Consider the following 144,084-nt stretch of genomic DNA (forward strand, 5'->3'; position numbering starts at 1 on the left):
AGTTCCAAGTGCCAGTATACCAACACAACAATCAATAAAAAAATAATATAATTAACAAAGAAAAACTTTAACAATAGAACAATGAGATACGGCTAATAGTCTAGTGCAATGGCAGTGAATTGAACAAAGAAAAACTTTAACAACTTGTCCTAAGTGAATAGTAAAATAGGCCAATAGATTAACTTTAACAAAGAAAAACTTGAATTGAACACATGAATACCTCAATAGTAAGCAACCGGTACGGCAATGAGTAGTCTAGGACTCTAGGTTGAAGTGTGGCGACTATGTTTACAAAACAATTAGATATTGCTAGGGTATTAAATTATTAATGTATTGATCTTTTGTCCTTATTTTATATATATATATATATATATATATATAATATTAAATAAATAAATATATTAATATATATAGGCGGTGCGGTGCTGTGCGGTTATGCCATTTTGCAGGCGGTTTTGGTGCGGTTTTTGCCGTTTGGTGAACACCCCTATATATATCTATCAAATCAAAATTATCAAAGCCCAATTAAGGTTCTTCATGGCTTTAGCCAATTGGCAAAAATCCAGTCACACATCATCGCAAACCCAACACAAAAGCTTCAACTTCAAAAATCTCAAACAACCAAAGGCCCATATCCAATCACAACCCTCACAAAACCCACAATGACCTCTAACTTCCGCATCAAAACCGCAAGTCGTTTACATCCTTCTTAGTTTGGAGAATCTCATATGTACATTTGAGTTAGGATGATGTAAAAGACTATGGGTAGGGGTATATAAAGGAGCAGAAGTGCAAGAGGTGAAAACCTAAAGAGGAAAAAATAGTCTTGAAACGATGTACCTAAGAAAATAGTCATTATCTTTTAATTGGTGTTTATTTAGTATAAAAAGAGTACTTATCTTGGTAAGAGATGGATGAATAGTCTTGAAACGATGAACCAAAGAAAACAAAAGGTCCATTTTTTTATTGCAAAAGAATCCTCAAGGAGAGTACCACTTGGCAAGACCTTATACTCTCTCAAATGAGGTCTCTCCTTTTATTTATATATATATATATATATATATTGATTGGAGAAACAGAAGGTGATGTTTTTCTTAGGATACAGATAAAAGGGAGACGCACGTCAAGAGTATCGTGTGATAATAGAATATCTATTAAGTTAAAGGAAAATTTTAATAAGAATGTTATAAGACAAGATATACTCTATGGCACAAAATGTTAGGCAATCAAGAATAAACATATTCAAAAAATGAGTGTAACTGAACTAAGAACGTTTAGATAAATAAGTAAAAAAAAATGGAAATGTGTGATTAGAAATGAGAAAATCCGCTTAAATATAAGGGTGGCCTCTATTGATGAAAATATGAGAAAGATAACTTGACATGGTTTGGCCATGTTCAAAAGAGAGCGATTAACACACTAGTAAGAAAGAGTGAGTTGATTCAAGTTAAAGGAGCGAAAAATAGTTAGAGAATGAAAAAAAAAAAAATATATATATATATATATATATATATATTAGTAGCAATAGTAGTAGAAAAAAAGAACATGTCAATTGAAGAAGTTACAAAAAGTATGACTTTAGAAATAATAAAATGGAGGAAAAGAATACATGTGGCCAACCTTAACTAAGCTATTGAGGATAGATAGCCAACCCAAAACAAAAAAAAATTATATATACACACGCACACGCTTCAACCATTGTTGTTATACATGCTTCAACCATTCTGATTGTAAAAAAGAACCAAGATTTTGTAGAACACCCAATGCGGAAACACACAAGTCTCTCCTCTGTAGCACAACTTCTTGACAACTTGTTAACAAAAAATTAGAAATAACTAAGATGATATCTATAGCAAAATACAAAACTAAATCTAGACTAAAGAGTGTGCACCGACGTAATCGCATAAACCTCATTTTTTTTATAAAAATAAATTTATTAAAAAAAGATTACTACATAAAAAAATAAAATAAAATAAAAAAAGATTGTGAAGCTTCTTTTCCAATACAAGTAATTAGATGAATCATGCAAAACTGAGTAAAATAATAATAATACTAATGATAGGTGTCTTGCATTTAACTAATTGGATAAGCTCCAGCTAAATGAAAAGACACATATCTTCTGTCATAACTACCATTCAAGCAATATAAAGATCTAACTGTAAAAACCTAGTACATATAAGAATATATCATAAACAACTAGAATTCAAATATCTTACACAACACAGAAAAAGGAAAATGAGATGTGCTTCTTACTTACAGTCAACTCTGCAAAAGATTGTCATTTTGAGGGCAAACACCCAATGTCTTCCATATCTCATCCTATAAAACAAATTCAACTTAATCACAAAATCATACAAAAATCCAACCCCAGCTCCCAAAGAATAATGCAAAAACAAATCAGGATAGATTGGTTAGTGACTATTTTAAATCGCGAACACTTAAGATTAACATAGTGCAGACACCACAGTTCTTCTAGAGTCAATAAACACATCATGAGAAGAAAATTGAGCATGCTAGATACCTAACATTGGACAATTCAGCAGTATTAACCCATTCAATGAAAAAAAGAAATATATACAAGAGAATAAAACATGAACCATATTTAAATGAACAATATAAATATGCACAAGTGGTATACTTACCGCAATCAGATCTAACCTGGTCAGAATTGCGTATCCAGTAAAACAGTAATATTGATCCAAAAACGGATTCCCATATTTCCTCGCTATGATCTTGGGCATAGAAACAACTATTGTTTTGAGAAATATAAAGGGTGTAGAGCATTGCAACTTATATATATATATATATATATATATGCAAGGTTTTTTTTTCCTTTCCTTACATTCTATCTTTATAATTTAAAGATACATGCTCAAACATAGCGTATGAAGTCCATATCAATGAAGAAATAATACTAAACATACACATAACTCATGAACATACATTTAGCTGCTTACAAGTATCCAAATGACTAAAGCACCCCGCAATAATTGGTGTCTAATCTTCATAAGTGTCCCATAAGCTATGCTGTTAATAATAATAACATTCTGATTTTACAAGGACTTTGGGTAATATTCCCCATTCAAAAAGGGAAAAAATTAAACATGTAAGTACATCCAACCACTCTGCCAGTAATCTTGGCCCTATGGACAAATATTTTATGCATAGGAAATCATCAAATAGAATGAAGGGAGAAAGGTATAGACAAATAATCTGAAAACAGGCAACTTACCATGTCCAATATTATATTCTTCGCAAAAATCGTTGCATCCCCTGAAGTAGGAGTAAGAAGACTGACAAGCATTGATATTGTTATGGTTTCACCAGCTCTATTGTGCCCTTCAAAATTAATATGGCATAATCAACATAACAAAGCAACGATATCTACGAAATAAGAGAACTACTTGTTTTTAGGCAATTAGTATGAAGGATACAAGAAAGCACTACCATTAATATTTCCTTCAATTTTCCTAGTTGCTTTTTTGTAGGCTAATTAAAAAAATCCAAGGGGGCTCAATACAAAACCTATGGTTAAATGATGTGAAATGAGGAGAAAAGAAAAATATGAAGAGTGAATCCAAAGCAGCTGAAGCCGATGAGTAAGGATTATGCCCCTCAACCAAAAAGGCTATAAAATACTTAAAAATTCACAATTTGCTTACTTAAAGTCCAAGAATTCATACCAGTGTTCTTATGGAACAATGAGTGTGTGGAACATGAAGGAGTTTCTCAAAAAAAATAAAAAATTTAAAGAGAAGCAACTATACTCAAGAGAGTAATGTGTTCTTGTAGCACCCTCATTTGGACAGCTTCAAAAACAACTTTTGTAGATTTAGGAGTGGAGATTGGTAGGCAATCTTACCCCCAATTTTTTGTTAAAGAAGTTGATTCATTCCTCATAAGACATAATGCTATCCACCCCTTATCAATTACACTCCCAAAAAAGGGTTCAGTGGCATAAAAGGATCCATGTCACTGAACAAAATTAATTGGGGTTAAGCTTAATTGAGTCTTGTTTGAGTGGGATTAAGGGTGTTATGAGTAATAGGGGCAAAACAGTAATATCATCTACTTTATATATAAATAATATTTTATGTGTTAGGGTTGACTTATCAAACCCTAAAACACTTTCACAGTAAACAACATGGTATCAGAGCCACCAAGCCGCCGCTGCCATTAACCCTTCGACCACCACCCACCGATATTGTTGTCGCCAGCAACCATATCCCTACTCGCTAGCTCCGACAACCCTAATAGAGACTCCGACAATCTCGATTTAGTGGCTAAAGGAGTTGTCCAGCGCCGGTGACCCTCTCTCCGGTCTCGCGACACCAAATCGACATCGCCTGGTCGCGACAGAGGCAAGGTTTTACTCGCCCTCCTCCGGCGACCATCCTAGCTTACTCGCCAGTCCTTGCGTCGCTGCTCCTGCACCCTAGCGCTGCCACCGAAGCTTTTTCAGTTGAGGGTTTCAACCATGGTCTGATTTTCTTCTCTTCTTCAATACGTTCTCTGCGTATCTGTTTAGGCAATCTTAGGTTGATGTTTAGTGGTGGATTGTGCAATTATTTTTTTTTTTGGTGTTGGTATGGATTTGTTGCTGCCTTGTTTTTTGGAATAGTTTGGTGTTGATTCGTTGATAGATGAGTTACTGTTGATGTGGTTGATTGGTTGAATTACATTGGTTGCTGGTTGGAGTTTGTTTTAATTCAGTCTAGTTTTTTCTTTAGTGTTAGTTTGTTCTTCAGATTGCTATTATGGAGTCCAAAGACAGTGCTCAACCCCCTAATTATTTCTTATCTCCTGATATGTTATCAATTACCTCCATTCGTCTAAATGGTAGTAATTATGCTCAACGGGCACAGGCAGTTGAAGTCTTTCTTCTTGGTAGAAAGAAGTTTGATTACGTGGTTAAGGAACCTACTGTACCTACAGACCCTAAATTTGCTGATTGGAGAGCCGAAGATGCACAAATTAGGAGTTATTTGTGGAATAGCATGGAGTCTAAGATCAGTTGTAGTTTGGTTTTCATACCAACTGCTAAACTTGTTTGGGAACAAGCCAAGGAACTTTACTCTGGTGTTAACAATTTGAAGCGGATTTATGATCTTCATCAAAATTATTTCTCCTTGAGTTTGGGTGATATGTCTTTAGAAGACTATTATAACAAGTTTAAGGGTGTATGTGAAGAACTCAATATTTATCAGCCTATCTCCTCTGATGTTAAAATTATGAAGAAACAACGAGATTCTATGCATGTTACTCGCTTCCTCTCTGGATTGCCTAAAAGTTTGAATCCAGTAAAATCACAAATCTTAGCTAGTCCAGACCTCCCTTCATTAAGTGAAGTTTTTGGTAGACTTAGACAGGCCGCATTATCTGATTCAAGTATTGACCCTTTCTCTTCCTCCCACACTGATGCATTACCTTCTAGTGATAAATCTGCCTTTACCACTTATATGGGGAGTAATAGAGGTGGTCGGGGAGGTCAAGGTCATGGGGGCCGAGGCCGTGGATGTCGTGACCAAGGGGGTCGTGGGAGTGAACAAGGGGGTCGTGGGAGTGAACAAGGGGGTCGTGGTCTTCGTAAGTGCACTTATTGTCATGATGAGAATCATACAGTTGACTTTTGTTGGAAGTTGTATGATAAACTCTCAGCTAACCAAGCTAGTTTTCAAGTTCAAGAACCACCTTCACAGTCACTTCCACCAACATCTAGAGTAGTCTCTATTCTTGAGGAAGAGTACAATCGCCTCTTGTCTCTGCATTCCAACTTTGTTAGGTCTGATTCTACTGCTACTTTGGCTCAACAAGGTACTTTTGCTGCTTGTCTTGCCACTCAGGACCCTTGGGTCATTGACTCAAGTGCTACTGATCATATGACAGGTACCTCAAGTTTATTCTCTGACCTTGAGCAATCTAGTAGTCTTCCCAATGTTACATTGGCAAATGGCTCAGCCACTACAGTTTCTGGTTTGGGCACTGCCAATCTTAGTCCTAATCTTTTTCTCTATTCTGTCTTATATATTCCTGATTTTCCTTTTAACCTTTTGTCAATTAGTAAGCTTACTAAAATTTTGAATTGTGCTGCCATTTTTTTAATCCACTCATTGTATCTTTCAGGATCTCAAGACGGGGAAGATTATTGATGGAGGGCATGAAGCCGGTGGACTTTATTACTTGGATCGATGTGGTTCTTCCCGTTTAGTGGCTTCTCATTTTTCTATCTCGCCTCTTCAGCATCATTGTCGCCTTGGTCATCCATCTCTCAAGAATTTGAAGTCATTAGTTCCGTCGTGTCGTCAAATTAAGTCTTTACAATGTGAAGCATGTCAGTTGGGTAAACACCATAGGGTGCCTTTTGCCCCTAGGCATGAGAGTCGTGTTAGTAGTCCTTTTCATTTAGTTCATTCTGATATTTGGGGTCCAATACACACTCCCTCATTGTTGGGATTTAGATATTTTGTCATTTTTGTTGATGATTATTCTAGAGTCACCTATCTTTATCTTATGAAAGAACGGTCTGAATTGTACTCAATTTTCAAATCATTTTATATGGAAATAAAGACTCAGTTTAATGCTTCGCTTCGTATTTTTCGGTCTGATAATGCTCATGAATATTTTCATACATCGTTGTCTCAATTTTTTGATGATCATGGTATAATTCACCAATCTTCATGCCCCCATACTCCACAACAAAATGGTGTTGCTGAACGCAAAATGCGTCATTTGTTAGAGGTCACTCGTGCCTTAAAGTTTCATATGCAAGTTCCCAAATCATATTGGAGTGATGCTGTTCTCACTACCTGTCACCTAATTAATTGTATGCCTTCCACTGTTCTAGGTGGTTAGATCCCTTATATTGTGCTCTCTCCTGATGCACCTTTGTTTCATCTACCTCCTAAGATCTTTGGTTGTGTGATATGTTCATATCTTAGGTCCAGGGAGTGACAAACTTGATCCTAGATCCATTAAATGTGTTTTTCTTGGGTATTCTCGTACTCAGAAAGGATACCGATGTTACTCACCAACTCTTCGTCGTCGTTTCATTAGTGCTGATGTCACATTTGATGAATCTCAGTCCTATTTCTCTCCTTCGGTTACTAGTGACAGTTCTCCTCCTTGTCTTCCTCTCCTACCACCTGTGTCTCCTATTCAATCTCCTCAGAAACCACTCCAGGTATATTGTTGCTGGCAGAAACCTCCAACAGAGACCTCTACCCCGCCTAGTGATCCAACTCCTGATCTTGCCTCTCTTCCAATTGCTTTGCGCAAAGGTAAGCGTTCTTGTACCTCTCACCCTATCTCTCAGTTTGTCTCTTATGGTCACTTGTCTCCATCTCTTTATGCCTTTACCACATCCTTGAATTCTACTATTGTCCCTAAGTCTGTTCAGGAGGCTATGTCCATCTCAGGTTGGAAATCTGCTATGGAGGCAAAAATGTCTGCCCTGTCTGAAAATGCTACTTGGTCTTTAGTTACTCGTCCTCTAGGGAAAACTATTGTTGGTTGTCGTTGGGTGTATACTGTGAAGTATTTGCCTGATGGTTCTATTGAGCGTTTGAAGGCTCGCTTGGTTGCCAAAGGTTATACCCAGACATACGATATTGACTATGCCGAGACATTCTCACATGTTGCTAAAATTTCTTCTGTTCCAATTTTGATCTCCTTGGCTGCTAATTTGGGTTGGCCATTATTTCAATTAGATGTTAAAAATGCATTCTTGAATGGAGATTTGAAGGAAGAGGTGTATCTGGAGCAACCACCTGGGTTTGTTGCTCAGGGGGAGTCTGGAAAAGTGTGTAGGTTGCATAAGGCCATCTATGGTCTTAAACAATCTCCCAGAGCTTGGTTTGGTAAATTCAGTGAAGTAGTGTTAAAGTTTGGATTGCGACATTGCCATTTTGATCACTTTGTGTTTTCTCATACCTCTGATAGAGGAAAGATTTTGTTGATAGTATATGTTGATGATATTATAATAACTGGAGATGATAAGCAGGGTATTGATGATTTGAAAAGATACCTTCAAAACTCCTTTCGAACTAAGGATCTGGGTAAACTTCATTATTTCTTGGGTATTGAGGTAGCACGATCTAAAGAAGGCGTCAATTTATGACAGAGGAAGTATGTGTTGGATATTTTGGAAGAAACTGGCTTGTTAGGGTCTAAACCAGTGGAGACTCCTATGGATCCTAATGTCAAATTGTATGAAGATCAGGGGGAGCTGTTATCTAATCCTAAGAGATATCGTCGTTTGGTTGGTAAACTAAATTATCTCACAATTACTCGCCCAGATATATCATTTGCAGTTTATGAAAAATCCTCGCCTTCCACATTGGGAGGCAGTTATTCGAATTATGAGGTATCTTAAAGCACATCCAGGCCGTGGTCTTTTGTATAAAGCTAATGGTCACCTACGGGTAGAAGCCTACACTGATGCTGATTGGGCTGGATCACCATCAGATAGAAAATCCACTACTGGGTATTGCACTTTTCTGGGAGGAAATCTGATTACTTGGAGAAGTAAGAAACAAATTGTTGTTGCCAGGTCTAGTGCAGAGGCTAAGTATAGAGCCATGGCACACACATCATGTGAGCTTATGTGGATTAAACATTTACTTGAGGAATTAAGATTTGTTGTGAAGCTGCCTATGACTATGCATTGTGATAATCAAGCAGCAATTTACATTGCCTCCAATCCTGTGTTCCATGAGCGAACCAAGCATATTGAAGTAGATTGTCATATTACTCAGGAGAAAATAGAAGATGGTGTAATTGCTACTCCATATGTTTCTACAAGAGTCCAGATTGCTGATATGTTTACTAAAGCTTTATGTAAGACTCATTTGGGTTTATTATGTAACAAGCTAGGATTGTATGATATATACTCTCCAGCTTAAGGGGGAGTGTTATGAGTAATAGGGGCAAAATAGTAATATCATGTACTTTATATATAAATAATATTTTATGTGTTAGGGTTGACTTATCAAACCTTAAAACACTTTCACAGTAAACAACAAAGGGGAAGGGGGGATCTTATTAGACTAAAAAACAATTGAGATAACTATTTCCTTATAAAATTTGGGGGGGGAGAGGGGGACCATCAATGGCAATAATATTTAAAGAATAGCCAGGATAACTACTTCCTCATATAAATCACTAAAAACATTCAAATTGAGTGGTATTCTTTCACTCACCAAATTATAGTCCATCCGTCCCACGATAAATCCAATTTTGAACAAATGCCAAGCATTTTAATGAAGGAAAATAAATATGAAATTCTTAGTATCTCCAAGATCGAATGATAGATGTGCATGCAAAGTAATTCCAAACACACATGGCCCATCTAAGAGTATCATTGAAATACTGCTACATTTATTTTGTTTCATTAACAAACTTGTTACTTTGCTAACTTTCATCAATTGTAGGATGGAGGGAATATGTAATAAAGCATAATTAAAATAATAATTACTACAAGGAATACTATAGATCAGCATCACTAACTGCTCCATGAGCAAATACAGCGGCTAACAAAGATTATTATTCATAAACATAAATAAATGTCCTTTTGAAGCTGAAGCTTCCTAGTCAAAAAAACCCAGAAAAGGGCTTCACATAGAATTCCTGTATGTCAGTTAGAAGCATTGCTAATTGGAACTTTGTTTGAATGATCATGCCTGCTGAGTCTTACCAAATATTAACACTTCTAGATTTCACAAAATCACTTCTATTTTGTGCATATTCCTTTGTAATTCTTTTAGGTTACGAAGTGCTTTTCATCTTGAGCTTGACATAAACTATGATATTAATAAATTTTATTACTTATTTAAAAAATATATGTAAAACAGTTCTCACCAAGCTTTGTTTGGCTCGGTTCTAACCCAGAAAAATCGGTTTGAGGAAGTCTATAAACCATGTCTAGGCAGGAATTGGATATGTCATAGAAATCATTGTGATCTTGAGTTTGTGAGAGTAAACATTAACAACTTGAGAAGTCTCTTTTTGAAGGTTTCATAAAACATGTTGGGACACTACTCAATTTTTTTCACTCTTGTCATTATTATCCAATGTGAGAGACTTCACCCTTGTCCCAAAAACAAAGGTGTTAGGAAAAGGTGAATTTAATCCTTTAATCAAGCACTCCTCCTTCACATGTGGGTTACCTAAGCTGCCATTAAGTGAGGCCCAGGTGGAAATATTTAAATGAAAGGTAAGGTGGAGAAGAGAGATTGAACCCATGACCTCTACTCTAATATCATGATAAATTACCGATTGTTCTAAAAGCTTAAACTGTTAGGAAATGATGAATTTAATCATCTAATACAATTGGGTCCAAATTATATTATATTAACCACTCCCTTTTTTTATTATTAACTAGTTTGAGATTTTAATACTTAGCTAACCACACAACTCACACAATCAATATTCCAACAAATCTCCCTTCACGTATAAGCATTCTACCAAGCCACTTGTAGTTACACCTTGGGTATTCTTCCCCTTAAACGGAATCTTTTTCCTTAATAATCCATTACCACGCATTACCATTAAATATAGTGCTCACCAATAAAGTACCTTTACTCAACAATGGGTGGAGTGAACATGGGAAGTCTTCCTTACACAATAATGAGAGCCACCAACACACATAATTTCCAAGACTTGCACTACTAAAGCCTTTACTCAACCATGACTAGAGCTGGCATGCAAGTATTCCTCACCTCTACTTATTGGACCAATTAATGAACACTTGCCCAATCAAACTACCTACCTTGGCACTAATACCACTTGTTGGGAGATTGAGTTTGTATGAGTAAAAACTTAAGACCATGAAGATATTTTTTGTGAGGACTTCACATAGCATGTTTTGATACCACTTAACGCAAAAGCTTAGCCAATGGGTTTGAGCAGGTTTTTTGCCCCTCAATCCAATTTTGCAAACATTATGCAACTAAAATTGAAACATATTAGTTACATGACTTCATTAGGAACTCGAGTCTCATCGAGAAAAACCTAAGATTATATTTTCTTTTTAGTTTACAATGGATGGAACACAAGTCTCAAAGTTCCAAATAAGGCCACATCACTAACATGTTTCGTTTTCCAACACATAACTAATATGTTTGCAAAAATAACATAACAGGCAAAAAAAAATCCTAGAATAGAAATGAGAAGGGAAATATTTTATTTCCAAAATTCATTGAAAATTCAAAGAAAAACAGACAAATATGATGATTCTATCAAGGAAAGATAACAAAATTTACCTGCAAAGCATATGTATTAAACCAAGAAAGACTGAATACCCATCTTTTTGGCCCATCATGTAGAGACCTTGCTTTATTTTTTGTTCCTGAAATATCAAAAACTTTAAAAGTGATGACTTCAAAAAATAAAGGACAAATAATAGCCAACATCATACTAAAATTGTGGGAAAGAAGAAGAAAAAAAACATAAATCATCTAAATGCACAAATAGTTTGGTGCATTGTCAGTTTTATGCCAATTATTATTGTTACCAAAGCTTCTTGAACACAGAAAAGCTAATCAAGCAAGAGATTGGGTAAGGAAATCCCAGAAGATACTTGCCCATCCCAATCACAGGATACCAAAAATATATATAGTCAAAAAAGTCAAGATGAAATCATTATTTTCTGATCAATATGAAACAAAATAAAACATAGCAATAACTTTAATACATAAAATTCAAGAAGTACATACAATACACCCATGAATTCCTTAATGATATACTGGAACTCATCATCAGTGTATTCAGGAGTTAGAAAGGGCGCTATTCGTATGTCGAAGGGCTAAATTGCATCAGTGGCAACATAAGCAAGGAGGCATTGTCAGAGGACTGCGCTGAAGGAATTTCTATAATTTGAGAGGTTGAATAAGTTCGTTGACCAGAATTCATAATGAATGCATCCAATACTTGCTGGAGTTGCAGAAAGTTTGAAATCACCAATTACTATTATAATAAATTTTAACAAAAATAGGTTACGAAGGTAGCAAAAGGAGTTTCAGTCAGAGTTCAAAAATCATACAAAAAAAAAATTTGATAAGAAAAAAAAAAGGGACTCGAGGCAGGATTACAACAAATAATTTAAAGTCAAAGTGAGAAGGAAATCACATCATGATCACAACTTTATAAGTAATATGTATGGCAACACTTATACTCTTCCATTTGAGTGTCATGAACCTGACAAATGATTAAAGGTCTTCTTGAAACCAACTATTCTAAGAAAAAGGACCCCATGTAACGGCATGACCCTATATTATAAGTAAATAATTAATTTTTCAGAACTTAGTAGGCCTAAGTGATTCTAAAATATAAGAAAACTGTAGAAACTATTTATTAACCAAATCAGTTTACTACATTGTTTAAAATCATTGCAGTCTAGGAACAGGACCATAAACCATTACCAGATTACACTAAACCCGAAAATTCCTTTAACAAACTGAACTACTAAAAAGAATAAAAGCATACTTTGCAAAAAAGACAACTTCATGAAAAAGATTGTGAAGCCACTTTTCCAATATAAGTAATAAGATGAATCATGCAAAACTAAGTAAAATAATAAAAATACTAATGATAGGTGCCTAGCATTTAACTAATTGGATGAGCTCCAGCTAAATGAAAAGACACATATCTTCTGTCATAACTACCATTCTATTCTAAAAAAAGAACCCCATGTAACGGCATGACCCTATATTATAAGTGTGGGGTCACGTTCCGAAACGAACCATAATAGTTGTTGTGTCAGGACGTGAATGGGCCCATACAATATCATTTGTAGAGAGTGGGATCGAAAGGCTAAGTCGTGTTTACCCGGCGGTGGTTTTTGTTAAGGTGTTCACACATGGTTCAGGTGTATTCACCTCAGGAACCCTCTTTTTCCTAGTGGGACTGGAGGCCCCCTTTTAGGTTACATATTTTTTCTTTTATACTAGCATGCGTTCAATTTCCTTCATCCACGTGTAGGGTCAACCTTTCCAAGACTGATATTTGTCCCATCTGTCCCAGACCCAAGTCGTTGGGAGTAGTTGATAAAGCTAAAGAACACGGCTCCGTTAAGTGCAAAACTCAATCTGGGAAAGGCAGTAAGGGCAGCCTTTCCTAGATATTTCAGATTTTCTTTTAAGATTGTCCCTATGCCGCTTTTGCCCCTTTTCTTGGTGGAGCTTTGGACCAGCCGAGGGCTGCACCGTCCTCGGCTGCCTCTCTGGGCCCATTTGTGCTTTACACTAATGAGCCTGGACTACCACCTCCTTTGACTTGGGCCTTAAAGCTTCCCGTGAACAAGTGGGCCTGGCCCATGTATTGTTGGGCCCCACAATAGCCCCTCAAAACCCTGCTGTCCGACCTCTTAGTTGGAGAGGGGGGTTTTGGTAACTCCGAGCCTTTATTACGGCTCATTTAATTCGACCCTTCCCTGGCGTTGGCAATTCTCCAAATGCCCAGGGAACGCTCCAATCTACGAGATATCCTTCTTGATTTAGCCTTGATACGTTCTGTCCGTTTGGCTACCCGAAATAGGTCTTTAATGTTTTCCCTTCACGAGACTTCTCAAATTCAATGGCTACTGATGACGTGGGGGAGTGAAACAGGCGCATTCTCGCTGGCAGATTTCCTTGAAGATCTGAACACATTTAATGCCATCCTCTTCGTCCCTTATATAAAGAGAGTGGACATGAGTTGTTTCTTCCATATGTGAATCCTTTAATCCCCCAGAAAACTGAAGTCCTTAGATTCTTCCCAGAATTTACATTTACCCTTTGATTATACCTCGACTCGTAATACGTTCGCCACAGTCATAGGTGATGAAGAAACCTTCTCCCTCCCAAAAATACCTTGTTCTGGCCAAGCTCGAGATGGCTCGGTCGGGCCAAGGATGGCGGAGACTCAAGATTTGTCTTGCCTACCTTTCAGCCAAAATCCGAAGCAGGAACTCGTCACGTCGCACCTTCGACGTGACTGAGCCGAGGATACACAGCATCATCACCACCCGCTCTCTCATGAGCATATCTAATGTGGTACCGGTGTGCTAAGAGTCAGGACTGGGGCAGAGACTAAATGCCCCTGCTTCTTCCTCTCTTCGTTCACTGGCGCCACCCTTTACTTTTCTTTCTTCTTCTTTCCACCACCAGCTCCATCCTGGGGCTTTTCCTTCTCTCTTTTGCTCCTTTCTCCTTCTTTTCATTTCTTCCCTCTTCTTCTCCTCCTTCTCTTGCTCATGTCCTCCATCTTCCTCATCCATCTCCTCCATCTTCTGCTCATGTCCTCCATCTTCTTCTTCCTTTGTGCTCTTTGGTGACAAGAGCTTGCTGAAGTGCTTCCATGTGTTCCAATTCTTCTTCCTTCTCCTTTATCTTTTTTCTAAAAAAGGTTCTTCTCCTGATACGAGCAGTACTGAGGCAGAGATTGGAGAAGCTTTGAAGGTGAGTTTAAAAGGCACCTAACTGTTTACTTATCTGTATTGCAGTGGTTATTGCTACTTCGGCAGTTCACCTTTTGTAGAGGCTTGTTTAAGCCCTTCTTTGTACGTTTTAACAATTTTCCATATTAATAAAAGTTGCTATTCATTTATTTCGCATGTTCTGTTTTTATGTTTTATAAGTTTACACACGCTGCTCGGCACAATAATATAGCATTTGAATTAATGACAACTAAGGCTGAAATATTTGTTAATAAAAAGGTGTCACCATAAGCCAACCAGTGAGGAACGAAACTCACCTTAAAATTAGCCAAGATGAGGACTAAGTGCTCGATACAGTGTAGGAAATAACTATCTGAGGACATTTCACTCGCCAAAAGGACAGTTTCCTTAGGTTAATGAAAGTTGGGTCGTTTCGCCATCTTTTTAACACACTGGCTTTAACCTTTTACAGTATTTGAGCCGAGAACCTTCCCCATTCGAGTAGTCGGTTTCCCAAAAGGCTTGAGTCCGAGGACTTCGTAACACCTGGGTTCTGTCTTAAACTTAGATTTTTTTTCATTACTTGGTTTCCCCATAGGCTTGAGTCCGAGGACCATGCAAACCCTAGGTTCTGTCCGAAACTTAGGTTTTCTCAGTACTTGATTTCCCCATAGGCTTGGGTCCGAGGACCATACAAGGCCTAGGTTCTGTCCAAGACTCTTTGAGTTCAGTTTCTCCCTTTCCTCAGGTATTTCACGAGGTGCCGAGCAAGAAGTTGTCCTCGGCAACAGTTATTCCTCGGTGTGGGCCATTGCCCCTGGGCCCCCATGCAGAACAGGCCTGGGCCGCGAATTCACTTGGCCCACAACTTAAAGGGTATTTATGTAGTTTTTGGTTACGTAGTACTTTTTGGCGTCCCAATGTTCGAGGTGCACCTTCCAGAGACTCCTTTAATCCCCTGGTTGCAAGTGGTTGGAGATTGAGCCTACGCCATCTTGTCTGTAGCGTTCCTTGGGACGCTGCGTGAATTAAATGCCACCACCTTATCTCTTTAAATAAATAAGAGAGAAAGTTACTTCATCCTCACACCAATTCTTTAGTTTTCTCCCAAATCACAGCTCTTATACTCAGTGCTGTCCTCCCTTAGCACAATATGTCTGAGGCGAGGGTTGGGAAGAAGGAAATCTCTCCGCCACCAAAGCGTCGTGCCCTTATGAGACTAAAAATGGTGAGGTATGGGCACAGGAAGCATAAGTTCAAGAGAGTACTCCATTTCAATCGAGGGGAAAGGATGTCTCTCCCTCTTTTAGTCAAAATCCGAAGCAGATTCTGTTCATACCAGAACTTTGGTGTGTCAGAAGAAAGATTCTCCGCCATCAGCGCCTCTGCTTTGTGGCGGGCGAATATTTAGAGAAAGCCCCTCAACTTCCAACTCCCTGCACCTTTCCTTCAGCGGTGTCAGGCTCAAGTTGGGTCTCTTTTGCTGTTTGAGTTGTGGGCAAGTGAAAGCGTTGAGGAAGAACAAGGTCTTGGAGCTGTAGCCAACCTCTCCTCTGATCTACTTCCTCGGCTTTACTTTATTCTCTTGTATCTTCCTTTCTTTTTGGTTATGTAGTGAGCTTTGACACAAACTGATTCTAGCTTTTCATTGTACGCTGTACTATTTCTTTGCTTTAGTAAAAAATGACGATTTCTTTACTTGTTTTGAATGTTGTTCCTTTGATAACACTACTTTGTGAGTTGGTGTGCTCCATGTGTGTGTTTCTCCTCCGCAGTATTTAAAGCAAGAACACTTGAAACACAATCCAACTAATTCTAATCTACCGACACTATCAGGCATAATAATAATAACTCATAGTAAGTTAAATTTAGGAAACTAACCGAGATAACGTTTGAACGTTCTGTAATAAGCGCGAGAATATTGTCTGAGGACGACAAATTCTAAATAATTCATCCGAGGGAGTAACCGAGCATTGCATGACTTCAGTTATGCTTTTGGAAACACGTTACTCCATTCCATACTGGTCCCTTTAGTGTTGAGGATCCGAGGGCAAGCTAGAGAATCCATGTAACACAATTTTCCTTTTATGTAGTTGGTTTCCCCAGAGGCTTGGGTCCGAGGACCATACAAGGCCTTGGTTCTGTCCAAAACTTTTATCGTCTTTTTAAGTAGTTGGTTTCCCCAGAGGCTTGGGTCCGAGGACCATACAAGGCCTTGGTTCTGTCCAAAACTTGTATTCTCTTTTTAAGTAGTTGGTTTCCTCAGAGGCTTGGGTCCGAGGACCATACAAGGCCTTGGTTCTGTCCAAAACTTGTATTCTCTTTGTAAGTAGTTGGTTTCCCCAGAGGCTTGGGTCCGAGGACCATACAAGGCCTTGGTTCTGTCCAAAACTTTTATTCTCTTTGTAAGTAGTTGGTTTCCCCAGAGGCTTGGGTCCGAGGACCATACAAGGCCTTGGTTCTGTCCAAAACTTTTATCGTCTTTTTAAGTAGTTGGTTTCCCCAGAGGCTTGGGTCCGAGGACCATACAAGGCCTTGGTTCTGTCCAAAACTTGTATTCTCTTTGTAAGTAGTTGGTTTCCCCAGAGGCTTGGGTCCGAGGACCATACAAGACCTTGGTTCTGTCCAAAACTTTTATTCTCTTTGTAAGTAGTTGGTTTCCTCAGAGGCTTGGGTCCGAGGACCACACAAGGCCTTGGTTCTGTCCAAAACTTGTATTCTCTTTGTAAGTAGTTGGTTTCCCCAGAGGCTTGGGTCCGAGGACCATACAAGGCCTTGGTTCTGTCCAAAACTTTTATTCTCTTTGTAAGTAGTTGGTTTCCCCAGAGGCTTGGGTCCGAGGACCATACAAGGCCTTGGTTCTGTCCAAAACTTTTATCGTCTTTTTAAGTAGTTGGTTTCCCCAGAGGCTTGGGTCCGAGGACCATACAAGACCTTGGTTCTGTCCAAAACTTTTATTCTCTTTGTAAGTAGTTGGTTTCCCCAGAGGCTTGGGTCCGAGGACCATACAAGGCCTTGGTTCTGTCCAAAACTTGTATTCTCTTTGTAAGTAGTTGGTTTCCCAGAGGCTTGGGTCCGAGGACCATACAAGGCCTTGGTTCTGTCCAAAACTTTTATTCTCTTTGTAAGTAGTTGGTTTCCCCAGAGGCTTGGGTCCGAGGACCATACAAGGCCTTAGTTCTGTCCAAAACTTTTATTCTTCTTTATTTATTTATCTTCCGAAGGTTTAGGTCCTCGAATAAGTTGGTTTCCCCAGAGGCTTGGGTCCGAGGACCATACAAGGCCTTGGTTCTGTCCAAAACTTTTATTCTCTTTGTAAGTAGTTGGTTTCCCCAGAGGCTTGGGTCCGAGGACCATACAAGGCCTTAGTTCTGTCCAAAACTTTTATTCTTCTTTATTTATTTATCTTCCGAAGGTTTAGGTCCTCGAATAAGGTGGGGGAAGCTAGCCTGATGTTTGAAGCCCCTAGACTTGCCCATGTCATTGACACCGTGGAACGTAGCCCCTAGTGGGAACTTATGTTGGAATAGCAACAATGTGTCGCCGGTGATAAAGGCACCCTCATAGTTCCTTGTTCGACAGAAGCTCAACTTCACCACCGTTCGAGCTAACACGCAAGCCTTCTCACAGACGGCGCCAATTGTAGGGTCACGTTCCGAAACGAACCATAATAGTTGTTGTGTCAGGACGTGAATGGGCCCATACAATATCATTTGTAGAGAGTGGGATCGAAAGACTAAGTCGTGTTTACCCGGCGGTGGTTTTTGTTAAGGTGTTCACACATGGTTCAGGTGTATTCACCTCAGGAACCCTCTTTTTCCTAGTGGGACTGGAGGCCCCCTTTTAGGTTACATATTTTTTCTTTTATACTAGCATGCGTTCAATTTCCTTCGTCCGCGTGTAGGGTCAACCTTTCCAAGACTGATACTTGTCCCATCTGTCCCAGACCCAAGTCGTTGGGAGTAGTTGATAAAGCTAAAGAACACGGCTCTGTTAGGTGCAAAACTCAGTCTGGGAAAGGCAGTAAGGGTAGTCTTTCCTAGATATTTCAGATTTTCTTTTAAGATTGTCCCTATGCCACTTTTGCCCCTTTTCTTGGTGGAGCTTTGGACCAGCCGAGGGCTGCACCGTCCTCGGCTGCCTCTCTGGGCCCATTTGTGCTTTACACTAATGAGCCTGGACTACCACCTCCTTCGGCTTGGGCCTTAAAGCTTCCCGTGAACAAGTGGGCCTGGCCCATATATTGTTGGGCCCCACAATAAATAAATAATTAATTTTTCAGAACTTAGTAGGCCTAAGTGATTCTAAAATATAAGAAAACTATAGAAACTATTTATTAACCTAATCTGTTTACTACATTGTTTAAAATCATTGCAGTCTAGGAACAGGACCATAAACCATTACCAGATTACACTAAACCAGAAAATTCCTTTAACAAACTGAACTACTAAAAAGAATAAAAGCATACTTTGCAAAAAAGACAACTTCATGAAAAAGATTGTGAAGCCACTTTTCCAATATAAGTAATAAGATGAATCATGCAAAACTAAGTAAAATAATAACAATATTAATGATAGGTGCCTAGCATTTGACTAATTGGATGAGCTCCAGCTAAATGAAAAGACACATCTTCTGTCATAACTACCATTCAAGTAGAACAAAGATCTAACTGTGAAAACCTAGTACATCTAAGAATATATCATAAAAAACTAGAATTCAAATATCTTACAACACACAAAAAGGAAAATGAAATGTGCTTCTTACTTACAGTCAAATTTGCAAAAGAATGTCATTTTGAGGGCAAACCCCTAATGCCTTCCGTATCTCATCCTGTAAAATAGATTCAAGTTAATCACGAAATCATACAAAAATCCAACCCCAGCTCCCAATGAATAATGCAAAAACCAATCAGGATAGATTGGTTAGTGACTGTTTTAAATTGCGAACACTTAAGATTAACAAAGTGTAGTCACCACAGTTCTCCTAGAGTCAATAAACACATCATGAGAAGAAAATTGAGCGTGCCAGAAAGCTAACATTGGACAATTCAGCAGAATTAACCAATTCAATTAAAAAGAGAAATATACACAAGAGAATAAAACATGAACCGCATTTAAATGAACAATATAAACATGTACAAGTGGCATACTTACTGCAATCAGATCTGACCTGGTCATAGAATTGGGTATCCAGTAAAACTGTAATATTGATCCAAAATGGATCCCCATATTTCCATGATATGATCTTGGGCATAGAAACAACTATATTGTTTTGAGAAAGATACAAGGTGTAGAGCATAGCAGCTTATATACATATGCAAGATTTTTTTTTTCTTTTTTTTACGTTCTATTTTTATAATTTAAAGATAGATACATGCTCAGACACATTGTATGAAGTCCAAATCAATGAAGAAATAATACTAAGCATGCACATAACTCATGAACATACAGTTAGCCGCTTACAAGTATCCAAATGACTAAAGCAACCCCAATAATTGGTGTCTAATCTTCAGAAGTGCCCTATAAACTTAATTATGCTGCTAATAATAAAAACATTCTGATTTTACATGGACTTTGGGTAATTATCACCATTCAAACAGGAAAAAAATTAAAATTGTAAGTACATCCAACCACTCTGCCAGTAACCTTGGCCCTACGGTCAGATAATCATCAAATAGAATGAAGGGAGAAAGGTATAGACAAATAATCTGAAAACAGGCAACTTACCATGTCCGTTATTATATTCTTCCCAAAAACCGAGGAATCCCTTGAAGTAGGAGTAAGAAGGTCAACAAGCATTGATATTGTTGTGCTTTCACCAGCTCTATTGTGCCCTTCAAAATTCAACATAACAAAGCAACGATATCTGTGAAATAAGAGAACTACTTGTTTTTCTGTTGGTAGGAGAAGACAAATGCATTTAGTATGTAGGATACAGGAAAGCACAACCATTAATGTTTCCTCAAATTTTCCTTGTTGCCTTTGTAGGCAAATTAGAAACTCCAAGGGGGCTCAATACATAATCTCTTCTGAGCTACTTTATTTCTGTCAACAACACCTATGTTTAAATGATGTGCAATGGAGAGAAAAGAAAAATCTGAAGAGTGAATCCAAAGCAGCTGAAGCCAATATGAGCAAGGATTATGCCCCTCAACCAAAAAGGTGATAAAATACTCAAAAATTCACAATGTACTTACTTAAAGTCCACAAATTCATACAGGTGTTCTTGTGGAACAATGAGTGTGTGGAACATGTAGGAGTGTCTCAAAAAAAAAAAAAAAAAAAAAACAGAAAATAAAACAAGTTAAAGAGAAGCAACTGTACTCAAGAAAGTAATGTGTTCTAGTAGCACCCTCATTTGGACAGCTTCAAAATCAACTTTTGCAGGATTTAGGAGAGGTGATTGGTAGGCAGTCTGTACACCCAATTTTTTGTTGGAGAGGTTGATTCATTCCTCTTAAGACGTAATGCTATCCACCCCTCATCACTTACACTCCCAAAAAAGGGTTCAATGACATAAAGGATCCATGTTGCTGAACCCACTAATGAACACTTGCCCAATCAAACCACCTACCTTGGCTTTGATACTACTTGTTAGGAGATTTAGTTTTTACGAGTTAAAACTTAACATCATGAAGAGATGTTTATGAGGACTTCACATAGCATGTTGGGATACCACTTAACCCAAAAGCTTAGCCAATAGGTTTGAGTAGGTTTTTTTTCCTGTTAAGCTAGTTTTGCAAACATTATGCGACTAAAATTGAAGCATATTACTTACATGACTTCATTTGGAACTCGAGTCTCATGGAGAAAAACCTAAGATTATATTTTCTTTTAAGTTTCCATTGGATGGAACTCCAATCTCTCAAATCCAAATAAGGCCACATAACTATAATGTGTTTCGTTTCTCATCACATAAATAATATGTTTGCAAAAATAGAATAACAGGCAAAAAAATCCTAGTATAGAAATGAGAAGGAAAAAAATCTATTTCCAGAATTTTTTGAAAGTTCAATGATAAACAGACAATTATGAAGATTCTGCCAAGGAAAAAGAACAAAATTTACTTGCAAAGCATATTTAATAAACCAACAAAGACAGAATATCCCATCATTTAGGCCCATCATGTAGAGACCTTCCTTTATTTTCTATTCCTGAAATATCAAAAACTTTAAATGGGATGACTTCAAAAAATAAAGGACAGATAGTAGCTCACATCATACTAAAATTGTGGGAACAAAGAAGGAAAAAAACATAAATTATCTAAATACACATAGTTTGGTGCATTGTCAGTTTTATGCCAATTACGGCAATCATTATCGTTACCAAACCTTCTTGAACACAAAAAAGCTAATCACGTTCACGCAAGAGATTGGGTAGAGAAATCCTAGAAGATACCTACCCATCTCAATCACAGGATACCAAAAATATAGATAGTCAGAAAATCGAAGATAAAATCATTAATTTCTTATCAATATGAAACAAAATAAAACATAGCAATAACTTTCAATACATAAAATTCAAGAAGTACATACAATACACCCATGACTTCGTTAATGATATATTGGAACTCATCATTGGTGTATTCAAGAGTTAAAAAGGGCGCTATTCGTAAGTTTTTTGGTACAATATTAACACCCAGAGATAAGGACCATTTACACCCATATGATGGATTTCACATACACACCAACACAGTCAATAGATAAAAAAAATGGGTACCTTCGATAAGGGAAATTTCATTAAGTTAATTAGAAATATTAATATCATATGAGAATTAGGGAAAAAGAAGACAAACAAACACGTTAAAAAGAACCCTAAAAAGCCTAGTAGTAGAAAGATTTAATGATGTGGAAAACCCTTATTTAGATTCAGTCCCTAACCTTTCATTTGGCCATAACAGAATCTTTGAAGAAATTAATAATATGAGATATGACAATCTAGGAAAATGAAATTCCAGTTACAATTATAATGATAGACTTCAATAAATACCACGGAAAGAAAGAAAGAAAAAAACCTGACTTGATTATACAAAGAATCTCACAAAATTAAAAATAAAGAAGAGTAGCAATCAGATAAACTCAAAACTCAATACCCAATATTTGAAAGAATTGTCAATGAACGCATAAATCAAAACTAAACCAAGATTTAAAAAACCCAAAAACTAAAACCCAAGAATCCAAAAGTAAACGCATCTACAAGAATTTATACACGATCAAACACATGGGATATCAAAGAAAAAAACAATAATAATTCTTTAAAAGGATAATTACAGTAAACCCACCTGTGGTTAGGCCCGTTCTCACTTTGTCTACCCGTGGTTCAATCATTTACACTTTACCCACCAGAGGTAACTTCCATTAGGAATCTATTACCACCTCTCCTTTTGCCGTTAGGAAAACACTTTTTTAGGAGAAAACAAACATAACAAAAATCAAAAAGTTAGGGTTTTGATTGCTTAAGAACTTCTATAAGAACAAAGTGGAGGAATTCAAAGTGGATTTAATTGCTTATTCAGGTGTTTTGCTACTGTAGCTGGGATTCAAAGTGGGTTTGAAGTTGGAATTGGGGTGGGTTTGCTACTGTGGTTGGGTTTCATTTGAGCTGCCTTAAATGAAACTCCATGGCCGACCCTTCAAGCTCGTTTTCCTCAATAATCGACGCCACCTCAACGGCGAGCTCCTCCTCACCAAAAAACCTTACCAAGCCCTCACCAATCCCAAGCTCTCACTCCAATCTTTGAGGATTTCCCAGGCCGAACCTCCATCGGACCTCCATGGCCGACCCTTCAAGCTCCCACAATAAATCTCACCGAGCCCTCTCTCTCACTCTAAACCCGAGCTTAGTCTCTCTAAGCTCTCGACCTAAGCTCTCTCTAAACCCCTGTTCTCTCATCTCTAAAACTCTCTCAAACAAACTCCATGGCCACCCCTCTCAAGCTCACCCCCTCATAGCGATGGGTTTCATTTTCCTTTGTTCTTGCTTCATGAGTTTCATTTTTTTGTGGTTTTGATTATGGGTTCATCTTATTTTTGTGGTTTTGGTTGTGGGTTCATTTGATTTCCTTCGTTCTCGCATCCTTCTCAATGGTTTGGAGCAGATCCAGGAAGAGGGCTGGCGGTGGTTTAGAGAGAATGGAGCTCGATCTCGACCTCTGCCCGGTCCGTTGATGATTGTGAAGTCCCTCTTCCTCTCTCTTTTTTGATCAACGATGGTGGTAGTGGGTTTGGTTACTTTGTTGGCGTAGGTTTGTTGACTGATCGGTGGGTTTGGTGACCGATCAGTGGGGTGGATCTTTGGTTTGGTCGGCGGGGTGGTGGTTTGATTATGTTGGTCAGTGGTGGTGGGATTTGGGTTTGATTGTGTTTTTCTGGGTTTGTTGTGATTGGTTTCTTGATCTGGGTTGGTTTGTTTACTAGGTTTATGGGTTTGATTTGCTGAGAATTTGGTGTTGATTGTGTTAGAATTTGGAGAAGAACATGAAGAATTCGAAGAACCAGTTGTAAAATGAAGAACAAGTTGAAGAACATTAAGAAATGTTTTTTAATTATAAAATTTTAATTAAATTAGATTTAATGCTCTTCAACTTGTGTTAGATTAGATCATTTCCCATTATAAAGAAAACAAAACACCAGTGATGTTTATACCTTTCTAATGTTCATATCTTTTTTTTGTAAAAATTGGAAACCTTAGTTTTTTGATTTGTTTTATGTTTGTTTTCGTCTAAAAATGTGTTTGTTTAACGGCAAATGGAGAGGTAGGTAACGGATCCTTAACAGAGCAAATCTCAAGTGGGTAAAGTGTAAATGATTGAACCACGGGTACGCAAAGTGAAACAAGCCTAACCAAAGGTGAGTTTACTGTAATTATCCCTTCTTTAAAATAGAAAAAAGGAAAAAGAATATGAGATTGGAAGTAGTGATGGACCTCTTGGTTGTGCAGGAACAACTGCTCAGGCTAAGTGGATTCCCATATTTCCTTGCTATGATCTTGGGCATAGAAACACATTCTATTTTACATTTTTTTTTTTTTTTTTTGGATAACTAAGCATAGAAACCACTATATTTTTTTTGAGAAAGGTATGGGATGTAGACCATTGCAGCTTATATATATGCAAGAAATTTTTTTTCCTATTTTTGCATTATATTTTCGTAATTTAAAGATACATGCTCAAACATAGCGTATGAAGTCCATATCAATGAAGAAAATAATACTAAGCATACACATAACTCATGAACAAACAGTTAGGTGCTTACAAGTATCCAAATGACCAAAGCACCCCCCAATAATTCGTGTCTAATCTTCAGATGTGTCCTATAAGCTTAATTACACCACTAAAAATAATAACATTCTGATTTTACAAGGACTTTGGTCAATTGTCCCCATTAAAGACATATTACATTATGAATTTTGAGTTCTCTATATTAAAAAGTGTGTTTTGTTGGGAAGGCAAGTACAAATTATTACAAGTTTTTAACAAACTAAAGTCTAAACCCTATTCAACCACATCAGCCTTGAAATCATAGCCTCTAAACCAGTGGACACTGTCAACAACCTCTATATAACAAAATGACTACTCATATTATTCAAAAGGAAATGCCTACAGAAGCAAACCACTTCTTTCCTCACACATAGTTCATCTGAATGTACACTCTAGTAGCCTATCAATCTCTATCTCCCCAATAAAATTAACATTTCTAGGCAAATTAGCCAATCAAAGGAAAATACTTATATTGTTGTTCCCTTCCTTCAATCGCTCTTGGTTTCTAACACCAATTAACCTCCTCCAACTGAGCAAGTTTCACCACCCAAAGGAGAAAATATTGAAGACAAAAAAAGTTGACAGCGAATCAAATCTGTTCCCAATTGAAGTCCAGAAATGGATAAATAGACAACCCCACTACACTGCTTGAGAAGATTGAAAACCAAGAAGCAAGCAAACTATCAGCCAAAGAGATGTCATTCCTTTCAATATTTCCTTATTGCTAAGTGGGAGTGATTTTGTCTGCTAAAGGAGCTCACAGTATTTTTAAAGAAACAATACTAACACCAGTGGCATCAACTCTTACGATGTATTTAATGTCAAGGCTCTTGTAAGGGAGAGAAATACTGATGCAAATGAGGAAATTTGGCAACGCAGTGTTAAGCTTCTTACATCCACAAAAAGATAAAGATTTTAAGTTGCCCGACTTCAGGACAGATGCAGATACATACTCCAAATACTTACCTAGCCTTTAAATCATTGACACAGCCTTTGCATGGTTAAAAAACAACATACATATGTATGATTTTGTACACATGAAGACACACACATACTTGCACACGCTTTTAAAATGTTGAGAGCTGTTTAACTAAAGACTGTCACATAATTAGACATGAATGTAAGATGATCCAGTTAGAGACCAGAGAGAGTTCAACCCAGTGTTGGTAAAAGCGAGGGGCGCACTTAAGCGCAAAGGCCTCTTGGAGCCTAAGCGCAAAGTACAAGCATGTGCTTGATTTAAGTGAAGCGCACAATTTTTAAAAAATTTTAAAATTATTATTAATGAGAAATGCAATAATCAAATGATCAAATTATTATATAAATTGAAATAAATTTTTTTATATAATTCATATAACATTTAGATATGCCCTACTTTTGCAATTTTAACACAAAAATTGCAAGTCATTTTATTTTTTTGGATAAGCTAAATATGAGTACTTCCATGTAATATCCTTTCTTAAATCTCCTATATCCATAATGCCCTATGACTAATTAGTAATATTAGTTAATAATTTAATCACTTAATGACGATAACTCTATAAGAATTAGTGCTATGTTCAACATCAACCACTAAAGTAACTAAACAATTACCACATATATTATATCATACTTTTTTTTTCATGAATGAGCTAAGTACATGAGGACATTGCAACATGGTAATTGGTACCAACAAGCTAGGTGGGTTACTGTTTCAAGGAGAAAAAATAAAAATAGAGAAGAACTGGGAGGTGTGGGTTGGGTTTTGGACAAGTTCTCCTTAAAATATATTTTTTCGATAAGTAAGTTACAATAAAAAATATGCAAAATTAATGGTTTATGTCAATAATGTCAAGTTTTTTTTTTTTTTTTTTTTTTGAAAAATATAAAAAGGCTCCAAAAAGCGCTCTTTGAGCTTTTTGAAAAAGCACAAAAAAGCGCGCCTAAAGCGTGCTTCTTTGAATGAGCCTAGCTTTTGAGGCAAAAAGTGTTGGAGCCTTGGGGCTTCGAGCTTTGAGCTTAAGGGCACTGTTAAGAACACTAAGTTCAACCAAAGTTGTACAGCTTGGATAAATATGAGGACTAGAGTATCAGTAACCTTTCTACATGGCATACAGGTGATAGAAAAAGGCTTGAAGAATCTACCTCCAATATATCAAAAGCAATCTAGTTGTAGCAGCATATTCTGCCCTAGAGGAAATCCAGTCACATAACATCTCTCTAAATGTTAGTTTGATAGAGATTCTTTTGGGCAAATTAAGGACGGAAACTGCACTATCTAAAAGAAGAAGCCATGTGGTTGCCTATTTAAAAGGAATAACTTCCAAATCAACCTCTATTTAAAAGGAATAACCAAATAAGACATTGACGTTCCTCAACAAATTCAAAAAAAAAAAAAAAAAAATCTATTGAACAAATATATTATCCGCTGAGGACAACAATAATGTTTAGATGAATAAGTGAAAAAACATAGAAATATATGATTAGAAATGAGAAAATCCGCTTAAATATAAGGGTGGCCCCTATTGATGAAAATATGAGAGAAAGATAACTTGAGATAGTTTGGCCATGTTCAAAAGAGAACGATTAACACAAGTAAGAAAGAGTGAGTTAATTCAAGTTAAAGGAATGAAAAATAGTTAGAGAATGTATATATATATATATATATATATATTAGTAGCAATAGTAGTAGTAAAAAAGAATAGTAGTAGCAATAGTAGATAGCCAACCCAAAACAAAAAAATTAAATATATATATATATACACACACACATGCTTTAGCCATTGTTGTTATACATGCTTCAACCATTTTGATTGTAAAAAAGAACCAAGATTTTGTAGAACACCCAATGTGGAAATACACAAGTCTCTCCTTTGTTGCACAACTTCTTACAACTTGTTAAAATTAGAAATTCTAAAGGCAATATCTTTTGCAAAATACAAAACTAAATCTGGACTAAAGAGTGTGAATTGACGTAATTGCATAAACCTCTTTTTTTTATATAAATATAAATTTATCAAAAGAAGACTACTTCATGAAAAAAAAAAGGCCCAAACAAGATTGTGAAGCCTCTTTTCCAATGTAAGTAATTAGATGAATCATGCAAAACTGAGTAAAATAATAATAATACTAATGATAGGTGCCTAGCATTTAACAAATTGGATAAGCTCCAGCTAAATGAAAGGACACATATCTTCTGTCATTAGTCCATTCAAGTAGAATAAAGATCTAACCATGAAAACCTAGTACATATAAAAGAATATATCATAAACAACTAGAATTTAAATATCTACACAAAAAAAGGAAAATGAAATGTGCTTCTTACTTACAGTTAACTCTACAAAAGAATGTCATTTTGAGGGCAAACACCTAATGCCTTCTGTATCTCATCCTATAAAACAGATTCAAATTAATCACAAAATCATACAAGAAGACAAACCCTAGCTCCCAATCAATAATGCAAAAACCAATCAAGATAGTGTAGGCACCACAGTACTTCAAGAGTCGATAAACACTTCATGAGAAGAAAATTGAGCATGCCAGATAGCTAACGTTGGAAAATTCATCAGTATTAACCAATTCAATGAAAAAAAAAAAAAAAAATATATATATATATATATACACACAAGAGAATAAAACATGAACCATATTTAAATGAACAATATAAACATGCACAAGTGGTATACTTACCGCAATCAGATCTAACCTGGTCATAGAATTGGGTATCCATTAAGATGGTAATATTGATCCAAAATGGATTCCCATATTTCCTTGCTATGATCTTGGGCATAGAAACAACTATATTTTTTTGAGAAAAATAAAGGGTGTAGAGCATTGCAGCTATATATATAGATATGCAAGATTTTTTTTTTTCCTTTTTTTACATTCTACTTTTATAATTTAAAGATACATGCTCAAACATAGCGTATGAAGTACATATCAATGAAGAAATAATACTAAACCTACACATAACTCATGAACATATAGTTAGCTGCTTACAAGTATCCAAATGACTAAAGCACCCCCAATAATTGGTGTCTAATCTTCAGAAGTTACCCATAAGCCATGCCTCTAATAATAATAACATTCTGATTTTACAAGGAATTTGAGTAATTTTCCCCATTCAAAAAGGAAAAAAAATTAAAAATGTAAGTACATCCAACCACTCTACTAGTAATCATGGCCCTACGGGCAAATATTTTTATGCATAGGAAATCATCAAATAGAATGAAGGGAGAAAGCTAACAATATATTCGTTATTATATTCTTACCATGTTCGTTATTATATTTTTTGCAAAAACCATGGCATCCCCTAAAGTAGGAGTAAGAAGGCTAACAAGTATTGATATTGTTGTGCTTTCACCAGCTCTACTGTGCCCTTCAAAATTAATATTGCATAATCAACATAACAAAGCAACGATATCTATGAAATAAGAAAACTACTTGCTGTCAAGTTGGTAGGTGAAGACAAATGCAATTAGTATGAAGGATACAAGAAAGAATAACCATTAATATTTCCTCATATTTTCCTAGTTGCTTTTTTGTAGGCTAATTAGAAACCCCAAGGGGGCTCAATACAAAACCTATGGTATGTGCAATGAGGAGAATAGAAAAATCTGAAGAGTAAGGAGTATACCCCTCAACCAAAAAGACAATAAAATACTTAAAAATTCACAATTTGCTTACTTAAAGTCAAGGAATTCATACAGGTCTTCTTATGGAACAATGAGTGCATGGAACATGTAGGAGTTTCTATAAAAAATAAAATAAAATAAAATAAAAAATTAAAGAGAAGCAACTATACTAAAGAAAATAATGTGTTCTTGTAGCACCCTCATTTGGATTGCTTCAAAAACAACTTTTGCAGGATTTAGGAGAGGTGATTGGTAGGCAGTCTTGCCCCCAATTTTTTGTTAAATAGGTTGATTCATTCCTCATAAGACATAATGCTATCCACTTCTCATCACTTACACTCCCAAAAAAGGGTTTAGTGGCATAAAAGTATCCATGTTGTTGAACCAAATTAATCGGGGTTAAGCTTATTAGACTAAAAAACGGTCGAGATAACTATTTCTTCATAAAAATTGGGGGGGAGGTGGAGCATCATTGGCAATAAAATTTAAAGAACAGCCAAGATAACTACTTCCTCATATAAATCACTAAGAACATTCAAATTGAGTGGTATTCTTTCACTCATTGTAGTCCATCCATCCCACGATAAATCCAATTTTGAACAAATGCCAAGCATTTTAATGAAGAAAAATAAATATAAAACTCTTAGTATCTACAAGATCGAATGATAGATGTGCGGGCAAAGTAATTCCAAACACACATGGCCCATCTAAGAGTATCATTGAAATACTGCTACATTTATTTTGTTTCATTAACAAACTTGTTACTTTGCTAACTTTCATCAATTTTAGGATGGAGGGAATATGTAATAAACTATAACTAAGATAATAATTACTACAAGGAATACTATAAATCAGCATCACTAACTCTTCTATGAGCAAATTTGACCTCATACAGTGGCTAACAAAAATATATTATTCATATGCATAAATAAATGTTCATCTAAAGCTGAAGCTTCCTGTTCAAAATAACCCAATAAAGGGCTTGACATAGAATTCCTGTATGTCAATTAGATGGAACTATGTTTGAATGATCATGCCTACAGAGTCTTACCAAATATAACACTTCTAGTTTTCTTGTGCATATCTTTTTTTGTAATTCTTTTAGGTTATGAAGTGCTTTTCATCTTGACCTTGACATAAACTATGATATTAATAAATTTTATTACTTATTTAAAAAATATATGTAAAACAGTTCTCTGATTATCTCACCAAAGCTTTGTTCGGCTCGGTTCTAACCCAGGAAAATCGGTTTGAGGAAGTTCATAAACCATGTCTAGGCAGGATTTGGATATGTCATAGAAATCATTGTGACCTTGAGTTTGTGAGATTAAACATTAACAACTTGAGAAGTCTCTTTGTGAAGGTTTCATAAAACATGTTGGGACACTAAATTTTGTTCACTCTTGTCATTATTATCCAATGTGAAAGACTTTACTACTTAACTAACCACACCACTCACACAAAAAAACAAGTTTAAACCTATGGACTTGGCATGATAAATTATCAATTGTCCCAAAAACATAAGCTGTTAGGAAAAGATGAATTTAACCATTTAATCAAACACTACCCCTTCACATGTGGGTTACCTAAGTTGCCATTAAGTGAGGCCCAAATGGAGAAGAGGGATTGAACCCAAGACCTCTACTTTAATATCATGATAAATTACCGATTGTTCTAAAAGGTTAAACTGTTAGAAAATGATGAATTTAATCATCTAATCTAATAGAGTCCAAATTATATTATATTAACCACTCTCTTTTGTCATATTATTAACTAGTTTGAGATTTTAATACTTAGCTAACCACACCACCACTCACATGATGAATATTCCAACAAATCTCCCTTCACATATAAGCATTCAACCAAGCCACTTGTAGTTACACCTTGGGTAATCTCCCCCTCAAATGGAATCTTTTTCCTTAATAATCCATTACCATGCATTACCATTAAATATAATGCTCACCAATAAAGTAACTTTACTCAACAATGGGTGGAGTGAACATGGGGAGTCTTCCTTACACAATTATGAGAGCCACCAACACAAATAATTTCCTTGACTTGCCACTACAAAAGCCATTTCTCAACTATGACAAGAGCTGGCACAAAAGTATTCCTCACCTCTACTTATAGGACCCACCAATGAACACTTGCCCAATCAAACCACCTACCTTGGCTCTAATACCACTTGTTGGGAGATTGAGTTTGTATGAGTTAAAACTTAACACCATGAAGAGATTGTTTGTGAGGACTTCACATGGCATGTTGGGATACCACTTCACCCAAAAGCTTAGCCAATGGGTTTGAGCAGGTTTTTTTTTCCCTTTATGCTAATTTTGCAAACATTATGCAACTAAAATTGAAACATAATACTTACATGACATCATTTGGAACTCGAGTCTCATGGAGAAAAACATGAGCTTATATTTTCTTTTTTGTTTCCAATGGATGGAACTCAAGTCTCAGAGTTCCAAATAAGGCCACATAACTAATGTGTTTTGTTTTCCATCGCATAACAAACATATTTGCAAAAATAGCATAACAAGCAAAAAAATTGCAAAATAGAAATAAGGAGGAAAAGATTTTATTTCCAGAATCCTTTGAAAGTTCAATGAAAAACGGACAAATATAATGATTCTGTCAAGGAAAAAGAACAAAATTTACCTGCAAAGCATATGTAATAAACCAAGAAAGACGGAATATCCCATCTTTTAGGCCCATCATGTAGAGACCTTCCTTTATTTTCTGTTCTTGAAATATCAAAAACTTTAAATGTGATGACTTCAAAAAATAAAGGACAGATAATAGCCAACATCATACTAAAATTGAGGGAGAGAGGAAGAAAAAAAAACATAAATCATCTAAATGCACAAATAGTTTGGTGCATTGTCAGTTTTATGCCAATTACAACAATCACAATCGTTACCAAACCTTCTTGAACTCAAAAAAACTAATCAAGCAAGAAATTGGGTAGAGATATCTCAGAAGAGACCTGCCCATCCCAATCACAGGGTACCAAAGATATAGATAGTCATAAAATCAAAGATAAAATCATTAATTTCTAATCAATATGAAACAAAATAAAACAGAGCAATAACTTTAATACATAAAATTCAAGACGTACATATAATTATAATAACTTTAATTATATACTAGAACTCATCATCAGTGTATTCACGAGTTGGAATGGGAGCTATTCGTATGTTTGAAGGGCTAAATTGCAACAGTGGCAACATAAGCAAGGAGGCATTGTCAGAGGACTGCACTGAAGGAATTTCTTTAAATTGAGAGGTTGAATAAGTTCGCTGAACAGAAAACATAATGAATGCATCCAATAATTGCTGGAGCTGCCGAAAGATTGAAATCACCAATTACTATTATAACAAATTTTCACAAAAATAGGTTATGAAGGTAGCAGAAGGAGTTTCAATCAGAGTTCAAAAATCATACAAAAAATAATTTGATAAGAGAAAAAAAAGGGACTTGAGGCAAGATTACAGCAAATAATTTAAAATCAAAGTGATAAGGAAATCACATCATGATCACAACTTTATAAGTAATACACATGGCAACACTTATACTCTTCCCCATCTGAGTGCCATGAAGTAGGGGTAAGAAGGCCAACAAGCATTGATATTGTTGTAATTTCACCAGCTCTATTATGCCCTTCTATATTAATATTGCAAATTCAACATAACATAGCAACAATACCTGTGAAATAAAAGAACTACTTGTTTTTATGTGGGTAGGTGAACCAGAAAGCACAACCATTAATATTTCCTCCAATTTTCCTTGTTGCTTTTTTGTAGGCCAATTAGAAATGCTATCCACCCCTCATCACTTACACTCCCAAAAAAGGGTTCAATGGCATAAAAGGATCCATGTTGCTGAACCCCCTAATGAACACTTTCCCAATCAAACCACCTACCTTGGCTCTAATGCCACTTGTTAGGAGATTTAGTTTGTACGAGTTAAGACTTAACACCATGAAGAGATTGTTTGTGAGGACTTCACATAGCATGTTGGGATAACACTTAACCCAAAAGCTTAGCCAATGGGTTTGAGGAAGTGTTTTTTGCCCGTTAAGCTAATTTTGCAAACATTATGCGACTAAAATTGAAACATGTTAGTTACATGACTTCATTTGGAACTCGAGTCTCATGGAGAAAAACTTGAGATAATATTTTCTTGTAAGTTTCCAATGGATGCAACTCCAGTCTCTGAGTTCCAAATAAGGCCACATAACTATAACGTATTTCGTTTTCAATCACATAACTAATATGTTTGCAAAAATGGCACAACATGCCAAAAAACATCCCACAATAGAAATGAGAAGGAAAAGATTCTATTTCTAGAATTCTTTGAAAGTTCAATGAAAAACATACAAATATAATAATTTTGTCAAGGAAAAGAACAAAATTTACCTGCAAAGCATATGTAATAAACCAAAAAAAAAAAAAAAAAAAAACAAACAAACAAACAAACAAAATATCCCATCTTTTAGGCCCCTTCCTTTATTTTTTGTTCTTGGAGTATCAAAAACTTTAAATGGGATGACTTCAAAAAATAAAGGATAGATACTAGCTCACATCATACTCAAATCAACAAGGAAAAAAAAAAAACCTAAATTATCTAAATGCACAGATAGTTTGGTGCATTGTCAGTTTTATGCCAATTACAACAATCATTATCATTACCAAACCTTCTTGAACACAAAAAAGCTAATCAGGCAAGAGATTGGGTAGAGAAATCCAGAAGATAGCTGCCCATCCCAATTACAAGATACCAAACATATAGATAGTTAGAAAATCAAAGATAAATCATTAATTTCTGATTAATATGAAACAAAATAAAACATAGCAATAACTTTTAATACATAAAATTCAAGAAGTACATACTATACACCCATGACTTCCTTAATGACATATTGCAACTCATCATCGGTGTATTCACGAGTTGGAATGGGAGCTGTTCCTATGTTTGAAGGGCTAAATTGCATCTACGGCAACATAAGGAAGGAGGCATTGCCAGAGGACTGCAATGAAGGAATTTCTATATTTTGAGAGGTTGAATAAGTTTGCTGAACAGAAAACAAAATGAATGCATCCAATACTTGCTGGAGCTACAGAAACTTTGAAATCACCAATTACTATTAAAACAAATTTTCACAAAAATAGGTTACGAAGGTAGCAGAAGGAGTTTCAGTCAGAGTTCAAAAATCATAAAAAAATAATTTGATAAGAAAAAAAAGGGACTTGAGGCAGGATTACAGCAAATAATTTAAAATCAAAGTGAGAAAGAAATCACATCATGATCACAACTTTATAAGTAATACGTATGGCAACACTTATACTCTTCCCCATCTAAGTGCCATGAACCTGACAAATGATGAAAGGTCTTCTTGAAACCAACTCTTCTAAAGAAAGGACCCCATGTAACAACATGACCTATATTATAAGTAAATAATCAAATTTTCAGAACTTAGTAGGCCTAAGTGATTCTAAAATATAAGAAAATAGTAGAAACTATTTATTAACCAAATTTGTTAACTACCCGGTTTAAAATCATTGCAGTCTAGGAACAGGACCATAAACCATTGTCGTATTGCACCACACCAGAAAATTCCTTTAACAAACTGAACTACTAAAAAGAATAAAAGTGTACTTTGCAAAAAAGACTACTTCATGAAATAAAAAAAAAATAAAAATAAAAATAAAATTTAAAAAAAAAAAAAATCCTAAACAAGATTGTGAAGCCTCTTCTTTTCCAATATAATTAATAAGATGAATCATGCAAAACTGAGTAAAATAATAATAATACTAATGATAGGTGCCTAGCATTTTACTAATTGGATGAGCTCCAACTAAATGAAAAGACACATATCTTCTGTCATAACTACCATTCAAGTAGTATAGAGATCTAACCGTAATAACCTAGTACGTATAAGAATATATCATAAACAACTAGAATTCAAATATCTTACCACACAGAGAAAGGAAAATGAAATGTGCTTCTTACTTACAGTCAACTCTGCAAAAGAATGTCATTTTGAGCGCAAACACCTAATGTCCTACGTATCTCATCCTGTAAAACATATTCAAATTATCACAAAATCATACAAAAATCCAACCCCAGCTCCAAAAGAATAATGCAAAACCGATCAAGATAGATTGACTAGTGATTGTTTTAAATCACAAACTCTTAAGATTAACATAGTGTAGGCACCACAGTTCTTCTAGAGTCGATAAACACATAATGAGAAGAAAATTAAGCATGCCAGATAGCCAACGTTAGAAAATTCAGCAGTTTTAACCAATTCAATGAAAAAAAGAAATATATACAAGAGAATAAAACATGAACCATATTTAAATGAACAATATAAACATGTTCAAAGTGGTATACTTACTGCAATCAGATCTGACATGGTCAGAATTAGGTATCCAGTAAAACTGTAATATTAATCCAAAATGGATTCTCATATTTCCTAGCTATGATCTTGGGCATAGAAACAACTATATTGTTTTGATAAAGATACAAGTTGTACAAAATTGCAGCTTATATATATATATATATATATATATACATGCAAGATTTGTTTTCCTTTTTTTACATTCTATTTTTATAATTTAAAGATAAATGCTCAAACATAGTGTATGAAGTTCATATCAATGAAGAAATAATACTAAGCATACACATAACTCATGAGCATACAGTTAGCTGCTTACAAGTGTCCAAATAACTAAAGCAATCAAATAGTTTGTTGACATAACTAAATTATCTAAATGCACAGATAGTTTGGTGCATTGTCAGTTTTATGCCAATTACAGCAATCAGTATCAATACCAAACCTTCTTGAACACAGAAAAGCTAATCAGGCAAGAGATTGGGTAGAGAAATCCAGAAGATAAGATCAAAGATAGTCAGAAAATCAAAGATAAAATCATTAATCTCTGATCAATATGAAACAAAATAAAACATAGCGATAACTTTTAATACATAATATTCAAGAAGTACATACTATACACCCATGACTGCCTTAATGATATACTGGAACTCATCATCGGTGTATTCACAAGTTGGAATGGGAGCTGTTCCTATGTTTGAAGGGCTAAATTGCATCTGCGGCAACATAAGCAAGGAGGCATTGCCAAAGGACTGCACTGAAGGAATTTCTATATTTTGAGAGGTTGAATAAGTTCGCTGAAAAGAAAACAAAATGAGTGCATCCAATACTTGTTGGAGCTGCAGAAACTTTGAAGTCACCAATTACTGTTAAAACAAATTTCACAAAAATTGGTTACGAAGGTAGCAGAAGGAGTTTCAGTCAGAGTTCAAAAATCATACAAAAAATAATTTGATAAGAAAAAAAAAAAAGGGCCTTGAAGCAGGATTACAGAAAATAAATTAAAATCAAAGTGAGAAAGAAATCACATCATGATCACAACTTTATAAGTAATACTTATGGCGACACTTATACTCTTCCCCATTTGAGTGCCATGAATCTGACAAATGATGAAAGGTCTTCTTGAAACCAACTCTTCTAAAGAAAGGACCCCATGTAATGGCATGACCCTATATTATAAGTAAATAATCAAATTTTCAGAACTTAGTAGGCCTAAGTGATTCTAAAATATAAGAAAATTGTAGAAACTATTTATTAACCAAATCTGTTAACTACCCGGTTTAAAATCATTGCAGTCTAGGAACAAGACCATAAGCCATTACTGTATTACACTATACCAGAAAATTCCTTTAACAAATAGAACTACTAAAAAGAATAAAGTGTACTTTGCAAAAAAGACTACTTAATGAAAAAAAAAAAAAATATCCTAAACAAGATTGTGAAGCCTCTTTTCCAATATAAGTAAGAAGATGAATCATGCAAAATTGAGTAAAATAATAAGAATACTAATGATAGGTGCCTAGCATTTAACTAATTGCATGAGCTCTAGCTAAATGAAAAGACACATATCTTCTATAATAACTACCATGCAAGTAGTTTAAAGATCTAACCGTAAAAACCTAGTACATATAAGAATATATCATAAACAACTAGAATTCAAATATCTTACCGCACAAAGAAAGGAAAACGAAATGTGTTTCTTACTTACAGTCAACTCTGCAAAAGAATGTCATTTTGAGGGCAAACACCTAATGTCTTTCATATGTCATCCTGTAAAACAGATTCAAATTAATCACAAAATCATACAAAAATCCAACCCTAGCTCCCAATGAATAATGCAAAAACCAATCAGGATAGATTGATTAGTGATTGTCTTAAATCGCTAGCTCTTAAGATTAACATAGTGTAGGCACCACAGCTCTTCTAGAGTCGATAAACACATCATGAGAAGAAAATTGAGCATGCCAGATAGCTAACATTGGAAAATTCAGTAGTATTAACCAATTCAATGAAAAAAAATATATATATACAAGAAAATAAAACATTAACCATATTTAAATGAACAATATAAACATGTACAAGTGGTATACTTACTGCAATTATATTTGACCTGGTCATAGAATTGGGTATCCAATAAAACTGTAATATTGATCCAAAAAGGATTCCCATATTTTCTTGCTATGATCTTGGGCATAGAAACAACTATATTGTTTTGATAAAGATACAGGGTGTAGAGAATTGCAACTTATATATATATATATATGATGTATATATATATATATATATGATGTATATATATAGAAGATTTGTTTTCCCTTTTTTACATTATATTTTTATAATTTAAAGATACATGCTCAAACATAGTGTATGAAGTCCATATCAATGAAGGGATACACATAACTCATGAGCATAGAGTTAGCTACTTCAGAAGTGTCCTATAAGCTTAATAATGCCGCTAATAATAATAACATTCTGATTTTACAAGGACTTTGGGTAATTTTCCCCATTCAAACAGGAAAAAAATTAAAAATGTAAGTACATCCAACCACTCTGCCAGTAATCTTGGCCTTGCAAGCAAATAATCATCAAATAGAATGAAGGGAGAAAGGTATGGACAAATAATCTGAAAATAGGCAAATGGGGAGAAAAGAAAAATCTGATATGGTTAAATGATGTGTAATGAGGAGAAAAGAAAATTTTGAAGAGTGAATCCAAAGCAGCTGAAACTGATGAGCAAGGATTATGCCCCTCCAACCAAAAATGTGATAAAATACTTAAAAATTCACATTGTGCTCACTTAAAGTCCAGGAATTCATACAGGTGTTCTTATGGAACAATTAGTGTGTGGAACATGTAAGATGTAATGCTATCCACCCCTCATCGCTTACACTCCCAGTAAAGGGTTCAGTGGCATAAAAGGATCCATGTTTCTGAACCCACTAATGAACCACTTGCCCAATCAAACCACCTACCTTGGCTCTGATGCGACTTGTTAGGAGATTTAGTTTGTACGAGTTGAAGCTTAACACCATGAAGAGATTGTTTGTGAGGACTTCACATAGCATGTTGGGATATCACTTAACCCAAAAGCTTAGCCAATGGATTTGAGTAGGTTTTTTTTGCCTGTTAAGCAAATTTTGCAAACATTATGCAACTAAAATTGAAACATATTAGTTACATGATTTCATTTGGAACTTGAGCCTCTTGGAGAAAAACTTAAGATTATATTTTATTTTAAGTTTCCAATGGATGGAACTCCAGTCTCTGAGTTCTAAATAAGGCCACATAACTATAATGTGTTTCATTTTCCATCACATAACTAATATGTTTGCAAAAATAGCATAATAGGTGAAAAAATCCCACAATAGAAATGAGAAGGAAAAGATTCTATTTCCAGAATTCTTTGAATGTTCAATGAAAAATGGACAATTCTGATGATTCTATCAAGGAAAAAGAACAAAATTTACCTGCAAAGCATATGTAATAAACCAAGAAAGACAGAATATCCTATCTTTTAGGCCCATCATGTAGAGACCTTCCTTTATTTTCTGTTCCTAAAATATCAAAAACTTTAAATGGGATGACTTCAAAAAATAAAGGACTGATAATAGCTCACATCATACTCGAATTGTGGGAACAAGGAAGAAAAAATATATATAAATTATCTAAATGCACAGATAGTTTGGTGCGTTGTCAGTTTTATGCCAATTACGGCAATCATTATCATTACCAAACCTTCTTGAACACAGAAAAGCTAATCAGGCAAGAGATTGGGTAGGGAAATCCCAGAAGATACCTGCCCATCCCAATCAGAAAATTGAAGATAAAATCATTATTTTCTAATCAAAATGAAACAAAATAACTTTTAATACATAAAATTCAAGTAGTGCATATAATACACACATGACTTCCTTCATGATATACTGGAACTCATCATCGGTGTATTCAGGAGTTAGAAAGGGCGCTATTCATAAGTTTGTTGGTACAATATTAACACCCAGAGATAAGGACCATTTACATCCATGATGGCACATACACACCCACACTGCCAACAGATAAAAAAAAGGGAAATTTCATTGACAGTTAATTAAGAATATTAGTATCATATAAGAATTAGGGAAAAAGAAGAAAAATAAACACATTTAAAAAATAAAAAAATAAAAACCCTAAAAAACTAGTAGTAGAAAGATTTAATGATGTGGAAAACCCTTATTTAGATTCAGTCCCTAACCTTTCATTTGGCCATAACAGAATCTTTGAAGAAATTAATAATATGAGATATGACAATCTAGGAAAATGAAATCCCAGTTACAATTATAATGATAGACTCCAATAAATACCTCAGGAAAAAAAAATAAAAAATAAAAATAAAAAACTGATTTGATTATACAAAGAATCTCAAAAAATTAAAAATAAAGAAGAGTAGTAAACAAATAAACTCAAAAATCAATACCCAATATTTGAAAGAATTTTCAATGAACACATAAATCAGAACTAAACCAAGTTTTAAAAAACCCAAAAACTAATCCCAAGAATCCAAAAGTAAACGCATCTACATGAATTTATACACGATCAACCACAACCCACACGGGATATCAAAGAAAAAATCCTTCAAAAAAAGAAAAAAAAGGAAAAGAATATGAGATTACCTCTTGTTTGTGCAGGAACAACTGCTCGGGCTTCCATCGCTAATTCTTTTTGTATTATCTCTGAGAAGTCTATCTGGGTTTTGCTTCTCTCTCTCTCTCTCTCTTCTCTGTTTCTCTCTCTGTCTCTCTCTCTCTCTCTCTGTGTCTCTGTTTGTGCTCTGTTTCTTTTCTGAGGAGAAGCCTATGGGAAAAAGGGCTTTTGAAGCAATGGCTCCAAAGCCTGTTTTCAAATGCTGGCCCTTAGATCATACCAAGATCGTACGGCTGAAATAGTATTTACTAACAAAGGTGTCTGTGTGTGTTTTTTTTTTTTTTTTTTTTTTTTTTTAAAGGGTTCAAATTTTAATAAATATGGTCATTTTATCTCCAAAAAATATATATAATTTAAGGGGAAAAATGTAAAATGGTAAATTAATGTATAATTTTTTTTTTGAGAAAGGAAAGATAATGGTGTTGGATAAAATAGAGGCAAACCCATAATGGTTTTGGATATTCTAGATTAATATTTTTTTTCAAAGTTCCAAAGCAAATACCATCAGAAAACAAAGCTGATAAATGCATGTATAAAACCGTATATATTTAGGTACAAATGCATTTACAAATACCATCACTGCATCTTTCTTCATCTAATATTTAGGTATTTAAAAATTAAAGCAAAAAAAAAAAAAAAAAAACCAAAAAAGAACGAAAAATTAGTCTTAAAAAAATAGGAAGTCAATCAAACCATAGAAAAGAGAACTTTATAGAGAGAAATGCCTATCGTGTGATGAGTTGAGATCATGAAAGCCACAAATGAAAATAGGAAAGAAAGAAATGTATGTTGAAACAAATGTATGTTGGATTCATTGATCCATTGGCAAGGATTGGAACAAGGTATTTTCTGCGGAAAGAAACAAGGTATTTTGCAACCTATGTACTCCCAAATGGCACCTTCTAAGATTAAAGAAAATGCCCAAAAACAAAAAAGAAGAAGAAAGACATACAAAAGATTTACATATATTTGAATAAATGGCATGCTACTCAAGTCCTCTCTACTTACAACCATGAGGTGTGGTTTGATGGTAAGAGTCCACAAATTGCTTCATTTTGTGAGTGTTTTGAGCAATAGTCCCAACAAAACCCCTGTGATACACATAGTATTACATATTACCGTCACATAACGTGAGATCGATTAGTCCATACTAGAGACCCTCTTTTTTACTCAGCAAAACAAACACTTCACTCTAATGAATAATTGTGCCCATTTAAAAAATAAAGAAGAGTAATAAACAGAGAAATTCAAAAAACAAATTAAACAGTACACAATATTTGAAAGAATTGTCAATGAACACATAACTCAGAACTGAACCAAGTTTTTAAAAACCCAAAAACTAATACCAAAGAATCCAAAAGTAAACGCATCTACATGAATTTATACACGATCAACCACAACCCACATAGGATATCAAAGAAAAAATCAATAATAATTCTTCAAAAAAAGAAAAAAGGGAAAAGAATATGAGATTAGTAGTGACGGACCTCTTGGTTGTGCAGGAACAACTGCTCGGCTTCCATCACTAATTCTTGTTTTGCTTCTTTTTTTTAATCTCTGAGAAATCAATCTGGTTTTGCTTCTCTCTCTCTCTCTTCACTGTTCCTCTCTCTATCTCTGTTTGTGCTCTATTTCATTTCTGAGGAGAAGCCTGTGGGAAAAGGGCTTTTGAAGCAATGGCTCCAACGGTCGACTTCTGTTTTCAAATGGGCCCTTATATCATACCAAGATCATAGGACTCAAAAAACCACTTTATTTATTCACTTTATAATACACCTAATATCAAATATTTTATTTTAACACCCAACTCATTTTACATATACTTTTTGTTTTTTTAGTTTTTCTCATTTTTTGTAACTTAAAAAATAAGGGGGGATTCCACGCAAATGTGTGATCATTTTGAAATAAGTTACAGAAAATGCGCAAGCATTTTGAAATAAGAGCAGTTTTAAAAAGAAAAATTACAATTTCGCTCGTATACTTTACTAAAAATACCCTCACTAAATTAGAATATGACATAAATCCCAACTGAAAAAATAAAAGGACTCCTCTCTCATATATTACTTTCTCTCTCAGGGCCTAAGCTCAGCTCAATTTGGCCGTGTCTCAGCTTCCAAATCCCAGGAAAACAAAGAATCATTTAATTGTTTTCTCAAAAATCTCTCTTTGATTTGAGGAAAAATAAAAATAAAAATCTTACTCTAATTTTTTCTGCTATTGTGAATGGGGGTGTTTTTGTTTTTTAATTATTGTTTTTTGTTTTTGGAAAAAACATGGGGTGTTTTACTGCAAATAGCACATGTTTCTAAGGATTTGAATCCTTTCCATTTTGTAGTGAAATTGAGAGTGTATAAACGGGGTCCAATTAGTTCAATTTCAGCATTTCCACCAAAACCTATACATGTTAATGTTATTACACAATGCAAAGTATATGCGAATATCAATCAGATTTATAGCCAGAGGGAAAAAATCGGTGAAAGAAATAGATCATTTTTAGTGCTATAAATGAAAGAAAGGGACGATATTTGGCAAAAAAATCAAGGAAAAAAATCTGGATTAAACTCTATTCGAAGTCAAGTTATCTAGTTGCTCAATTTCACTCTTTCACTTTTTAGTTTTTAGTTTTTACCTTAAACTCTATTGCTTCAACTAAATCAACATTTACAACCTTTCTAATGTTAAATTTTAGTATTTTCTTTGTATATTTTAACTCAAAACTAAAGAGTTTAGCTCAAATATAATAAAATTTCATACTTTTCAACCCAAAAATGAAGAGAAAAAAAAGCATTTTTGAGCTAAAATTGAAAAGAAAACCTACCAAAAAAAAAAAAAATCAATTTAAGGCCCGATTAGTCTAAAATGAATTCAAAAGGGACCGAAATTAACTGAGTGGACCGAATTAAATTGAGTGGAACAAATTAGACCAAATTAGACCTAATTGGACCGAATGGGATCAAAGTAAATCTAATTGAACCAAATAGAAATTTTTTAATTTTTAGGAAGAACAAATTATCTTCAAAAAAAAAAATTATACATTACATTACAATACAAAATAATTATTTATCCTTACGCATTGCGTGAGTTTGTGACTAGTTTGAATAAATATCATGCAACTCAAGTACTCTTTGCTTTATTACTTGTGGGGCCCGGCCCAAAAATGATGGGCTATTCCAAGCTCAGGCCCGTCCGAGGAGCGTCCTGACCAACGAAAAGCCTCATATGAAGCGCTGTTCAGCCCCACTGGCGTCAAGGAAACCTGTCCGAGGAGTAATTCCTCCTCGGACATCGCGAAGCCCAGACGAGAAACTTGCCCCAGCCATCTCAGCTCATCTTCCCAACATATAAAACGAATTAAATTCAAAATATCTCACGGAAGGCTACCACCACATTAATTGTGCCCCAACCACCCTCTTGGCCGCATTAATGAGGAAAAGACTCCTGAACAGTACCGCCTTGGCCTCTGCAACTCACAAAGGGTCTGATGAGGGCGTCTGATGGGACAGGTGCTCAAGTGGATGCCTGGATGATTAACAGGTGTAAGGCTGAGATGAAAAGAAGAAGAATATATAATGTAGTGAAGTCCCTCAAAGAAGGGGACGGGAGAACTGTATCAGGAACAAAAAAAGAAATAAAATCAGACTTGAGAATGATCCATTCTGGTGTTTTTCTATTTTCCTTTTGCAAACCACTGCCCATGCATAAGACCGAACCAGTTCACTGAAGCCAAGTTCTTTGACCCATCCTCTACAAACAATTATTGTGGGTTGCGCTTTGGGCCAGGGCCTGATCAACATAAGTTGGGCCAGGAAAATCGTGCAACCACAATTGGCGCCGTCTGTGGGAAGAGCTAGGGCATCAGCTAGTACAACAGTCGAGCATGGAAGAACTAGATCCACACCAGGAGGATCCTCACCAAGCTAACTCCCAACGAACACAACCCGCCGAGTCTTAGAGGCAAATAACCCAACCAACCCGGGCGGCAGGGGGAATCATGAGGGGAGTGCGCATACCACCCGGACGAGTCAGAGTCACACAGAGATAGGAAGCCACGTGTCTCAGAGGCGAAATAGTCACCAGGCCATGCAGCGAGAGATAGATGACCTAAAAAGGAAGCTACGACGTGTACAGCGAAGACGATATCCCTCTGACTCAAGCGAGTCTTCTAATGCGAAGGACATGAGCTACAAACGAAGGTCAAGGACCCCCCCAAGGGAGACTTTTTCTTACGTAAAGGAACCACGCCCAGTACGGAAGTATGAGAACCCATCCAGCAAAGGTTCGGGGAGCGATGCCATGAAGAAGGCGTTGGATCAGATCTCAAGGTCACCCTTCACGAGTAAAATCGAAGGGGCTAAGCTGCCAAGACGCTTCAACCAACCGGTATTCGTCATCTATACCGGCAGAACAGACCCGGTAGAGCACGTGAGCCAGTTCAACCAGAAAATGGCGATCTATTCGCAAAACGAAGCCCTAATGTGCAAGATCTTCCCGTCCAGCTTGGGATCGATGGCAATGAGGTGGTTCAACAGCCTGAGGACAAACTCAGTAGGCTCCTACAAGCAGCTCACTCAAGCTTTTTGCTCCCGTTTTATTACAAACACCAGAGTCCCTCGGCCGCTCAGTTCGCTACTGTCCTTGTCCATGCATGAAGGAGAAACTCTGAAAGCATACTCGGATAGGTATTGGGAAGTATATAACGATTTAGACGACAACCATGATAACGTTGCTATCAGCACGTTCAAAAGCGGCCTCCCTACCTGGCATGGCTTGAGGAAATCCCTCACTGGAAAGCCAGTTACTGACGTCCAACAGCTAATGGATAGGATCGACAAGTACAAAAGGGTGGAGGAGGATCAGCTGCAAGGGAAGGGAAAGGAGAAGGTTGTCCCCCCTAAAGCAAATGATTTCAGGACGGAACGTCACAATCCTGGTCAACCGAGAAGAGATTTTCCGCGACAGGCTGGGCAGAGCAACCCACAAACAGTGAATGCCGTATTCAGGGAGCCGGTACAACAAGTACTGGAGAAAGTAAGGGATGAACCCTATTTCAGATGGCCGGGAAAGATGGCTGGGAACCCTGCCAATCGTAATCAGAACTTGTATTGCCAATATCACCAGGACCACGGGCATACTACTGAGGATTGCAGGAATTTGTGGAATCACCTGGATCAATTGGTCCGAGAAGGAAAGCTACGTCACCTGCTGCACCCATCGAGCGGCCATCCCGGCTAGGCGACACAAGAACCTCGAAGGGACGTGTCTTTAAGACCCCCCACTGGGACGATACATGTCATCCTCGCTGCACCAGGAAGAACTGGGCCACCTATCCCCAAGGTGTTAGCCGTGGACCATCTTCCCTCCGAGGGCAGACAAAGGGAACCCAAAAGGATAAAAAAGGGAAGCTCTTTGATACTGGGATTCTCGGATGAGGATAAGGGAGGAACAATTCAACCTCACGATGACGCCTTGGTGGTCACCTTGCGGATTGGGGGTTTCGATGTGAAAAGGGTATTAGTAGACTCCGGAAGTGCGGTGGAGATAATGTACCCCGACCTATACAAGGGGCTGAATCTGAAGCCAGAAGACTTGACAGCTTACGACTCCCCCCTCCTCAGCTTCGAGGGGAAGCTTGTAACGCCAAAGGGGCAAATCCGACTGCCCATACAGACCGGGGCGGAAGTGGTGCAGGTGAATTTCATCGTGGTCGACGCTTATTCACCCTACACCGCGATAGTCGCAAGGCCATGGATCCACAGCCTAGAGGCCGTGACCTCCACACTTCACCAGAAAGTGAAATACCCATCCAGAGGACGAGTGGAAGAGATCCGAGGAGATCAGGCCGTGGCCAGGAAGTGTGTGGTGGCCGCCATTTTACATCGGCCCTTGGACGAGACCTCGGCCCCAAAGGGCTTATAGCAACCAGCCTCCTCGGCAAAGTAAGACGAGGGGCTGGCCGAGGAGATAAGGTGTGAAGGTTTGGATAAGGTTGCTGTCAGCAACGACCCAGAGAAGTTCTTTCAGGTCGGCTCTGAATTGCCCTCTCAGGAAAAGAAGGAACTGGTCAGATTTCTCAGAGAAAATGTCGACGTATTCGTTTGGGACGCCTACGATGCCCCTGGAGTTGATCCCAGCCTCATCTGCCACCACCTGAACGTCAACCCCTCTTCCACTCCGAGGAAGCAACCACCCCGACGCCCTTCAAAGGAACACGCTTGTGCCGTGAGAGACGAAGTGGCCAAGTTGAAAAGAGCAGGGGCTATCAAAGAGGTCTTTTATCCTGAATGGTTGGCGAACACAGTGGTGGTGAAGAAAAAGACGGGGAAGTGGAGGGTCTGCGTGGACTTCACGGACCTGAACAAGGCGTGCACCAAGGACCCATTCCCCCTACCTAAAATTGATCGATTGGTGGACGCAACCGTGGGACACCCTCGAATGAGCTTCCTGGACGCCTTCCAGGGCTATCATCAGATACCCCTTGCGCTAGAGGACCAAGAGAAAACGGCTTTCATGACGCCCATCGGAAATTATCATTATAAGGTGATGCCATTCGGGCTAAAGAACGCGGGCTCAACCTACCAAAGGATGATGACTCGGATGTTCGAGCCGCAAATGGGCAAGATCATTGAGGTGTATATAGATGATATGGTTGTGAAGAGTAAAAGGGTGTCCGAGCACGTGCACGACCTTGGAACAGTCTTCGCCATCTTAAGGGAGCACAGGTTGCGGCTGAATGCCTCCAAATGTTCATTCGGGGTCGGGTCTGGGAAATTCCTAGGGTACATGGTCACCCATAGAGGGATAGAAGTAAGTCCAGACCAAATCAAGGCCATTAACAATCTACAGACTCCTCGGAACCCGAAGGAAGTGCAGAAGCTCACTGGCATGATTGCGGCATTAAGCCGGTTCATATCACGATCGGCGGATCGATGTCGACCTTTTTACCTCCTGATAAACAAGTGGAAAGAGTTTAAATGGTCGGAGGATTGCGTTCAGGCTTTCCAGCAGCTTAAGGACTACCTGTCCCGACCACCCATCATGTCCAGTCCGGAGGCAGACGAGGTGCTGTTTGCCTACATCGCCGTAGCTTCCCACGCCGTAAGCCTGGTATTAATACGGGATGATAATGGGGTGCAGCGACCGGTGTACTATGTGAGCAAGTCACTACATGAAGCCGAGGTGCGATACCTACCCTTAGAGAAGGCAATTTTGGCGATAGTGCATGCAACCCGGAAGCTTCCTCATTACTTTCAGGCGCACACGGTTATCGTCCTGACTCAGCTTCCACTTCGAGCCGTGCTTCGAAGTGCTGACTACACAGGAAGGATCGCCATGTGGAGTGCTCTTCTAGGGGCTTTTGATATTAAATATATGCCCAGACCCTCCGTCAAAGGACAGGTCCTCGCGGACTTGGTAGCAGAGTTCGCTGAGCCCTCTATAGAAACGGTGACCGAGAAGAAAGACCTGTGCGGAAAACTGGTCGACGCGATTTCGGCCGGGGGAACCATGCATTGGAAGTTCTACGTGGATGGTGCGGCCAACCAGAGAGGATCAGAAGTTGGGATAGTTTTAATATCGCCAGACGGCGCTGTCATTGAAAAGTCATTAAGACTCGGATTCTCGGCTACGAACAATGAAGCCGAATACGAAGCCTTACTTCAAGGAATGGCAATGATTCAAAGGCTGGGTGGAAGAGTAATAGAAGCCTTCTCGGACTCCAGATTGGTGGTCGGACAAGTGATGGGAGAGCTGGAAGCTCGAGATACTAGGATGCAAGAGTATCTGGGACAAGTCAAACAGCTACAGGAGAGCTTTGAATCCTTCAGTCTAACGCACATCTCCAGGAGCGTAAACACTCATGCAGACTCGCTGGCCACTCTTGCCACGTCCTCGGCACGTAATTTGCCACGAGTGATCCTAGTCGAAGATCTAGTTAAGGCCAGTCCCATCAGTGGAAACCCGACCCAAGTCCATCAGATAAGACAGAGCCCCAGTTGGATAGACCCCCTAAGGAATTTCCTCCAAGATGAGATCCTACCGGAAGAAAGACTAGAAGCCGAGAAGATACGTAGAAATGCTCCTCGTTTTTGGGTATCGGAGGATCGCAAACTTTATCGGCGTTCCTACTCTGGACCGTACCTGCTCTCCGTACATCCAGAAGAGTCCGAGTCTCTTCTTGAAGAGTTGCATGAGGGAGTATGTGGAAGTCACACCGGAGGAAGATCACTGGCGCACAGGGCACTCACTCAAGGATACTGGTGGCCGAACATGCAGAGACAGGCCCAGGAATATGCCAAGAAGTGCGATCAGTGCCAAAGATTTGCGCCGAATATCCATCAACCCGGAGGGGTTCTCAACCCACTCTCCAGTCCGTGGCAGTTCGCGCAATGGGGTCTTGATATTGTCGGACCTTTCCCCAAGGCTGTGGGGAACAAGCGATACATAATAGTCGGAACCGATTATTTCACTAAATGGGTGGAGGCTGAGCCTTTGGCCAACATCCAGGACGTGGACGCCCATAAATTCATCTGGAAGAACATTATCACCCGCTTCGGAACTCCGAGAACACTCATTTCCGACAATGGTCTTCAGTTTGACAGCAAGAATTTTAGGGAGTATTGCCGTGAGTTTGGGATCATTAATCGATATTCCACCCCCGCATACCCCCAAGGAAATGGGCAAGTCGAGGCCGTAAACAAGGTCATAGTGAACGGATTGAAGAAAAGATTGGATGAGTCAAAGGGGAGATGGGTAGAAGAACTACCACACGTCTTATGGACCTATCGGACAACGCCGCGGCGTTCCACCGGTGAGACCCCCTTCTCAATGACTTACGGGGCTGAGGCTGTACTCCCGATCGAGAACAATTTCCCCACGTTGAGGTCTAGCTCGTTTACCCCAAGTGATAACGATGAGTTGCTAGGAAGAAGTCTGGAGCTAGCCGAGGAAAGAAGGGAAAAGGCCACGATTCACATGGCCTATTATCACCAGAAGTTAAGATAAGGGTATGATGCTAACGTCAAACTGCGGCCTCTGGGTCCAGGTGATCTCGTGATGAGGAAGATTCTTGGCAGCGCAAAGAACCCCTCTTGGGGCAAGTTGGGGCCCAATTGGGAGGGACCATACCGTGTCACATCCGTGGCCGGAATAGGCGCCTACTACCTAGAAGATTTGGATGAAAAAGCTGTACCTCGACCATGGAATGTAAATAACCTCAGGAGGTATTATTATTAATAAGAATGGCTTAGCGTATGTTCTCTTTCATGACTATTTGCCGCTTGCCAGTCTACATTACAATTATTTATAAGTTTTAAACAGAACCCAAGTCCTGCATGGCTCTTCGGACCACAGACTTGGGGGAAATTAACACTTAAGCCGATTATTTATAAGTTTTAAACAGAACCCAAGTCCTGCATGGCTTCTCGGACCACAGACTTGGGGGAAATTGTTACTTAAGCCAACTATTTATAAGTTTTAAATATAACCAAAGTCCTGCATGGCTCCTCGGACCACAGACTTTTGGGGAAGTTATTACTCATGGCAGCTCATAGTTTTAAACAGAACCTAAGTCCTGCATGGCTCCTCGGACCACAGACTCTAGGGGAAATTATTACTCATGACAAGTCATAGTTTTAAGCAGAACCTAAGTCCTGCCTGGCTCCTCGGACCACAGACTTTTGGGGAGATTATTACTTGTGATAGATTGAGAGATTGTTACTTAAAGGAAATCACTTTTAATACATGCGCACAGTCTAGCACCATCGCGACCCTCAAATGAGCAACCCAAAAACCCATTTTCATTCTCACCGTTTGCCTGTATCTAGCTCGTTGCAAATGTTTAAAAAAAAAAAAAGAGCACTATTGACATACATTCTTAGTAAGCAAAACGAGCATTTCATATTAATATTCCGAGTACATTAAAAGGAGAGGTCCTTACAAAAGAATGAAAAAACAAGACAACTCTCAAAAAAAAAAAAAAAAAAAAAAAAAGGGTGCTAAGCCTTAGCGGGAGAATCTTCTTTCTGCTCGGGCTGAGGAGGAGGAACCTCAATGGTAGAGTCTGTGGCGGGATCCTTAGCCACATCAGGCACAAGGACGGCATCAGGCACCGCCAGGTCTTGCTCCGAAGCGACTTGAGCTTCATCAGGTCTAGCTCGGATCTCCGGAGGATAGAAGATGCTCTCGGGCAATCTTAGTGCCGAATCCGCAGGAACTCCTGCAGCGTCGAGAGCATGGGCCCATGAAATGTCGCAGTACTCCCTGCATACCTCAGGGATCTCCTCGGACAGCCTGGCCTCAGTCTCTTCGGCCCCGAGCTGGCGAGCAGCATTCTTCTCAGCCTCTGTGGCCTCTCGGATCAGCTGGGCCTCCTCCCTTGCCAGCCTCAGCTCGTCCTCCACCTTTTGCAGGGCAGTTTTGAGGTCCTGCACTGCCTGCCTCTCGGTGTTAAGGTCAAGCTGAGCCGTGTACAGTTGTTTGCGCTGGTCCTCCGCCTGATCCTCGGCACTCTTCAAGCCAGCCTCTGCACTTTTACGTCGGTTCTCCGAATCCTTGAACTCAGCCGTGAGTTTAGTGTGATCATGCTTGAGGGACCCCAAGGCTTTCTCCACCTCTGTCCGAGCCTGGGTCTCAGCCTCAGCCAGATTGCGGCTATTACGGCAAAACTCCTCAGCCACGAAGACCTGCTGAGTAATCTGCAGACAAAACAAGAGTGTCCTTAAAAGGAAAATATATAATCTAACAGGAGCAAGTAAATGGACAAAGCAGTAAAAGGATTACTTACCAGCGCGAGATCCCTTTTAAGGGATAGGAAGAGCTCGGACTGAGTGCACCGCCTGTAGGCCTCCATGTCCCGAGGAAGAAGTAGGGGCTGCTCTAAGGCCTCCGCCACGTACCCTGCCCGGCCACGATTATACTCTCGGACTGAAGCAGTGTAAGGAATGGCGAGCCCATCCAGCTCCAACTTTGGGTCCCATGGACGAGGGGAAGTGCGCACTTCAGCAAGGTTCCCCTCATCCCTGCTGTCCGAAGAGGTGCCCCTTCTGCTCCTTGGCACCCGTGTGGTTTTCTGCTGCTTGGTCGGCTGGACAGCCACCTCGCCTTCCTCAGGCGTGTCCACCGGCCTCTTCTTCTTCAGGTCCGGGATAACCTTCAGGCCAGGGTTCGAGACGCCCTGGGGGACCACAGGGGGAAGGGTTTTGGCCTTTGATGGACTTGGTCCCTTCGATGGCTGAACCTTTGATGACTGACCTTTCCCCCGAGAGGTCATCAGCTCCTTTAGAGACTTTCCCTTTCCTGCCATGGGCTCTACCTCTTCGTCTGAAGTATCGTCCGAGCAGATAACGATTGAGGGAACACCAACTGCGGAATGTTGGTCCTGCTCTACTTCGGGATTAGAAGACTCCACCAAGGGGTTTTGCTGAATTTCCTCCTCGAAGTAAAACTTATCTATCTCTTCTTCAAGGGAAAGACGAGATGATTTAGTCCCTTCTTCAACCAAAACAGCAGCACCGGGCTCGTTTACCGGAGGTAGCTGCTCTGCCAAATAGGGATTTCTGACACCTGGTAACACAACTGGTGGCAAATCGTGGTCAGCTAGGAATCCGTCCAGGGATACGTCAATTCTAGCTAACCTCGGACTGCCAGCCCTTATAGCGTGACCGATCGCCTGAAAAGCGCTGCTCAGAGGTTGGTAGCCCAAAACCAAATGGGCCGCGCGCAACTGTCCGTCATGGGCGACGTAAATCTCCGACCTGAGAAGATAGTTCAGCGCTGGCACGTTCACAAGGCCAATCCGAGGAGCAACGTGACTCTTGTCTGCAAACAAACCAAGAAAAGTGAGGTTACACCATGAAGTTTTTCAATTACAAAGAAAGCAAGAAAAATAACCCCTCAACACTAAATCCTTTCCCCAAAAAGGATCAATCCTAAGAGCGTCGCACCTGGGTTTCCTGTCCGAGTCGGACAATGAATACCGTCGGACCACTCCCCAGAAGCAATGAGGAAGTCATTCTTCACGGTCTTATTGGAAACTGGAAGACAAGAGATCAACCTAACGTCCTCGTTCCGGGATTTAAGATAATACCCATCATCCCCGAGGCGGTGGCATTCGTACAAATAAGCCACATCGTGTCAAGTGAGGCCTAGATTCATCCGCTCGTTTAAGACATCTACACAACCTAGTATCTTGAACATATTTGGGGCACACTGATACGGCGTCAACCTATGGTTGAACAGGTAGTCCCTTGTGATCCTACGCATGGGAAGTGTCATCCCTCCCTCTATGAAAGCAATCATGGGGATGACGACTTCTCCCAACATCCTATCTGTCAATACTCCTTCCAGAGGACAGTACCGCAGCCCAACCCCAGGGGGAATGTGATATTTAGCCCTAAAGGCCTCCATGGCGGCTGGAGTTTTAACTAATTTTTCGAATCTACCCATCTGAACTGAAAGGGGGAAACGAAAGTAAAGACTGAAAAGAAAAGTAGAGTCCGAGGAGGGAATTGAAACGGAGAGAAAAGCGAAATGCACTGGTACCTTCACAAAACGCTCAAGGGGAGGCCTGGAAATCTCTCTTGGACGAAACGCTTCACCAAAACGGCTACAGCGGCGTAACGGACGCAAGTGTTCGTGTATCTCTAGGGTTCGGTGGAATGCTCTGGAATCCTTGGAGGTTGGTGAAATGCAAATGAAAGAAGGAACTGAACCCCTCTGACGTCTTATATAGCCGGGAGGAGAGAGAAAAGATCATCCCCGCCTAGAAATACGGGAAGAAACGATGGCCGTTCGATCCACGCCAAGCCGTTGGATGAAGGGAACATAACGCCTCCAGAAGTTAATGGCCACGTCTCGTAAATTGTAGCGCGTCAAAAGTAACGGTCCGCACGCGCGCCCCACGATCTCCTTATTTCCCTCCACTCACAAACATCAAAACCCCGCCTTTCCCCTCGGAGGGAGGTAAAAACCGGAGTTTTGAGGGGCTATTGTGGGGCCCGGCCCAAAAATGATGGGCTATTCCAAGCTCAGGCCCGTCCGAGGAGCGTCCTGACCAACGAAAAGCCTCATATGAAGCGCTGTTCAGCCCCACTGGCGTCAAGGAAACCTGTCCGAGGAGTAATTCCTCCTCGGACATCGCGAAGCCCAGACGAGAAACTTGCCCCAGCCATCTCAGCTCATCTTCCCAACATATAAAACGAATTAAATTCAAAATATCTCACGGAAGGCTACCACCACATTAATTGTGCCCCAACCACCCTCTTGGCCGCATTAATGAGGAAAAGACTCCTGAACAGTACCGCCTTGGCCTCTGCAACTCACAAAGGGTCTGATGAGGGCGTCTGATGGGACAGGTGCTCAAGTGGATGCCTGGATGATTAACAGGTGTAAGGCTGAGATGAAAAGAAGAAGAATATATAATGTAGTGAAGTCCCTCAAAGAAGGGGACGGGAGAACTGTATCAGGAACAAAAAAAGAAATAAAATCAGACTTGAGAATGATCCATTCTGGTGTTTTTCTATTTTCCTTTTGCAAACCACTGCCCATGCATAAGACCGAACCAGTTCACTGAAGCCAAGTTCTTTGACCCATCCTCTACAAACAATTATTGTGGGTTGCGCTTTGGGCCAGGGCCTGATCAACATAAGTTGGGCCAGGAAAATCGTGCAACCACATTACTATTTACAAAATTCCTTTTTAAAATTTTTCTTTTTGAAAAAATTCCCCTCCTCCTTCTAGGAATTCTTGGGGTGAAAAAACACTTCACTCTAAATAAATAATTGTTCCCATTTATCTAAAGCGAACTTTTTCTTCTCATGTGAATATATAAATGTGCATGACATCTAGTCTACTACCTCGCATAAAGCATGTAATCAAGGAGGATTTAATTGAATTCTTTAATTCTCTATTTGCATCATTAATTTGATTGTGTAATTGAAACAAGTAATTTTTAGTTATTCCTGTAGTATGAAGAATGGTGTCCCCTCCTTTGACATTCATGGTGAGGTCTACTTATTAAATTCATGGTAGACTCCACCATGAATGTGAAAGGAGAAAGTACATTTTTTCGTGCTTCAGAAGTATCTAAGAATTTTCCAATTGAAACATATATTTTGTCAATCATAGAAAATTTAATAATTGAAAAACAATGGATTGTCAATGGCCATAAAACACATCAATGGGCTAAGACTCATATGGGTTACATAGATAAAGAGTACCACTTCAGTCGGCTTAAAACATCAATGAAAAACTTGGCCTGCAATATAGGAAATGGTTTATTTTCGAGATGCAAAGCCTGTCGAAGAGAAATATGATGCTTATTTAACCCATCTTCATGGTAGGTAAGGTTAAGGAGTCAAAGGTGAAAAATTGCTCAAGTTTTCATATGATAAATAAATGCTTATTTGAACTTGGCATAGAATTCTCTCTTAATAATTTAGGAAGGTGGAGGAGCAAATTGTGAAAATATTGTTAAAAGACGATTATTATTTTTATTGGCTTATAATTTTGTGGCACAGTTAAAATTATTTTAGCAAGCTAAAGTATCAAAAATAGTGTGGCTGATGTGGTAGAAAAATACAGAAAGCCGTATGTGGTTCTTACAACTCCAAAAAGGTGCTGCCATTTTTGTTTCTTGCAACCCCAAAAAGTGCAGCATTTTCGGTTTTCCAAGAACCAAAAAGTGTTGCCATTTCCCTTTTTGTCAAGGAATTAAGTTGTTTATACTGTATAAGTCCCAGAAAATGAAAGACTAATAATAAAATAAAATGCATTACACCGAGTAATATAATCTTTTGAAAACAATTAAGTTACCGTGCGAACAAGGAGATAAATACATAGTGTCTGACCTATTAACCAAAAATTAAGCTATTATTATTTGATAGGCCAATTTGTCAATCATATAGTAAAAAATCTTGATTAATTGTGAACAAAGCTACTGCGTTTGAGATGTCAATCAGAAAAGAAGCCATCAGCATTTGCAGAGACCCCAATTTGTGCATGTTAAAACTACAATGTTACAGAGCTTATCATATTCAGAACAGACAGCTTTTTCTTTACAACAAGAACATATCATCATTCAACTCTTTCAGTGCAATCCTAATATACATGATCATATTGGATATATCAAAATTTCTACATATATAAAGACACATTTATAGCTTCCCCTCTATATCTAGATCTGATGTAAATACAAGCCCACAAAAAACAAGTAAAATTCTCATCTTTTTTAAGGCCCTACTAAGCTCTCCAGACTCTTCCGGCGATGTTTGTTACACATAATGCAGCGCTAAACCCTTCCCGATAGAAGCAGTTTTCCACCTTTGAACCAATTGTAGATAAAAAGGGAATGTGATATCATTCGTCCGCATGGAAGAACGTATAAGTTGAACTGGTCTCAGTCTTTGTAACCTGCATTGCAATCCGTAAGTTTTATATGGGGTAAATGGGTACAGGAAATGAATTAGGGAAGAGATCTCCCTTATATGCCATCTTACCATTAAGAATCACCTGGGGCTGGAGGGGAAATATTACAATTGTTTTCAAATAAGTGATGAATCAGTTATTGTCCCTGCCATCGCATTATTGTTAGATAATGCTTTAAATGCACAATGTAGTGGCATCACATGGCTTATAAAGGAGATGCACAAACTCATCTCCTGTCAACTTTTACTTTTTAGCATCAATCTCACTTGTCAGAAATTATAGATAATGATTTTAACAAGAATGCTTCAAAGCTTATAGCATTGTCTTTTTATTTTTTATTTTTTATTTTTTTGGGAGACGGATTTTTTTTGGGGTGAGGACAAATCATTCATTTTCTTCAGTCCTACCTAAGAAATCAAAGCTCTGATGGGAAATATACCAACCTCAGCTGTACGAGCAAGTCCACTCGGAAGAACAGGAACAAGAGACGTCCAGAGAATGGGATCTGCTAAGGGATCAACAGTATTGTAGTTGGTCAATAGCGGTGCAGATAAGTAAGGAGTCAGCGGGTACACATTTCTCTGAAGAGACATTCCCCCACTCATTCCTAGTGCAACTCCTAGTCTCTCACTCGCAACATCATGACTTGTGGATTTCTCAACTGCCTTGCCATAGTCCACCTTGTTGATAGTATTTTTGTCTTCATTTTCATCATTATCAATGCTGTTTTCTGGCTTTTTTGATGCTTTCTCTTCCATGCTCTTGTAGGCAGCTGACCGTGACAAAATGCTCAAAGCAGAGACAGTAGAACTTTTACGTTTTCTCATTTCATTGGACATGCCCAAACATGGCATCTGGTATGGTTCAGTAGGCTGAACTGCCAACTCCAATGTTTTTAGTTCTACACCAATATCTCCAGCATGCTTTGTTTCTTCTGATGATTTTAACGCAGCATCTGATTGACGAGTTTTGTTGGGCCCCCACCACTTGATGTAACTTGTCAAATCAATCTTCCTTTCACTACAGAAATTGCCCAAATATTCACTTTCTGCTGCTGGATCATCGCCTGTACCTTTATAGATGATAGAACAGTTAAATAGTTGGTAGTGCTTCAGGAGGAAGCATGAGAAGCTTATATTTAACAAGTTGTAGGCAAAAGATGTTTTACTGAAGGATTATGTGAATTTGTAGAAGTCTCAAATAAATGATTCTTGAACATAAATTTCATCAGAACTTACTATAATTTGTACTGTTGAAGTACTCAGATGCACCCATGCGACCAAATGGCTCCCAACGACTGCTTGTGATAGCACCAAGTATAGAACAGAAAGCAAAACCATAGTATCAGTACAGATCCAATAATACTTCAATCATCTGCCAAATGGAACAGAACAGAACTACACAAACAGATTAGTGATTTATTCATTCTGCACTGAGTAGCATACAGATCATTAATTGTAATTCTATTTGCATTTTTCTAGAAAATATCCTACTGGTAAGATTTAAAAAAAAAAAAAAAAGTCAATAAAGATAATAAAGAAATTCCTTTTTTCTTTTCTTGTCAAATTACGGTGAAGTATATTCAACTGGAAGTGTATAACATATGTTATCATGTTGTCAAGCTTGGTAATAAACGATCACAAGTGGTTTCTCCATGCAATGAAAATCAGTTAGAGAGAGAGCAAGGTTCCTAGAACTCCCTAGGGAATAAGGAAGTGTAAAAGAATGGTTTTTACATTATGTTCCTTATGTTTTCCAAATCGCCATTCCTTGGGAAAAACATTATCATGTACTAACTGATCCTCTGGAACATCAATAGAAAATGCTACGTATCTCACATAAATGTAATTTCCATTCAAATAAAAATATACCTGGAAAGCCCACGATATTTAGAAATTCCTCTTGAAAAACCACTGCTCTTTCTGCGGATGGAATCAAATATAAGCAAAATACACACAGGGTGAGTTAACAAAATGTATTCAGAAAGTACATACACACACCTCCGCAGAGATGCAAGGTATTCTTCTCTTGAGACATTCTGCATCTCCTCAAGATCTCTTGTATAATCAGTAACCTGCATCACACGTGTCCAAGTCATATAGACAGAATCGGATGATTGAATATGGAAAAAATTCATATAACCCAAAAGGAATATGTTTTGGGGGGGGGGGCTTTCTTTAAATAACAAATTCATGGCTAAAATACACTTCATCCTTGAAAATTTTCAAATTCAATAAAGTTGCAATTTAGTACCCCAAAGAATTTGAAAGTTATCAATTGTGTCTTTCCTTTTGGTTATGATTAAAAAAATTGCATGTGGAAGAAAGCTCATTTTCTTTGACTCGTTCCCAATTGATGATGTTGGAACTTGTGACATCATCAAAGCTGATTAAAGTTAACGATGTGCTAATCACACAAGAGATAAGAGACTTGTCACAAATAAAGCACAGGTTAGCTCCATGTTATAAGGGTATAGCTCTAGGATTATATTTCCAATTTGGTGTTAAGTATTTTAAGGAGAAAATTACAGCTTTATATTTTGAACGATCAAAATCGAATTTTAACCAAATATGAGGGATGAAAAGTATATATATCAACTCATTAAAAATAACAGAATCAAGCTGATGGGTAAGTGAATATCAGAATCAGTGACCCAAAAGAAGTTAGTAGCGATGAAAATACTGACAGGGAAATTAATGAGAGTGCCAGGGCCCCAGTATTTTAAGGCAGCAAGATCATAAGCTCTAGCAGCAGCCTCTTCCTCATCATATGCCCCTATATCACACAAAACATAATTTAACCATTACATTAATTTAATATTATCACATAGATTGACACATTTATTACCAAGTCTATGATTAAGAAAGGAAAATTTCAATTAAAGGCAGCAATAAACTCACCCAAGTATACTGGAATTTTGATTTTTAGGTACCAATCATTTCATTTTCATGCACAGTGACAGAAAATCAAAAAACAAGTCAGCAACACAAAAAAAAAAAAACCAATAATCAAATAAATATAGTGATTATCACGCGCTCGCTATTCCACACTCCATAACACACTCCCTTTTTGAAATCATGTTTTGAAAACCGATTTCAGTTAAAATTGTGAAATCAGAGTGTGCAATTGCGAGTGTGTAACAAGATTTTCCCTAAATACAAAGCGAGAGAGAGAGAGAGAGACCTTGTTTTCCTTTCTTATTCTGATTTTGATTCCAAGTGCTTTTGTCCCAAAGATGAGCTTCATATCGACCAGTCCATCTATGCCTTTAATTTGAAAATTTAGAAAATTAACATCAACATCAACATGAACACGAAGAAAGAAAGAAAATTTGCGACGAGAGAGAGAGAGAGTACCTGGTGACGCCGCGGTAGATGGAGCTGCGTTTACCGGCGGCACAGGGAGGCATTTTGCTGATGCGCTCTTTCGCCGTACATCCTCGCTCTTTCTTCGCTTTCTTCAATCCTCCTCTGTACACAAACAGCTCGTCTTTCGCAACCATCGCCGCCTCTCCGCTGCTTCCAGCACCGCCACCACCGCCGCCGGCTTCCGATTTCAATCCAGGATCAGACGACGACGAAGCCATAGCCACCGCAAAAAACCCTAACCCTAGGAGAGAGAGAGAGAGGAAAAGATCGTGTGTGTCTCACAGAGTGGTTATGATTTGTTTGATAGAGAGAGAGAGATTTTGAGTGAAGAAGGAGGGGAAAACTATAGGGAAAGAAGAGAGAAGAAGAGTGTGGGTGTGTGTGGGGGTGATTTTACGGAAATGACCCTAAGTGGTTTGGGGGTTAAAAAGAGTGTAACGGCTAGGATAGGGGTTGAGGGTAATATGGTAATTGGATATGGTTTGAAAGTGTTTCTTAAGGTTACCACGTGGAAGGTGTCAAAAAAGACAGGACACCCATTTGTCAAGAGGAGAGTCGCATGTTTTTTCTCTTTCTTTCTTTCTTGTGTGTAAGATTGATTCTTCCTCCCAAAGACTCAAGTGAAGTGAATTTGTTAAGTTGTAATTATCTCTTCTATTAAAGTTGTAATCATACCAAATTTAATGGGACCCATCTTCCATTTTTACTACCACTGTTGTTATATTATTAAAACTAATAAATTTTGCTCAGCTTCTTCATGTGAAATGATTCAATGATTCTCTCACAATGTAATAATTTAGTGTCTCACACATAAAATTACTCAGTTTCTGCAAATTTGAGGAATCTAGTGCACATAAAATAATTGATGTCTTAGTTATACTTTTTTTTTTTTAAGGAAAAAAAAAATCTAAAAGCTTTTGTAGTTTATCTAGTTAACATCTAATGCCATTTATAAATTATTATAGAGACATTCAAGATTCAAAATCCTCTCTCCTCAATTATCAAATTAAAAAAATGGGAAAAAATTAATGGATGCCTTAGAGGTATATATTAGTGAACTACTTAAAGAAAATTGTTATGGAAAAAGAAAAAAAGTAATTACAGCCCGTTTGGTAGAGTTATTAAACAACTAATTTTCAGTTTTTAAACAACATTACACACACATTTTCATCCACACGTTTTTCAAAAAATTACAAACAACATTACTCAAACTATTCTACCAAACGGACTCTTAGTATTTTGATAACTTTTTCTATTTTTTATAAAAGTGATATTAAAATTTTCCTAAAAATGGTTTATTAACAATTACCTTAACGGTAGACACTGATAACATGACCTATAAAAAATTAATTCAATTTTTTTCACCTAGTTAATTGAAGTAGTTAGGAAAGTGTAGCCCACATGATAATATAATATAATAGAACTACAGATATGCATGAAGTGTAGCCATGGAAAACATTAGATTTTGATAAACAATCACATAATCAAACCTGCTTCATATTTTGAATAAAATAGAATTAAAATTTTCCTATTAACAATGAATAAATTACATTGAAGAAAGAGAATGGATACAACAAAGAAATTTTCTCCATATCATGAATATTGGCCTCAGGTGATACCCCAGCAGTCCTCTCTACACATAAAATAGTGACAAAACACAAATCACTTCCTTGGATGTATTGATTTGCGAAAGAGACCCTTTGCTTTAAGTTTTCTATCTCTGCAGCCACATACAAAAGCCTTCCAAGAAGGTTGACTTTCTTATATATTCGAGATGTCAATAGCAAGGTTGATATCCAGTAGCTGCTGGAACTCTCTTAAATATAATGAACATAGCTTGATCTTGTGTAACCTGCTCAACGCCAAAGTCCGGCTCATAACTGCCCCAGAGCAAACAACCTACTGCTCAGGTGATCCCTGGTCACCCCCTCCACAAAGAGACAACTTAAATGTCAAGTTGATGGTGACTCTTGCGGATTGGGCTTTATATGCTTTTGCTCCATTTGTCCATGGTAAGGTTGGACGAGAAGGATCGCTATTTGCTCACAGATATTTGATCCCCAACTTTTCTTTTCAAGGAATCTGCACAAATTCATAACCCAAATAAAGTTGGTGGATTCTCGGGTAGTTGCAAGAGCACAAAATGGAAGATGTAGCTGAAATTAAGAATGTAATAAATTGATAGAACAGTTGTAATTTATTTTTTGATTGGTTAAAGAATAATAGAAGTGTTATAATATAAGTCCTAACAACTGAAAGAAAGAGCAGTTATGTCTTAACTACAAGTGGACATAGATCTTATAGTTTATTAACAGATCCCACAGGTCACATTTCCCATGTATATCATACAAATTACTTTCAAGTTCATCAGTTTATATTGTTCTTAGGTAAGCACCAGCCACCAGGACTGTACACCAACACTTCATAATGATTCTCTATCTGGTCCATTCTAAGGAAAGAAAAAAAAAGGCAACTAAGTTGAAAATCGTATCTATGTTACTGGATTGAAAGAACATACGTACTAACATATACATTCACCTGGATGTACATATATGATCCCATCATAATAAATAAGAGCCTACATACCAACTCTTTCTTGAATGACAACAGCATATTCAGCACCACCACTTCTTTGAGCAAAGAAAAGAATATCATTGTACATTTCATTCGATGGTTGAATTCCTGCATCCTCCATCCACTGCAATACCTGCATCAAAATGACCCAAAAAAAAAAAAAATTGAATTTCTAGGGTCTATCTCATAAGCATTAAAGAAAGATATTGGAACATGAAAGCTCGCATGTCAGTATGTCACAATGTTATTTGGCCACAGCTGTCCTTAAGAAAACAATCAAAGAGAAGGATAAAATGTTCAACCACAGAACAGAATGTTGAAATTTGATAATGCGCACGAAAAAGAAAGGTAATCACTTAAACAAGAGACATGGTGCTTTCCACGAAGTGAAACAAACAATGCTGGAACAAGTACCAACAACACAGGCTCATATTGAATGCCTAAAAGCTTAACTAATTGTTATGTACCAATAATCTTAACACCACAGTTGAGATGCATAACACCATTTCATTCATTCAATTCATATTCAGAAAGAAATATTAACTGATTGAGTTGCATCACATGCATTAATTATTTGTTAACCACTGGCCCAGTGCTTAGGAACATTCAAGAGCAGCCTTAGTGTCACTCAATGACATTTAAAAACTTGGTCACCACGCCAGAAATGCTATAAGGCTGGATTTATACCATTGCTGCATAAAGTTAAAAAGAAGCAGAAGTTGACCTAAGGTTACCTCAATATATTTCCTCCAATTTCCAGCAGACAAAAGATTCTTCAACAAAATAGAATAAGTATTAAAATTGATATCAGCACCAGTGGCCACTATCTTGTAAAACAACTGCATGAGTGGAAAAGAAAATTTTAGTACAAAACTATATATATGGATACATTAACTATCAAAATTAGCAAACAGATCAGCTTTCTTAGATAAAAAACCAATAAACTTAAGATTGCATATTGCTTAAGATGCTCAGAAGATTGAGAGAGAGAGAGAGAGAAATGGATGCACGAAGGCAAAGTTTTGTGCTTGTCAACATTTACTTATCATATGAAAACTTGAGCAAGTTTAAAGAACCTTCATCATGGTCTCAGTCTTCCCACTTTTTCCGAGAAAATGCAGAAGCTGATTCAAAAGTCCAGCTGAAAGTACAGTGTACGAGGGCTCCATAAGCTTAATCAGGTCCACTGCTGTCCTCCAATCTCGTAATCTTAAACCAAAATTCAGTTTTAGTTTCATATGCAGTGATAAAATAACGACAAAAGAAGATATATTGTCAAGTCAGTAAACTGCCATCAAAACTGATTTAGCAAGAACATAATGGTAAACACAAATGTGCAAACACAATAATGCTGACAAGCCGTAAAACTAAAAAAAATAAAATGAAACCTATAAGAAAGATAAAAGAATAGGGAAAGATACATTAATGCTCATCTTTAGCATTCTATTCTTTATACAGAGAGAAAACAGATGGGGAACTTACATGCTACAAGCTGATACCATTTCAAAGAAAATGGAATTCCCAAAAGGGATTTCTTTTTCCCTCATAATTTCTGCCAAAATTAGAACCTTGGATGGTTGGCCTCCTTTATTAAAAGCTCTCATCAAAGCTGAACAAGCAATAGTATCAGGTAGGATATTATTTGCTTCCATTTCTTCAAATAGCACACAAGCTTTTTCCCAATTCTCTGATAGAAAATACTAAAAATTTCAGTTTCAATAATATCTTTTTAGTCAGCATCCAATCATGTCAACGGAATAACATACAATCTCACCAGCAGCATTATATGCATGTAGCATTGCAGTATATGTAACTACATCAGGATAACAATCAGCCATCTTCATCGAGTTGAACATAGATTCTGCTTCTTCGAGTTGACCCTGAATTATTGCAAGAACGAAAATGAAGAGAAACCAAAATAAAAGAAAATCAATCATGGATAATCTATTAAGTATTAAGAGGCAACTTTGTGAACACACTTGCCTGTTTGCTGTAGGCACAAATCACAGATGAGTAGACCTCTTTGGACAAAGGAATTTTTAATTTCATCATTTCATCAAGGAAACCAAGCGCCTCAGTATATTTTGACATCTTACAACAACTACTTATCAACACAGTGTAAGTAACACAATCTGGTGTAAATTTCTTTTTCCTCATAGATCTATATAAGGTTATAGCTTTCTCATATTCCCCTACATTCATATAGCTTCCAATAGCCGAGTTATATGCAACTGTGTTCAACTGAATGCCTCGCTGCTCAGCTGCTAAAAGCACAGCATCAATCTTCACCTTTTGGCCACATCGTCCACAGGCAGCCAAGAGTGTGCATATTGAGACAATATTTGGCTGGATCCCATCTTGCTCCATCTCATGCAAGACTTCAACAGCTTCAGCTAACAAACCATTAGATCCATAGGCATCAATCAATGCATTGTAGCTGACGAGATTTGGCTTCCGGTTGTTTCTCTTCATCTTGTCAAATACTTCCCAGGCCTTTTTAGGTTGTTGTGATCTTCCATAAGCATTGAGTAAAGATGTATAAGATACAACATCTGGGCAGAAACCACTTTGCTTGATCTTATTGAAAACAGACAATGCCTCTTTACTCATCCCATGAGAAGCATATGCACCTATTAGTGCATTGTAAGAAACAATGTTAGGTTTTAGGCCTTCTGCAAGCATTGTATTGAACACAGCCTTACAATTTTCAATTTGGCCACATACAGAATACAAATGAATGATGCTAGTGAATGTTACAATGTCAGGGTGACATCCTGCTCTCTTCTCCCTCATAGAATTAAACATTTCAATGGCTTTCGCATATTGGCCAAGCTTTACTAGGCAATGTATCACAATATTATGGGTGGTTGTGTCAGGACGAATGTTTGTCCCCTTCATTAGCTCAAAATAGGACAAAGCTTTTGAATACTGAGCCCCATTTTTGTATGCAGACAAAACGATATTGTGAGTAACAAGATCAGGCCCAACTCCATTATCTGTCATTTTCTTGCAAACTTTCAAAGCTTCTCTCCAATTTCCACTAGATCCACAAGCATTGATCAGATTGTTATATGTTGACCGACTGGGAGGGATCTGCACCCATATAATAAGGTTACCAACATCCACCATGAATGTAATTTAAAAGCTAAGTTGCTATATTGAAGTGCAAGAAAAAATATTAGCAAACATGAAAGCAGAGCAATTATATTGCTTATGAATGCTAAATTATAAGAACAGTTCAAGATTTAATTGATATGAAATATTTAATTGACATAAATAAGCATTTGACTACTTAATTTTCCACTAGATGACGTACAAAGATACCTTGATTCATATTAACATATATTGTGCATTTAAGAGAGAAGAAAAGAAGAAAGCCATTTAGAGCGCTATTTGAAAATTTTAGGAATATTAGATTTTGGGAGGCGTAATTCATGGGAAACACCCAAAACACTTCTGTAGACATTTAAAACAAAGTAAACCATATTCTAGGTTGTGCCATATGCAACTCTGAAACTATATCATGAACTTAATCTCAATAAATGAGAATCCTTGAGAACCACCACTAAGTTTCACATAACCCTCTCTTGCTTGATAAGCAAAATATAAGAAGAAGGCAATAAAATCCATGACATGCAAAAAATAGACCATGCCAATCATAAAAACATTTTTTGTGAAAAATCCAAAAAGATTCATTTCTTAATAACATGTGATATTGCAAGCATTTTCTCTCGCCAAATGCCATTTGAGCATCAATGGAAAAGAATGTTGCTCACACCAAGTTAGACCCAATAAGATTGACTAGGGAAGAAGAATACAAGTACACACAGAAGCACGTAGCATGTCTTCCATAATATTCATGGCCCAACGCGATTGACCTGCTCGACCATGTGCATTGATAAGAGCATTGTAAGTCTCAGCATCAGGCTTGCACCTAGCAAGAAAGTAAATAATATGTCACCACAGCTGTGAAGAATGGTATGCTTATGCCAGTCTTAACCTACAAATTATCAAATTGACAACATAAGCAGAACTAACATAGAGAATCATGAAATAATATGGTCTCATTATTAGACAAGTAAGTAATTGTAAGACACTTGGACCAGATTGCTACAGTGTAATACTAAATGCATATGCATAAGCTCAAAAGTATACTATCTGGTTTTCAATTTCTTCATTAAGTTTCAACATTATACGCAGCATGCATTAGATATTTGATTTTCTTTCTAGTCAATTTGATCCAATTCAATCACGAGTCATCAAGCAAACCAGTTATTTGGTCCAAGAAGCAAACTTCGCCTTAAATCTATTGGAAATAAGAGAAGAATCATGGAGTTAAGAATGACTAGTGAAAATTCATAATTAATACTGCCATGTTACCATTTACCAAGAGGAATTTCTTTTCTGACCAATCTGCTTCCTACTGTAATAGGATAATCTGAGAAAATACATAAGATGCAAAAACAAAAGGCATACCTCCACTCTTGCATCTCAAAAAACAAACCACGTGCTTGATCTGTCCGATTATGCCTAGCATGTAATCTGATCATCATATTATAAATATCATTCCGAGGACAATAGTTCTTTTGATTTTTCATCCACTGAAAAACTTGAATGCTACGTTCAATGGAACCCCTCTGTGTTATCTCCTATAACAAGAAAAAAACAATACTTTTCAGTATCTTATGTAAGCTCCATGCAGAAATGTATTGATATTCACATCAATTTTTTTTAATTAGTAAGTTACATATGCACCCAATAGGTCTTGAACCCTCATCCTCTTTCCGAAATATGGGAAGAGGAAGTGCCATTTTGAGGTAGAGGCCAAGTTTTTCATCTTACCACAAGTACAATACTTTTTTTGACTACATTGCCTACAACAACACCAAGCCTTTAGTCCTAAAACTTTAGGGTCAGCTATGGATCCTCAACAAACTAATTAGGTCGGCCCCATGTTTTATGGGACACCAAGACTTTAGTCCCAAAACTTGTATTTACAATAGATTCAATCATAATAAAGTTAGTAAATTTTATGCTGGCCATCAACCTACCAAAACCCTTCTCCTTTTTTCAAGTGTGGAACAGCTCTAAACAAAATATATGACACCGAGCATAGACACGGTAGAGCTTTGCCTTAGCTCCTCCCATAATCAAAATGACACTATTTCAATCACCTATATATCATCAGTTGGTGTTTCGATCATATTTCACATTAGTTGGCACATCATTAGCATAGAAATCCATTTCACAAAAAAACTGCCTCAAATTCTCCATATCTAATTCAATTATCTGTTCAACTAAGCAAATTAGCAATACAAAATTAATAAAATTGGGCAAAATAAATAACTGTAGCAGATTCATTCATAATAAAGTCACTAAATTTAAGTTGGCACAGCATGAGCATAGAAACCATTTCAAATAAAACCCACCTCAAATCCATCAAATTTAATTGAATTTTGGTATCCAACTAAGCTATTTAGCAATACAAAGTTAAGCAAAAACTTGAATTTTCAAATACCCTGATAAGAAGCGGAAAATTCTTTCTGGCAAAGCGGCCAATCCAGCGATTCAACACGCCCTCAATGTCGTCATGAGGGCGGAGGCTGAGGATTTCATGGACCACTTCCGACAAAGTCCAGTCCCTCTGGAAGCGGTCGGCCTCGACTCGGAGGCGGTAGCGTCTCTGAATATCGGCTTTCCTGAGGCCGGTGAGGCGCGTGGAGACTTCGTGCTTGCCCTCGTCATAGTCCACGCTCACTTGCTTGTTTTCTTCGAAGGCGGAGTTGTTCTTGCAGAGGATTTTGGTTTTGGGTCGAGTTGGACTGAGTTTGAGGCTAAGGTTAAGGTTCAAGGTTATGGTGTTGGTATTGGTTCCCATTGCTCATTTGCCGAAGAGAAGCTGAGAGAGAGAGAGAGAGAGAGAGAGAGAGGGAGTGTCAGTGAGGTGGATAATAGGTGGGATGGGGCTTATCAAATAGATTCTGTTTACATGCGCGCCTCGCGTTGTTGTGTTGTGGGATTCACCTTTTGGGCCATCGTCGCCCTCGCACCCCATCCCATGGTCCAATGGCCACTTGGGCTCTTTTTTTTTGGTGTAAGTGCATGGGTACTATCAGTGCACAGTTATGATACCATTCAGATTTTTTTTTTTTTTTTTTTTTTTTTTTTTTTTTATGGGACATTCAGATTTTAGTATAGTGTTATAGAAACATGTATTAAAAATGTTATTGTTATTTAAATGCTGAAAAGTGTTGTTCAAATAGCCCCTAAACATGTAACTATGCCAAATAGCCCCTAAACATGTAACTTGCATTAAATTTTAACATTTTGAAAAAAGCTTTTTTACATACAAGTAATCAAATATAATATTAATTTCAAAATTTCATTTTCATATTAACAAAGAACAGAAAGCATGATGGAGGTTAGATATGTTTAAGCTTTTGAAATTTTATTGATGAATTTTTGAACTAAAATTTTATTTTACATATTACATGCATATTTAAAGACTCCAAAAAAAAAAACTAATTATTTTAAGTAAAATTATTTCTAAACATATCCTAAATTATACAATACCGTAATAGTAATTACAAAAATAAATTAGGCTCATAATGTGGAAGATAGACTCTGGCCTTAACTTAGTGGCCCACTTATAATCAAAATTAATTTTTATTATGGGGTTAATATAATTCGCAATGGGAGATTTGAACAAGAAACAAACCATTCTATACTTTGCAAAAATATGCTTTGAACTTTATTAACATGATCTTTTTTGTTACATTATTCACTATGTGTTTCGCTCTTCTCTTTTGTTTCACTACTCAGTTTTTTTTCTAAGACCCTCTCTTTGTCTATCTTAATTCCTTTTATAATCTCTCTTCTCTTTCTTCTTCATCCTTATCTTTAGCTTGGTTCTCCTTATTTTCTTCTCCAACATGTAGGAGTATGCAGAAAACCTACCGACCCGCCAAACCCGACCCGACCCAACCCGACCTGTCGGGTTGGGTTACAAAAAAAAATTTTATAGCAGGTCGGGTTGGGTTTAGGTCATAAAATTACAAACCTGCCAAACCCGACCCGACCCACCCATATTTAATAAAAAACTTTTTAAAATTAACTGTAGGGTACTTATATATATTTAAATATATATATTATATATTTAATAATTAAAAAAAAAACAGCTGTAGAGCAATATTTCCTTGGTTCCTCCTACTAATACTAATTTAATATATATATATATATAATATTATATAATTAATAATTTTTTTTTAAATAACCAGTTCTTCCTATCCTATATAAAAGCTAATTAGTTCACACAAATTCTAATAAATCACTATTGTTATTTTAGTCATTAGTATTGTTTGCCTTTAAGGAGTTACATTGATACTAATCTTTAAGTTTTTTTAATATATTAATATTTATATTTTTTTCTACTCAATTAAATAATAATAATAATAAAATTTTGTCAAACCCATGGGTTCAACCCGACCCATGAGGGTTGGATTGGGTTAAATTTTTTTTGAACCACCATGGTGGGTTGGGTCAAAAAATCTCCTCAACCCGACCCAACCCGACCTATGCACACCCCTACCAGCATGTGCTATAGTAGATGCTGTCCTAGCATGGTTGGGCAACTTTCTGTCCCGTTAGGCTCTCCTTTTTTTGAGGTTATGATAAACAAAAGACTTTTGGGCCTTTTTGTTTTATTATGATAAGTTGTTTGTTGCATTAAATGCAATTGTGTAGGTGGGTTGTCGTGGATTTGTCAAGAAGATTCAGAGGACATTCTCGGATACTTTGTGTCAGGAACGGACCCAGGATTTCAAGTTAGTGGGGGTCGGAGATAAGCGCAAAAAAAAAAAAAAAAAAAAAAAAAAAAAAAAAAAATTCAAATGCGCATCCATATATTATTAACAAACTATCAACCAATACAAATACACAAAATCATTTTTTTTTTTAATATATTAAGATGCAAACATCTATCAATAAAAACAAAAGACATAAAACACTATTGTTTCTTAATATATTTTCTATGAAAATGGAACTCGACACTATGAACTTATTATGCACTACCAACAAGCACTTTTCCTAACTTTACCATTTTTATTTCTTGAAAGTTGAATCAATGTTCCTCTTTCTATTACTTGTCTCTATTATTGCCTATTTTAGGTTGTTTCAGGGTTCTTAATATATATATATATATATATATATATATTATAATTGTTACTTTTATATAAAATAATGAATTTAATTTAATTTTTTTTTAGAAATCTTAATTAAGGTGGGATTTAAAAAAAATATTTATTTATAATCTTATATTCTTATTCACATTTTATATAAGATTTTTAACTTACTATTTAGTTATGACAATCTTATAAATAAAGAAGAATATAGGATTATTTTTTAAGTAGGAAGTTTCCTAGAAGTTTCCTTAATCTCTTCGCTGCTTGGCATGTGTTTTACTTTTACCATAAGATCTCTTTTTTCTATTTTCGCAACCAAATTTCTTCCTCACAGTTTCTCACCAAGGAAGTAATGCCAGGATCTCAAATTAATTATTTACTGAAATATTCTTTCATACTTTTAGTCTTCACCATTTGACTGTGAATTTGAGCCAGGGACGGGTCTCGTGTGGCGACAGTGGCGGTGTTGGTGTGGCCATTTCCCGTTTGGGTATGCAACGCCGACAGTTAAGACAGCAATGGGTCTGCGATGGATTTCTCTCGCGTGTGGTGGCTTGAGCAGCGTCGTGACTGGGTTTGCAATGGGTCTCTCTCTTTTCTTTTCTTTTTTCCTTTGTTTTCGCTTGTTGCTTTGCTTCGTTTGGTTTTTTTTTTTTTTTTTTTTTTTTTTTTTTTATTTTTTTTTTTTAGAGTTACATGGGCTCAGGGCTCTTGACTGGGTTGGCCGGTTGGGATAGGGGGGCCCAAGTCTTTTTTTTTTTTGGGCCTAGGGGGGGCCCGAGCCCCCTTAGGCCCCCACCTGGGTCCGTCCCTGCTTTGTGTTTACCTCGGTGGGATGCCTTTGGTAGCTTGGAAAATGAATTGGTGTGGATGGTGTAGTCAACAGGCCTTCACCTCAAATGGATCAAGTGGTCTACTCGTACTCGGGCAAAAGGTGATGGATCTTGTTAGGTCAGCTTCCGAGGTTCGAGATCTTTAGGGCATTTCTGATGACTTTTTCTTTCACCTTTTACTTGTGTTTCGGGGCATGTGCCTCCATAGTTGGGCCCCTTATCTCGAAATGATATGTTATGGGCCTGTTTTGATCTAAGGCCCAACGCATTCTTGGGTTTTAAGTGCTACTTTCCCTACACATAACATTAATTGTTGTGCTTGGATCACAAGCACCTCACAAATAGACAAAATCATGCATAAGAGCACACGGTTTTCTTATAAGGAAACCAACCTCCAAAATGTTACAGCTTAGCACCTACATGCTCAGTGCGTGAATTGTTCATAGCGTGGGCTCTGATATCAATGGTTATGAGCACAAATTTTTCTTCTTGTTAACTACTTTGAGGAAAACAAGGCCTTCAAGTTTGATGATGAAATGTACTACGTCAAGGGAATCCATACCTCCAATGCGAAACTTCTCCCAATAACAATATTTTTCAACATGTTTTGTTATTCATCATCAAGCCATAGAAATAGATGACTTTGCAAGAAAATTATAACATTCAAATTCAATAGAAATCCATCTGTAGATAAGATTTATTTAAAGACTAGTCTAATAATTTATCCAAACTTTATCTATTCACCCACCTCTTAATAACAAAAATACAATTTTAAATGATAACAAGACACAAGAAATAACTTCCTATTAATCTAAACAATTCCACTCATATGTATTCCAATGGATAAATTAGATGTAAGGACCTTCCCAATGGCATAGCCACTTGAAGACCGAGGGGGGCCTAGGCCCCCCAAATTTTTTGAAAAAAATATAATTTTTTTTTAAAATATCCTAAATAATTTGAAATTTTTTTAAATAACTTTATTATTTTAGCCCCCCACCTGATAATATACATATATATTTAAGAGAGTTTAAATAAAATACAATCCATAAATACATATGACAACAAAATACAATAATTAAACATTCAACATCTTTAAAATAAACACATAGGTATTTTAACAATTACCTCCACAAAAAAGGAAAAAAAATTATAATTTTCATCCCAACACATTTAAGGCTTACTTGTACATAATAGTTAATGCTCCTTGATGAAAATTTCAATGCCATGTCTAAGACTTTCAAGCTCAGGGGTGACGGACACACGTGTGAAAATGTTCCATATAAGTTTATCAGGATACTCAAAAAGGGCCTCGAATAGCATGAGCTGCTTGATGTTTCCATCTCAAAACTGCAAGGGAGAGAGTGAAAGAGGCAACCATCTCAACTACAAATTTTGCATGGTGCATTGAACAAATAATTGGCATTGACTCGAGCTTTTTGAAGTGATCCCAGGAAAAAAAAATATGGGATTCTATGGTATCAAATTTCAAAGGTCTTTCAAAATAGGTGAAAGGTCTTTCAATGAAAAAAAAAATGATCACGGCAATTATTTCTTTTGACTTATTTCTGCTATCAAGGCAATTATTTCATCTTCCTCAAAAAAAAGAAAAAAGAAAAGGCAATTATTTCATTTGATTAAAAAATCATTATAAATTGAGAAATGCTATGTTCACAGTATTTTTACAACACATTTACACCAAATTATAAGTGGTAAGTTATTATTTGTTTTAATTTGATTCCACAATTTAAATTACTTTTTTACCCATACGTAACAACCAATAACCTGCCACTTAGGATTTTGTTGCAAAAGTATTGTGAAAATGTTGTGGATATAATGTTTCTCTTATAAATTAGACAATTGTAAAAGTATAAGAAAAATGTTATGTCCATAATATTTTTACCACAAATTATAAGTAACATATTGTTACGGATTGTTACTGGTGGACAAATAGTAATTTTAGTAGTAGGTCTCTAATTATGACCAATAACAACTTAATATCTATGATTTTTTGTAAAAATGAATATTGTGAATATAGCACTCTCAAGAAACTAGACTAACTACTTGCGGTATAGTTTTTAGCTTTACTTCTTAAACCTTTTTTTTTTTTTTTTTTTTTTTTTGGTTAAGTTGCTTTAATTTATAATCCCAAGTCACGGATTTGTCATAACTATGACTCTATGAGAAGATCACAAATATATGAGATCAAATATGATTAGTGGCACAGTTATAAAATTTCTTTAGAGGACCAAGCTAAATATATTAAAAATAAATCCAAAAAATAACCTTTTAACAAATGCAATTTTCTTACATATATCAAATTATATATATAATATTAATAAATACTAAAAGATTTTTAACTCCGAATTAGCATGAGATCAACATTTAATATTTCTTCTAAAAGGATAAAATTTCAGATCTCTAATTTTTTAAATTAAAAATTAAAAAAATAAAGTTTTTATTAAAAACAATTTACTTAGATATTTCTAAGATATATTACCATGGTATAAGATTAATTATTAGAGGAAAAAAAATAGTGTATTAATAATATACAAAATTTTCCATTTTTATCAAATACATTAAATACATTTTGAATTAATGAGTTATTAATATTGCAAGAGCGATTAGAGGAAACAAAAATGAAGCGTTAATTATCTAAATAAATGAGTTACACGTTTTTAGTAAAAATCTAGGGGGCTATCATTTAAATTTATATCTAAAGATAATTTTTTTTTACCAAAAATATAAGAGGAATGAGAGATTTTTGAAAAGTCAAGCTCCCATAGCATAATCACCAAGAAGTAACCATATTTGCTAAACATTTAATGCTAGTTTTGATTCATAATCTCAATTCTAATGGTCTTTCTAAATAGGAAAATATATAGCTTTTAAAGTAAAAGATCAAGGCAATTAATTTGTTTGATTCAAAAATCACTATAAATTAGACAAGGTCCTGTTTACATTCAGAAAAAAGTAGAGAAACTAATTTCATCAAAAAAGTTTGTAGTAATGGCTACTTTCTTCAAATTTCTTTGTGTACTTTTCGTCCTCAGTTTCGTTGGCAAAGGTAAAGGATTCTATCAATGCATACAATCCTGAAAGGCATTTCTTTTGTTTAAACAAAAAGATGATATTATATGAAAAGGAACATTTTGTTTTATAATATGAAGGCATATGAACGATTCTTGTATTTTGAATGTTTTTGGATGTAAGGATAGGCCATGCTATCCAATGCATCGCAATCTTACTACCATATATAATATTCAAGTCTTCTAGATATGTTTTTAAAAATTTTTATTATGTTTATTTTATTAATGTCCATGTTCTTGTTATTCATGCTTTTGAATTTGATTTAGTATTTCTAATTTGTTTATGTTTCTTTAATTGTAGGAAATTGTCAATGCACCCTAAGCCAAGTAACCATCAAACAATCTAAAACTGGAGAAGTAGTGCAACAAAAGCCAGTGTGGAGTGTGACAATCAACAATGGCTGCCTATGTTCCCAATCAGATTTGAAATTGTCCTGCAATGGTTTTCAGACAGTGAAACCTGTTGACCCTTCGGTATTGTCTAAGTCAGGCAACGAATGTCTAGTTAACAATGGTGTCCCAGTTGCACCATCTTCTTCACTTAGCTTCACCTATGCTTGGGACACTTCATTTTCATTCCAGCCACTTTCTTCCCAAATCAATTGTTCTTAAGGAGGTTTCTCAAAGTGCCTGATGTTTTTTTTTTATTCATTTAAATTAGATGATTTTTCATCTAAATAAGAGCTTTATTGTTGTACTCGATTTCAATAATGTGGTCTACGTTAATAAAAATATCATGGGTAGCATGAAAATTTGATTTTCAAACCTTCATTTGAATTGCAGCATGTCGTCCATGCTCTTTTATATTGCATTGCCTCTACTTTAAATTTTTGTGTTGTAGCAAATGCTTTTGCGATTTTAAATTTTCAAAGTACAATACTAACAATATATATATATATATATATATATATTTGTGAGTGTGTGTGGGTTGTTTTCAAGTTGCACTTGGTATAACTCTAATTAATGTTACACTATTCAATAATTTGTTATTAAATTCATATTTTTAAAGTCCAATCATTAAATTAAATGTTCTATATGTTCTTAACACGCATGTCAATTTTCATGCTAATTGGATGCAATTTATTATTCAATCCATAAACTCATCTTCTATGTATTCTTTTTTATTACAAAAACTTGAATTTAAATAAGATGATATGACTATTCATCTTTGATCATCTTTAAATTTTGTAATTATAGAGAATATACGAAGATAATGTAATCCAGCGATGGATTTATCAAAATTCACATCTAATTAAAAAGTATTAGATGATGTAACATTACTTAAAGTTACACTACTATATATATATATTTATATATTTATATGTATGTATGTATGTATGTATGTATAGAGGTACAAAGCAGCTATTTTTTCATTTTCCTATATAATGGTATGTGGTTCCGATAAATTTTATTAAAATTTGAATGGTAAGGAAATAAAACTATTTATTGTGGAATATAAATAAATAATAAAAATTAAATAAATTATTAAAATCTTTGCTTAGATAGAAGGTTAAATTGATATACATTCATTTAAAACTTTGCTTGGGTAGAAAACTAAAGAGTGAAATATAATGGTAAAAAAATGCAAATGAGATAGCACTCATAGTAGGCTAAATGAAAGAGTTCTCTTATTTATCAAGGACTAGAAATCGCAAATTAAATAAGTCATTAAAATCTTCACTTAGTTAGAAGGTAAAATGAGAAAAATTTATTTAAAGCTTTGCTTAGGTGGAAAATTATCTCTTAAGTTTCTGTTTTTGGTAATATAAAAAAATATGAGTTAAATAAAAACTATCTTTTTAACTTTTTATTTTATTTATTTAGTTTGACTTGAGATAGAGTTGTTTTTACTAAAATTTTCTTGGCAACCATCTCATGCTATGCTAAAGAATGAAAGTCAAAATATACTCTTCAATTCATTTAAGGTTGTTACCATAGGAAAAAGCGATAGTTTTTTAGAATATGCTTATTGCCAAAGAGTAATGTGGATGTGGCCAACCTTTTATTGGTTTTCATCTAGGCCCACCATTAATATTACTTTTTAATTTACCAATAATAATTCACCACATCAGCAATTTGTAAAAAAATTTGTAAAATTGTTTGTATCTCTAGCATTATTCATTGCCAAAGAGTAATGCTACAAACACAAACTATTTTACAACATTTTTACAAAATGTTGATGTGGCCAACCTTTTATTAGTTTTCTTCTAAGCCCACCATTAATATTATTTTTTCATTTACCAATAATTATTCACCACATCAATAATTTGTAAAAAATTTTGTAAAATTGTTTGTCTTTCTAATTCAACAGTAATAAGTTTCTATTTGAATAGCTTTAAAGTAAAAGATCACAGCAATTAATTCATTTGATTTGGAAATCACTATAAATTAATTCATTTGATTTGGAAATCACTATAAATTATCCTAAGGACACTCGTTAGTATTATCCAAATTACATAAGGCCCTATTATATTTCCATTAAAGACAAAGCAGAGAAACTAAGGCTGTGTTTGGTTGCCGTAAAACGTTTTCCGGAAAAGGAAAATATTTCTGTGTGTTTGGTTGCATTTTAAAAAATTTTCCGGAAAATATTTTCTGGTGTTTGGAAAAGAAGAAGGAAAACACAAATCTAGAAAAACACAAGCCACAACCTAGAAAACACGAATCTAGAAAACACAAATCCAGAAAACACGATCGCGATCTCGCGACGGCGCGATCTCGCATTCGCGAGATCGCGTCGTCGATCGCGATCTCGATCCGGCGCGATCTCGCGAAGGCGAGATCGCGATCGACGACTGGTCTTCTCCTCTCGCGCGCGCGGACTGGAGCTCGGACTGGAGATCGGCGCGGACTGGAGCTCGGACTGGTCTTCTCCTCTCGCACGCGCTCGCTCTCTCTCTCTCTCTCTCTCTCTCTCTCTCTCTCTTTTTCCGGAAATCCTTTGAAGTGAAAATGAGGGGAGAAATTCATTTCCGGGTCAAAGGTGAAATTAGTGGTCAACCGGAAATCATTTTCCGGAAAATAATGTTTTCCGTGACAGCCAAACACATGGATTTTCCGGAAATTGATTTCTGAAATTGGTTTTCACCCAATTCAAACGCAGCCTAAGTAGCGTTATTGGTTTTAGCGATGGCAGCTTTCATCAAATTTCTTTGTGTATTTTTCTTACTATACCATGCATATATACTCTTGATTTTACACACTAGCTAGCTAGAGTCACCCCAACATGTCTGTCTTCATTAAAGAGTTTGATAGTTAATTATTAATGTTTACTTAAAATAAATTTAAAATCTGTCAATAAATAACTAAATAAAAATGTCTAAAGATATGAATTAATAATTCGGTGTTATTGTTAGTGTTTGTGTTCATGCTACTTAATTAATCAGATATTTCTTAAATTGCAGGAAATTGTCAATGCTTCTTAAGCAGCGTATCAGTTGCTCAATCAAAAAGTGAATTGGTTGTAAAAAAAAAAACAGTGTGGAATGCGACAATCAATCTTGATTGCTCATGTACATTAACAGATTTGGTATTGAGCAGCGATGGGTTTCAAACTGTACTGCCTCTTGACCCCACTGTCATAGTTCAAAGCGGAAGCCAATTACAAGTCACTGCTAATGGTGGTGCGATTTTATTTGACAGTTCCTTGGCCTACGCTTGGGACACTTCATTTCATTCAACCCAGTTTCTGGCCATACAAATTGTTCTTAATTAAGGAGGTTTCGTTTCACTGAGTTTATGATGTTCTTGGTGGATTCACTTTACATGATTTCTAGTCATTGTCAAAATAAGAGCTTGAATTTTATTTGTATGGGATTTTAATTATGTGATCAATATATAATATATCGTTGGATAGCATTGAATTTCACCATGGCCATGTTCTTTCACAGCATTTATGTCTCTCCTTTCATTTTTTGTGTTGGAGCGAGTGAGTGTTTTTTTTTTTGGGGATCTTTAGTAGCAATGTATGGGACAGAAAAGTGCGTTGGGCCAACAAGGCTCAAGGCTTAGGTCTTGGGTTTGAGTATCCCTAATCCCACTAGTGAGTGCGATAATGCCAATTTCTTTCTGTGTTGCCCTTGGTGCATAAGGATTGCCACCCTCCCAGCCTAAGCATTGTTAAAATATGATTTTTTTTTTTTGGGGGGTAAATTTATGGCATTGTGAAAATCATTTAAGTAAATGAGGAGAGTAACAAATTGTTGTGTAGTCAAGCTATATATAGTACCTAAATCAGTTTGTGATGTGGCCTATTTTTCCACGTAGGGAGTGTGGTTAATGTGACAAAAAAAAACATGCCATTCTATTTTTTATTACAAAAAAAATGTCTTTTTTTTTTTTTAAGAATATTAAGTATTTTAATACACACATATGGGGAGAGGGGAGAAGGTCTTAAAGAAACTAACAGTGATGCATATCCAAAATGGTCTAACTCTTGGATACACAAAACCGATTTTAAATCTTTTTAACTCTCACTCATTTTCCAATGTGAGATTAACCCACTATTTTCGATTCTTATTATTATTATTATTATTATTTTAATTTCTATTTTTATAGAAAGGCTCTTATATTAGTAATTACAAGTCCAAAAGGATGCTAGCTATTACGGTTCCTGTAGTCCCAAAATATGATGTCATTTTGGATTTTCCAATAACCAAAAACTAGATTGTAACTCATATTTATACATAGAAACATTGAACAATAGTCATAAAAATAAAAGAATTGAAGATTTTTTTTTTCAATATTTATTCAGATTTTGTTGATTATAATTTATTATTAGTTGAATAAATTTTGTAAATATTGATATTGTTAATCAAATCGAAGTGGAACTCCAAGGTGTAGCAAAGGTAGGCCTGTTCACGAGTCGGTCCAGGTCAAGTTTGTGCCCAACTCGAAACTGACCTAACCAGATTGGGTGGTCAGAATTTCAACCCGCCGCCGACCGGAGTGGCTGATCAGATCGGGTGGATCCGACCTTCAACGGATGGTGGTTGGTTCGGTTGTAGTTGGAGATCTGAAAATCGGCCAAAATCTAGTGAGTTAACGGCAAAAATCGACAAAATTTGGGTGATATTTTCAACGGATTTTCGCTGGATTTGGCAAAATCTCACTAGATCTAGCGAGAGACCAGATCTAGTGAGATCTCGCTAGATTTAGTGAGATCTTGCCAAATCCGGTGGAGATTTCATGGATCTAGCTGAGATCTCGTTAGAAATGGCTGAAATCTCGCCAGATCTAAAAAATCTTGCTAGGAAATGCTCTCTATCTCAGTCAGTTCAGGTTTCTTCGAGTTTTGGGGAGAAGATCTGAGACCGAACCGACGTGATTCAGTTTCTGGATAACTAGACCCACTGCTGACCACTGGAGTAGTCGAGTCGGCTTGGGCTTGGTTGGTTTTACCAAGTGGGTCAGGCCACCAGTTGGGTTGGACAAGTACAACACTAAGCAAAGGGATCAAAATTGGAAGGTGGGGGAATGATGAAGAGGTTGAAAATTAGAATTAGGGACAATCTCCTCCTTGCTCTACTATTGTTTTAGGGACGATCACTATCATGCACATGAATATTCAAGTTACGTCCATCGCTATTGTGACTATCAAATTATGAACAAAAAAAAATTAAATATAAATTTATGGGGGTGTTCTTCCATTTTAGATATTAGGAAATTGTCAAAATAGCAAAAAGGACACAACAATTGGTATACTTTGTTTCCGCTGTATGTAACAAAACCTCACAATATATGGAATGTTTCCAAATGTAAAAAACCTTCAAATATTGGGAGGCTATGTAGGATGCGCACGATAAAACTTAACAAAATACATCATAAGAGAATTCTGCAAAATAATATTTCTTTATTAGTAATTATTTATATTGCATTGTTTAGAAATTATTTGGGAATGATTTTTTTTCTTCTAAAATTGTGTTTTACAGATAGGATTTTAAATATTTAAATTATGTTTTTAAAACAAGGTTTCTCTTAATGTCTAAAAGGCTAGTTCAAAAGTTGCCACATGAGCAAAGAGCTCAAACAAAATGTCTATTCCTTCTATTGGGGATCTAGTAAGTTAGTTGTTGATGATCATTTTCGGAAGCCCAAAAGAAAGAAGAAGCCTAGCAATATGGGCAGAAAAGAGTTAGTAAGTGGATAGAAAAACCATTAAGCCCAAGTGGCAGGAATAATGGATTGCAGACCCATGAAATAAACAAATGGGCCTTAAGGAAGTAGACGAGCCTAAAGGAGCTCGGAAAGAGAGAAGAAGCAAACTCATGGGCAGTATGTGATGTAGAAAAGTGAGAATGGGCCATAGCATGCCCGAAGTAATGAAAGTAAGGGGTTGATAGAAAGTCCATGAGCCCTAAGGATGAAAGATAAGGTAATTGGGTTAGGGAAACCCAAAGGAGTTAGTAAAAGCCCATGAGAATGCAGAGCTAGGAAAAGGGCCAAAAGGGTCCTAAGAAAGTAAATGGGCCAAGGATGCCCAACGTAACCAAAAAGCCCAAATGACTATACTGAGTCATTAAGGGAAGAATAAGCAACAAGTCCAAAGAGGCCCAGTAGGCTTGGATCAAATAATGTCACAACAGGAATGGCAGAGCAGTACGGCAAGACATGCAAAGACTGTAGAAAAGAGCAAGAGAGTGGGCTGAAGGAGGAAAAGCCCATGGCCAAGCAAAGACCCAGCCTCGAAAGAGAGCAAGCTTTAAAGAATGAGAAGCCAGAAAATGGTTCACGCCATAAGAAGCCAAGGATGGGTGGCAGGATGTGTAGATAAGCCTCTAGGCCACGATGGACGTATGAGCAGTAGGCAAATTTCAGATATACATGAAAGTGAAGCACGCGTAAGGCCCAGATATCACCAGCCTGTACTCAGCCAATATAGAAGGTGGTGAGGTCATGGGTCAGAGGTAAGAGGGCATGATCTGGCGGTGGGGAGAGGGGAAAACCTATTCTGAGGTTCCTACTCAAGCTCTTTTGGAGAAATGTCCTGCTGGGATGACATACCACCCAAAGGAAGCAAGGATGAGCTAGGACCACTAGGTGCATGCCATGAAGGATAGGAAGAGAGAGAGCACTCACACTGTAGCACGGCAGGTAAACAAACAAAATAGTCTTCTTTGTCTGGTGTCATGGCTAGCACATGTGTAAGGTTGAATTTATTCAACCATCTAATTGGCTTTATTCCGTGCCAAATTTGCTTGTAATTCAGCATTTAGTAACCTTGTATTTAGGTGGGATTGTTGTAAGGGTAGTGAGTGAGATAGAGTGAAGTTTGCTCAAGAGTGTGCAAGAAAACAGAGTGTCGCGGCTGGGACTCGCGGGTGGACTCGCGGCTTCAACCCGCCAGAAGATGCACACGTGCCAAGCATGCTGGAAGATGAACAGTCATGCTAGCTGGAGCACTACAGGACAAAACAGGACAACTGGCCATACGGTTAACTCGCGACTGGAACTCGCGACTTAGTCAAGCCGCGAGGTCAAGCCGCGAGCCACCCCTGTTTTGGAAAAACCTGACGTTTCGCATTCCTCTTCACTCCAGTATAAATACCCTTTTAACCCACGATTGAAAGAGAGCTTTCAGAGAGAATTTTGAGAGAGAAACCCTAAAGAAAAACAAGATTGTTTCACACACAATCCCTACCTTAGAGTCTCATCAAATTCCCTCACTCTCTTCCTCTCCATTGTCAAAACCTTGAGAGGCATTATACCAAACCTGGTTCTCACCATTATCATCTCTGTGAGACAGACGTTTGGAGTTCTGGGAAGCAGTTAGGAAGGAGCCAATCTTCATTGGTTGATGCTACGGTGTAGTAGCGGAATCCGGAAAGCTAGAAAAGAAAAAGGTTCGGCGCAACCTCGTTGGAGCAAGAAGCTTGGAGGGCTTAGGTGCATTGGGTAGATTAGGCTTGGAGGGTCTATTGCTGTCCTTGTATCCCAACTGTATTTTCTAGTGGATTGATTACCGCTTGGAGGGCGGCGGAGAGGTTTTTCGCCGAGGTCTTCGGTTTCCTCTTCGATAACATATCTGGTGTTATCTCTATGTTTGCATCTTCCTTCCTCTCTATCTCTGCCTTTACATTATCTGCTGTGGTTTATTTTGTTGTGGCTTAGATAGTTGTTTAATCAATTCCATATTACAGCATATGTTAAGTTTCCGCACACTAGTTGTTTGACATATTGCTTGGGTTGGTTAAGTTGGTTTTTGGGGGTCTAAACGTTCAAAAGTGTTTTTGTACACGTTTTTGAACTTTCAACATGTAAGTGGTGGTGGTTAAGTGACTGACAAACCAGTAAGTGGTCGGTAAGGACACCCAAGCCAGCCAAAGGTTGTTAAAAGCTAAAATGGTAAAAGATGAGCTGGAATCACTAGGTGCATGCCATAGGAGTTAGTAAGAGAGAATACCCAATCCTTATCGATGGGAATGCCATGGAAGGCAAGAAAATAAAACAAAAACTCATTTTGTTTGGGAATGGAATGTGGTGCAGCCAATGTAGGGTAGTGGTGTTGGCTAAGCGGCCGGCTAGTCAGTGGGTGACCCGGGAAGGACACCCACACCAAGTCAAAAGTAGTTAAGGGGCAAAATAGTAATACCCATCACGGCAAGTAGTATAAAAGGACCTTAGTTGTGCACAGCGAACGAGGGGGGGGGGGGGAACAGAGGGGTAAGAGGCAAGAAGGAACAAGTAAGAAAACAACGAAAGAACAGAAAGGGTAACAAGAAAAAGTGAGGAAATAAGATTGTGATAAGGCATGCACAAATAGGCTATTCCCTTCTCTCCCTCTCAATAGCCTACTCTTTAACAAGTTAAAGGATTTGGGATTAAGCCATTTAGGTCCATTCTTTCAAAGTAAGCAATTTCTATGGCAGGATTCCCTTGTGAGATTGCTTACATTGGAGACTGGTTTCCTTCTTGGACTTAAATTCACTAAGGAACTAAGTATAGAAGACTAATCCTCGTTCCCTCTTTTATTGTGATTGATTGATCATTAATCTTGTTCTTTTTCTTATTGTCACTAACTAACTTCTGTTATATTCAAATAATTGTGTTTCTTCTTACTGAGAAAGTAGTTTAACTATCATCTTTCATTGGTAGTAAGCACATATTTATTGTTATATCATATTATGTGCCTTTTGCCATAACATTTTTGTAACAGTAACTTTTGACGTAAGCATGCGAACAAGATCTTGGTGAAGGGATCCTAGCCTGCACACAAGCTGGCTTGAAGTGAGTTTTAATCGAGCTAGTCCCGACTCTCCTACCCCAGAATTATTGGGCCACAATACGGCAGGAAGCAGTCCAGCCCAGAAATACAAAAAGGCCCACCACACATTGTTTACTTTATCTATCTTGCATTTTTGCAGTCATCTTTCTCATAGATTGGTTTCGCACACAACACACATACACTTTGCTAAATTGGGTGCTCAACTTGATTTAAAAATTGATTAATTAATTTTTGGATTATGTATATTTTAGCATATGCTATTTTTCTAGATGTATGAATAGCTAAAATTTGGGAATATTTTTTAGAGATATGGTGGATAATAAATGGGCAAATATTTTCTCTACTTTTGAGGTTGAATTAAATTCAAAATACCTTGACACATGAAAACACTTTGTATATTGAATTTTTATATTATTAAGATCTATATTGTATAGTCTTAACTGATTGTGCCTGAAGTGTTTGCATGCATCTGTTTATGGGTTACATAGTGTTAAGTTTGCATATATTGAAAGAGAGAATATTTGTATTCATGTGTATCCTCAACTTATGTGTGTTTTTGTTAAAAGAGAGAATATTTGTACCAACAACACAGGCTCATATTGAATGCCTAAAAGCTTAATTAATTGTTATGTACCTATAATCTTATCACCACAGTTGAGATGCATAACACCATTTTGTTCATTCAACTCGTATTCAGAAAGAAATATTAACTGATTGGGTTGCATTGCATGCATTAATTATTTGTTTACCACTAGCCTAGTGCTTAGGAACATTCAAGAGCAGCCTCAAGAATTTTTTTGGAAATTTGAAAACAAAAATTGTAATGATCCTAAGGAATGTTAGGAACCAACCAAACAAGTAAAGTTGTATTCTCATAATAAGATTTCATGAATCTAACTTTACAAGAATACACTATAATGTAATATATATATATATATATATATATATGTATGTATGTATGTATGCATATTATGCGAACTAAATGCCCCCTAAGTGTGATGGGATGCATTTCAATCTGTGTGGATTTAAGATGTAAACGAACAGTTGAGGATTAAAATTGTTAGAAATACTGAATGATTGTATTGTATTTCTCAAGTAATAGAATATACATGAGTGCTTTTTATATAAGAGGCAGAGTATGCAGTACAAGTAAGTGTGTTATACAAGTAAACAAGGTGAGCTTAAAGCCCACATACCCTAATACATGTTAACAACCCCCCTCAAACTCAAGGTGGATGTGAGACCAACTTGAGGTCTTCAACCAAAGTACGAAGGCGTCCCTTAGGATGCGACTTGGTGAAGATATCTGCAAGTTGATCTTTAGAGGAGACTGAGATCAGCTTAAGAGCACCATGAACAAGATGATAATGGATAAAATGACAATTGATCTCGATGTGTTTAGTCCGTTCATGGAAGACATCATTGTGAGCAATATGAATGGCACTCTAGTTGTCACAATAAAGAGGAGTGGCAGAGGATGTTGACACACCTATGTATTTGAGAAGCCATCATAGCCAAAAGAGCACAGATGTGGCATCAGCAAAGGCACTATATTCTGCTTCAGTACTAGAGCAGGGCACATGAGTTTGTTTCTTGCTTCGCCAAGAAATCAAAGAAGAACCAAGAAGAAAGCAATAACCAGTGGTGGACTTGCGATCAGTGGGATCTCTTGTCTAATCAGCATCAGAAAATGCAGGGAGAACAAGAGGAGACTGAGTAGAGTAGAAGAGGTCATGGAAGAGAGTGCCCTTTCGGTATCGAAGAATGAGCAGAACAGTAGCATAGTGAGTCGATCGTGGAGCAGACAGATACTGGCTTACCTAGTGAACAACATGGGAAATGTCTGGACGAGTGACAGTGAGATAAATTAGACTGCCAACCAAGCGTTTGTAAATAGAGGAATTAGACAATGGTTTCCCTCTTGAGGGAGTAAGATGCGCATTAAACTTAACTAGAGTGTCAACAGTCTTACTATCAGTGAGTCCAGCTCGAGACAAGAGTTCAGAGGCATACTTGGCTTGAGTAATATAAAGTCCATCTTTAGAATGAGTGATTTCAAGACCCAAGAAGTAGCTGAGATATCCAAGATCTTTCATCTCAAATTGCTGATTAAGAAAATCCTTGAGTTCTTGAATGCCACTGAGGTCATCACCAGTTATGATAATATCATCCACATACAGGAGAAGTAATGACTGTCCATGTAACCCAAGCGAGAGATGGTAGAGTTGAATTTGGAAAACCAAACTCGTGAAACTTGTTTAAGGCCATAAAGTGCATGTTGAAGGTGACCTAGTGACGCGTGGGGTGCGTGGTTCAATCTCACCAAAACTTTGGGCAGTGCATGAGGGCGCGTGGAGCCTCCAATGATGTTTAGGTTTCCACCACCTCTGGGACTGGTCCTAAGCTCCGGTCCCGTCCTTGGATCCTGCACAATACACCCAGAATAATCAAAGATAATACGATAACCCAACTCAGCTAATTGTTCCGTAGAAAATAAATTGTAAGAAAGGTCAGGAACATTAAAGACCTCAAGAACCAAGAGGTTGGAGGTCGAAACGGAACCTATATTATGACCAGACATTGTGGAACCATTTACTGTGTGAATATTAAGAGGGTGTGGTGCAGGTTTAAGTTCAGAAAATAAGGACGAATGAGGTGTCATGTGATTGCAACAAGCAGAATCCATAAGTCAAGAGGAAGGAGACATACCAAATAAAGCTGAGAGACCAACCATACAAATGACTTTAGCGATGATATTTTTAAGGTAATCTATGGACATGGTGAAAGTGCGTCCTGAAGACTTAGACTGCGCAGAGATGTGAGCCATTGGTTGGACACTTTCAGTGTTAGCAACAGTAGCAGCAGAAATTGAAACAGCTGATTTGTTGCGATGATAGCAAGTCTTAATATTATGGCCAAAACGTTTGCAAAAGTTGCAAAAACTTTGCTGGATTGTCGACGACGATTATTGCAACAAGAAGAAGACCTGTCCTTATTCTTCATTTAGAAGCAAAATATGCAAAAACGGATTGAAAAAATGAAATCTATGCGAAAAACTGGATAAGGAGCACCTAGACGGCAAAAAGTCAACTATGAGAAAAAGTCAACGGTCAACGGTGCCGTCAACTCACTGTGATGAAGTCAGTTGGGGCTTACATGGATGCTGACGTGGCGGCGATGACGTCAGTAGGTGACCCAGCGGTGTTTGGGGCGTGTGAGGCGCGTGGTTCAATCTCGCCGAAAATTTTGGTAGCACGTGAGGGCGTGTGGAGCCTCCGATGACGGTCAGGTTTCCATCAAGTAGTAGATCGACAGAGGGCAATCTCAGTGGTACTTGCAAAAACACAATCAGGGTAAGGATCATGGTGATGGCGGTATGGTAGTGGTCTAGAGACTCTGAACGGCGGCAGCTGCAGGTTCGGAACCAGAGACGATGACTGAGATACGTCAGAGGTTTAACCGCAAATGGCTGCAATAGCAGTTGTAACGGCAGAAGCAATTGTGAGTCTAAAAAAACCAATGAGAAACAAGACTCTAAAGAAAAAGTCAGAGCGATGGCTCTGATACGATGTTAGAAATACTGAATGATTGTATTGTATTTCTCAAGTAATAGAATATACATGAGTGCCTTTTATATAAGAGGCAAAGTGTGCAGTACAAATAAGTGTGTTATACAAGTAAACAAGGTGAGCCTAAAGCCCACATACCTTAATACATGTTAACAAAAATGACGGTGTTTTGGTGCACTCACAATTAGCCAAACGAACGAACAAACATACTGAATGACTGTATTATATTTCTCAAGTAATAGAATATACATGAATGCCTTTTATATAGGAGGCAAAGTGTGCAGTACAAATAAGTGTGTTATACAAGTAAACAAGGTGGGCCTAAAGCCCACATACCCTAATACACGTTAACAAAAATGACGGTGTTTTGGTGCACTCACAATTAGCCAAACGAATGAACAAACATACTAAGAGCTAACAAATGCATGGCAAGTAGCAAAGTTAAGAGAGAAAGAGAGAGATTAGAGAGATCACATTCTAAGAGCACTGCTTTTGTTAGGGCTGTAACAGCCATCGGAGAGCAACTTCTAAATGGCGTCTGCTTAATGGTGTATGTGAGGCGGAGAGTGGAAAGGAGGTGTGCCTGAGACTGAAAGCAAAGGTGAAGTCAAAGCAACTTTGCTTTCTAGAGGAGACGGGCGAGTTGCTTGAATTTTTATGTTTGTCTTTGCATACGGTTTGAATAGGCCCTAAAATACACACACATAGATATGAGATATATAGACATGTGATATTCTTTTTTTCTTTTGCTTTGGCCTTAGCATTCCCTTTTTCTTTGGAGTCTATGACTTATAGCATTTTTGTCTGTACATGCAAATATATCCCTCTTTAATCCTAAAAGTAAATGAAGTAAAGGACCCTTTAATAAAAGTGAAATGGTTTAAGCCCTCTTTATTTTCCAAAGAATGTAGGGTTTTCTTACTTAATGCAAACACATCACAGAAACACAGAAGCTTTTGTAAATATATTATAAACAATCTCGTTACTCTTTTTACAAACAACTAATTTAAATCACTCGCTCAAAGCCGTCCAAAGGAAGAAAGAATATCTCAAATGTGTGTGCGCGTTTAATTAGGGCCTACTTGAAGTGTATGCAATGATAGAAAAGAAGATCCATTAAAACTTAGGCAACCCCCTAACTTTAGAGTTGAGAGAAATAAACAGACAATGTCAATGGAATCGTTCCCATCTCCTCTTGAAAGCGAAGTTGCTTTGTCTCTACTTCAGCTTTCTGAAGACTCAGCCACACCTCCTTGTCTTAACTCTCCGCCTCACATGCAGCACCGAGCTGATGATATATTGAAGTTGATCTCTGGTGGCTGTTACATTGAAGTGAAAATCCGCCAAGAGCTTGGTGACAGCCCTGACACAAGCAAAGCTCTTAGAATGTGATCTCTCTAATCTCTCTCTTAAGTTGCCATGCATTTGTGAGCTCTCAGTATGTATGTTTGTTCGTTTCGCTAATTGTGAGTGCAAAAACACTATCATTTCAATCCTCAACAGTTCGATTACATCCTAAAACCACACGGTTTGAAATGCATCCTATCAAACTAAGCTTTTTAAGTGTTTTGATTTACTCCTCACTCCTCACTCCTCACTGACCTTCGCACACCTTGTATCCTTCATATCACTCATTTTTTTACTAACTTTACTTTCACATCGTCTCACTAGTCATAATTGATACCATGCAACTCATCAACAACAATGAATAAGATTATAAACAATTTTGTGCCTAGAAAAACGTGACTATAGACTATGAGAGCTAAAAATGCCTATATTTTTATGTTAATTAAATTTGGTTCAGTGCAGGTTGTTAAAGCTTAAGAAGGTGAAACGATCAGGCACAGAAGGGCATAAAGACCCCTTTATTTACATGGTATTTGTGGTCCTCACAATTTAAGTATTTTCTAAGTTTTAAAGTCTAATTTTGCACCACCTCCTTCTCAAAAAAAAAAAAAAAAAAAAAAAAAACATCACCTAAAATGAAAGGCAACATATTTAGATTTGAGGAAAGGTTGTAATGTAAAGCATGTGTTCAACTTGAATTATTAGGGGTTGATGCCTTTGTAATTATTCATCATAGCGTACTTATGTAGAAATTTTTGTTTAGCATTATTTACTATCCAATGTAAGTTTGATTGGTTGTTTGTTTTCTTTATTTTGGTGCAGATAGCATGAGGAAGTTGGGTGTTATCAAGGGCCAGTCATAGGGAGACTTAATTTGGATCATCACTATACTAGGTATGTTATGGTTTGGCGGATGGGGAAAAGTGAGAATAGCAATATTATCAACAAATATTGCTGAACATACATATTATAGATATGACAGTCTTATGGCATCTTTGCTCAAGTTTTACTCCAAATCTATGTTCTTAAGTGTGTAAATGGAAGGTTTCTATCCCAAACCTTCATATATATACTCTTCCTACTTTATGAAATATTTTCTTCTATCACTACAAGAAAAAAAACATAATATAACAAATATTATTGCAACAAAAAAAATAATGGAGGTAATATATATACTATTGCATCTCTAGGTTGTTTTTTGTTGTAATAGTAACTTAAATTTATTACATCAATATGAGATTGTAGCAATAATTATTATGTTACATTGAAATGTGTTGTTGTAATAGGTAACTCTTTTTATACATTGAGATATGTTGTTGCAATAGGTAATCTTTTATTTCACATCGAGATTTTTTCAACCTATTACAACAGAGTTTATTACAACGGCTTGCATCAACTTTTTTGTCATTGGAATAACACCTATTGCAACGAGATTTTCAAACTAAATCATTGCAATATGTGGTACTTATTGCAACGAAAATCTAGTGTTGCATAAACCTATTGTCTTGGAGTTTATTACAACGGCTTGCATCGACTTTTTTATCGTTGCAATAACACCTATTACAATGACATTAGTTGTTATGGCAATGACTTATTTTATTGTATTAAGTCTTTTTTCTTGTAGTGTATCACGTTGTGTTACGGCCTAGATCATTATTATTTTCCTTAACTTTGGTACTTGCCATGCATTAGCATCAGTATGTCTGTTTTGAGGCCGAGTTTTTGAAATGGGAAGAAGCATTTGTCTTCATCATCTCTCTCTTACATAAAATTAAAATTTAGGGTGGTATTTATTACACACACCCTATTATACATACTCATACACACATTGAAGGTCTGTAACTTCAAGTTATGATTTACGTGCAGTTTGAGTTTGTGTGTGTGAGTGTGTATAATAAGGTATGTGAACTAATTTTTACTCTAATTTTTTTTTTCCTGCAAAAAGTATCTTATGAGACATCTCTCTTTATAAGCATAGTTATTACAAGGAAGAAGAGAGGAAGAATTGCAAAATTTAGCGAACTAGCTAGCGCTTGTTTTAGAATGTGATCTGTCTAATCTCAGTCCTGACTTTGTTAGCTCTCAGTATTCCCTAATTGTGAGTGCACCAACTCTACCATTTCAATCCTCAACTATTTGATTACATCCTAAAATTACACTGTTTGAAATGCATCCAATCATACTTAGGTTTTTTGAGTGCTAGCGCTTTGATTTACTCCTCACTTCTCACTGACTTTCACACCTTTATAATCACTTTTTTCCCCAAACATGCTAAAAAATTTATAATTCAACATTTTTCGGTCTATTCTCCTAAGTTATTAAAATTTGGGTTGACAACAAAAATTCGTACTTTCAAATTGTGAAAATTTTGGGTTTACAACAAAAACCAATTTGAAATTGCGAAAAGTGAAGAGACAAGGAATAGAGAGAGAGAGAGAGAGAGAGAGAGAGAGAGAGAGAGAAATAATTAGTGGAGGCTTTAGGGTTTCAATCCAGTACAAGGACATAAAATATATATAAAAAAAATATTTTGCGTAAAATATAGGATCCATTGGATTGCCGAAAAGGGAAAATTGACAAGGGAAATTTTTTTCCCACGAATAGTGAATAGTGGTGTAAAGTGTAAGTATAAATGATTTTCAAAACCGAACCGTTCAATGAACCGTTAAAGGAAGAGGTTCAAGATTCAAGGTTTTGAAGGTCGGACCGAGGTCGAACCGAAATCAAATCGTGATAATGTCATAATTAATTTAATAATTATTTCAAAAATATAAATAAATTTATTAAATTAATACAAATAGAAAAATAAAATAAAATAATAAAATTAAATGTATTTTTCTTAAAAATTCCATAATTTATTTAACATGTCATTTTATTAACAAAAACAAAACATTAAATGCACTTAGATATTTTCAACAAAAATTGAAGTATAATAATTGTGGGTACCTAAGGCATGCTTGGCAACGTCCTCGGCATGCTTTGCAACGTCCTCGGCATGCTTAACAACGTCCTTGGCTGACCTTGGCATGCTTTGCAACCTAGGCGTCCCACATCGAAAGAAAACCCCCCCACTTTCTGCCTTATAAGATGTGAAGCAAAGGGAGTAGTGTACCACCAAGTCTCTTGTGATCATAGAGATACTTGGTGGTACACTACTCCCTTTGCTTTACAGCTTATAAGGTAGAAAGTGGGGGGGTTTTCTTTCGATGTGGGACGCCTAGGTTGCAAAGCATGCCAAGGTCGGCCAAGGACGTTGTTAAGCATGCCGAGGATGTTGCAAAGCATGCCGAGGACGGCCGAGGACGTTGCAAGCATGCCTAGGACGTTGCCAAGCATGCCTTAGGTACCCACAATAATAATATAAAAAGCTCTTTGTTCCATTCCATGTTGACAGAGTATTGGTTATAGTACAAAATTTTGAATTAAAGTAAGATTGTGCAATCAAAGCACGTGGGTGGGTGGGTGGCTCAACAAGCCAGCTATAGGCACTAGCACACTGCCACACTGCACACTTAACAAGAAGATATAAAACTAAGGTAGCGTTTGAATCCAGCGTTTCCTTCAATGTTTGCGTTTTGCGTTTTTCATTTTTTTTTTGTTGCACGCGTTTCAAATTTTCTCCCGACAGAGTACACTGTTGAGCACTGATCATGCACTATTAAGCACTATTTACGCACTTCAAAAATAGAGGTTGTGACTTTGGTCTTCACGAAAGAAGAAGAAACATAAAAACATGCTCATCATAGAAGACAATGGTAGAGTGATCCGCGTAAGCTGTTTCATGTCTATTATTGTATTTTTCACTTTTTATAGTTTCCTTTGTTTTTTATTAATGTTATGAATACCGTTTTGGACCCATTTCGATTTGTTCATTGGAACGAAATATTTCAGTACTAGCCTATTTTAGCATATCGTTCCAAAGTGTTTTGGAGTTACGCTATTTTATAATTATATATATATATATATATTATTAATAAAAAAATACCTATATAAATTATTAAAGGGTTTTAAAGAAGTTTTTTTTTTTTTTTAGAATACTAAGGGTCCATTTAGTACGTGTGTTTAAACAACTGTTTTCAGTTTTTTTGGAAATACATGTGGGTGAAAAAGTGTGTGGAAATATATGTAATGTTGTTTAAAAATTGAAAACATGTATTTAAAATTATGTACCAAACAGCCCCTAAGTATTTTTAACACATACGGGGAGAGAGAAGAGAAGGTTTTTTTTAAAGAAACTTATAGTGGTGTAAAAGTACAAATTTCAACTAATATGTAATCTTTAAGCCCAAATAATAATAATAATAATAAGTATCAATTCAATCATTTATAAAATATAATAAGAGTAAGAATTTAAAAAAAAAAAAAAAAACCTTGATGTTAATATTAGTAGGTGGAACAGTGGAAGAGGGTTAAGGCTGGAACATTCATTCTTTTTGTTAGTCTCGTGGTGCTTACAGAAACAAAACAAAGAAAAAAAATTCAAATTTTAAAACACAAGTGACAAAAGAGAAGAGTATGTGGGATGGCAAAAATAGAAAAAATAAAAAATTTAAAACAAAAGACATAGCATTTAAGGAAGGGTAAGGAAGCTGACAAATAGTCAAATACATTACCTGTACAGCACAAAAATAGGGGCTGTTATACCATCTCTCAACTCCACACCTCACATGCGCCACTGAGCAGAAGCCATTTTGAAGTTGCTCTCTGGTGGCTGTTATACCAAAGCGAAGATCCGTCAAGAGCTCGGTGATAGCCCTGACATAAGCAAAGCTCTTAGAATGTGATCTCTCTTCTCTTTCTTAACTTTGCTACTTGCCATGCATCAGCATCAGTATGTCTGTTATCCAAAAAAAAAAAAAAAAAACTCAGTATATCCGCTTGTTCGTTTGGCTAAGTGTGAGTGCACAAACGCTATCATTTCAATCCTCAACAGTTTGATTACATCCTAAAACCACACGGTTTGAGATGCATCCAATCACACTTAGTTTTTTGCTTTGATTTACTTCTCACTCCTCAATGGCCTTCACACCTTGTATCCTTCACATCACTCATTTTTTTCATGGTAATTGAATTTGGTTCCATGTAGGTTATTAAAGCATAAGAAGGTGAAAAGATCAGGCACAGGAGGGCGTAAAGGCCCCTTCATTTACACGGTATTTGTGCTCCTCACAATTTTAGTATTTTCGAAGTTCTAAAGTATAATTTTGCACCACCTAATATGAAAGGCAACATATATAGATCGGAGGAATGATTGTAATGTAAAGCGTGTGTTCAGCTTGAATTATTAGGGGCTGATGCCTTTGTAATTCATCATAGGTAGCGTACTTAGGTAGAAATTTTTGTTTAGCATTTTTTACTATCTAATGTAAGTTTGATTGGTTGATATGTATTCTTTATTTTGGTGCAGATAACATGAGGAAGTTGGGTGTTATTAAGGCTCAGTCATAGGGAGAGTTTGGGTCATCACTCTAATAGGGAAAAGTGAGAATATATAGCAATAAATATCAACAAATATTGTTGAACATACATATTATAGATCCGATACAATCATATTTTTACTCCAAATTTATGTTCTTAAGTGTAATTGGAAGGATCTCTATCCCAAACCTTCATATAATGCTTTTCCTATTTTATGGAAGATTTTCTTATATCACGTTGTGTTAGGGGATCATTATTATTTATCCTAAGATCAATCCAAAACATGATTGTCGCTATATACCAAATAGCATAAATATTGTTGTGCAATGTAGCAGAAGCTCTAATATCAATTAGTGTAATTTGAGCCTAGTGGAAGCACATTATTCACATACTCAATAACTTTCTCATACTTACAAAACAAACAACTCTCAACACACAAGCATGGACAATCTTTCAACCCCAAATAATCTATGTACTACTCTTTGAAGAAACCCATCATATTCTTTTAGGAGTTTATCACCTCTCCTCAGGTGGAAGGAACATTGAGCAAAAACCACTAAACTCTTTGCAACAATATTTATTTATAAGGGTTCAATCCAATACCCATTACTTTTTCCATAAAAAATCATTTTCCTTATAGAATTCTTGTCTTCCACACCAAGTAAAACCTTTACTTCTAGGTCAAGTAAACTCAAACCAAAACTAATTAGGAATTTGAGGCAATATTCAACATGCATTGTGCAAAGAGTAATGTTACAGATATAAACTATTTTACAACATTTTTACAAATTGCTAATGTGACAAATTTTTACTAGTTCCAATATGAGTCGATCACTAACATCACATTTTTACTTACAATAACTATTTGGAAAATACTAAATCCACATTAGCAATTTGTAAAAATGTTATAAAATAATTTATATCTGTAGCATTACTCTTGTGCAAAAAACTTGACTCATATGAAATCTTGAACTTAAATATCAAATGTGAAGGATGATCATGGTTGACTGATATTCTATGTGTAAGAAGAGTGGTGATCTTTGGTGTGTGATGGTTAAATATATGTGTATATATATACATATGATGGTTAAAGGTTGGAGAAGGAAACCAAGCTCCTTCAGACACAAGGCTTGGAAATTATTATCATCGTACGTGCTTGTGGACTTCGTGGAACGTGGAGGAAGAGGAATAGAAGAACTTTCTATGGGGCATGAATTGTCAATTTTGAGGGTTAAATCGATGTTTGCCAGCTCCTTACTTAAAGGCACGATATTCTGCTTCAGTACTAGAGCGGGGCACATGAGTTTGTTTCTTATTTCGCCAAGAAATCAAAGAAGAATCAAGAAGAAAGCAATAACCAGTGGTGGACCTGCGATCAGTGGGGTCTCTTACCCAATCAGCATAAAAAAATACAGGGAGAACAAGAGGAGACTGAGCAGAGTAGAAAAGGTCATGGAAGAGAGTGCCCTTTAGGTATCGAAGAATGCGCAGAACAGTAGCATAGTGAGTCGATCGTGGAGTAGACAGATACTGGCTCACCTGGTGAACAACATAGGAAATGTCTGGATGAGTGACAGTGAGATAAACTAGACTGTCAACCAAGCGTCTGTAAAGAGAGGGATCAGACAATGGTTTCCCTCCTGAGGGAGTAAGATGCGCATTAAGCTCAACTGGAGTGTCAACAGTCTTGCTATTAGTGAATCCAGCTCGAGACAAAAGTTCAGAGGCATACTTGGCTTGAGTAATATAAAGTCCATTTGTAGAATGAGTGATTTCAAGACCTAAGAAGTAGTTGAGATGTCCAAGATCTTTCATCTCAAATTGCTAACTGAGAAAATCCTTGAGTTCTTGAATGCCACTGAGGTCATCACCAGTTATGATCATATCATCCACATACAGGAGAAGTAATGACTGGCCATGTAACCTAAGCGAGAGATGGTAGTGCTGAATTTGGCAAACCAAGCTTGCGGAGCTTGTTTAAGGCCATAAAGTGCACATCAAAGGTGACCCAGCGATGCGTGGGGCGTGTGGTTCAATCTTGCTGAAACTTTAGGCAGTGCGTGAGGGTGCGTGGAGCCTCTAATGATGGTTAGGTTTCCACCACCTCTGAGACTGGTCCTAAGCTCTGGTCCCATCCTTAGATCCTACACAATACACCCAGAATAATCAAAGATAATGCGATAACCCAACTCAACTAATTGTCCCACAAAAAATAAATTGTAAGAAAGGTCAGGAACATTAAAGGCCTCAGGAACCGAGAGGTTGGAGGTCGAAACGAAACCTATATTATGACCAGACATTGTGGAACTATTTACTGTGCGAATATTAAGAGGGTGTGGTGCAGGTTTAAGTTCAGAAAATAAGGACAAGTGAGGTGTCATGTGATTGCAACAAGCAGAATCCATAAGCCAAGATGAAGAAGACATACCAGATAAAGTTGAGAGAGAAGAGGAATAAGATGCATTACCAATCATACAAATGACATTAGTGATGATGTTTTTAAGGTAATCTATGGACATGGTGAAAGTGTGTCCTGAAGACTTAGATTGCGCAGAGACGGGAGCCATTGGTTGGACACTTTCAATGTTAGCAACAGTAGCAGCAAAAATTGAAATAACTGATTTGTTGCGATGATAGCAAGTCTTAATATTATGGCCAAAACGTTTGCAAAAGTTGCAAAAACATTTGCTAGATTGTCGGCGACGATTATTGCAACAAGAAGAAGACTTGTCCTTATTCTTCATTTAGAAGCAAAATATGCAAAGACGGACTAAAAAAATGAAATCTACGCGAAAAACTGGATAAGGAGCACCTGGACAGCAAAAAGTCAACTATGAGAAAAAGTCAACGGTCAACGGTGCGGTCAACTCATTATGATGACGTCAGATGGGGCTTATGTGGATGCTGACATGGTGGTGATGGCGTCAGTAGGTGACCTAGTGGCGCTTGGGGTGTGTGAGGCGCATGGTTCAATCTCGCCGAAACTTTGGGTGGCACGTGAGGGCATTTGGAGCCTCCGATGACGGTCAAGTTTCCATAAAGTAGTAGATCAGCGGAGGGCAATCTCAGTGGTACTTGCAAAAAAACAATCGGGGCAAGGATCACGGTGACGATGGTATGGCAGTGGTCTCGAGACTCTAAACGATGGCAGTTGCAGGTCTGGAACCAAAGATGATGACTGAGATGTGTCAGAGGTTTAACCGCGAATGGTTGTAGTAGCAATTGTAATGGCAGAAGCAATTGTGAGTCTAGAATAACACCAATGAGAAACAAGATTGTAAAGAAAAAATCAGAATGATGGCTCTAATACCATGTTAGAAATACTGAATGATTGTATTGTATTTCTTAAGTAATAGAATATATATGAGTGCCTTTTATATAGGAGACAAAGTATGCAGTACAAATAAGTGTGTTATACAAGTAAACAAGGTGGGCCTAAAGCCCACATACCCTATACATGTTAACAAAAATGACGGTGTTTTGGTGCACTCACAATTAGCCAAACGAACAAACAAACATACTAAATTATTGTATTGTATTTCTCAAGTAATAGAATATACATGAGTGCCTTTTATATAGGAGGCAAAGTATGCAGTACAAATAAGTGTGTTATACAAGTAAACAAGGTGGGCCTAAAGGCCACATGCCCTAATACATGTTAACAAAAATGATAGTGTTTTGGTGCACTCACAATTAGCCAAACGAACAAACAAACATACTAAGAGCTAACAAATGCATGGAAAGTAGTAAAGTTAAGAGAGAGAGAGAGATTAGAGAGATCACATTCTAAGAGCACTGCTTTTGTCAAGGCTATAACAGCCACCAGAGAGCAACTTCTAAATGGCGTCTGCTTAGTGGTGTATGTGAGGTGGAGAGAGGAAAGGAGGTGTGCCTGAGACTGAGAGCAAAAGTATAGTCAAAGCAACTTCGCTTTCTAGAGGAGATGGGAGAGTTGCTTGAATTTTTATGTTTGTCTTTGCATACGGTTTGAATAGGCCCTAAAATACACACACATAGATATGAGATATACAGACATGTGATATTCTTTTTTTCTTTTGCTTTGGCCTTAGCATTCCCTTTTTCTTTGAAGTCTATGACTTATAGCATTTTTGTTTGTACATGCAAACCTATCCCTCTTTAATCCTAAAAGTAAATGAAGTAAAGCCCCCTTTAATAAAAGTGAAATGGTTTAAACCCTCTTTATTTTCCAAAGAATGTAGGGTTTTCTTGCTTAATGCAAACGCATCACAGAAACACAGAAGCTTTTGTAAATATATTATAAACAATCTCGTTACTCTTTTTACAAAAAACTAATTTAAACCACTTGCTCAAAGCCATCCAAAGGAAGAAAGAATATCTCAAATGTGTGTGCGCATTTAATTAAGGCCTACTCGAAGTGTATGCAATGATAGAAAAGAAGATCCATTAAAACTTAGGCAACCCCCCAGCTTTAGAGTTGAGAGAAATAAACAGACAATGTCAATGGAAAGTTTCCCATCTCCTCTTGAAAGCGAAGTTGCTTTGTCTCTACTTCAGTACTCTGCAGACTTAGCCACACCTCCTTGTCTTAACTCTCCGCCTCACATGCAGCACTGAGTTGATGCGATATTGAAGTTGATCTCTGGTGGCTATTACATCGAAGTGAAAATCCGCCAAGAGCTTGGTGACAGCCCTGACACAAGCAAAGCTCTTAGAATGTGATCTCTCTAATCTCTCTCTTCAGTAGAAATTTTTGTTTTGCACTATTTACTATCCAATGAAAGTTTGATTGGTTGTTTGTTTTCTTTATTTTGGTGCAGATAGCATGAGGAAGTTGGGTGTTATCAAGGGCCAGTCATAGGGAGACTTAATTTGGATCATCACTATGCTAGGGATGTTATGGTTTGGCGGATGGGGAAAAGTGAGAATAGCAATAATATCAACAAATATTGCTGAACATACATATTATAGATACGACAGTCTTATGGCATCTTTGCTCAAGTTTTACTCCAAATCTATGCTCTTAAGTGTGTAAATGGAAGGTTTCTATCCCAAACCTTCATATATATACTCTTCCTACTTTATGAAATATTTTCATCTATCATTACAAGAAAAAAGACATAATACAACAAATATTATTGCAACAAAAAAAATAATGGAGGTAAAATATATACTATTGCATCTCTAGGTTGTTTTTTGTTGTAATAGTAACTTAAATTTATTACATCAATATGAGATTGTAGCAGTAATTATTATGTTACATTGAAATGTGTTGTTGTAATAGGTAACTCTTTTTATACATTGAGATATGTTGTTGCCATAGGTAATCTTTTATTTCACATTGAGATTTTTTCAACCTATTACAACAGAGTTTATTACAACGGCTTGCATCAACTTTTTTGTCATTGGAATAACACCTATTGCAACGAGATTTTCAAACTAAATCATTGCAATATGTGGTACTTATTGCAACGAAAATCTAGTGTTGCATAAACCTATTGTCTTGGAGTTTATTACAACGGCTTGCATCGACTTTTTTATCGTTGCAATAACACCTATTACAATGACATTAGTTGTTATGACAATGACTTATTTTATTGTATTAAGTCTTTTTTCTTGTAGTGTATCACGTTGTGTTACGGCCTAGATCATTATTATTTTCCTAAACTTTGGTACTTGCTATGCATCAGCATCAGTATGTCTGTTATCCAAAAAAAAAAAAAAAAAGACTCAGTATATCCGCTTGTTCGTTTGGCTAAGTGTGAGTGCACAAACACTATCATTTCAATCCTCAACATTTCGATTACATCCTAAAACCACACAGTTTGAGATGCATCCAATCACACTTAGTTTTTTGCTTTGATTTACTTCTCACTCCTCAATGGCCTTCACACCTTGTATCCTTCACATCACTCATTTTTTTCATGGTAATTGAATTTGGTTCCATGCAGGTTGTTAAAGCATAAGAAGGTGAAAAGATCAGGCACAGGAGGGCATAAAGTTCCCTTCATTTACACGGTATTTGTGCTCCTCACAATTTTAGTATTTTTTAAGTTCTAAAGTATAATTTTGCACCTCCTAATATGAAAGGCAACATATTTAGATTGGAGGAATGATTGTAATGTAAAGCGTGTGTTCAGCTTGAATTATTAGGGGCTGATGCCTTTGTAATTCATCATAGGTAGTGTTCTTAGGTAGAAATTTTTGTTTAGCATTTTTTACTATCTAATGTAAGTTTGATTAATTGGTTGATATGTATTCTTTATTTTGGTGCAGATAGCATGAGAAAGTTGGGTGTTATTAAGGCTCAGTCATAGGGAGAGTTTGGGTCATCACTCTACTAGGGAAAAGTGAGAATATATAGCAATAAATATCAACAAATATTGTTGAACATACATATTATAGATCCGATACAGTCTTATTTTTACTCCAAATTTATGTTCTTAAGTGTAATTGGAAGGATCTCTATCCCAAACCTTCATATAATACTTTTCCTATTTTATGGAAGATTTTCTTATATCACGTTCTGTTAGGGGATCATTATTATTTATCCTAAGATCAATCCAAAACATGATTGTCGCTATATACCAAATAGCATAAATATTGTTGTACAATGCAACGAAAGCTCTAATATCAATTACTGTAATTTGAGCCTAGTCGAAGCACATTATTCACACACTCAATAACTTTCTCATACTTACAAAACAAACAACTCTCAACACACAAGCATGGACAATCTTTCAATCCCAAATAATCTATGTACTACTCTTTGAAGAAACCCATCATATCCTTTTAGGAGTTTATCACCTCTCCTCAGGTGGAAGGAACATTGAGCAAAAACCACTAAACTCTTTGCAACAATATTTATTTATAAGGGTTCAATCCAATACCCATTACTTTTTCCATAAAAAATCATTTTCCTTATAGAATTCTTGTCTTCCATACCAAGTAAAACCTTTATTTCTAGGTCAAGTGAACTCAAACCAAAACTAATTAAGAATTTGAGGCAATATTCAACATGCATTGTGCAAAGAGTAATGTTACAGATATAAACTATTTTACAATAATTTTTACTAGTTCCAATATAAGTCGATCACTAACATCACATTTTTACTTACAATAACTATTTGGAAAATACTAAAACCACGTTAGCAATTTGTAAAAATGTTGTAAAATCATTTGTATCTGTAGCATTACTCTTATGCAAAAAACTTGACTCTTATGAAATCCTGAACTTAAATCTCAAATGTAAAGGATGATCATGGTTGACTGATATTCTATGTGTAAGAAAAGCGGTGATCTTTGGTGTGTGATGGTTAAATATATGTGTATGTATATACATATGATGGTTAAAGGTTGGAGAAGGAAACCAAGCTCCTTCAGACACAGGGCTTGGAAATTATTATCATCGTACGTGCTTGTGGACTTTGTGGAACGTGGAGGAAGAGAAATAGAAGAACTTTCTAGGGGGCATGAATTGTCAATTAACATCCAGTATCTTCTCCGCATCAAAGAACTATTGTACTCTTTATTTTATATATTAATACAAATTCTTGATACCTATCTAAAATTAACAAATATTTGAGAACAATAAACCAGATCAAGATCATAACTCATAACTAACCAGATTGTCTAACTAATTCATTCAATCCCAAACTGATAAAAAGGAACCCAGAAGAAAGACATCTCTTCATTGATGCACAATAAAATCTGAGCGAATAAAATATATATGAAAGTTGGTCGTGACTGCAGGAGCAGACCACATTATAATTTAACCAGTTGATGCAGTAAAATGAAATATGTATAGGTTTGAACTAAAACACACACATCTTCTATCCAGATCATTGTGGCCAATACCCAATCTGAAATTGAATAATAAAAGAAAATAAATTAGCTAATTAAGCTCCATTTGTACATTACATTACACTATTACAGACACTGAGTCTACATTCAAGAAAATAAATAAGGAAAGAAAAGAATAAATAAATCAAGATATACATGCCGACAAGCAGCTAGCCTCGGGATTGGAACGTATATCTTTGCCAAAAATAAAAGCAGCTAGCCTTGGGATTCTGCAGACAGAGTTTAAGATACATAAATATATTATAAAGCACAGATTAGCTCCATGTTTTAAGGGTATACAACTAGAATGGTATTAATGATTTGCTGTTAAGTATTTGAAGGAGAAAATTACAGCTTTTTTTATTTTGAAAGATGAAGATTATATTTAAACCAAATACTAGTCGCTAACCCGTGCGATGCACGGGATAATTAACAAATGTTAAATAATTTCAGGCATTTATACCTCTAGCTTTTCTTCTTCTTCTTCTTCTTCTTTTTTTTTGTATTTACTCCATCTGTATCTTGCATAGAAATCTCAACCATCTTGCCACAATCCATAAATAAAATTTAAAAAATAACATTATTCATCATGTAAAATTTCAGTTAAGTTCATATATTTCCTTGCAAAAAAATGCATAGCACTTCATAGGATCTATACATTGCTATATATTCTAAACCTTACCTCTATATATTTTTCTAGCCTTATCCACCAAAAACCACACTCCATATAACCCTAATTCCTTCCATACACTTACAAACTATAGAAACAATTTAGATATATGAAACAACAAATAACAAATCAACTATTTATACCTAGGTTTTCTATTTCCTACTTGGATAATAAAATACCCAATACCCAAAATAATACACTACAAAATTCTCACAAAAAAAAAAAAGAGTCCAAAAACTCTCCAGTCTCCTCCCCTCCATCGACTTCTCTCATGTTGCTACTCATTAAGCCATTCTTTCCACACGCCCAAAACCTTGTTAAACTCCTCAACCTCTATTTATAATAAGTTATTGTCTCTCTTATTAATCATCTGTCAATTGCATATGAGGACCAGATTTCTCAACTAACCCATGCTTGATAAACCAATTAAAATAATCAAAGCTGACATTGAAGACTCTCTCAAATTTGAATAAGAGGCTAAGTATTACCTATGATGCTAAATACTTTGTACCACAAATTTCACAGGAGCTAAACAAAGACTAAAACTAAAGAAAAGCACAAAAAAAAAGAAAGAAAGATAAGATATTAAGAAAATTACCTGTATGCATATATTTCAATAGTAGCATCTGATAAAGAAAAAACTAATGATGTTCACAAGTCAAGTCATCATTAGCAAAATAAAAATCTAAATTATGAAATTGGAGATAGAAATTTAAACACAACAAAGGTTACAATATAGTCTCTTTTTTTTTTTCTTATAAAAGATGCAATTACAGTAGCATGGTACATTTAGAGGGGGGGAAAAAATGGAGTCACCAAAATTACTCGAGCAAAATTTCACCCAAAAGGATGTCAACCTCACCATAAAACTTCTCTAAATAAACCCAAAAAAAAAAAGGGGGGAAAAAAAAACCTTACTGTAAAGACTCACCTAGACCTACAATAGACCAAAGATTCAAAGACTCATTTATTGTGCGGCCTCAACTGTGTGTGGAGTTTACTGTTTAGAAGAAGTTATAGGGTTTAACATTTTGAATTTGATAAAAGAAAGATGGACGTAGAAGCAAAAAAGCAGCCTTATGGAGACAATATTGGTGCTGATTCATAAATCTGATAGTGAGAATCAAATTTGTAGTGTTTGGCTGGGATGAAGGGAGAAACGGATGAGAGTGGGACAACAATAGGGTTGCGTTAGGTTTAGGGTTTGAAGGTAGATTTATAGAGTTAAAAACCAAATAATAAATCTGTATCAAAAAAAAAAAAAACCAAATAATAAATCAAATAATAATAAATAATAATGATGTGGAAAATTGTGGAGGCTCCAAAACTTATGTGGCACAATAAGTTAGTGTGTGAGAAGAGAAGAAAGATTTGTTCCTTTTTTGGTTTTAACGTGTATTTGGTAGGGAAAAATTAGATTTATTTTTAAATAAAATTTAAAAAATAAAATAAAATAAAATAAATGCTGACATGGAAAATTGTGGGAGTTTCAGAAGCTTCGGTTATATATATATATATATATATATATAGATTAGGAATGAAAATTATATTCCAAACGAAATTAAAAATATACGAGTCAAGCTAATTGGTAATTAAACTAATACAAGATTTTCCCTAAATACAAAGCGAGAGAGAGGAAGAGACCTCGCTTTCCTTTCTTGTTCTGATTCTGATTCCAAGTACTTTCGTCCCAAAGGTGAGCTTCATATTGACCAGTCCATCTGTTTTTTTTTTTTTAAAGAAAAAAAAAATAAAAATCATCAACATCAACATGAACACAAACACATTAAAGAAGAATAGAAAGCTAAAAAAACGAAAATTTGCGATGAGAGAGAACTAGGTGATACCACGATAGATGGAGCTGCTTTTACGGGCGGCAAAGGGAGGCAATTTGCTGATGCGCTCTTTGGCCGCGCAACCTCTCTCTTTCTTCGCTGTCTTCAATCCTCCATATCCTTTGTACACAAATAGCTCATCTTTCGCTATCATCGCTGCCTCTCCGCTGTTTCTTCCACCGCCAGTATCTGATTTCAATCCAGGATCCGATAGTGACAACAGCGCCATGCATAGCCACGACACAAAACCCTAGCCCTACCTGAGAGAGAGTATATTTTGCTGATGCGCTCTTTCTTCGCTTTCTTCAATCCTCCTCATCCTTTTGTACACAAATAGCTCATCTTTCGCTATTATTGCCGTCTCTCCGCTGTTTCTTCCACCGCCAGGATGGGGATTGAGGATAATATAGTAATTGGACATGATTTGAAAGTGTTTCGAAGGTCTCAAAAAAGCCAGCCCACTCCCTCTCTCTCATCATTTTCTCTTAAACCAACACTGTGTTTGGTTGCAAATGGAGGAAGAAAAAAGAAAAAAAAAAGAACTCATTTGGGATTCGTTTCTTTTGCTGAAACTGAATTTTTTTTTACTGAAAGTACTATAGATAAAATAAGAAATATGAATAGTACTAAAAAGTACAATGAGATTCATAAAAAATAGCAAAAATAAGTTAAATAATAAAATAAATTAGTAAAAATAATATTTGCCAAAAAAAGAGAGGAAGAAATGATGAAGGAAATGTTTTGAATGGGGAAAGAAATGATGTAGGAAATGATGTAAGATATGTTTGCAAGTAGGAAGGGGAAGGGTAAGGGTAAGGGGAAAAGAAAAAAAGAAAAAAAAAAGAGAAAATTCTTATCTTTTATTTGTTTGGTTTGCAAAAGAATACAATCCTTTCCCTACTCTTCCTGCCAAGACTCACCCAAGTAATAATAATAATAATAATAGTAATTATCTCTTCCACTAAAGTTTAAAAATAACAAATTTTACTGGGCCTGCCTTCCATTTTACCGCTACTATTCCTCTATTTAAAGTTTGATTCAATTAATATTGAAATCTTTTTTTTTCTTAGAATCATTAATCATGAAATCACTCATTAATTTTTGATTTGTGACGCATTAATTTATAAATAAGATGCAGTAAATTAAATTTGTAATATTCTTAACATCACTCATTTTTCTACCATAAAAAACTATTGCAAATATATGAGGGAAATTATATTTCTACAATCTTATTTCATAAGCATAAAAGTAAGATATTGGAACATGAAAGCCTGCATGTCACAATGCTATCTGGCCACAACTGTCCATATTTTGAATTCTTTTTAACAATACAACTAAAATCAATTATACTTTGAATGGTTTATAAATTAAGTTAATTATACTTTGATTAGTTTTATAATTCTTTCTCAACTTGCATCATTATTGTAAATGTATTTATTAATTTTTTTGTTGTTGTTAATGTAGGAAATAGTTGGCCATTGATTCTAGGTACATATGATACATAGAAAGATACCATATATAGCATCTCCAAAAAAAAAAAAAAAAAAACAATCAAAGAGAAAGATGAGATGTGCAACCACGAAACGTTAATATTTGACGGTATCGATGAAAAGTCAAAAAGAGTGATAGAGGTAGGACCCATCCCCCGCTCAGTCTTTATGGAAACCAAATCTTTGTCGATCAAACACATTTTGAAGTAGTGTTTTTGAAGCTGGAAGAAGCATTTGTCTTCATCATCTCCCTCTTATATAAAATTAAAATTTAGGGTGGTGTTTATTACACTATTATACACACCCACACACACTGAAAGTCTGTGACTTCTTCAAGTCATGATTTATATGTAATTTAAGTGTGTGTGAGTGTGTATGATAGGGTGTGTGAAATAATTTTTACCCTAAAATAATTTAAAAAAAAAAAAAATCCTACGATAAAGTATCTTAAATGCATCAATGTAGTCCTCCCCACTCATTATTATACAAAAGATTTGTCTTCTAATATCAGTGTTCATCCGCTGTGCAGCAGCAAGCTACAACATTTTTTGGGCTTCAAGAACCTCTTTGTCTATTGTGCTAGCAACCTCTTCAACATTGTCCATTGTGGACAACCACCATTGGCCCTTCTTCTCAGGATCAAGAATATCTTTCTCCATTTGAGCTCTCTAATTAAAATATTGTCTACTCTTAACTGAAAACAATAAAGAAATATAACAATTTTACACAAATGAAAGGATACTAAACGTCATGTGAATAATAAAAATAAAAATTTGATTCAGGTTTTAAAAACAACATATCACAATGGAACAAAGTGTGTATAATAAAACAGTGCTCTTTTTTTACTAACCTTACTTTCACAAGGGCTCACTAGTCACTATTAATACCTTTTTTATTTTTGCTAGTGCCAGTCACTATTGATACTGTTAGAAAATGCCACTCCTCACAATAATTTTGGTATTTTCTAAATTCTAAAGTGTAATTTTGCACCCCTAAAATGAAAGCCAACATATTTAGATCTGAGAAAATGTTTGTAATGTAAAGCGTGTGTTCAACTTAAATTATTTGGGGTTGATACCTTCGTATTACCTAGTGTACTTATAGAAATGTTTGTTTAGCATTTTTGTCTATACATGTACTGTAAGTGTAATTGTTTGTTTTGTTTTCTTTATTTGGGTGCAGATAGCATTATGAGAAAGTTGGGAGTAATTAAGGCCCGGTCATATAGAGTGTTATTGAGTCATCACTCTAGTGGGGAGGTTTTGGTCCGACGGAGCGGGAAAAGTGAGAATAGTGTTAGGTTCTAAATGTTTAGAACAATTGGCAAATCGTGAACACAAATTTTTCTAGATATAGTTCTTAGAGTCTATAGGTTTTATTAGACAATGCTCAAGGTGATTCAAGTCAAGATTCAAGAACATACAAGCTGTAGGAAGAAGATTTCATAATCTGTCTGGTTCGATTGATCGAAAGACAGGCTCGACCGATCGAAAGTCGTATCTGCAGAATTTTAATTAAGCCCAAACAGCAGTTCAAGCCCATTTAGGATTAGGGTTTCTAATCTACTTCTCCCAGTATATAAAGGAAACCCTAAGCACATTTTTATGTGGCTTTTCAGAGAGAAAAGAGTGTGCCTCTTTTGTATTTAGGGTTTTGTTCCTAAAAAACTCTCTTATGTCTTCTACCGGTATTATTCCTTGAAAAATCTCAAGATCCGGTATTGTAGAAGTTGCTGCCTTCTCTAGTCATCAAAGGTGTTGATGATCTAAACCTTCAAGGGTGGTCTTGGAGTCACAAACAAGAGTGTTTGTGTTGCTAAACCTTTGAGTGGGATCTCAAAATCACAAACGGGGGTGTTTATGTTTTGCAAAGGCCAAAGAAAGAAGGAGTCCGTGGATTCGGAGCTTGCACGTGGTCGTGTTAGTAAGTTCTACTGGTTGGTAGCAATAAGAAGTCGAGCGTGGGGGCTTGTAAGTCTTATTGTACGAACTTCGATTCTTTCTAGTGGATTTGCTTTTTACCTTGAGGATAGCTAGGTTAAATCCTCCCCAGATTTTTTACCGGTTTGGTTTTCCTGGGTAATCATATCATTGTCTTATTTATTTTCCGCTGCTATGCATGATATGATTGTTTGATTGTGATAACCTAGACTTGGAATTTGGACTAAGTAACAACTTGGCTAATTAACTAGGTTAAATCAATTGTTTTAAGGGGTCTAAAAACCATCAAATAGCAATATATATAATATCAATAAATATTGTTGAATATTCCTAATAGGCAAAAAAGTAAATTCGACCCTTTAAATTTGATCAAAATTCAATTCAATTCTTTAACTTATTATTGTTTCATTGAGTGTTTTAGATTTTAAGTTTATTCAATTAAGGAATTTTTATCAAATTTTGTTAAATGTTTGCAGTTACGTGTTCAAGTTTTTATTTATATTTTTTGATTTTTTTTTAAATTCAAAAAATTCTAATTAATAATTGAATATTTTCCAGATTAAAAAAAAAAAAAAAAAAACATTTTAATGCAAGTTGACGAAGAGGCCTTAATTGGGAAAATTTAGAGGACACAATTGATCGAATTCAAAATTAGAGAACTTAAATGAATTTTAGTCAAATTCATTTTTACTCACTAATACTTTAAAATTCAGAAACATACTATTATGCTAACATAATCAAAAGCAGACGAATTTGAAGGTATTTAATTATTAGAAAGATCAGAAATCTTGATACTGGTAAAAGTTTCTATCATTGTCATGTTCTTATGAAATCCCTCAAGTTGAGGACCGCATAAAACTTCAGCAATGTAAATTTCAATAAATAAATAAAGCAATTAATTGAAACTGCTGGGAGGGAGAAGAGGCACCACATAATAGAGTTCTCAATTATCACATAAATGTGTAATTTTTTTTTTTTTTTAAAGTTGGCTCCTCCGAAAAATTAATTGAATTAGAAACTGTTCGTGGCAGGATATGGTATGCTTAGATGTTCCACAGATATATTACTCATGTATCATTACAGAATTTTTACATGCCAGACAGCATTGAAAGTGTCGTGGTTTTCCCAGCTCCATTTGTACCTAAAACACCAAAACATTCTCCTGCTTGAACTGAGAAAGTCAGTGCCTGTACTGCGACCTTAGTGCAGTTATACATTCCTCCAGAACAAGTAATTTTTCAAGTAGTACCTTCTGAAGATTACGCAAGTAGATGATGGCATTATCAATTGAACTAGAAAGTACCCTATTTCATTCTGTTTTCACATCTATGTCTTCATCAGGATCAAGAGCAATAGTTTCTGAGGAGGGTTTCAAGAGAGGTTCTTAAAAACTAGAAGTACTGTGCTGGAAATACTCCACCACTCTTTGATTGTGAGAAGGCAACAGTTCAAGGCCAAGTGTTAAGAGGAATTAGCCAATTCTCTGCCACAGGTAAGAAAATTGAATGGAATCAGACGAAATCTATTTTCCAAATTAATTTTCTATATAAATTTCAAAGGCATATTTAAAAAGAACACAAAAGCAATAAGATTTCGACACTTATGCTTTAAATCTTCCACTGATACAGCATTACGGGGGTGAATTGAATTGCTACAAAGTCGCATCAACAAACTAATAAAAACCATGCAAATCCCAGCAATGTGACATTTTTTTTTTTCACACGCACCCAATAGGTTTTGAACTCACAACCATACCCTTCAAGGCTCCACCACCTCTTATTGGAGAAGGAAGAGCCAGAGTAGCCACATGCAAAAACAAAAGGCATACCTCCACTCTTGCATCTCAAAAAAAGGAATACCATGTGCTTGATCTGTCCGATTATGCCTAGCATGTAGTCTGATCATCATATTATAAATATCATTCCGAGGACAATAGTTCTTTTGATTTTTCATCCACCAGAAAACTTGAATGCTACGTTCCATAGAACCCCGTGTTATCTCCGACAAAAAGCAAAAGATGTAATACTTTTCAGTGCCCAGTGTATAAATGCCTTGATATTTGTAAGGTTGAATTTATTCAACCATCTAATTGGCTTTATTCCGTGCCAAATTTGCTTGTAATTCAGCATTTAGTAACCCTGTATTTAGGTGGGATTGTTGTAAGGGTAGTGAGTGAGATAGTGTGAAGATTGCTCAAGAGTGTGCAAGAAAACAGAGAGTCGCGGCTGGGACTCGCGACTGGACTCGCGGCTTCAACCCGCCAGAATCTGCACACGTGCCAAGCATGCTGGAAGATGAACAGTCATGCTAGCTGGAGCACTACAGGACAAAACAGGACAACTGGCCATACGGTTAACTCGCGACTGGAACTCGCGACTTAGTCAAGCCGCGAGGTCAAGCCGCGAGCCACCCCTGTTTTGGAAAAACCTGACGTTTCGCATTCCACTCCTCTTCAGTATAAATACCCTTTTAACCCACGATTGAAAGAGAGCTTCCAGAGAGAATTTTGAGAGAGAAACCCTAAAGAAAAACCAGATTGTTTTACCCACAATCTCTACCTTAGAGTCTCATCAAAATCCCTCACTCTCTTCCTCTCCATTGTCAAATCCTTGAGAGGCCTTTATACCAAACCTGGTTCTCACCATTATCATCTCTGTGAGACAGTCGTTTGGAGTTCTGGGAAGCAGTTAGGAAGGAGCCAATCTTTATTGGTTGATGCTACGGTGAAGTAGCGGAATCCGGAAAGCTAGAAAAGAAAAAGGTTCGGCGCAACCTCGTTGGAGCAAGAAGCTTGGAGGGCTTAGGTGCATTGGGTAGATTAGGCTTGGAGGGTCTATTGCTGTCCTTGTATCCCAACTGTATTTTCTAGTGGATTGATTACCGCTTGGAGGGCGGCGGAGAGGTTTTTCGCCGAGGTCTTCGGTTTCCTCTTCGATAACATATCTGGTGTTATCGCTGTGTTTGCATCTTCCTTCCTCTCTATCTCTGCCTTTACATTATCTGTTGTGATTTATTTTGTTGTGGCTTAGATAGTTGTTTAATCAATACCATGTTATAGCATATGTTAAGTTTCCGCACACTATTGTTTAACATATTGCGTGTGTTGATTAAATTGGTTTTTGGGGGTCTAAACGTTCAAAAGTGTTTTTGTACACGTTTTTGAACTTTCAATTGGTATCAGAGCGGGTACACATCTGTTTGGTTTCATTACCATTTGTGTGATCCTAGACCCCTGAGTTGTGGTTGTTATTTTTGGTTTATACCATGCTGAACTGTAGCTCAAGTGTTTGTGAAAATGTCTCTATGCATACGACTGAAAGGTGTCTTACTGATGACCTTGTAGAGTTATTAAAAACTAAGAAACATGCTAGAGTTTTTGTTCACATGCTGAAAGTTCTTGAGAATCAGAATCTTGTCTTACACAGTAGCATATGTGAATCAAAATCATTGGTTAAGAAATATAAAAGAAAGAATAGAATGTTGTGTGAGATGATTGAGAATCTGAAAATGAAAAATCAATCTAAAATTAGCATGAAACCTGATGATGAGTTTGTGTTTGAAGGTCAAGATTGTCTGTCACATGTGAACCTATTTGTGCATACCTCATTAAAAGTGTTTAATGCATGTTTGTGGTATCTTGATAGTGGGTGTTCTCGCCATATGACAGGGGATAAGTCATTATTTAAGTCACTCAAAGAAAAGGTGGGTGACTATGTGACCTTTGGGGATGGAAGCCATGCTCAAGTCCTAGGCAAAGGAACCATCGAGATACCCGGTTTGCCTCTGTTGAAAGATGTGCTGTTCATAAAAGGGCTGAAGGCGAATTTGCTGAGCATCACTCAAATTTGTGATGACAACTTCCTGGTACAATTCTCCAAGAAAGGATGTTTGATCATCAATAAAGAGGGGATTCAGGTTTTGGAAGGAAATCGGACTACGGATAACTGTTATGGAATAGTTCCCACGGCATCAATATCATGTAGAAGTGCTCGGGTGGATATGTTGGAGCTGTGGCATCACAGATTTGGGCATGTCAACTTCAAACAAGTAGCCAAAGTCTCCAAACTTGAAGCAGTCGAGGGACTTCCTAAGTTTGGAAAAGTAAAGAAGACCATTTGTGGTGCATGTCAAATGGGGAAGCAAACTAAGGCAAGTCATCACAAGGTAAATGTGATAGCCACCTCTCGTTGTTTGGAGTTACTTCATGTTGATCTGATGGGGCCCACCAGAACTGAAAGCCTAGGGGGAAAAAGATATATTATGGTCATTGTGGACGACTACTCAAGATACACTTGGGTTGAATTCCTTAGAGAAAAATCAGAAGCTTGTGAGAGGCTGGAGATTCTGTGCAAGAAACTACAAAATGAAAAGGGGATTCCGATAGCCAAAGTTAGAAGTGATCATGGGAGAGAATTTGAGAATGCAAGATTCGAGTCCTTCTGTGAGAAGAATGGTATTAAAAGAGAGTTTTCAGCTCCTAAAACTCCACAACAAAATGGAGTGGTAGAAAGAAAAAATCGTGTGATTCAGGAGATGGCAAGAGTCATGTTGCTTAATAAGCAAATACCTCAAAATTTTTGGGGAGAAGCTGTCAACACCTCGTGTCATATTGGCAATAGGATTTTCTTTCGAGCTGGTACAATGAAGACTGCATATGAGATATGGAATGAGAAGAAGCCTAAAGTGAAGTATTTCCGGGTATTTGGAAGTAAATGTTATATCTTAAATGATCGAGAGAATCTTGGGAAGTTTGATGCAAGAAGTGATGAGGGTATTTTTCTTGGCTACTCTACTACAAGTCGAGCATATAGAGTGTTCAACAAGAGAACAAAGACTGTGATGGAATCCATAAATGTCAAGATTGATGATGCCTTACCTAAGGTGGAAATGATTGAGGATGTAGAAGGGCCGAGCACCGAAGAGTCTGATATTGAGGTAGAAGCTTTGGATATAGAAGGTGAAGAACCTATACCAGAAGTAGAATCGACTCCCATCAACCCAAGAAGGGAAACGAGATCGATGTCTAGAACTTCAAGTCCTCTTACTCCTCCAGAAGTTCATCCTCCTATCTCTCGTAGTGATGAAGTTTCCACTTCAAAAAGGCCTTCCTCAAGAATTCTCAAGAATCATCCGGAAAGTAATATTATAGGATCACTTGATGACGGTCTTCGCCTCAGGAAAGGAAATATTCTGCTAGCCAATCATGTAACATATCACTGTTATCTTGCACAGTTTGAACCAAAGAGGGTTGAAGAGGCTCTTCTAGATGAGAATTGGGTTGAATCAATGCATGACGAGCTGAATCAGTTTGTGAGGAATGACGTGTGGGAACTTGCTCCACGGCCTGAGAACATTCATGTTATAGGCACAAAGTGGATTTTCAAAAAACAAAACTGATGAAGATGGAGAGATAATTCGAAACAAGTCTCGGTTGGTGGCTCAAGGCTACACACAAGTCGAAGGGGTGGATTTTGATGAATCATTTGCTCCGGTGGCAAGACTCGAATCCATTCGAATCCTCATGTCCATTGCGTGCACTTTGAAGTTCAAACTTTATCAAATGGATGTTAAGTGTGCTTTTCTGAATGGATATCTAAATGAAGAGGTATTTGTTGAGCAACCAAGAGGATTTGAGGATCCTCATTTTCCAGATCATGTATTAAGATTGAAGAAAGCACTGTATGGTTTAAAACAAGCGCCTAGAGCCTGGTACGATCGTCTTACACATTATCTTCTAGATAGAGGCTTCAAGAGAGGGTATGCTGATCGAACTCTATTTGTCAAAAATGATGAAGATTATCTCCTTGTGGCACAAGTCTATGTTGATGACATAGTGTTTGGAGCAACTATCGAAGATCGTGCTACTGAATTTTCTGAGGAGATGAAGAAGGAGTTTGAGATGAGCATGGTGGGGGAGCTCACTTTCTTTTTGGGTCTTCAAGTCAAACAACAGAAGGAGGGTATATTTGTATCTCAAGAGAAGTATGCCAGAAATATTGTCAAGAAGTTTGGCCTAGAATCCAAAAAACATGCCTCCACTCCCATGAGCTCTGCCACTAAACTGAATGTGGATTCATCAGGAGTTGAAGTAAGTCCCACATTGTATAGGAGCATCATTGGAAGTTTGCTCTACCTTACAGCAAGTAGACCGGACATTGCTTTCAGTGTGGGCGTTTGTGCCAGGTACCAAGCTAATCCGAAGGAATCTCATCTGACTGCTGCTAAGCGAATCATTCGATATGTGAGTGGTACTGCAAACTATGGTCTGTGGTATTCAAAAGACTCAAATGCGTGTCTTGCTGGGTATTCGAATGCTGACTGGGCTGGAAGTGTAGACGATCGGAAAAGCACTTCAGGTGGCTGTTTTTATCTTGGTAACAATCTTGTTTCGTGGATGAGCAAGAAGCAGAATTCAGTGTCTCTATCTACTGCAGAAGCAGAGTACATAGCTGCTGGAAGTTGCTGCACTCAGCTTCTTTGGATGAAGAAATTACTTCATGACTATGGAATTCCTCAAGAAACGATGTGTGTCTTCTGTGACAACACCAGTGCCATCAATCTTTCCAAAAATCCTGTTCAGCATTCAAAATCCAAATACATAGAGATACGTTACCATTTCATTCGGGATTTGGTAGAGGAAAGAGTTGTGTATCTTGAGTTCATACACACTGACAATCAAAAGGCGGATATCTTCACCAAGCCTCTCGATGGTCCACGGTTTGAATTCCTCCGTAAGACCATTGGTGTCGGTACAATTCCTTGACTCTCTTGTGTGTTGTGTGCTTCACTGTTTATATATCTGTCTGTGTTGGAGCACACACTTCTTTTTGCAACTTGTTTCTTGTTTGCTTGTTCTTTTGTGTTTGCTGCTGATTATATTTGTGTTTGTTTCATTCTTTTTGTTTCTTGAGTCAAAAATCCAAAAAAATTACACAAAGAATTTGAAAATCAAAACGCTTGATTGACTTTGTTGAGTTTTGTCTTAAAACTCGTTTTGCCTTGTACCTTTGTGCTAATGGCTTTGTGCATTTTCGAGCATTGCTTGTTTTCATGCACTCATATCACTATGGGAAAAATCTGGAAATCCATGTGATTGTTGTAAATAGATCTTCAAGCTTGTCATGAATGATTAGTGAATGGTTATGTCGATCTTGAAACATGCATAGATTTGTGTCTATATCTCTTCCCATTTTTTATTTTTTTTGTTAAAAAGAGCTCACTAAATGTAAATCTCCAAATGAAAAGAGATATTGAGCTGCAAAAGCCTGTCGCACATTCTAGTATTTGACTAGGAAAAAGGGTAAGCGACCTTATATCAAAAGTGAAATTTCTTTCAAAAAGGGCCAAAGGCCTGTTCTTCAAAAGAGAAATGTTATATATCCCTCTCACAATGAGAGATGATTGTCTCAAACGATCAAATGTTAAGGCTGAAAGTGGAGTCAAATGAAAAGCTCCAAGTTATGTTATCAAGTTGTGTGGGAGGTCATATATTCATATTTCTATAATTGAGATTGGTCACATGATCTAGTGCTAATTGTGTATGTCTTGGTTGAATTGATCATTGAAGCTTCACATTAGACAAAGGACTATCTCATTGTTGATATCCACACACAACACACAAGTTTATGTTCAATAAATGCCATATTCATTTGTGTAATTGTACTTGATAAAATGTGATTCCACATGCTCAATCTTTGTTAATTCAAGCACAAAAAGATTTTTGAGTGTTTTGGGTGGTTTTGGAAAGTATTTTGTTGAAAAATCTGAAAATTTCAAAAATCCAGTTTTTGCCCTGTTTTGGCGGCTCAGTCGCGGGTATGTCAAGTCGCGAGACTCAGTCGCATCTTCGCTGGTCAGTTTTGGCGACTTGTTCGCGAGTGGAAGGTCCAGTCGCGAGATTCACTCAGAGATTTTCGCGGCTCAGCTCGCGACTCACTCGCGGGTAGACCTTCCAGTCGCGAAAAACACTTAGAAAAATTTCTCAAAATTTTGTTTCTGTGTTCTTTGGCGGCTTAATCTGGCGACTGTGTGGCGACTTGTTTCAGTCGCGAAAATCACGTGTTTTGGTCATACAGGGGCAGTTTTTAAAATTTTCTGTTTTTCCCTCGATCTTTTTGTGACTGTTCATTGTCTTTTTCTTCTGCACTTTCCCTTTCTCACCGTGCCTCCATTGTCGATCTCCATTGTTTGCTTCTTCTCAGCTAAAAATCGTCGACTCACAGGTATGGTTCCTTGTCTTGCACTCTAATTTTCCTGTTGTTATGGTCTTCCCTCTGGATTATTCTCTTTTGAGTGTGGGTTTTGTGATGGTTTCTGCTGTCATAGTTGTCCTTTCTTAGCTTATGGTAACCTGTGTTTCTGGTTTTGAGCTAAGTTATTTTGTTGGTTGTGTTCTTCATCATGTGCTTCGCTAGGGTCAGCTAATTTTTGTCTGATCTGTTGTTGCCATCATATTTCACTTTGATCTTGTGTGGTATCTTGTTGATGTGGTGTTGATTTTGGTCCCTTTACAGCTGTTTTTGTGGGCATATTTGATCTCTCTACTATGTTGTTCTAATTTGGGCCTTTGGTGTCCCTCATTGTTACTTTCTGACCATACTCATCCAGCTGTTAGGGTTTCTTCACTTTCACTAACCCTCTGCTGATATTGTCTGTTGGATTGTGTTTTTGTCATTTCCCTTGTTTATAATACAGACTGGTCATGTCTCCATTCAAAAAGGCTGCTGTGAAAGGAGGTTCTTCCAAAGGGAAGGAACCCGTAATTGATGTTGATGAAGACACACCTCTCCCGAAAGTGACTCGCTCTTCATCACAGCGATTCGATCCCAATAAGTTCAGATCCTATTCAGCATATCAGTCATATGAGAACTTCTTTCTTCATGCCACACCACTACTAGAGAGAGCAGTGGATCTGCCTTCACTTCATAACACTGACATCCCGATATGCTTTGCTCACAAGGATTGGAATTACCTTCTCTCGGATCCGGATATCGTGTATGACGAGTTGGTTAAAGAATTTTATGCTAATGCAATTGTGGAGGGAGATGAACTTAAGTGCTGGGTTCGGCAAAAGAGCTTTTCTGTCTCTCCTACATACCTGGCAGAAATTCTTCACATTAACAGACCAATTTTTCATCATTCACCGGTCTATGATGATCTATGTCCTGATGAGGAGCTTCTAAAACAAAGTCTTGGTCAAGACTTGGAATTCTCGCCAAATGGAAAATCCATCAGTGTTTCCTCCCTTTCTCCGAAACTGCGAGTGCTTACAATTGTGATGTTTCACAATTTGTACCCTTTGTCCAGTACTGGGTATATGAATCTCGGACGAGCTTTGTTTCTTCATGATCTGGTTTCTGATGAAGAAATTGACATTTGTGCTCACATCTTTCATGTTCTGCGCAAAACAGTTCTTCGCAGTGAGTCTCGGATCTGCATTCCTTTCTGCAGTCTCATTTCACGAATCTTGAAGCTCAAGGGGATCTATCCATCGACTGATGAGTCTCCTATCCCCAAACCGAGTCCGATCAACATGCGTACATACAATGCAAGTGTTGGACATAGTCGGAAGAGAGTCAAACCAGAAACTTCTGCATCTCACAGTGACTCTCAGTTCAGCAATCTCTCCCTCGATGAGAAACTTGATCGCATTGTTTCCTCTGTCCACGAGGTGAATACAAAGATGTCTGGACTCACTGCTTCTCTACACCATCAAAGCAACCGATGGGACATGAAGTTTACTTCTCTTCAGACTCAGTTGGATCAAATTCAGAGAAAACTAGAAGAGGATGACTAGCCTATTCCATGACAAAAAGGGGGAGTGATAGGCATATTCAGAGGGGGAGGATATTACCCTAAGGGGGAGTGTCTTTATTTTTTTTGTTTCCTTCTTCTCTTTAAGTTGATATATTATGTTTTGTAAAACTGTTATTCAGGTATTTGTTTGTTTGTACCCATATGCTTTTGTAAGCTTTGAGGGTTTATGTTTTATGCATAGTTTGTAGGCCTTGTGGTATGTACCATGCTTAAGTGCAGCCTTTATGCTATGTGAAATCAGTATTTTAAATCTAAATGTTCAGCATTGTGGTTTATATACTGTCACTCTTGTGCCCTTGTAGGATTGTTCCTAGATGCATATGCCTTGTGTGCTATGCATTGGTTGAGTGTTGAGCATACAAGTGTCTTGCCTTGTGCTTGTTAACTTGTATGTCTTTGTGTTCATTCCAAGTGTGAATGAACACTGTGATCACTACCTTGTGGTGTTCACTTGGTTGATCAAGCCATGGTTTGTTCATTAACTCCATCTTATGCTTGATCTCTTTTTGCCTGTTTCATATGCATTAATAATTTTCTGCTTACAATGATCATGGTGTATTGTTGTGTTTCAGGAGTTTATGTTCATATGATTCAAGTGCTTCACAGCTTCTAGAATTAGGTGTGAGTGAGTTTTGATCAACTGTTCCCAACTCACATGTTAAGTCTAGAGTCTGTTTTAGGGTTTTGTCACGGAATAGCCAAAGGGGGAGATTGTAAGGTTGAATTTATTCAACCATCTAATTGGCTTTATTCCGTGCCAAATTTGCTTGTAATTCAGCATTTAGTAACCCTGTATTTAGGTGGGATTGTTGTAAGGGTAGTGAGTGAGATAGTGTGAAGATTGCTCAAGAGTGTGCAAGAAAACAGAGAGTCGCGGCTGGGACTCGCGACTGGACTCGCGGCTTCAACCCGCCAGAATCTGCACACGTGCCAAGCATGCTGGAAGATGAACAGTCATGCTAGCTGGAGCACTACAGGACAAAACAGGACAACTGGCCATACGGTTAACTCGCGACTGGAACTCGCGACTTAGTCAAGCCGCGAGGTCAAGCCGCGAGCCACCCCTGTTTTGGAAAAACCTGACGTTTCGCATTCCACTCCTCTTCAGTATAAATACCCTTTTAACCCACGATTGAAAGAGAGCTTCCAGAGAGAATTTTGAGAGAGAAACCCTAAAGAAAAACCAGATTGTTTTACCCACAATCTCTACCTTAGAGTCTCATCAAAATCCCTCACTCTCTTCCTCTCCATTGTCAAATCCTTGAGAGGCCTTTATACCAAACCTGGTTCTCACCATTATCATCTCTGTGAGACAGTCGTTTGGAGTTCTGGGAAGCAGTTAGGAAGGAGCCAATCTTTATTGGTTGATGCTACGGTGAAGTAGCGGAATCCGGAAAGCTAGAAAAGAAAAAGGTTCGGCGCAACCTCGTTGGAGCAAGAAGCTTGGAGGGCTTAGGTGCATTGGGTAGATTAGGCTTGGAGGGTCTATTGCTGTCCTTGTATCCCAACTGTATTTTCTAGTGGATTGATTACCGCTTGGAGGGCGGCGGAGAGGTTTTTCGCCGAGGTCTTCGGTTTCCTCTTCGATAACATATCTGGTGTTATCGCTGTGTTTGCATCTTCCTTCCTCTCTATCTCTGCCTTTACATTATCTGTTGTGATTTATTTTGTTGTGGCTTAGATAGTTGTTTAATCAATACCATGTTATAGCATATGTTAAGTTTCCGCACACTATTGTTTAACATATTGCGTGTGTTGATTAAATTGGTTTTTGGGGGTCTAAACGTTCAAAAGTGTTTTTGTACACGTTTTTGAACTTTCAATATTCACATCAAGTTTATTTATTTTTAATTAGTACATTACGTCGCACCCAATAGGTCTTAAATCTAGGACCTATCCCTCTTTCTGTATTTATGGGAGGAGGAAGGGTCATTTTGAGCAAGAGGCCAAGTTTTCCATCTTACCACAAGTACGTACAGTACTATTTTGCCTAGAACAATAACAACCCTCAGTTCCAAAACTGTAGGTCAGCTATGGATCCTCAACAAAAATAATAAGATAGGTCACATGTTGTATTTGCAGTAGATCCATTCATACTAAAGTGATTAAATTTTATGCTAGTAATCAACCTACCACAACCCTTCTTGTTTTTTTGAGCTTGGGGCCGGCTGTAAACAAAATATATGACACAAAGCACTGGTGGAGTTTTGCCTAAACTCCTGCCATGATCAAAATGACACTAACTCAAACAATAATCAACCATTAATTGGTGTTTTGATCACAGTTCTGGTTCTTAACAAGAAGCTGTTCTAATAACTAATAAGTAATAACCATGTTTTGCCCTAAAGTAAACACAACCCCACCATGTTAGTTGGCACAGCATGAGCATACAAATCCATTCCACAAAAAAAAAAAAACCCAGCTCAAATTCTCCAAATTGAACTCAATTATCGTATTCAACTAAGCTAATTAGAAACAAAAAATTAATAAAACTGGGCAAAAATAAATAAGTGTAGTAGATTTATTCATAAAAAACTTACTAAATTTTAGTTGGCATAGCATGAGCATAGAAACCCATTTCACATAAAACCCACCTCAAATTAATCAAATTTATTTAATTTTGGTATCCAACTAAGCTAACTAGCAATACAAAATTAAGGAAAAGCTTGATTTTTTGAATACCTAATAAGAAGCGGGAAATTCTTTCTGGTGAAGCGGCCAATCCAGCAATTTAACAAGCCCTCAACATCGTCATGAGGGCGGAGGCTGAGGATTTCATGGACCACTTCCGACAAAGTCCAATCCCTCTGGAAGCGGTTGGCCTCGACTCGGAGGTGGTAGCGTCTTTGAATATCATCTTTCGTAAGGCTGGTGAGGTGCGTGGAGACCTCGTGCTTGCCCTCGTCATAATCCACGCTCACTTGCTTGTTTTCTTCGAAGGTGGAGTTGCTCTTGTAGAGGATTTTGGTTTTGGGTCGAGTTGGACTGAGTTTAAGGTTAAGGTTGAGGTTCAAGGTTATGGTGTTGGCATTGGTTCCCATTGCTCATTTGCCGAAGAGAAGCAGAGAGAGAGAGAAAGAGAGAGAGAGAGAGAGAGAGTGTGTTAGTGAAGTGGATAACAGGACATGTGTTGTTTAAACACTGAAAATTGTTATTTAATCAATAAGGTCAAATAGTCCCTAAACTTGTAGCTTGCATTAAATTTTAACATTTTGAAAAAAACTTTTTCACATACAAATAGTCAAATATAATATTGATTTCAAATTTTTAGTTTCATATTGACAAAGAATGGAAAGCATGATGGAGGTTAGATATCATTTAAGCTTTTGAAATTTTATTGATGAATTTTTGAATTGCATTCTTATTTTACACCAGTTATAGGCACGGTTTTATGAAAAAACTTATAAAATAAATGTACAAATAATTATATATTTTAATAGATTCAATAAATATAAAAGAAAAAATTATCAAGTGTAAATAATTATCTCACTAAAATAAGGGGTAAGATTTCTTCCTAAAACTAAATTAAATTGATAATTCCAAATTGAATTTTAAATTGATAATTATTTTTTAAAAAAACATACTAAACAATTGATAAATCTAAAATTAATATAATCTTGATAATATTATAAATTAAAATTAAAGTTGATAATTCAAGAATACACGTGTAGAACATCTTGATAATTTGATGTAACATAAAAATCAAATAAGAAAATTGTCAAATTAATCTATTAATTCTAACCATATTTAATAATTAATTCTAAGACCCTAACCCTAATCATATAAATTAGATCAAAGCTAAGAAAATTAGTTTAAACAAAAGGCAACCAATACACAAAACCTAATCAATTTAATAAAAACAAAATACAAAAACAAAGAAGGAGCCTTTAAAAACTTGACAATGTTTTCGATTGTTTTGAATTCATTAATTAAAATCACATGAAGACAAAAAACCAATAATAACACTAAAGAAAATAAACAAAATGAAAATAATAATAATAATAATAATAATAATAAAAGAAGAAAGAATGCATACTTGCATTGTCATGAGATTTAGGCATTTACATATTGAAATAAGCTACACTCCAAAAAGGATATATAGGGTTATATATATTGGTAGAGTTTCATTTGAAATATAATTCATTTAAATTTTATTGAAATTAAAGATATCGAATCAATGTGTTTGTTTTTATCCCATAAAATTTGGAATTAAAAAATGGTAAAATGAATAGAATGAAAAAAAAGAAAAAAAAAAGTTGATTCAACATAATGTAACATATAAAAAATTAAAAATTAAAAAACTTAAAAAAAAAGAGAGAAAAAGAGAACGTGGTTGATAGCTATAAGGAATTTTGATATATATATATATTTTAAATGTCATCAACATAAAAATTATCAATTTAATGGAGATATATACTGTTTTTTGGAATGTATAGAGATTATCAAATTATTGGAGATATATACTATTTCTTGGGATAGATTTATATTAATCACCTCTTGAAGAATTTGGATTGTGCTTATCCCTTAATAATCAAGTTTTTTAGCTTGATATTCTGATAAAAAATATTGATTTAATAATATTAAAATTTTGAAAATTTAGATGATAAATATTATCTATATTAAATTTTTGTATGTTAAATATTATCCCCTAATTTATGAAATATATCATAAAAAATCAAAAAATAATGTTAATTAGATGATAAATATTATCTAAATTAAATTTTTGTATGTTAAATATTATCCCTTAATTTAAGAAATATATCTTAACAAATAAAAAAAATAATGTTAATCTAATTTTATTCAATGTTAAGAATGAATTAGAGTCTTGGTAGTATACTATTCCCTTTTAGTTCTTTAAAAATCTAAAATTTTAATAAAATTTCTACAATTCGGTGAAGTCACATGGCGCAACCACAACGTCTAAACCCAATTTTTATTATATATAATATAATATGATATTACATGCATATTTAAAGACTCCAAAAAAACTAATTATTTTAAGTAAATTTATTTCTAAACATATCCTAAATTATACAATACTGTAATAGTAATTACAAAAATAAATTAGGCTCATAATGTGGAAGACGGACTCTGGCCTTAGCTTAGTGGCCCGCTTATAATCAAAATTAATTTTTATTATGGGGTTAACATAATTCGCAATGGGAGATTTGAACAAGAAACAAACTATTCTATACTTTGCAAAAATATGCTTTGAACTTTATTAACATGATCTTTTTTGTTACATTATTCACTATGTGTTTCGCTCTTCTCTTTTGTTTCACTACTCAGATTTTTTCTAAGACCCACTCTTTGTTTGTCTTAATTCCTTTTATAATCTCCCTTATCTTTCTTCTTCATCCTTATCTTTAGCTTGGTTCTCCTTATTTTCTTCTCCAGCATGTGCCATAGTAGGTGTTGTCCCATTAGGCTCTTCTTTTTTTGAGGTTATGATGAACAAAAGACTTTTGGGCCTTTTTGTTTTATTATAATAAGTTATCTGTTGCATTAAATGCAATTGTGTTAGGTGGGTTGTTGTGGATTTATCAGGAAGATGAAGAGGACTTTCTCGGATACTTTGTGTGTACCTTGGTGGGATGCCTTTGGTAGCTTGGAACATGAATTGGTGTAGATAGTGTAGTCAATAGGCCTTCACCTCGAATGGTTCAAGTGGTCTACTCGTACTTGGACAAAAGGTGATGGATCCTATTAGGTCAGTTTTCGGGGTTTGAGATCTTTGGGCCATTTCTGATGACTTTTTCTTTCACCTTTTTCCTGTGTTCCAGGGCATGTGCATCCATAGTTAGGCCCCTTATCTTGAAATGATATGTTATGGGCCTATTTTGATCTAAAGCCCAATGCATTCTTGGATTTTAAGTGCTACTTTCCTACACATAACATTAATTGTTGTGCTTGGATCACAAGCACCTCACAAATAGACAAAAACATGCATAAGAGCAAACGGTTTTCTTATAAGGAAACCAACCTCCAAAATGTTACAGCTTAGCACCTACGTGCACAGCGCATGAATTGTCCATAGCGTGGGCTCTGATATCAGTGGTTATGAGCACAAATTTTTCTTCTTGTTAACTACTTTGAGGAAAACAAGGCCTTCAAGTTTGATGATGAAATGTACTATGTCAAGGGAATCCATACCTCCAATGTGAAACTTCTTCCAATAACAATATTTTTCAACATGTTTTGTTATTCATCATCAAGCCATAGAAATAGATGGCTTTGTAAGAAAATTATAACATTCAAATTCAATAGAAACCCAATCTTTATTTACTATAAGTAGATACGATTTATTTAAAAACTAATCTAATAATTTATCCAAACTTTATCTATTTACCCACGTCTTAATAACAAAAATACAATTTTAAATGATAAAAAGACATAAGAAATAACTTCCTATTAATCTAAACAATTCCACTCATATATACTCCAATGGATAAATTAGATGTAAGGACCTTCCCAGTGGCGTAGCCACTTGAAGACCGAGGGGGCCTAGGCCCCTCAAAATTTTTCAAAAAATTATAATTTTTTTTTGAAAATATCCTAAATAAATTGAAATTTTTTAAATAACTTTATTATTTTAGCCCCCACACCTGATAATATATATATATATATATTTAAGAGAGTTTAAATAAAATACAATCCATAAATACATACGTTAACAAAATACAATAATTAAACATTCAACATCTTTAAAATAAATACATAGGTATTTTAACAATTACCTCCACAAAAAAGGGAAAAAAAAAAAAATTCCTCCCAACACATTTAAAGCTTACTTGTACATAGCAGTAGAAAAATTGAAAAGTTATCAATACTTGATAACTTTAGATCTCTTAAAGAGCATAGGTTATAGTTTTGAAAAAAAAATGTTTAACTTTTATATTATTTTATGTTTTGCGACTTTGCCCATTTCATAGTTGATTAAAGACATTAAATCGTTTTGTCAATCTTGTCTCATGATTTTTAATTTTAATTAATACACTTTTGTTTATAGCACATATTGAGTTATGAAGTATTGTACATTATTATTTTACATTTCATACACACATCATAAAAAAAAATAAAAAAAATAAAAAAATTTATATGACCCCCGAAAGATAAATTCCTAGCTCCACCACTCCAACATGAGGTCTGAAATTTTGCTTTGTAATATATTTAAGCTGAACAGAATTTGGTATACAGGACAGAATGGAAATTCACAAGAGGACTCATTCAACATTATTAAGGGCTTTCTTTACATCTCGAAAAAAAGGGGCTTTCTTCACAACCTTAAAATTTTCAGTGATGGCTTTATTGGATTTCAGAACATAATAGTTAATACTCCTTGATGAAAATTTCAATGCCATGTCTTAGACTTTCAAGCTCAGGGGTAACGGCAACATGTGTGAAAATGTTCCATATAAGTTTATCAGGATACTCAAAAAGGGCCTCGAATAGCATGAGCTACTTGATGTTGCCATCTCAAAACTGCAAGGGAGAGAGTGAAAGAGGCAACCATCTCAACTACAAATTTTGCTTGGTGCATTGAACTAATAACTGGCATTGACTCGAGCTATTTGAAGTGATCCCAGGAAAAAATATATGGGATTCTATGGTATCAAATTTCAAAGGTCTTTCTAAATAGGTGAAAGGTCTTTCAAAAGAAAAAAAAAATGATCACGGCAATTATTTCCTTTGACTAATTTCTGCTATCAAGGCAATTATTTCATCTTCCTCAAAAAAAAGAAAAAAAGAAAAAAGAAAAAAAAAGGCAATTATTTCATTTGATTAAAAAATCATTATAAATTGAGAAATGCTATGTTCACTAGACAAGCCACGTGCCATATAGTTTTTAGCTTTACTTCTTAAACTTTTTTTTTTTTTTTTTGGGTGAAGTTGCTTTAATTTATAATCCCAAGTCACGGATTTTTCATAACTATGACTCTATGAGAAGATCACAAATATACGAGATCAAATATGATTAGTGACAGAGCTAGAAAATTTGTTCAGGGACCAAGCTAAATATATTAAAAATAAATCCAAAAAATAACCTTTTAACAAATGCAATTTTCTTACATATATCAAATTATATATATATAATATTAATAAATACTAAAAGATTTTTAACTCCGAATTAGCATGAGATCAACATTTAATATTTCTTCTAAAAGGATAAAATTTTAGATCTCTAAAATTTTAAATTAAAAATTAAAAAAAAATTTATTAAAAGCAATTTACTTATATATTTCTAAGATATATTATCATGGTATAAGATTAATTATTAGAGGAGAAAAATAGTGTATTAATAATATACAAAATTTTCCATTTTTATCAAATACATTAAATACATTTTGAATTAACGAGTTATTAATATTGCAAGAGAAATTAGAGGAAACAAAAATGAAGCATTGATTATCCAAATAAATGAGTTACACGTTTTTAGTAAAATCTAGGGGGCTATCATTTAAATTTATATCTAAAGATATTTTTTTTTTACCAAAAATATAAGAGGAATGAGAGATTTTTGAAAAGTCAAGCTCCCATAGCATAATCACCAAAAGGTAACCATATTTGCTTAACATTTAATGCTAGTTTTGATTCATAATCTCAATTCTAACGGTCTTTCTAAATAGGAAAATATATAGCTTTTAAAGTAAAAGATCAAGGCAATTAATTTGTTTGATTCAAAAATCACTATAAATTAGACAAGGTCCTGTTTACATTCAGAAAAAAGTAGAGAAACTAATTTCATCAAAAAAGTTTGTAGTAGTAATGGCTACTTTCATGATCAAATTTCTTTGTGTACTTTTCGTCCTCAGTTTCGTTGGCAAAGGTAAAGGATTCTATCAATGCATACAATCCTGAAAGGCATTTCTTTTGTTTAAACAAAAAGATGATATTATATGAAAAGGAACATTTTGTTTTATAATATGAAGGCATATGAACGATTCTTGTATTTTGAACGTTTTTGGATGTAAGGATAGGCCATGCTATCTAATGCATCGCAATCTTACTACCATATATAATATTCACGTCTTCTAGATATGTTCTTAAAAAATTTTATTATGTTTATTTTATTAATGTCCATGTTCTTGTTATTCATGTTTTTGAATTTGATTTAGTATTTCTAATTTGTTTATGTTTCTTTAATTGTAGGAAATTGTCAATGCACCCTAAGCCAAGTAACCATCAAACAATCTAAAACTGGAGAAGTAGTGCAACAAAAGCCAGTGTGGAGTGTGACAATCAACAATGGCTGCCTATGTTCCCAATCAGATTTGAAATTGTCCTGCAATGGTTTTCAGACAGTGAAACCTGTTGACCCTTCGGTATTGTCTAAGTCAGGCAACGAATGTCTAGTTAACAATGGTGTCCCAGTTGCACCATCTTCTTCACTTAGCTTCAGCTATGCTTGGGACACTTCATTTTCATTCCAGCCACTTTCTTCCCAAATTAATTGTTCTTAAGGAGGTTTCCCAAAGTGCCTGATGTTTTTGGTAGACTCATTTAAATTAGATGATTTTTCATCTAAATAAGAGCGTTATTGTTGTACTCGATTTCAATTATTTTGTCTACGTTAATAATAATATCATGGGCAGCATAAAATTTTGATTTTCAAACCTTCATCTGAATTGCAGCATGTCATCCATGCTCATTTATATAGCATTGCCTCTCCTTTAAATTTTTGTGTTGTAGCGAATGCTTTTGCTATTTGAATATCACTTGAATTTCAATACAATACTTTTTTCAACAAATAAAATGAATATTTTCTATTAAAAAATAAGTAACTCATCTCTTTTACCCAATATTTCAAATAGGTTCAAAATACAATACTAACAATATATATATGATATATGGGTTGATTTCAAGTTGCACATGGTGTAATCAATTGTTCTTAAGAAAGTTTCCCAAAGTGCCTGATGTGTTTGGTAAATTCATTTTAGTTAGATGATTTTTCATCTATGAGCTTTATTGTTGTACTCGATTTCAATTATGTGGTCTACGTTAATAATAATTAATATCATGGGCAGCATAGAATTTTGATTTTCAAACCTTCATTTGAATTGCAGCATGTCGTCCATGCTCTTTTATAGAGCTTTGCCTCTCCTTTAAATTTTTGTGATGTAGCAAATGCTTTTGCTATTTGAATATCACTTGAATTTCAATACAATACTTTTTTCAACAAATAAAATGAATATTTTCCATAAAAAGAAAATAACTCGTCTCTTTTACCCAATATTTCAAATAGGTTCATAATACAATACTAACAATATATATATGGGTTGATTTCAAGTTGCATCTGGTGTAAACTCTAAGTAATATTACACTATTCAATAACTTGTATTAAATTCATATTTTGAAGATCCAACCATGCATTGAATTAAATGTTCTATATGTTCTTAACATGCATGCCAATTTTCATGTCAATCAGATGCAATTTATCGTTTGATCTATAAACTCCTATTCTTTGTATTATTTTAAATTACAAAAACTTAAATTTAAACAATTGATTGATAACAAATCTATTGATCTTTGATCTACTTTATATTTTGTAAGTATAGATAATATACGAATATAATGTAATCCAGCAACAATGACTTAGGTTGAAGTAATGGCAATTAGAGGAGCTACAAAATTTGCACTAGAGATTGGTATTAAAAGCTTTTCTTAGATGAAAACTATCTCTTAAGTTTTTGTGTTTTGTAATATATAAAAAATATGAGTTAAATGAAAATTATCTTTTAACTTTTTTTTATTTAGTTTTACTTGAGATAGAGTTGTTTTCTACTAAAATTTTCTTGGCAATCATCTCATGCTATGTCAAAGGCCTTGTAGCTGAATTGGCACCTCCCCATATACAAAGTACTTGAGGGTCTAGGGGGGAAAGGGTTCAAGCTATGGGGTTAGCAGCATGTTATAATTATTTTTCAAAAAAAGAAGTCAAAATATAGTTTTTCAATTCATTTAAAGTTGTTAGTACTTGTTACTGTACGGCACCGAGATCCTAGGCCCATACAGGCCCTGGGCCCAGTCCCATACAGGCCCTGGGCCGAGTCCCATACCGGCCTTGGGCACAGGCCCAGCAGAAAGGTCCAGTTGTCCTGCGCCCTTCTTGGAGCTTCCTTAAGGTACGAACAAGCGTAGAGTATTGAATGCCGAGAGGTGATCGGTCCAACGTTCCCGGTCAAATATACGAACTGTTCCCGGGAAAATGTGATATTCACAGGGAACTGAGTTGCCGAACATAGTCGGTCAAGATGGAGCCAAGTTCCAAGACCATAAATGCTGCACCGCCCTCTCACCTAAACATCCACTTTAATCAGATAATATTGGACCTCCAGTAGCACTAACGGTGGCTGTAATCATAATCTCCCCACTAACCTTGTCTATAAATAGAAGAAAGTTGGGAGAAGAAAGGGTTCAGAAAAATTGAGAGAAAACAGTCAAGGAGAGGGTATCAACTGAGTGTTGCTTTGAGTCTCTCTGCCGAGAACGACCCATTGTAGGAAATCCTTAAGCCCACTACAAATAAATTGTGAGCCCAAGTGATCTAAGGCCCAGGAGTCTTGTACTTGGTTCCTACAATTGGCGCCCACCGTGGGGCCCTCCTACGAAGCTGTGGTTCGAGTGAGACTTAAGCAAGGGAGATGTCTGAGGAGCGTTCAGGAGGGCATGTTCCGAGCAATTCCATAGGATCTTCTCGGGGATTGACGTGGAGGGAGAGAAGGCAAAAACGGCGGGAGGATAGGGAGCATCCAAGAGGAGAGGAAAGGTCCGGATTGGGAGAAGGATCGGCCCAGACACACCGGACGATTTCAGGCGTTTCAGCACATCGGCAATATGATGATAGAGATCGAGAGCTGGAGCAGTTACGCAGATTGGTAATGGACTTGGAGCTGGAGGCAAGGGGTCAGCGCCATGAAAGGAACCGCAACCCCCAACCAAGGAGAAACCGGGGCGAGGAGGGTTCCAGCCGATCTGTTACGCAACAATACCGAGACCGATCACGCTCTCAAGAGTCACATCGACACTCCCGGGAGACACGTCGTAGACGGGACCGTTCCCGGTCGAATGGATATGATGACCAAGGGTCAGAGTCGCCAGAGGAGCGGCGGCACCACAACGCCGCAATGGACGCCATGAGCAGAGCCTTACGGATGGCAGCCCGGTCTCCATTCTCCGATGAGATTGAACGGGCACCCATGCCGAGCAGATTCACGCGACCACCATTCAATTCCTATGAGGGGAGGACAGACCCCGTGGAGCATGTCAGTCATTACATCCACATGATGTCTTTGCATGCGCACAACGATGCATTGATGTGTAAAGTTTTCCCCTCTAGTCTCGGCTCTACCGCACTGAGATGGTTCAATGGGTTGCGGAAAGGTTCTATACACAGTTTCGCCGAGCTGATTCAGGAATTCGGCAGCAGGTTCGTAACATGCAGCCGAGTGCAACAGCCGGTCGACGCATTGCTTTCCATGAAAATGAGGGTCGGGGAAACCCTTCGGAGTTATGCCAGCCGATATTGGGAACTCTACAACGAGATTGGTGGAAGAAACGAGAAAATTGCGGCAAGCACCTTCAGGATGGGGCTCCCCGAAGATTCTGAATTGCGGGAGTCGCTGACAAGAAGACCCCCGGAGGACATGAGGCAACTGATGAGACGCATAGAGGAGTACAAACGCCTGGAGGATGACCGGCTGCAAAGCAGGGGGAAAGCTCCTTTTGCGGGGAGATCTTGGCAAAGCATTTTGCCGCCAAAGCCGAAAAGAGACTTCAGAATGCAGGAACCAGAGGTGCAAATCGAAGGGGTTAATGTGGTGTTTAAAGAGCCCGTGCACAAAATCTTGGAACGGATCAGGAACGAGCCATTCTTCAGATGGCCGAACAAAATGGGGGGCGACCCATCTCGGAGGAACCAAAACCTGTACTGCACCTATCACAGAGACAAGGGGCACACCACCGAGCAGTGTAGGGTATTAAAAGATCATCTCGGACAGCTAGTGAAGGCAGGGTACCTGGAAGAGTTTGTAGCAGATTCCATTGACCGAGAACCCGGGCAGGGCGCCCAACAGAAAAGGAACCCCCTTCCACCACCCCTGGGGGTAATCAACGTTATCCATGCCGCACCAAGAAGAGCAGCAGCGGCAGAAAGGGTAATGACAGTGGCTTGCGCGGAGGGAGAATCATCCAAAAAGAAAAAGAAAGTTGGACGGCTGGCCATCTCGTTCGGAGAAGATGATTTGGAAGGGACGATCCAACCTCACGACGATGCTTTGGTGGTGACAGCCCGGATAGGCGGATTCTTGGTGAAGAGGGTGATGATTGATCAAGGTAGCAGGGCTGACGTCATGTACCCGGACCTCTTCGAAGGGCTAGGGTTAAAGACCCAGGATTTGGCGAAGTATGACACGCCATTGGTCTCATTTGACGGGAGAGTTGTGATTCCCGAGGGGCAAATCTCTCTCCCAGTGGACATGGAAGGCAAGGGAGTTATAGTTACATTCATAGTAGTCCGATCATTCGCACCTTACACCGCAATCCTGGGGAGGCCGTGGATTCACGCCATGGGGGCTGTTCCGTCCACCCTTCATGTGAAAGTAAAATTTCCTACCGAGTATGGAGTTGCAGAGGTAAGGGGGAACCAACAGGTGGCGAAGCAATGCCTTGTAGCCGCGGTCAGGTGGGAAAATGAACAGCTCGGTCAAGCTGGGCACGCCGAGAAAGAGACTGCATAGCAATTACAGAAACCCCGGGAAACTGGGGCGGACGTTGCCGAGGAGGTGCTGAAGGTAAGAATTCTTCCAGATAGTGACAGATATTTCCTGATAGGTACAAGCATGAATGACCGGGAAAGGGTAGAGATGTTGTTGTTCCTGTTGCAGAACATAGATGTCTTCGCATGGAACCCGTATGAAGTGCCCGGCGTAGACCCCGAGTTCATTGTTCACAAACTCAACGTGGACTCATCATTTCCCCCGAAGAAGCAGAAACCGAGAAGAGCATCAAAGGAACACGTCGATGCAGTAAACCTGGAGGTCCAACGACTGAAGGAAGCCGGGGTCATAAAAGAAATATTCTTCCCGAGATGGCTAGCAAACACTGTCGTAGTGAAGAAGAAGAATGGTAAATGGAGAGTTTGTGTGGACTTCACAGATTTGAACAGAGCGTGTCCCAAGGACCCATTCTCGATGCCCAAGATTGATCAGCTAGTAGATGCCACGTGCGGGCACCCGAGGATGAGCTTCCTTGACGCCTTCCAAGGCTACCACCAGATTGCCTTGGCGCCCGAGGACCGAGAAAAGACAACATTTATATCCCCGAACGCAAACTATCACTACGAGGTCATGCCGTTTGGATTGAAGAATGCCGGGGCCACCTACCAGCGTATGATGACAAGGATGTTCCGAGAAAAAATCGGATGCACGGTTGAAGTTTATATCGACGACATGGTGGTAAAAAGCAGAAAAGAGTCGCGGCATACTGAAGACCTTCGAGGAGTATTCGAGATACTACGCCGGCACAAATTGCGCCTGAATGCCGAAAAGTGCACTTTCGGAGTGGGGGCTGGCAAGTTCCTGGGTTATCTGATCTCCACTCGGGGAATAGAGGCTAACCCCGACCAAATAGAAGCCGTCAATCGCCTCAAACCACCAAGCAATCCTAAGGAGGTGCAAGTGCTCACTGGGATGTTAGCCGCCCTGAACCGATTCATTTCCAAGTTTGCCGATCGCTGCCGGCCATTCTATCAACTTCTGAAGAAGTGGAAGGGGTTTCGTTTGGACGAAGGATGCGACGAGGCTTTCCGAGAGCTGAAGGAATACTTGGCAAAGGCGCCGAGGTTGACGGCCCCAAAGCCTGGGGAGGATTTGTTTATGTACCTCTCAGTTACCAAACATGCCGTAAGCGCTGTATTGCTAAGGGACCAAGGAGTACAAATGCCAGTGTATTATGTAAGCAAAACCTTGGTAGATGCTGAAACCAGATACTTGCCTCTGGAGAAGTTAGTTTTGGCCCTGGTGCACGCCACGAGGAAGTTGCCACATTACTTCCAGGCTCACACGGTGTTCGTTCTCACCGAGTATCCTTTACAGTCACTCTTAAAGAGATCAGACTTCACGGGCCGAATTGCCAAATGGGGGACTCGGTTGGGATCGTTTGACATCAGATACCGACCTAGGAGCTCGGTGAAGGGAGAAGTCCTCGCAGATTTCATCGCAGAATTCACACCTAAGAACGATGGCAAAGTAATCTGTAGTGCGGAGATTCGCCCATGGAGGGTATTTGTGGACAGCGCATCAAATGCTATGGGGGCCGGGGCTGGCGTTGTCATAATCACCCCTGAGGGCATACGACTGGAACACTCCTTCAGATTGGGGTTCAAAGCCTCGAACAATGAAGCCGAGTACGAGGCCCTACTGGCTGGATTGAGGGCCGTATTGCATCTGGGCGCGAAGGATGTTGAGATTTACTCAGACTCTCGGCTGGTCGTTTATCAGATCACGGGGGACTTCGAGGCTCGGGATCCCCGAATGAAAGCTTACCTAAGTATGGCAAAGCAGATTATCGGTCAGTTTGGAACGGTAAAGATATCCCAGGTGGCTCGGTCACAAAACAAGCACGCTGACTCTCTTGCCACGTTAGCCTCATCGGCCACCGAGGACACGCCGCGGCTTATCACGATAGAACTTATAAGGGAGCCAAGCATCTATGTGAAGAATGTTCCCGACCAGGCCGGAGTAGAAGTTGCGCAGGTAGCAGTGGCTGGTCCGTGTTGGATGAACCCGATCATAGACTTCCTTGCCGAAGATAAAGTTCCAGAGGATGAGGCCGAGGCCAACAAGATTCGTCGGATGGCTCCCCGATACTGGCTCTCTGCGGACCGAAAGTTGTACCGAAGATCCTTCGCAGGCCCTTACCTCTTGTGCCAACATCCTGAAAAAGTCAAAGAGCTTCTGACCGAGCTACATGAAGGAGTGTGTGGCGGGCATGCCGGGGGACGATCTTTAGCGCACAAAGCGATGACACAGGGGTTTTGGTGGCCACAGATGTAGAAGGATGCCGCTGAATACGCTCGGAGCTGCGAACAGTGTCAAAAGCATGCCCCAATGATCCATAAGCCTGCAGGACACCTAAACCCTGTCAGCAGCCCGTGGCCGTTCGCACAATGGGGGCTTGACATCCTCGGACCATTCCCCCGAGCAACGGGGAACCGCCGTTTTGTATTGGTAGCTGTAGATTACTTTACGAAGTGGGCTGAAGCCGAAGCCTTGGCTAATATCCGGGATACGGACGTAAAGAAGTTTGTATGGAAAAACATAGTTACAAGGTTTGGGGTGCCGAATTCGCTTGTAACAGACAATGGGCTACAGTTCGACAGCAATGCTTTTCGGACCTTCTGCAACGAGCTCGGCATCAGGAACAAGTATTCAACCCCGGCATACCCACAAAGCAACGGCCAAGCTGAAGCGGTAAACAAGACTATTTTGAACGGGCTCAAGAGAAGGTTGGACGGGGTGAAAGGAAGATGGGCGGAGGAGCTACCCAGTGTATTGTGGGCTTACCGCACGACCCCTAGGAGATCCACGGGGGAAACCCCGTTTTCTCTGATGTACGGAGCAGAAGCAGTGATACCAACCGAGGTGAGCCTATGCAGTGCAAGGGTCGCCGGGTTTGACCCTGTCCAGAACGCCGACCTGATGATGGAGCATTTGGATTGGCTAGAAGAATGCAGGGAGGCCGCGACCGTACGACTCGCCGAGTATCAGCAGAAGTTGGCCCAAAGATACAACCGAAATGTAAGGGGGAGGGAATTCATTGCCGGGGAACTAGTGTTAAGAAGGGTAGTGGGGAACATGCGGGACGTGGCTGCAGGGAAGCTTGCTCAAACCTGGGAGGGGCCATACAGAGTCACAGCCATTGCGGGTGCTGGGGCCTACTACTTGGAGGACCTTGACGAGAGGCCGCTCCCCCGACCATGGAACGCCAACAACTTGAAGAAATTCTATGCATGATCATCCGTGTAAGCCAGAACTCGTATTTCATTGAAATTAAGAGCATGATGAACGTTTTTTATATGGTGTTTTTGACTCCATAACCGCACACCCAGAGAATTGCAAACAAACCTCTAAGGACAGAAACCTGACCCTCGGCTCGATCCAAATCGCCGAGCAGGTGGAAACCTTACAAATAAATCTCTAAGGACAGAAACCTGACCTTCGGATCGATCAAAATCGCCGAGCAGGTGGAAACCTTACAAATAAATCTTTAAGGACAGAAACCTGACCCTCGGCTCGATCCAAATCGCCGAGCAGGTGGAAACCTTACAAATAAATCTCTAAGGACAGAAACCTGACCCTCGGCTGGATCCAAATCGCCGAGCAGGTGGAAACCTTACAAATAAATCTCTAAGAACAGAAACCTGACCCTCGGCTCGATCCAAATCGCCGAGCAGGTGGAAACCTTACAAACAAATCCCTAAGGACAGAAACCTGATTCTCGGTTAAACTCAAATCTCCGAACAGGTGGAAACCTTACAAGCGAATACTCTAAGGACGAAAACACGATTCTCGATTATACTAAAGCCTGAAGAAAACCTAACTCTTTTGCAAATACTAAGTCCATTAGCGCTTTCAAATTACCCAAAGCACCGCACAACAGGTTTTCGGGGGTACCATTCTATTAAGCGGCCATAGCACTGGCATAATTCAAGCAAAACACACAAATAGATATAAATTCATTCAACAAATTGAAACGGGAAAAGGAAACGGTCTGCTAATTAAAACAAAGGCAATCGTTCAGTCACCACATCCCGGTGACGTAGGCAAATAAAACCAGCAAAATAAGGCAATTGTTCAGTCACCACATCCCGGTGACATAGGCAAATAAAACCAACAAATTAAAAATAAGCTAGTAAATAAAAGTAAAATCAGCTGGGAGGTTGGGTCGGTGGTGTCACTTCCTGCTGGACGGTCAGAGGGAAAGGCAGGTCCTCACCGAGAAGCTCCTGCACGGTAGGGATGCTGGTGGCTTCCATTTCCTCGGGCTCGGCGTGAGAATCGATTTGCTCAACCAGCTCCCTCATACTGGCCGTCTCCTCCTTGTCAATAGCAGCCGGAGCGTCCTGGACGGCAGGTACAGGGTTCGGAAATGGAATTTGGCCGAGATCTCTCAGCTACGAATCTTCAAGAACTCCCATTGCCTGGAGAGCGGCAAACCACTCGGCCTCGAAACCCATATTCCGAGCCCGAGCCACCACCGGCTCTGCGGAATTTTCGGCATCGGCAAAACCTACGTCATACCACTTTTGTTCCGCGGCCGCCAAGCCTGCCCTGAGATCGGCTATCTCATCAGCGTTGGAAGTGTTAAGGCTGATGGCTTCGGCTAATTTGACTTCCGTCTCATTCTGCTTGGTCAGGAGCTCCGCATACCTCTTTTCGGCCAATGCCCGGTACTTCTCCGCAGCAGCAGCCTTCTTCTCAGCAGACTCAGCAGCTTTCAGCTTTTCCTTAGCCGTTTTAACTGCTGACTCCCGCGCCCCCTTCTCGCGCTCGTTTTCCTCGGCAAGCTCCCGTGCCCGGGCAGCCACAATGTGAGCCAGTTGAGCGGCCTAGCAAGCACGAAGGTTAGAAAAGAAGCAAAAGGAAATCTATATGAAGGAGTAGATAGACAAAAGAATTACCGCGATGGTTTGCCACTCTAACCGGCGCCCCACAGACTCCTCGGACCCCTCCTCGAAAGCATGTACGTCCTCGGGAAGTAGGAGAGCTTCGGCCAAAGTTTGGGCAATACGGCCGCCCTCGCCCTTCTCCCACATCCGGACACAGGCGGTTGAGGGCAACGGCTTGCCGTCCAAAAGGAACTTTGGCTTCCACGCTGGAGCCACTTGGGAGGAGGACACGCCCCCCGTGCCAACTTCGGTTGGCGGCTCGTGGATAACGATTCCACCTGTTGGTCGGGGAGGAGTCTGGACAGTGGCATCTCCCGGGCCCGTGGAAGGTTGATCGGTAACTTTTTGTTTCTTTCGGGCACGTCCGGCCTGCGAGGAGGGTGGGGGCTGAGGCACTTGACCCCGGCCCTGGGAAGGCGGGGGCTGATTGGGTTGCCGGGCACCTGGCACGAACCGTTCTATTGACATCACCTTCCTTGATACCATCCTTCCACCAGGTTGGATAGCTTCAGCTAGCAAAGCAGCCGCTTCTGCCACTTGTTGTTGAGGAACGGCGGCTGGATTCTCGGGAATGGGCTGCCCTTGCGCTTGGTCTCCCTGCTGTATGGCTTCGTGGGCTATCTCCCTGAGACGCCGGGATGCTCTTTCTGCGGATTCGTCTCGCAAAGGGGCTAGCTCGTCCGCGCAAGTAAACCGCCGACCAAATTCCCTCGCTTCCCCGGTTGTAAGCTTCGGCGGCAAAAAGTTTACGTACCGGACGTCTATGTGTGATAGCAGTGGGCTGTCAACTATCAGTGCCTGCTTGAAAGCCTGCCAAGTAGAATAAACCGGCTCCACTCCGAGGATCAAGTGCGAGGCCCGGAGTTGTCCGTCCCAATGCACGTATATCTCGGAACGGAGGACAAAGTTTAAATCCTTGGCGTGGACGGCTCTGAGGTCCTGAACAAACACTTTGCCGTCTGCAAAAGAACAGGTGGCGCATTAGTCTTTAACAATAAAAATTTTTTTTTACTCCAATAAGAAGAAAAGAAGAGGCGAAGGAAAGCAATTATATGAAGGGGATGGTACGAACCCACTTCACGTCGTGTAAGGGGGCAAGGGATCTCCCCGGCAAACCAATTGTCGCGCACCCTGACGAACTCCCCGGCGGAGTTCCTGTTCGAATCGGGTAGGCATGATATCAGCCGTACCCGAGCATCCCTTGTCTTTAGGTAATAATTGGTGGCTTTGCTCCCACAGAGGCTGTACATTTGGTTAATGTCATGGTGGTCTAACTGTAAGTTAAAGGTGTGGTTCAACTTACTGACACAACTAACTACCCGGTAAAAATTGGGGGGAAGCTGGTCAGGGCACAGCCCATAGTAAGTGAGTGTGTTTTTCAAGAGGGGATCTACGGGGAACCTGACCCCACCTTCTAAAATGGACATCAAAGGAAAGAAGGCTGTACCCTGCCCTCGTTGGAGTTCCATATTACTCTCATGGCAGTAAGCCACATCCACGTCATCGGGAATATTAAATTTACTCCTAAAGGTGGCCAAAGCAGCCGGGGATTCTAGAAGGTAAGAGTAACCCATCTATAAAGCCTAAAACTACAAAAGTGAACTCAAAGAAACAAAGCTGAAGGAACAGGAAGGGGAAGAAAGACTTACTTTGGGTTCTAAGAAGGAAAAGAACACTGAGCAAGCAAGCGCACAGAAATGTGGTCGGCAGAGAGTAAGCACTAAAGATCAGAGGCGAAGGAAAAATGGAATGGTGTTCAGAGAGGGACTATTTATAAAGCCAAAAAGAAGTGGGGGAAGAAGAAACGTTTAATCAAGCAATAAATGGGCACAATTTACGAGCGACCCAGCGACTGCCAAACGTAACCGATTCGCGCGCCGCTTCGGTCCACGAACCGTCAGGCAATAATGACGACTGCGCCTGGCGCCGCGAAACGGCGCATCTTTTGAGATGAATATTAGTAAGAAGTAACAGTCATAAGTCCCAGGCGAGAAGATTCCCGAGGTCAAAAGGCCCAGACAGCTCCTTGATTCTTCTCGGCGACTGAGTATGAATCAAGAGGGGGCTATTGTACGGCACCGAGATCCTAGGCCCATACAGGCCCTGGGCCCAGTCCCATACAGGCCCTGAGCCCAGTCCCACACAGGCCCTGGGCCGAGTCCCATACCGGCCTTGGGCACAGGCCCAGCAGAAAGGTCCAGTTGTCCTGCGCCCTTCTTGGAGCTTCCTTAAGGTACGAACAAGCGTAGAGTATTGAATGCCGAGAGGTGATCGGTCCAACATTCTCGGTCAAATATACGAACTGTTCCCGGGAAAATGTGATATTCACAGGGAACTGAGTTGCCGAACATAGTCGGTCAAGATGGAACCAAGTTCCAAGATCATAAATGCTGCACCGCCCTCTCACCTAAACATCCACTTTAATCAGATAATATTGGACCTCTAGTAGCACTAACGGTGGCTGTAATCATAATCTCCCCACTAACCTTGTCTATAAATAGAAGAAAGTTGGGAGAAGAAAGGGTTCAGAAAAATTGAGAGAAAACAGTCAAGGAGAGGGTATCAACTGAGTGTTGCTTTGAGTCTCTCTGCCGAGAACGACCCATTGTAGGAAATCCTTAAGCCCACTACAAATAAATTGTGAGCCCAAGTGATCTAAGGCCCAGGAGTCTTGTACTTGGTTCCTACAGTTACCAAATATAGAAAAATGAGATAATTTTTTAGAATATTCGTATTGCCAAATAGGTAATAAATTTAAAGGTCTTTCTAGTTAAATAGTAAAACGTTTCCATTTGAATAGCTTTAAAGTAAAAGATCACAGCAATTGATTCATTTGATTTGGAAATCACTATAAATTACATAAGGCCCTATTACATTTCGGTTATATATATATATATATATATATATATAACCGAAACCTCTGAAACTCCTACAATTTTCCACGTCATCATTATTTTTAAAACATCAGCATCATAAAACAAAAAAAAAAAAATCTGATTTTAATAACTATTTCTCCCCAATACTCCTCCTTCCTTATAAAAACTCGATCAACTCTTTCCCCTCCCATCTTCCTCTGTATCACAAGCATAACACAATCCAAAACCAAACCAAAACAGTAAACATGAGCACAAACCCAAACCAAAAGTTTTTCAAAAAAATAAACACAAAATAATCCCATCTCCTTCTTCGTCATCTTCCTCCTTATTCCATAAATTTCTTCAAACACTGTACAAGATTAATGTTTTAAATACTGTTTTGTTCCAGTCGGAATTTTTCGTTTTGGTATAGGTAACCCCACTATTCTATTCCGTTCCAAAATTTGGCCTGTACCGGCGTTCCGACTGAAATTTCGTCATTCCGAACAAAATATGAATTTTTGAGCTAAATGAAGAATGTGTTTTCACTGAGTAGCTTCTTTTGGATTTGACAGTGCAGACGTTAAAAAAGAAAACTGATTTAAAAAAAAAAAAAAAAAAAAAAAAAAGGGTTGAGCGAAGAAGAAGAGACGAAGGAGTGTTATAGATTTGCAGACGCTTGAGTAGTCTAAGAAGAGGAATAAAAAGAGTTAAAAAAAAAATTGAGATGACATTTATGACACTTAGGAGGGGTAGAAAGGAAGTTTCTAGGAAGGTGTTTCCTTTACAATGCCATCACATGCCTTTTTATTCACAAAACTGCCATTACATCATTTTATAAAAATATTTCTTTTAAATAAATAATCAGATAATCATTTTTAAATATTTTAGCTTAATAATATCAGTAAATAAATTCCGACATAAAAAAAAAAGTAAACAAATAACTTTATTTCAATTCAGGAAAAAAAATATATATATATTTCAACCCAAAAATAGTAGAAGTAATAACCATATTATTATTGTCTAAAGTCTAACTGAAATGCACAAAAAAAAATTGCATAGGTGATAGCTTAAACTCTTTATTCATTATTAAAAAAAAAAAAAAAAAAAAGTAATAGCTTAAATTCTTCATTCATTATCAGATTTTTTTTTCATAATCAATAGCTTTCTCGTACATTGCATGGATCAGTAACTAGTTGGTTTTAGGATTTTAGCAATGGCAGCTTTCATCAAATTTCTTTTTTGTATTTTTCTTCCTGAGTCTTGTTAGCGAAGGCAAAAGATTCTTGCAGTGCATGCAATATATCCCTGAAATGCATGGCTTTCTTACTATACCATGCATATATACTCTTGATTTTACACACTAGCTAGCTTGAGTCACTCCAACATGTCTGTCTTCATTAAACATTTTGATAGTTAATTATTAATGTTAAACTTAAAATAAAATTAAAATCTGTCAACAAATAACTAAATAGAAATGTCTAAAGATATGAATTAATAATGAGGTGTTATTGTTAATGTTTGTGTTCATGCTTCTTAATTTATCAGATATTTCTTAAATTGCAGGAAATTGTCAATGCTTCTTAAGCAGTGTATCAGTTGCTCAATCAAAAACAGTGTGGAATGCGACAATCAATCTTGACTGCCCATGTACCTTAACAGGTATGGTATTGAGCAGCGATGGGTTTCAAACTGCATTACCTCTTGATCCTACCGTCATAGTTCAAAGTGGAAACCAATTACAAGTCATTGCTAATGGTGGTACCGGTACGATTTTATCTGACACTTCCTTTGCCTACGCTTGGGACACTTCACTTTCATTCAACCCAGTTTCTGGCCATCCAAATTGTTCTTAATTAAGGAGGTTTCGTTTTCATAGAGTTTTTGTTCTTGGTGAATTCACTTTACATGATTTCTAGTCATCGTCAAAATAAGAGCTTGAATATTATTTGTATGGGATTTTAATTATGTGATCAATATATAAAATATATCGTTGGATAGCACTGAATTTCACCATGGCCATGTTCCTTCATAGCATTTATGTCTCTCCTTTCATTTTTTGTGTTGCAGGAAGTGTGTGTGTGTGTGTTTTTTTTTTTGGTTTTTTGATGAGATCTTCAGTAGCAATGTATGGGATGGAAAAGTGCATTGGGCCAGCAAGACTTAGATCTTGGGTTTGAGTATCCTTAATCCCCACGTACTAGTGAGCACAATAGTGCTAATCTCCATCTGTGTTGCCCTCGGCGCGTGAGGATTGCCACCCTCCTCTCCTAAGCATTGTAAAAATATGAATTTTTTTGTAAATTTAGGGCACTGTGAAAATCATTTACGTAAAAGAGGAGAGCAACGTAGTCAAGCTACATATAGTACCCAAATCAAACTGTGATGTGGCCTACTTTTCCCCGTAGGGGGTGTGGTTAATGTGACAAAAAAAACATGCCATTTTATTTTTTATTACCAAAAAAGCCATTTTTGATTCTTATTAGTGTTTTTATTTTTTTTAATTTATAGAAAGGTTCATATATTAATAATTTTGAGTCCAAACGGATGCTACCAATTTTGGTTCCTGTAGTCCCCAAAATGATGTCATTTTGGATTTTCCAATAACCAAAAACTAGATTGTAACTTGTAATTATGCACAAAAACATTGAACAATAGTCATAAAAATAAAAGAATTGAAGATTATTTTTTTTCAATATTTATTCGGATTTTGTTAATTATAATTTGAATAAATTTTGTAAATATTGATATTGTTAATCAAATCGGAGTGGAACTCCAAGGTGTAGCAAAGGGATCAAAATTGGAGGTGGGGGAAGGATGAAGAGGTTGAAAATCAGAGCTAGGGACGATCTCCTCCTAATTGCAGTGGCGGAGCCAGGAATTTATCTTTGGGGGGCCATATATAATTTTTTTTTTTTTGTGTGTATGAAATGTAAAATAATAATGTATAATACTTCATAATTCAATAGGTGCTATAAACAAACGTGTATTAATTAAAATTAAACAATCATGAGACAAGATTGACAAAATGATTTAATATCTTTAATCAACTATGAAATGGGCAAAGTCACAAACCATAAAAAATAAAAAAAAAATAAAAAAAAAAAACCCTTAAAAGTTAAACATCTTTTTTCAAAACTATAACCTATGCTCTTTAAGAGATTTAAAGTGATCAAGTATTGATGACTTTTCAATTTTTCTATTGCTATGTACAAGTAAGCCATAAATGTGTTGGGATGAAAATTATAATTTTTTTTTTCCTTTTTCGTTGAAGTAATTGTTAAAATACCTATGTGTTTATTCTAAAGATGCCGAATGTTTAATTATTGTATTTTGTTAACATATGTATTTATGGATTGTATTTTATTTAAATGAAAATTTTGTTTATTTTTAGGCTCTCTTATATATATATATATATATATATATATATTATCAGGTATGGGAGGCTAAAATAATAAAGTTATTTAAAAAATTTCAAGTTATTTAGGATATTTTCAAAAAAAAATTATATTTTTTTGAAAAATTTTGGGTGGGCCCAAGCCCCCCTTGGTCTTCAAGTGGCTACGCCACTGCCTCCTTGCTATACTATTGCTTTAGGGACGATCACTTATCACATATATGAATATTCTTGCTACGTCTTGTGCTATTGTGACTATCAAATTATTAACAAAAAAAAAATTGAATATAAATTTATGGGGGTGTTCTTCTATTTCAAATATTAGGAAATTGTCAAAATAGTAGTAGAAAGGACACAACAATTGGTATACTTTGTTTTAGACTTTTAGTAGCATGTAGCAAAACCCAGTTCCCATCCTTACCAACAGATACAAGCCCACAAAAAATAAGAAGCAAATCAAACAAAGCCCACAAAAAAATCATAAACAAATCAAACGGAACCCACGGAGGCACAAATAAACCTAGACAATCCTATCAATATTTTGTGATTCAGATTTACAATTGATAGAAGAGACAAATAGAGATGTTTAAGAGCACAAGATGAGTCGAGAGAGACAAACCTGAGCACTGGGAGCGATGGAGGCTTCAGTTTCAGCTTGAAGAAGAATGTAGAAGAGAGTGTTTCCTTGAAGAAGAATGTGAGAGGATTTGAAATCAAGGGATTTGGATGCCTCAAATCTTGATGGATTTGGATCAAATCCAAATCCACCTCCTTTTAAGATATATAAACAAAGGATTTGGATTTGGGCCCTCAAATCCAAATCCAAAGGATCCAAATAGGATGCCAACAAATAGATTTAGTGATTTACCCAAGAACATCAGTGATTAAGTTGAGAAAGAAGAGACGGCAAAAGAAAAGAACCTGCCTCATATCAAATGCGATGCTAGAGAGAAGAAGAATCGTATGTTTTTCTTCTATTTTTGATTTTATATGTTAACTCGACTAACCTGTAACTAATATTCAATTAAAATTATACAAACAGCTAAGATTAAAACAAGTAAATTTAATGGCTGAAATTCACGTGGGTACCGTAATCCCTATAAAAAAGAGGGGTACAAGAGAATGACCCTTTGTCTAATCATTATCTATTTACCTAATTCCTAATAACAAAAATACCATTTTAAATGGTAAAAAAGCTTATGACATTCCATCCTCAGTTATACCCTTGTCCTCAAGGGTAACTTTTGGAAGTCTCTCTCTCTCTCTCTCTCTCTCTTAACAATCTTCAAGTCTGTCTTCTTTTTATTGACTAACTTATGTTTCTCCTCCAAAATGATAACAAGCTAAAGAAAGTATTTCCTTTTCTCAAATATATTTGAAATTGTTATGAGCACAGATTTTTCTTTTTGTTAACTGCTTCAAGGAAAACAAGGCCTTCAAGTTTGATGATGAAATGTACTATTTGGAGGGAGTTCATACTTCCAATGCAAAACTTCTCCCAATAACAATATTTTTCAGCATGTTTTCTTATTCATCATCAAGCCATAGAAAATAGATGGCTTCACAAGAAAATTATAACATTCAAATTCGATAGAAACCCAATCTTTATTTATTATAGTAGATAAAATTTATTGCTTATTGGCGTCATAGTGGGTTTTTTTTTTTTTTTTTTAAACGATGGCAGTTTGAAATAGACGGCAGTTCTCTCTCAAGAAAAAAGAAAAAAGACGGCAGTTCTCTCTCAAGTCACTCAACCAAGTCACTAATCTCAACTCTCAACTCTCTCTCTCTCTCTCTCTCTCTCTCAAACCGAAATAATTTTTTTAAGACAATTATTTTGTCAATTTGGGGTAAAATGTCTGATGATTGTTTGTTGTTTGGGCTGGGTTATTAAAATTGTTGATGATTGTTGTTGGGTTGATGATTTTGGGTAAAAGGGTTTTTTTGTCAAGCTCAGGGTCAGGGGTGACGGACACACGTGTGAAAATGTTCCATATAGGTTTATCAGGATACTCAAAAAGGGCCTCGAATACAAATTTTGCTTGGTGCATTGAACTTATAACTGGCATTGACTCGAGCTATTTGAAGTGATCCCAAGAAAAAAAAAATGGGATTCTATAGTATCAAATTTCAAAGGTCTTTCTAAATAGGTGAAAGGTCTTTCAAAAGAAAAAGAAAAAAAAATGATCAGGGCAATTATTTCCTTTGACTT

General features: G+C 37.2%; 4 protein-coding genes across 6 annotated transcripts; all 4 read right to left on the reverse strand.

The window, feature by feature from the left end:
• Nucleotides 1-50,352: 50,352 nt before the first annotated feature.
• LOC126691556 (uncharacterized) lies at nt 50,353-51,626 on the reverse strand. The gene is made up of 3 exons (XM_050386576.1): nt 51,594-51,626; nt 51,141-51,530; nt 50,353-51,051 (listed from the first exon to the last, which is right to left on the reverse strand). Exons 1-3 carry the CDS (start codon nt 51,624-51,626, stop codon nt 50,353-50,355), a joined length of 1,122 nt encoding a protein of 373 aa, XP_050242533.1.
• Nucleotides 51,627-55,347: 3,721 nt separating this feature from the next.
• On the reverse strand, nt 55,348-59,544 carry LOC126693777 (AP2-like ethylene-responsive transcription factor At2g41710). 2 transcript variants are annotated; one of them, XR_007645528.1, is made up of 10 exons: nt 59,137-59,544; nt 58,964-59,046; nt 58,681-58,689; nt 58,467-58,555; nt 57,781-57,854; nt 57,652-57,702; nt 57,019-57,077; nt 56,224-56,852; nt 55,852-55,925; nt 55,348-55,765 (listed from the first exon to the last, which is right to left on the reverse strand). XR_007645528.1 is itself a non-coding variant. In XM_050389902.1 (9 exons), the coding sequence occupies exons 1-9, from the start codon at nt 59,364-59,366 to the stop codon at nt 55,712-55,714; spliced, it is 1,278 nt and encodes a 425-aa protein (XP_050245859.1). In that variant the 5' UTR covers nt 59,367-59,542; the 3' UTR covers nt 55,348-55,711. The 2 variants fall into 2 exon arrangements, 1 of the variants encoding a protein (XP_050245859.1); XM_050389902.1 differs by lacking the exon at nt 55,852-55,925 and having other exon boundaries at nt 59,137-59,542.
• Nucleotides 59,545-60,629: 1,085 nt separating this feature from the next.
• LOC126693776 (pentatricopeptide repeat-containing protein At2g41720) lies at nt 60,630-120,052 on the reverse strand. 2 transcript variants are annotated; one of them, XM_050389901.1, is made up of 11 exons: nt 119,950-120,052; nt 67,241-67,561; nt 66,199-66,371; nt 65,551-65,656; nt 63,706-64,815; nt 63,497-63,602; nt 63,205-63,409; nt 62,799-62,931; nt 62,457-62,561; nt 61,735-61,855; nt 60,630-61,230 (listed from the first exon to the last, which is right to left on the reverse strand). In XM_050389901.1, the coding sequence occupies exons 1-11, from the start codon at nt 119,992-119,994 to the stop codon at nt 61,184-61,186; spliced, it is 2,472 nt and encodes an 823-aa protein (XP_050245858.1). In that variant the 5' UTR covers nt 119,995-120,052; the 3' UTR covers nt 60,630-61,183. The 2 variants fall into 2 exon arrangements, 1 of the variants encoding a protein (XP_050245858.1); XR_007645527.1 differs by lacking the exon at nt 60,630-61,230 and having other exon boundaries at nt 61,757-61,855; nt 62,765-62,931.
• LOC126693778 (AP2-like ethylene-responsive transcription factor At2g41710) lies at nt 101,200-104,273 on the reverse strand. The gene is made up of 3 exons (XM_050389903.1): nt 103,720-104,273; nt 103,517-103,593; nt 101,200-101,432 (listed from the first exon to the last, which is right to left on the reverse strand). The coding sequence occupies exons 1-3, from the start codon at nt 103,934-103,936 to the stop codon at nt 101,373-101,375; spliced, it is 354 nt and encodes a 117-aa protein (XP_050245860.1). The 5' UTR covers nt 103,937-104,273; the 3' UTR covers nt 101,200-101,372.
• Nucleotides 120,053-144,084: the final 24,032 nt, after the last annotated feature.

This window comes from Quercus robur, chromosome 7 (genome assembly GCF_932294415.1).
Source record: "Quercus robur chromosome 7, dhQueRobu3.1, whole genome shotgun sequence".
In the NCBI taxonomy this organism is placed as follows: domain Eukaryota; kingdom Viridiplantae; phylum Streptophyta; class Magnoliopsida; order Fagales; family Fagaceae; genus Quercus; species Quercus robur.

Coding starts and splice junctions, on each gene's coding strand:
- LOC126693777 (XM_050389902.1), bottom strand. CDS start 59,366: ATGGCTTCGTCGTCGTCTGATCCTGGATTGAAATCGGAAGCCGGCGGC. Junction 57,855..58,466: donor GCACTCTCATTAATTTCCCT/GTCAGTATTTTC, acceptor CGTGTGATGCAG/GTTACTGATTATACAAGAGA. Junction 57,078..57,651: donor AAATATCGTGGGCTTTCCAG/GTATATTTTTAT, acceptor TATCACAAGCAG/TCGTTGGGAGCCATTTGGTC.
- LOC126691556 (XM_050386576.1), bottom strand. CDS start 51,626: ATGACCTCTCGGGGGAAAGGTCAGTCATCAAAG. Junction 51,531..51,593: donor GGAAAGGTCAGTCATCAAAG/GTTCAGCCATCG, acceptor GTGGTCCCCCAG/GGCGTCTCGAACCCTGGCCT. Junction 51,052..51,140: donor TTAAAAGGGATCTCGCGCTG/GTAAGTAATCCT, acceptor TTTTGTCTGCAG/ATTACTCAGCAGGTCTTCGT.
- LOC126693776 (XM_050389901.1), bottom strand. CDS start 119,994: ATGGGAACCAATGCCAACACCATAACCTTGAACCTCAACCTTAAC. Junction 67,562..119,949: donor CCTTGAACCTCAACCTTAAC/CTTAAACTCAGT, acceptor TTGAACCTTAAC/CTTAGCCTCAAACTCAGTCC. Junction 63,410..63,496: donor ACATGCATATAATGCTGCTG/GTGAGATTGTAT, acceptor ATTTTCTATCAG/AGAATTGGGAAAAAGCTTGT.
- LOC126693778 (XM_050389903.1), bottom strand. CDS start 103,936: ATGGCGCTGTTGTCACTATCGGATCCTGGATTGAAATCAGATACTGGC. Junction 103,594..103,719: donor AAGCAGCTCCATCTATCGTG/GTATCACCTAGT, acceptor AAAAAAAAACAG/ATGGACTGGTCAATATGAAG. Junction 101,433..103,516: donor GAACAAGAAAGGAAAGCGAG/GTCTCTTCCTCT, acceptor CTCTGTCTGCAG/AATCCCAAGGCTAGCTGCTT.